Below are 144179 nucleotides of genomic sequence, written 5' to 3'. Positions count from 1 at the left end.
TTTAAAAAAAAACATGGATCCATGTGAAAGTATACAAATATAATAAATTACGATCTTTGTTCATGAAATACAATAAAATGACATAATAGTTCCTAAATTGATTTCTTAAAAATCTCTAAATCAGTTCCTAAGTTAGTTTCTTAAAATCTCTAAAAAAACTTTTATAAAATTCTTACAAAATTGATTAAAACATATAATCTGTTGTAGTCCCTAACCGGTTAGGGTGATTTGATATTCTCAAAACAGTATTAGTCTCTTATTTGGTGTGAATTCAATAATAAAAATGTGAGACAAAAAATGTGAAGCAAAAAATAGAGTGTAAAACACAAAATTTCTTTGTGTGTTGCAATAGTGATAAAAAATATTTTGAAAAAATGTGAAAAAAGCTTCTAAAATAGATTCAAAAAACTTTTAAAACGTGAAGTCCAGTGTTCAAAAATCAAAAAGTAAAGCTAATATAAAAAACATAAAATTCTTCCGTGTTTTAAATCCAAAATGGTGGTTGTGAAATACCAGATGTGTTGAAAAATATAGAGAAAAAATAAATGATGAATTAAATCCAAATCCTTATCAAATAATAAGTCTGTGATTTCTATGGGTGTAGAAAATTAAAATTGGTGTGAATCTTCCTTCTCCTTAACAAATGGTTTGTTGTTGATATATTGATTCTAAGGTATTCGGTCTGTGATGAAAGACTCTATCCTTATCAAACCTGTAAACAACAAAATAACATAGTGCAATAATGCTACAAATGTAGTGGAAATAATGAAAATCTGCTCACCAATGACTGTCAACGCGTTTCGGCCTCTCAGTAAGGCCTTTCTCAATGCCTAAAATTGCAGAGGGTTACAGGTCACCCCTGATCGCAAGAAATTAACAGCTAGATTACGAGTTTTCAGCGCTAAACAGCCACAAAATAGGCCACAAAATAGGCGTTATTTCAACTCCCTATAGCGCTGCTATTACAGGTTTACAAAAAACAGGCTTGTGCGGGTGATATGGTGGCGTTGAGCTCCATACCGCACCGAAATACAAGTGCTGTTTTGATGTGCTCATGTACGATTTCCCCATAGACATCAATGGGGAGAGCAGGCAAAAAAGAAGCCTAACACCTGCAATCGTGGAAACAAAAGCTCCGTAACACAGCCCCATTGATGTCTATGGGGAAAGAAAAAGTTATGTATAAACCTTACACCCTAACATAAACCCTAAGTCTAAACACCCCTAATCTGCTGCCCCTAACATCGCTGCAACCTACATAATGTTATTAACCCCTAATATGCCGGCCTTAACATCGCTGCCACCTAAATAAAAATATTAACCCCTAATCTGCCGCCCTGAACATCGCCGCCACCTACATTACAGTTATTAACCCCTAATCTGCCGCCCCCAATGTTGCCGTCACTATACTAAAGTTATTAACATCTAAACCTCTGGCCTCCAACATCACTAACACTAAATAAATATATTAACCCCTAAACCTAACCCTAAGCATAATCCTAACGTAACCCTAAGCCTAACACCCCCTAACTTAAATATAATTAAAATAAATCTAAATAAACTTTACAATTATTAACTAAATAATTCCTATTTAAAACTAAATACAAACTTACCTGTAAAATGAAACCTAAACTGCCTTACACTACATACTAACATTACAATTAAATAAAATTAATTAAATTATTAAAATTCAATTTTCTAAATTGCAAAAAAATAAACACTAAATTACACAAAATAAAAAACGAAATTATCAAAAAAAAACGAATTACTCCAAATCTAATAGCCCTATCAAAATAAAAAAGCCCCCCCCAAATAAAAAAAAAAACCTAGCCTACACTAAACTGCCAATGACCCTTAAAAGGGCCTTTTGTGGGGCATTGCCCCAAAGAAATCAGCTCTTTTACCTGTAAAAAATATACAAACACCCCCCAACAGTAAAACCCACCACCCAACCAACCAATCCCCCAAATAAAAACCTAAATAAACCTAAGCTAACCATTGCCCTTAAAAGGGCATTTGGATGGGCATTGCCCTTAAAAGGGCATTTAGCTCTTTTACATTGCCCAAACCCTAAGCTAAATAAAAACTCACCCAAAAAAACCTTAAAGAAACCTAACACTAACCCCCGACGATCCACTTACAGTTATCGAAGACCGGGCATCCATCCTCATCCAGCCAGTGAAGTCCTCATCCAGACGGCAAGAAGTCTTCATCCAGACAGCATATTCTATCTTCATCCATTCGGTGCAGAGCGGGTCCATCTTCAAGACATCCGGCGCGGAGCATCCTCTTCTTACGATCGTTGCTGGAAAATGAAGTTTCCCTTTAAGTGACGTCATCCAAGATGGCATCCCTTACATTCCCATTGGCTGAAAGATTTCAACCAATAGGAATTAAAGGGGAAAAAATCCTATTGGTTGTTTTAATCAGCCAATAGGTTTGAGCTCTCATTCTATTGGCTGATTGGCACAGCCAATAGGATGAAAGCTCAATCCTATTTGCTGATTGCAACAGCGGTGTGGGCGGATGGCAGATTAGGGGTTAATAATCTTTAAATAGTGTTTGCGATGCGGGAGGGTGGCGGTTTATGGGTTAATAGGTTTATTATAGTGGCGACGATGTCGGGGAGCGGCAAAATAGGGGTTAATAATTTTATTTAGTGGTGGTGATATCTGGAGAGGCAGATTGGGGGTTAATAATTTTATTTTAGTATATGCGATGTGGGAGGGCCTTGGTTTAGGGGTTAATAGGTAGTTTATGGGTGTTTAATGTACTTTTTAACACTTTAGTTATGATTTTTATGCTACAGCTTTGTAACTACTGACTTTAGATGGCGGTACGGAACTTGTCGGTTATAGAGTGTACTGCTCACTTTTTGGCCTCCCAGGCAAACTCGTAATACCGGCGCTATGGGAGTCCCATTGAAAAATAACTTTTTAAAAAGTGCGGTACTAACGTTGCGTGACGGCAAAAAAGGTGTGCGGTACACCTATACCTACAAGACTTGTAATAGCGGTGTTGCATAACGCTGTTTTTTTCACTCATAACGCGAAACTCGTAATCTAGCTGTAATATTGTGGGGGAGTACTGATACAGCGTAATGCTTCCCTCCATCAGTGTAGGAATGTAAGCTATGCGTAATGTGAAAAGTATATATATATATATATATATATACATATATATATATATATATAAAAACTTAGTGATCAGCATATAATCTCATATGTGCACAGCCCATAAGGGTTACAACTGCAGCTAGATATGTCCTATGTTACGGTTATCCTTATAGGCGGGGAGAGAGAAAAAAAAAGGGGGAAAGAGAGAAGGGGGGAGATGAGGGGCAGCCGCCTGTGTGTTATTACAAATAAGCTAACATGTGTGCACATGTGACCATATATTGCATTTCTATAACATAACTCCAGAAATAAACAATTAGATGTTGGTCCCAAGTTAGAAAACAGAACATTGTGTAAAAAATATTTACAACAGAACAATTAATAAACAGGTTAATAAACAGTTTCAAATGTACCAACAGGTCTCAGGGTAGGCACATATTTATTGATATGTATTCCTGAGTCCAGCAGAAATTGTCCCATCCTGCAATTGACTGGGCTTCATCGGATAAAAGGTTAGAAAAAAGAGATATGCCCCTTCAGAAAGTCAACACTTCAAGGCAATAATCATGGAGGTGGGTGTTGATTTGCCGGACTCCACTCTGGAGTTGAAGCTCTCATGTTGTTGTTAATTTCTTGTGGTGGGTCAAAGCTTGGAGATCTGTGGTTACCTCTTTGGGGGAGGTCTGGGGGGGCTCAAACTTGAGGATCGAGATGCCACTTTTTTAGCAGATCCTGGCCTTGTCTTGGGGTCAGAATAGTATGTTGGATTCCATCCTTTGTAACAATCAGTTTAGTTGGGAAACCCCACCGGTATCTGATCTGGTGCTGACTCAGAACACTTGTGACAGTGGTGAAGGTTCTCCTCTGCTATAGTGTATGAGAGGACAGATCTGGGAACAATGACACTTCTGCATATTGGTCAGGTAGACTTGGAGAGCGCATCACAGTCCTCATCAGCTGCTCTTTATAAGTATAGTAATGTAGGCGGGCAATCGTCCCTCTCGGCTTGTCAGGGAAGATACTTTTCAGTCTTGCAACCCTGTGAATGCAATCAATCCATTTGGCATCTCCTGCCACTGGACCCAGAATAGCGGAGAAGAGGGATTGGGCATATTTTTCCAAATCCCACGGGATCACCTCCTCAGGAATCCCCCGAATATGAACATTGTTCCTTCAGCAACGGTCCTCTAAATCTGCAACTTTTGGCTTCTAAAGAGGACACTTGATCTGCTAGGTTTTGAGTGTAACTGACCCAGTTAGCATGATCCACCATCAGATCCTCCTGCTTTCTTTCAATTGTGTCAGTGTGCTCAGTAATTGAAGAAATGCCCCTTCTCAGGTCCTTAAATGACCTTTCTAATTATAAAATAATCTTTTTGTAAGGGTTTGATTCTGCCTTTCAAACATTTGCTGTATAGATTCACAAGTGAGGACAGATGTCTCTCCCTGTATTCTACTAGAGGATGCAGGCTGTGGGGCACAAGTTTCTGGGCACTCTTCAATGAAGTCGGGAGAGTATGACCCCTCATCCTCTGACCTGGGGGAGTCCCAGTCTCTATGTGACTGGAAATGATCTATGACAGTCTTTTTAGCCCCCAGACTTTGTTTGTGTTTTCTCCAACGGTGTGTCCGGTCCACGGCGTCATCCTTACTTGTGGGATATTCTCTTCCCCAACAGGAAATGGCAAAGAGTCCCAGCAAAGCTGGTCACATGATCCCTCCTAGGCTCCGCCCACCCCAGTCATTCTCTTTGCCGTTGCACAGGCAACATCTCCACGGAGATGGTTAAGAGTTTTTTTGGTGTTTAAATGTAGTTTTTATTCTTCTATCAAGTGTTTGTTATTTTAAAATAGTGCTGGTATGTACTATTTACTCTGAAACAGAAAAGGATGAAGATTTCTGTTTGTAAGAGGAAGATGATTTTAGCAGACAGTAACTAAAATCGATTGCTGTTTCCACATAGGACTGTTGAGATGAAGTAACTTCAGTTGGGGGAAACAGTTAGCAGACTTTTCTGCTTAAGGTATGACTAGCCATATTTCTAACAAGACCATGTAATGCTGGAAGGCTGTAATTTCCCCTCATGGGGACCGGTAAGCCATTTTCTTAGTCAAACATAAAAGAATAAAGGGCTTAAAAAAGGGCTTAAAAACTGGTAGACATTTTTATGGGCTAAAACGATTGCTTTATTGGGGCATATTATGCAGATTCTAGCTAATAATTGGCATTATAATCTTGGGGAACGTTTAAAAAACGACAGGCACTGTGTTGGACACCTTTTTTAGTCTGGGGGCCTTTCTAGTTATAGACTGAGCCTCATTTTCGCGCCATTACTGCGCAGTTGTTTTTGGAGAGCAAGGCATGCAGAAGCATGTGTGAGGATCTAAGAATCACTAAAAAAGCTTCTAGAAGGCGTCATTTGGTATCGTATTCCCCTCTGGGCTTGGTTGGGTCTCAGCAAAGCATATAGCTGGGACTGTATAGGGGTTAAATTTAAAAACGGCTCTGGTTCCGTTATTTTAAGGGTTAAAGCTCTGATATTTGGTGTGCAATACTTTTAATGCTTTAAGACACTGTGGTGAAATTTTGGTAATTTTTGAACAATTCCTTCATACTTTTTCACATATTCAGTAATAAAGTGTTTTCAGTTTGAAATTTAAAGTGACAGTAACGGTTTTATTTTAAAACGTTTTTTGTGCTTTGTTGACAAGTTTAAGCCTGTTTAACATGTCTGTACCATCAGATAAGCTATGTTCTATATGTATGAAAGCCAATGTGTCTCCCCATTTAAATTTATGTGATAATTGTGCCATAGTGTCCAAACAAAGTAAGGACAGTAATGCCACAGATAATGATATTGCCCAAGATGATTCATCAAATGAGGGGAGTAAACATGATACTACATCATCCCCTACTGTGTCTACACCAGTTTTGCCCACACAGGAGGCCCCTAGTACATCTAGTGCGCCAATACTTATTACCATGCAACAATTAACGGCTGTAATGGATAACTCCATAGCAAATCTTTTATCCAAAATGCCTACTTATCAGAGAAAGCACGATTGCTCTGTTTTAAACACTGAAGAGCAAGAGGGCGCTGATGATAACTGTTCTGACATACCCTCACACCAATCTCAAGGGGCCATGAGGGAGGTTTTGTCTGATGGAGAAATCTCAGATTCAGGAAAAATTTCTCATCAAGCTGAACCTGATGTTGTGACATTTAAATTTAAATTAGAACATCTCCGCGCACTGCTTAAGGAGGTGTTATCTACTCTGGATGATTGTGACAATTTGGTCATTCCAGAGAAATTATGTAAGATGGACAAGTTCCTAGAGGTTTCGGTGCCCCCCGACGTTTTTCCTATACCCAAGCGGGTGGCGGACATAGTAAATAAAGAGTGGGAAAAGCCCGGCATACCTTTTGTCCCCCCCCCCCTATATTTAAGAAATTATTTCCTATAGTTGACCCCAGAAAGGACTTATGGCAGACAGTCCCCAAGGTCGAGGGGGCGGTTTCTACTCTAAACAAACGCACTACTATTCCTATCGAAGATAGTTGTGCTTTCAAAGATCCTATGGATAAAAAATTAGAGGGTTTGCTTAAAAAGATTTTTGTACAGCAAGGTTACCTTCTACAACCAATTTCATGCATTGTTCCTGTCACTACGGCAGCGTGTTTCTGGTTCGAGGAACTACAAAAGTCGCTCAGTAAAGAATCTTCGTATGAGGAGGTTATGGACAGAGTTCAAGCACTTAAATTGGCTAACTCTTTTGTTTTAGACACCGCTTTGCAATTAGCTAGATTAGCGGCGAAAAATTCAGGGTTTGCTATCGTGGCGCGCAGAGCGCTTTGGCTAAAGTCTTGGTCAGCGGATGTGTCTTCCAAGACAAAATTGCTTAACATTCCTTTCAAAGGTAAAACATTATTTGGACCAGATTTGAAAGAGATTATTTCAGACATCACTGGGGGAAAGGGCCACGCCCTCCCACAGGATAGGTCTTTTAAGGCTAAAAATAAGCCTAATTTTCGTCCCTTTCGCAGAAACGGACCAGCCTCTAATTCTGCATCCTCTAAGCAAGAGGGTAATACTTCACAACCCAAACCAGCCTGGAAACCAATGCAAGGCTGGAACAAGGGTAAGCAGGCCAAGAAGCCTACCACTGCTACCAAAACAGCATGAAGGGATAGCCCCCGATCCGGGACCGGATCTAGTGGGGGGCAGACTCTCTCTCTTTGCTCAGGCTTGGGCAAGAGATGTTCAGGATCCTTGGGCGCTAGAAATAGTTTCTCAAGGTTATCTCCTGGAATTCAAGGAACTACCCCCAAGGGGAAGGTTCCACAGGTCTCACTTATCTTCAAACCAAATAAAGAGACAGGCTTTCTTACATTGTGTAGAAGACCTGTTAAAGATGGGAGTGATACATCCAGTTCCAATAAGAGAACAAGGAATGGGATTTTTATTCCAATCTGTTCATAGTTCCCAAAAAAGAGGGAACATTCAGGCCAATTTTGGATCTGAAGATCCTAAACAAATTTCTCAGGGTACCATCGTTCAAAATGGAAACTATTCGAATGATCCTACCCACCATCCAGGAAAGTCAATTTATGACTACCGTGGATTTAAAGGATGCGTACCTACATATTCCTATCCACAAGGAACATCATCAGTTCCTAAGGTTCGCTTTTCTGGACAAGCATTACCAGTTTGTGGCACTTCCATTCGGATTAGCCACTGCTCCAAGGATTTTCACAAAGGTACTAGGGTCCCTTCTAGCGGTTCTAAGACCAAGGGGCATTGCAGTAGTACCTTACTTGGACGACATCCTAATTCAAGCGTCGTCCCTGTCAAAAGCAAAGGCTCATACGGACATCGTCCTAGCCTTTCTCAGATCTCACGGATGGAAGGTGAACAAAGAAAAAAGTTCTCTGTCCCCGTCTACAAGAGTTCCCTTCTTGGGAACAATAATAGATTCCTTAGAAATGAGGATTTTTCTGACAGAGGTCAGAAAATCAAAACTTCTAAGCTCTTGTCAAGTACTTCATTCTGTTCCTCGTCCTTCCATAGCGCAGTGCATGGAAGTAATAGGATTGATGGTTGCAACAATGGACATAGTTCCTTTTGCACGAATTCATCTAAGACCATTACAACTGTGCATGCTCAGACAGTGGAATGGGGATTATACAGACTTGTCTCCGATGATTCAAGTAGATCAAAAGACCAGAGATTCACTCCGTTGGTGGCTGACCCTGGACAATCTGTCACAGGGAATGAGCTTCCGCAGACCAGAGTGGGTCATTGTCACGACCGACGCCAGTCTAGTGGGCTGGGGCGCGGTCTGGGAATCCCTGAAAGCTCAGGGTCTATGGTCTCGGGAAGAGTCTCTTCTCCTGATAAACATTCTGGAACTGAGAGCGATATTCAATGCTCTCAGAGCTTGGCCTCAACTAGCAAAGGCCAAATTCATAAGGTTTCAATCAGACAACATGACGACCGTCGCATATATCAATCATCAGGGGGGAACAAGGAGTTCCCTGGCGATGAAAGAAGTGACCAAGATAATTCAATGGGCGGAGGATCACTCCTGCCACTTGTCTGCGATCCACATCACAGGAGTGGAAAATTGGGAAGCGGATTTTCTGAGTCGTCAGACATTCCATCCGGGGGAGTGGGAACTCCATCCGGAAATCTTTGCCCAAATAACTCAATTATGGGGCATTCCAGACATGGATCTGATGGCGTCTCGTCAGAACTTCAAGGTTCCTTGCTACGGGTCCAGATCCAGGGATCCCAAGGCGACTCTAGTAGATGCACTAGTAGCACCTTGGACCTTCAACCTAGCTTATGTATTCCCACCGTTTCCTCTCATTCCCAGGCTGGTAGCCAGGATCAATCAGGAGAGGGCCTCGGTGATCTTGATAGCTCCTGCGTGGCCACGCAGGACTTGGTATGCAGACCTGGTGAATATGTCATCGGCTCCACCATGGAAGCTACCTTTGAGACAGGACCTTCTTGTTCAGGGTCCATTCGAACATCCGAATCTGGTTTCCCTCCAACTGACGGCTTGGAGATTGAACGCTTGATTTTATGAAAGCGTGGGTTTTCAGATTCTGTAATAGATACTCTGATTCAGGCTAGGAAGCCTGTAACTAGAAAAATTTACCATAAAATATGGAAAAAATATATCTGTTGGTGTGAATCCAAAGGATTCCCATGGAACAAGATAAAAATTTCTAAGATTCTATCCTTTCTACAAGAAGGTTTGGAGAAAGGATTATCTGCAAGTTCTCTAAAGGGACAGATCTCTGCTTTATCTGTTTTACTTCACAAAGGACTGGCAGCCGTGCCAGATGTTCAAGCATTTGTTCAGGCTCTGGTTAGGATCAAGCCTGTTTACAGACCTTTGACTCCTCCCTGGAGTCTAAATCTAGTTCTTTCAGTTCTTCAAGGGGTTCCGTTTGAACCTTTACATTCCATAGATATTAAGTTACTATCTTGGAAAGTTTTGTTTTTAGTTGCAATTTCTTCTGCTAGAAGAGTTTCAGAGTTATCTGCTCTGCAGTGTTCTCCGCCCTATCTGGTGTTCCATGCAGATAAGGTGGTTTTGCGTACTAAGCCTGGTTTTCTTCCGAAAGTTGTTTCTAACAAAAATATTAACCAGGAGATAGTTGTACCTTCTTTGTGTCCGAATCCAGTTTCAAAGAAGGAACGTTTGTTACACAATTTGGACGTAGTCCGTGCTCTAAAATTCTATTTAGAGGCTACTAAAGATTTCAGACAAACATCTTCCTTGTTTGTTGTTTATTCTGGTAAAAGGAGAGGTCAAAAAGCGACTTCTACCTCTCTTTCCTTTTGGCTTAAAAGCATTATCCGATTGGCTTATGAGACTGCCGGACGGCAGCCTCCCGAAAGAATCACAGCTCACTCCACTAGGGCTGTGGCTTCCACATGGGCCTTCAAGAACGAGGCTTCTGTTGACCAGATATGTAAGGCAGCGACTTGGTCTTCACTGCACACTTTTGCCAAATTTTACAAATTTGATACTTTTGCTTCTTCGGAGGCTATTTTTGGGAGAAAGGTCTTGCAAGCCGTGGTTCCTTCCGTTTAGGTGACCTGATTTGCTCCCTCCCTTCATCCGTGTCCTAAAGCTTTGGTATTGGTTCCCACAAGTAAGGATGATGCCGTGGACCGGACACACCAATGTTGGAGAAAACAGAATTTATGCTTACCTGATAAATTACTTTCTCCAACGGTGTGCCCGGCCCACGGCCCGCCCTGGTTTTTTAATCAGGTCTGATGAATTATTTTCTCTAACTACATTCACCACGGTATCATATGGTTTCTCCTATAGATATTTCCTCCTGTCCGTCGGTCGAATGACTGGGGTGGGCGGAGCCTAGGAGGGATCATGTGACCAGCTTTGCTGGGACTCTTTGCCATTTCCTGTTGGGGAAGAGAATATCCCACAAGTAAGGATGACGCCGTGGACCGGACACACCGTTGGAGAAAGTAATTTATCAGGTAAGCATAAATTCTGTTTTTTCCTGACCTGCTGCAACATTATTAAGGAGAACAACTGTGAGGGATCTGTATAACCCCTAGGTTAAAGGTCAGTTTTGGTCTCAGATGCGGAATTATTTGAGATCGTAAGTAAATAGTAAATTGATGATTTGTTTCACTTAAGTAATTATTACCAGTATTGTGGAATGGCAACAGTATTACCGTAGTGAGTTGTTAAGTGGTTACTGAATGAACAGTAAGTATCAGTACAGCTATGTGCAGTACTAAAACAGATTGCAATTTGGATAACAGTGGGTTTGCCGGATTGGCACTTTACACAGAGTGAATAAAGAGTCACAAAAGTAATAGTTCTCCTTATTTAGTATATATAGTGAAAGTACCTTTATTGCGGTAACAGGATCCTCTGTCGTGTGCAGCAGACTGCGTTTGATACAAGCCGTTACGTCACAAGTGTGGGTGTGACTGGACTAAGCTTTCAGTTTGTTAGCGTTGAAGATGAAATGACTTACTCGCAAATGTGGATCAAGTTAGGAGCCGTCTGTTTAATGTAAAAAGAGGTGTTGAGCTTGTCTGTGTGCCTGAGGGCTGAGCTGGTAATAAAGTCCTGGCGGAGACTGAAGCTGTATGACGGTTGCGCTCACTGTGGAAGTGAGAGCTGACAGGTGCTGCGTATGAGCGGGTCTCTGTGTGATGATAGTTGAGTTGAAATACAAAGTAACTCCTGATGAAGTTGTGTTATAATCCTCTGAAGAAATTAAGGTAGAAATCCTGAGTTGAGAGTATTCTCTAAGTTGAGATATAACGGGAATCTATGAAATATAGCGTTTAGGCAATAGGAGCTCAGTTTAAAGATCAAACTCTAGTTAGGTTGCAAACAAAATACTAAGCACCTGTGTGCAGGTGCGCATGGCTTATAAAGGTATTGTAGGAGGGGACTGCTTAAAGGGATAGTCCTGACATCACCCCCTCCTCAAGCAAGTGGTCCCAACACTTGAGGTCTGGGTCTATCAGGGTAACGTCTATGGAAGAGGCTTATAAGCCTGGGTGCATGGAGGTTGGTGGAGGGTTCCCATGAATCTTCCTCATCAGAATAACCCTTCCAACGTACCAGATATTCAAGGAGACCATTACGGATTCGGGAATCAAGTAGTTTCTGTACCTCGAATTCATCCGACAATGGTTGGATGGGATCAGGTGGTAGGACTGGATTAGTGTCCCTTAATCGACCTGCTGGTTTTAATAGGGAGACATGAAAGCTGGGATGAACACGTAGAGAAGGTGGAAGATCAAGAGACATAACATTTGGGTTGATCACCTTGAGAATTCGGAAAGGACCGATGAATAGTTTTCCCAATTTCTTGGAGGGAATCTGTAGACGTAAGTTCTTCGTTGATAGCCAGACGTAATCACCAACCTTGTATTCTGGGGTTGGACGGTGTCTAAGATTATAGTAATGAGACTGGGTCTCTTGAGCTTGTTTGATGTTACGACGAAGCACTGAGAATGTCTCCTTTAAGTTATTGGTGTAATCATCAACAAGTGGTGAAGGAGAAACTGAATGTGATGAGAAAGTGAAAGATGGGTGGAATCCGTAGTTGGCATAAAAAGGGGTCATGTTAGTGCTGGAGTTAACTGAATCATTGTAAGCATATTCTGCTAAGGGAAGTAGGTCTGACCAGTTGTCTTGATGTTGTGTGCAGAAGCAGCGGATGTATTGCTCCAGCCATTGGTTTACCCTTTCAGTCTGTCCATTAGTTTGGGGGTGAAAGGAAGTGCTATAACGGTGAGTAATGTGTAATTGTTGACAGAGTTGTCTCCAGAATCTAGAGGTAAATTGAGTGCCTCGGTCAGAGGTGAGAATAGGAGGAATACCATGTAATCTAATAACATGTTGTATGAATAACTGGGCTGTCTCCAGAGATGTAGGTAGTTTTGTGAAAGGTATAAAATGTGCCATTTTACTGAAAAGGTCAACAGTGACGAGGATAGTATTGTATTTGTTGGATCTGGGTAGATCGACAATGAAGTCTAACCCTACATGTTGCCAGGGTCTATGTTGGATTTGAACTGGCATGAGGTATCCGTATGGTTGAGCGGACTGAGACTTTGATGATGCACATACCACACAACTTTGAACGTATTCGTAAACAGACTTCTTCATGTGTGGCCACTAATAGTTTCTAGCGATCTTTTCAAGGGTGCGATTAATGCCCTGATGTCCAGCAGTTGGAATGTCATGGTTATGGTATAATACTTCTTGCTGTAGAGATGGAGGAACATAAAGTTTATTATCATGGTAGTATAGACCGTCTTGGTTTTTCTGTAAATTATGTTCTTTGATACAGTCATTGTCAACCTTATAATTCTTTAAAGAACAGGAAAAGGTGCTTGAGAGACCTAAAAACCTTTCTGGGGGAATAATATGCTGTGGTTCAGATGGAGTTCTATGCTCACTATCTTTTCGAGATAGAGCATCAGCCTTACCATTCAGTTTTGCTGATCTGTAAGTGATGGTAAAGTTGAATCGGGTGAAATAAAGACACCAGCGTGCTTGGCGAGAAGAAAGGGTCTTACTATCTTGTAAGTATTGTAAGTTTTTATGATTTGTTATGATCTGGATGGGTATTGCTGTGCCTTCTAGAAGGTGTCTCCAATGTTCGAGCGCTCTTCTAATCGCCAATAGCTCCTTTTCTCCTATGGGGTAGTGCGACTCCGCAGGGGATAATGCTTTAGAGTAAAAAGCTATTGGATGTATGGGTGAAGAGTCCGTAAGTCTTTGAGAGAGAACAGCACCTATCCCATAGTCGGAGGAATCGACTTCTAGGATATATGGTAAGGAGGGGTCTGGATAGTGTAGAATGGGAGCTGTAGTGAATCTTTTCTTGAGGAGTTCAAAAGCCTTGTTGGCATCTTCGTTCCAAGAGAAAGGGATATTAGTCCCAGTTAGACGTGTAAGAGGCTTAACTATTTGAGAGAAGTTCCTAATGAACTTTCTATAATAATTGGAAAATCCTAGAAATTGTTGGAGTTGTTTTCTATTCTGAGGCTGTTTCCACTCAGTTACTGCAGTCACCTTTGTATCTTCCATGTTTATGCCTTGTGGACTGATGTGATAACCGAGAAATGATAGTTCAGTTGTGTGGAAAATACATTTCTCGAGTTTCGCATATAGATGGTGTTTCCTGAGTCTCTCCAAAACTTGGCGTACATGAAGTATATGGTCCTGTAAATTGCTAGAATATATGAGAATATCGTCCAGATAAATGATCATACATGTGTCTAACAGATCCCTGAAAATGTCATTTACGAAGTGCTGAAAAGTTCCGGGGGCGTTACAGAGCCCAAAAGGCATAACCAGATACTCAAAATGACCGTATCTGGTCCTGAAGGCGGTTAGCCACTCGTCACCCTTTCTAATCCGTACCAGGTTATAGGCCCCCCGGAGATCGAGCTTTGTGAAGATGGTTGCTTGATGGACTCTCTCGATCAATTCTGGAATGAGGGGTAGTGGGTAGCGATTCTTGATGGTCTTCTTATTCAGTTCGCGGTAATCAATGATAGGTCTGAGAGACTTATCCTTGTTCCGGACAAAAAAAATCCCTGCACCAGCAGGTGATGTTGATGGACGTATGAAGCCCTTTTTTAGGTTCTCATCGATGTACTCTTTCAAATGGTCGAGTTCTGGTTTGCTGAGCGGATATAAACGACCGAAAGGAATTGTTGCCCCTGGTTGTAGCTCGATAGGACAGTCGTACTGTCTGTGAGGAGGTAGTGTTTCAGCATGTTTCTTACTAAAGACATCAGAGTAGTCGGAATAAACAGTAGGCAGTTTATTTAAGACATCTGACTGTTGTAAAAGACAAATGTGGGGAGAATAGCAAGAGGATTGACAAAAAGTAGAATTGAGGGTTACCTGTAAATCCTTCCAATTTATGGTGGGTTGGTGTAACTGCAACCATGATAATCCTAAAACAACTGGAAAGAGAGGAGAAGGCAAAATATCAAACACTAGATATTCAGAATGACCATTTGGAGTCTGTACCATGAGAGGTTTAGTTTGATGAATTATTGGACCAGTTTTAATAGGTGTACCATCAATGACTCTAATGTAGATAGGTTTTTTCTTGCACACATAAGGTATTTTATTAGTTTTCACTATATTTGAATCTATATAACAGCCACATTACCGGAGTCAACAATTGCTTCAAAGTTGATCTTCTGCTGCTGCCACTGTAGAGACAAAGGAATATGACAGTAAATAGGATTATAGCTGACTGTAGAATGTTTAGTAAAGGCTATTGACTTACTTCTCTTAGACTTGAGAAGAACAGGACAGTCCTTGACGATATGGGAAGGGCAGGCACAATACATGCAAAGCTGTAAGTTTCTTCTCCGTGTTCTTTCTTGAGTCGAAATAGGGCCTCTGATGATACCTAGATCCATGGGTTCCTCAGTAGTTTTTCTTGAAGGAGAAGGGTGAGTGTATGAAGTGGCAGCAGTGGTTTGTGAGACAGCATATGAACGTTCAAGTTTTCTCTCCCTCAACCTCCTGTCGATTTGTATGACAAGTTTGAACATGGAGTCTAGACTATTTGGCATCTCCATTCTTGCAAGCTCATCTTTAATTTGATCGGACAGTCCTAGCCTGAATTGGTTTCGAAGCGAAACATCGTTCCACTGAGAATCTGTACTGTACTGCTTGAAGTCAGTGATATAATCTTCTACGGCCCTGCGGCCTTGCTTTAGAGCCCTCATCTTAGCTTCTGCGGTGAGTTGGACATCTGTGTCCTGATATAATTCATCCATGCTAGTGAAAAATGATTGCAGTGATGACAGAATGGGGTCATTATTCTCATAACAGGTGTCAGCCCAGACACGTGGTTCACCCCTGAGGAATGACACGATTGTGAGAACTCTTATCCTGTCTGTACAATAAGTTTTGGGTTTGAGGGAAAAAAGCAAAGTGCAGGCATTTTTGAACTGTCGGTAATGTTTCCTATTACCAGCAAATGTTTCTGGTAAAGATACCTGGGGTTCTGGTGAAAACTTAGAGGTAGGACCCCTTTGAGTCATGGTATCTTTTAGTATACCACGGAGGGTTTGATTTTCTAATTGGAGTTCTCTGAGTCCCTGAGAAAGCTGGTCAACTTTTTGTGTAAGGTTGTATACAATCTGAGGTAATTCCGCTGAATCCATTCTTTTTTGGCTTAGTATTATGTGAGGGATCTGTATAACCCCTAGGTTAAAGGTCAGTTTTGGTCTCAGATGCGGAATTATTTGAGATCGTAAGTAAATAGTAAATTGATGATTTGTTTCACTTAAGTAATTATTACCAGTATTGTGGAATGGCAACAGTATTACCGTAGTGAGTTGTTAAGTGGTTACTGAATGAACAGTAAGTATCAGTACAGCTATGTGCAGTACTAAAACAGATTGCAATTTGGATAACAGTGGGTTTGCCGGATTGGCACTTTACACAGAGTGAATAAAGAGTCACAAAAGTAATAGTTCTACTTATTTAGTATATATAGTGAAAGTACCTTTATTGCGGTAACAGGATCCTCTGTCGTGTGCAGCAGACTGCGTTTGATACAAGCCGTTACGTCACAAGTGTGGGCATGACTGGACTAAGCTTTCAGTTTGTTAGCGTTGAAGATGAAATGACTTACTCGCAAATGTGGATCAAGTTAGGAGCCGTCTGTTTAATGTAAAAAGAGGTGTTGAGCTTGTCTGTGTGCCTGAGGGCTGAGCTGGTAATAAAGTCCTGGCGGAGACTGAAGCTGTATGACGGTTGCGCTCGCTGTGGAAGTGAGAGCTGACAGGTGCTGCGTATGAGCGGGTCTCTGTGTGATGATAGTTGAGTTGAAATACAAAGTAACTCCTGATGAAGTTGTGTTATAATCCTCTGAAGAGATTAAGGTAGAAATCCTGAGTTGAGAGTATTCTCTAAGTTGAGATATAACGGGAATCTATGAAATATAGCGTTTAGGCACTAGGAGCTCAGTTTAAAGATCAAACTCTAGTTAGGTTGCAAACAAAATACTAAGCACCTGTGTGCAGGTGCGCATGGCTTATAAAGGTATTGTAGGAGGGGACTGCTTAAAGGGATAGTCCTGACAACAACACACCTGTCTGTAGAGTTTATAAGTTGGATACAATTTAACACCACTTTAGACTTGTAAGTGATATATTATGGAGTGAGATGCTGGACTTTAAACTACACCTTGATGGAAGGGAGAGCCAGGTTCTTTATGCTTTTATGATATTGTAGTAAAAAAAGCAAGTCCACATGTATATGAACAAAGGACAACTAGAAAGACTCAGTGTAAAGTGGACTCTAGTTGCATAGCTTAGATTGCTCAGTCTCTGTACTGAAAGGGTTTCACCAGCTCGGCCTTGTTATGCCCCCTTAAGTGGTTGTATCTTGTCACATATGTGCATTTTTGGGCCTACCCCTTATCTAACAGCTTAAGCCCAGCCATACCAGGGCCCAAATGCTCACTATAGAGGCAGTTGATAGTCAAGTGTCAGTGATTGATATGTGGGCAAACTAGACAATGAATGATAAGTAGGGTGACCATATTGACGCTTTAAAAAGGGACACATATGTAAAATACATATGTCAGGTTTCTTAAACAAAACGTTTCTTTAACCAGCCCTGAAAACAACCCTGACACATGCATTTTTCATATGTGTCCCTTTTTAAAGCGGCAATATGGTCACCCTAACGATAAGAGATTTTGCCTCTAACTCAGCCCCTGTCCTGTGTAGCTGGGCCTTCAAAAGTGGCGGCAGCTCATAAGGTAGAGTCCGTTTCCAGGTCAGTTTCTTTTATGTAGGTCAGGGACCCTCAAAGGGAGTACATTTTTGTGCTAGCCAAGGTCTGTATTAGAATAGCAGACCGTCTTGGGTACTAATGGCATCCGCTACAGCCTCCAAGAGACCCTTTTACTGGGTGTGTGTAACTGCAGCCGGTACCTTACCTTACCTGAATGGTCCTGACAGGCGCTAATTCCAGAAGGCTTCCAACACCGCGGGCTCCAGATACACAGATCTATGGAGCAATATCAGATATGCAGCGGGACTCGTGGCAGCGGGCCTCGTGGCAGCGGTCCTCTGAACGGTCCTTCAGGATGTAAACAGCGTTACCGCTGCCACCACTAGCAATGATGGCCCAATGTATCCCTTTTTTAGTTGGTTACCTGATTTGAACAGCCAAAAGGATTTAAGTAGGAATAGGAATACAAGGTACCCCAATATAAAACGGGTACCTTGCATTCAATCATCAGTGTGCGGTGGATGATCGCACGAAGAGGACCTCCACATTGCTGAGGACCACCGTCGCCCAGGAAGACCACCGCTCCAGACCCACGCATCAGAAGACCGCTCCGCACCTCCGGCAAAAAGAAAGAAGATGGTCCCATGATGGATGAAGATGGATCCACCTGGATAAAGACTTTTCTCCGCCTGGAAGGAGATGGATGCCCGGACCTCAGGAACTGTAATTTAGGCTTTTTATTTTTGGTATATATTTTTTTAATAGTTATGTTAGGTTTATTTATAGTTTAAGATTAGTTTTTTTTTGTTTCACAGGTAAGTTATTATTTATTTTAAGGTAGTTATATTGTAACTTTAATTTAAAGTTAGGGGGTATTAGGTTTAGGGTTTAATAGTATAATTTAGGTAGCCGCGATGTGGGGGTTTGGCGGTTTATGGGTTAATAGGTTTATTTTAGTACTAGTGATGTGGGGGGTCAGCGGTTTAGGGGTTAATCAGTTTATTTTAGTGGTAGCGATGTGGGGGGTCAGCAGTTTAGGGGTTAATAGGTTTATTTTAGTAGTAGCGATGGGGGACTCAGCGGTTTAGGGGTTAATAGCTTTATTTAGGTGTTAGCGATACGGATGTGTAGCAGATTAGGGGTTAATAGCTTTATTTAGTTGTTAGCGATGAGGGTGGGCAGGGGATTAGCGGTTAATATGTTTATTTAGTATTGGGGATGTCGGGGGCAGCAGATTAGGGGTTAATATGTTTATTTAGTGTTGGCGATGCGGGTGGGCGGCCAATTAGGGGTTAATAGCTTTATTTAGTGTTGGTGATGTCGGGGGGGTGGCGGATTATGGGTATTTAGACTAGGTGTTTATGTTAGATATCAATGAGGAATGCGTTATAGCAATCACCATTCCGCAATCGCAGGTGTTAGTTTTTTTCTAACACTTTTTCTCCATTGATGTCTATGGGGGGAAACGTGCACAAGCAAGTCAAGTCAGGACTTGACTTTTGTGCGGTATGGAGTTTAACGCACCCTATTGCACAATACAAGAAGGTTTTTTTGTAACTTGTAATGGCAGCGCTATGGAATGTGAGATATCGCTAATTTTTTAGTGTTATTTACGCACCGGGTTTAGTGCAAAACTTGTAGTTTAGGTGATTGTTAATAGCGGTGTTAGATTTGTATCTAGGAGAGCAAAAACCTTGGGTAACATGCTGAGGAGAGATTTCTTAGAGAAATAAATCCAGTCCAGAAATCAAACTGGTTGTCCAAGAAGCCAGGTTGTTTTAGATGTGGGGGGCGACCCTGTAAAAGTTGCCAAAATATACTGACAGGTAGAAAATTTAAGCTAAAGGTACCATTTTTGACATAAGAAACTATGGCCTAGATTACGAGTTGTGCGTTAGGGTTTAAAAAGCAGCGTTAAGAGGTCCTAACGCTGCTTTTTAATGCCCGCTGGTATTACGAGTCCTGCAGGTACAGGTGTACCCCTCACTTTTTTGGCCAGACTCAGAAATACCGCAAATCCACTTACGTCAATTGCGTATCCTATATTTTCAATGGGACTTGCATAGCGCCGGTATTACGAGTCTGACCAAAGTGAGCGGTAGACCCTCTCCTGTCAAGCCTGGTATTTCATTTGAAAGTCAGTAGTTTTACACTACAACGCTGTAGCATAAAACTCTTAACTAAAGTGCTAAAAAGTACACTAACACCCATAAACTACCTATTAACCCCTAAACCGAGGCCCCCCCACATCGCAAACACTAAAATAAATATTTTAACCCCTAATCTGCCGAACCGGACATTTCCGCCACTATAATAAACATATTAACCCCTAAACTGCTGCACTCCCGCCTCGCAAACATTAGTTAAATATTATTAACCCCTAATCTGCCGTCCCTAACATCGCCGCCACCTACCTACATTTATTAACCCCTAATCTGCCGCACCCAACATCGCGCCACTATATTAAATGTATTAACCCCTAAACCTAAGTCTAACCCTAACCCTAACACCCCTTAACTTAAATATAATTACAATAAATATAAATAAAATTAATACAATTAACTAAATTATTCCTATTTAAAACTAAATACTTACCTATAAAATAAACCCTAAGCTAGCTACAATATAACTAATAGTTACATTGTAGCTAGCTTAGAGTTTATTTTTATTTTACAGGCAACTTTGTATTTATTTTAACTAGGTACAATAGTTATTAAATAGTTATTAAATATTTAATAACTACCTAGTAAAAATAAAGACATATTTACCTGTAAAATAAAACCTAACCTAAGTTACAATTACACCTAACACTACACTATAATTAAATTAATTACCTAAATTAAATACAATTAAATAAAATTATCTAAAGTACGAAAAAAACCAAACACTAAATTACAGAAAATAATAAAGAAATTACAAGATTTTTAAACTAATTACACCTACTCTAATCCCCCTAACAAAATAAAAAAGCCCCCCAAAATAAAAAAGCCCCCCAAAATAAAAAAGCCCTACCCTGCACTAAATTACAAATAGTAACCAGCTCTTTTACCTGTAAAAAAAATTACAATTCCCCCCCAACATTAAAACCCACCACCCACAATACCAACCCTACTCTAAAACCCACCCAATCCCCCCTTAAAAAAAAACTAACACTAACCCCTTGAAGATCACCCTACCGGGAGGGAGACATCTTCACCCTACCGGACAGAAGTGGACCTCCAGACAGGCAGAAGTCTTCATCCAGACGGCATCTTCTATCTTCATCCATCCGGCGCGGAGCGGGTCCATCTTCAAGACATCCGACGTGGAGCATACTCTTCATCCGACGGCCGACGACTGAATGAAGGTTCCTTTAAATGGCGTCCCTTCAATTCCGATTGGCTGATAGAATTCTATTTGACATTTCTGACAAAGTTATTTACTGAGTAATGATACTGGTGTTTAATTGTTTCTATTTCAATTTTATACTGTGGTAGATACCACTATACTATACATATATTTAATAAGAACAATTAAGAGATTTTTATATGTATATATAAAAATAAATCACTATTTTATCAAACATTATATTGTTACAGATAGATAAGATTCAGATTTTTTTTTACATATTATACAGTACATAAAATAATAACATAATATTGTTTACACTATATTACCATAAAGGTTCATGGATTCTTGATACTTTATGTCTTTGCTACAAAAACATAATACAAAAACAAAAAAATAAATACTTAATTTGAATATGTAAGTTCTTTTAAATTATGTGATTGTTTTTAGAGAAGGAAAGAAAATAAATAGTTTCATATCTGGATATGCGTGTGTTGATAGGTTCTGGTAATATGTAATAGAACCACATACAGGCTACTCATTAAGGCTACCTATGTGTAAAATGGTGATTAACATTATATCACTTTAAGAGGTATGAATTGCACTTTAAGAGTTAATTGTTAAGCCTATTTAAAGGACACAGGGAAAAAGCTTATTATCCCTGATGAGGTGTCATACAGGGAGGAAAACGAAGTGTATATTAGCTATTGTGAGCTGATGGTGATGTAATACTTTTTATTTGTAACTTGTAATAAATTTTGAACTTTTAAAATTCAACTTCAAAGCTCAAATTGTCTCAGTCATTTCCTAAGGCATAATAAAAATAATAATCAACATCATCATTATCATCATCATAAATTATATTAAATATGATATTTTTCGGGTTTTATTTTTTTCTACCAAATTTGTCTTACTTTCTTTCATTTCTTTCTTTAACATAGAATTTATTGTTTAAAAAGATAGATAACCCCCTTATTACCCATTCCCCAGTTTTGCACAGAAAACATGGTTATATTAATATACACATTACCCCTGTGATTAACTTGTATCTAAACTTCTCCGGGCAGCCCCCTGATCACATGACGTTTTATTTATTATCTATTGACTTGCATTTAAGCCAATTAGTGCTGTTTTGTGCACAACCCACGGGCGTGAGCACAATGTTTTCTATATGGCTCACATGAACTAGAACTCATCTTTTGTGAAAAGCAAATAAAAAAGCATGTGATAAGAGGCTGTCTTTAGTGGCTTAGAAACAGGCAGAAATTTAGAGATTTAAAGGTTATTACGCATATTAATATAACAATATTGGTTGTGTCAAGCTGGGAAATGGGTAGTAAAGGTGTTATCTATCTTTTTACACAATAACAATCAATATTTCTGTGCTAAAATAGAAACTGGAGTCTTGCAGAGAGAAGTAAAGGCTCATGCTTTAATATCAGTGCTTTTGAGACATAGGTAGCATTGATAAAATGAAGGAAGGTTATCAGATATATAGGTAAGAATCTTTAGTGCCTTATGACTAACTTAAGAAGTTAGATTGGTCTGTAATGTATTAGGTCAATGCCTATATAGAAAGAAAAAACACAACTGATCTTTATTTTATGGGATTTAGCATTTTGTTTTTACAATTTAAAGGGACATTCTAGTCCAAAATAAACTTTCATGATTCAGATAGGACATGTAATTTTAAACAATTTTCCAATTTACTTTTATCACCAATTTTGCTTTGTTCTCTTGGTATTCTTAGTTAAAAGCTAAACCTAGGAGGTTCATATGCAAATTTCTGAGCCCTTGAAGGCCGCCTCTTCTCTCTGGGTATTTTAACAGTTTCTCACCACTAGAAGGTGTTTGTTCATATGTGACATATAGATAACACTGTGTTCATGCACGTGGAGATCCAGTGAGCCAGCTCTGATTGGCTAAAATGGATGTCTGTCAAAAGTACTGAAATAAGGGGGCAGTTTGCAGAGGCTTAGATACAAGGTAATCACAGAGGTAAATAGTATATTTATATAACTTTGTTGGTTATACAAAACTAGGGAATGGGTAATAAAGGGATTATCTATCTTTTTAAACAATAACAATTCTGGTGTAGACTGTCCCTTTAACTGTAACTGTAGATAGTTTGTCATTTATATATTTGTTATGCTATTGTATGCATGTAATTTTATTGGAGAGCCGTAGGGGGCAGCAAAATATTTGTATCTGAGATTCATTGTCATTTATAGGTAGACTGAAACATTGCTTGTATTCGGCATGGAACTATCAATATGATTAAAAGGTTATTTATTTTATCTATGATGTTGTACAATGGTATTCTGTGCGAAATCTCTAAACAAGAAATTAATTTAAAAATGTTAAACCTAGGAATTGTGTAAGCCCCGTGCTCGTGTCACTTATATAATAAAAATCATCATAGATTATATTAAAAGGGACAGTCTACAATAGAATTGTTATTGTTTTAAAAGATACATAATTCCTTTATTATGATTCCCCAGTTTTGCATAACGAACACAGTTATATTAATACACTTTTTACCTCTATGATTACCTTGTATCTAAGCACCTTCTGACAGCCCCCTGATCACATGACTTTGTATTTATTATCTATTGACTTGCATTTAGTATTGTGTTGTGCTAAATCTTAAATAACTCCCTGTGCCTGAAGACAGTGTTATCTATATGGCCCATGTGAACTATCAGTCTCTTGTTGTGAAAAGCAATTTAAAAAACATGTAATAAGAGGCAGCCCTCAAGGGCTTAAAAATTAGCATATGAGCCTACCTAGGTTTAGTTTTAACTAAGAATACCAAGAAAACAAAGCAAATTTGATGATAAAAGTAAATTGTAAAGTTGATTAAAATTACAAGTCCTATCTGAATAATGCAAGTTTAATTTTGACTAGACTGTCCCTTTAAATATTATATTTTTTTATTTTATTTTTTTCTACAAAAGTTCTCTTACTTTACTTTCTATAATTTCTTTCTTTAACATAGAAACATAGAATTTGATGGTTTATAAGAACCAAAAGGCATATCATGTTTACTCGTGCAGTATAAACGGACTTATTTATCAGGATAGCCTTAGGCATTGTTTAATCCTTTTACAGCCCTTGTGTACCACCTCTATTGAAAGTTTATTCCATAAATCCACCACTCTTTCAAATTGCTTCCTCGCATTTTTCCTGAACCTGATATTCTCTAACTTTAAGGGACATTCCAGACAAAATTGAAATCCACATGGAAGCATTTCAGTTTCGAATAGAATAATTTTGTAATATACATTTATTATCAAAAATGCTTCTAATAAAAGCAAAATCGGTTTCAAAAGTGTATTAAAGTATGCACCGTGCACTAGCATTTTAAACACAATACTTGCTCAGAGAGCCTAAGGTGCTTGTACTTTCTGCTAATGACTAAATTTGTTTAGCCCCACTGTCACTCTAAGCAGCTGCAGTATTTAAATGTTGCTGCACTGAGAATATCCAGCTATGCTTCACATGCACATGCAGAGAAAAATGTTTTACAAGATGCATTTTTAATTATACACGTATATTGCAATTTATTTCCGTTCAAAGATGTAATTCATGTGCATTTACATTTTGACAGGAATATCCCTTTAAGATTGTGACCCCTTGTTTTCCTATTTCATTTTATGTGGAAAATACTTTCAGCTTCCATTTTATTAAGTTCCTTTCATATATGTGAAGGTTTCTATTATGTCACCTATTTCTTGTCTCTCCTCTAAACTATATATATTTAGATCATACAGTAGTTATTGTACGTTTTATATTTTAGACCATGCACCATTTAAGTAGTCCTATTTTGGACAGTTTAAAGTTTATTTATATCCTTTTGGAAATATAGGGGCTGATTTATTAAGGCCCAAATGCTGCTGTTTCCGCGCGAGTCTTCAGGCTCGCCGGAGACAGGAGTTAATAAACAGCGGTCTTAAGACCGCTGCTCCTTAACTCGTCCCCCATCTCTGAGGCGGCGGACAGCAATCAGCCCTATCGGATACGATTGGACACACCCTCCTAGCAGCAGATTGTCCGCAAATCTGCAGGGGGTAGCATTGCACCAGCATTTCACGAGAAATGCTTGTGCAGTGATAAATGCCAACAGAGTATGCTGTCTGCATTTATCGATGTGCAGCGGACATGATCCTCTACAGCGGATCATTTCCGCATGCACATTCATAAATCTACCCCATGGTCTCCAGAACTGCACACATTACTCAAAATTAAGCCTAACTAGTGATCTGTAAAGTGCCATAAGAACTGCGTTGTTTTTTTAAAAAAAAATTAATTATTAATTTTAATTATTAATTCCCAAGTCCCCTTCCTCTTTAAATACAGTCAGTAATGTACCATTGAGACTGTAATTGGCCTTTGGGTTTTTGGATCCTAAAAGCATTTGGTAACATTAAATTCTATATCCAATGTATTTGCCCAGTCCTCCAATGTTTAATATCATTTGATCTACCTCTTCTGAAATATCAACTATCTATCTATCTATCTATCTATCTATCATTTTATCTACCTCTTCTAAAATATATCAACTATCTATCTATCTATCTATCTATCTATCATCTATCTATCTGTCTGTCTATCTATCATTTGATCTACCTCTTCTAAAATATAGAATCTATCTGTCTGTTATCTATCTATCTATCATCTATCTATCTATCTATCTATCTATCTATCATATAATTGACCATTCCAAATGTTTGGCTCCTAGATTTTTTACCAAATTAGTTAAAGCCTGCTTTAAATATACTATTTTTTTTTTATATATATATATAAAATCGCTATTATGAAAGTTATATGGTGATGCTTTAGAAAAATAATTTATCCAATAATGTATTCAAACTAAAAACTTAGACTGAGCCTCTTTATCTTCCTAAATTCCCTTACCAAATAATGTTCTACAATCACAAAGTATACTAACTTTGAAGCTGAGGATAAGACACATATTTATTTTTGTGTTTACGTGAGTGCAATGCTCTTACTGCTTGTTATTTTTTATGAAAGATCTAATAAAAAAAATGAATGAAAACAAGTTCCTTTTCTCTAGCATCTTTTTGGGTATCATATGGTTTATAAAAATAAAATGTGTGTATATTTATATTTAAAATAGAAAGCAACATACTAGACCATCTGTGCCTGCGTGACGTGTCCATCAGAATTATTTTCTACTTTTACAACAGTTTCACATTTGACTACACTCAAGATTAAAGTACGCGCGCATTTTAGGCACTTGGCCAAATATTGCACAGGCCAATTTTGTGTGCTCACTGCTCAAAAAACATTGGTATAAGATATCTGAAAGTAAATGTTTATTGAACTGAAAACAAATGAGTACGCAGAAACTGCTTGTAATTCCCCACATACATAGAAAATATTTGCTGGCAGCCAAGGTAACATTGTAACATTGGCAAACTGTGTTGTGCAAGGTCTATTAGTTAATTCTGCTTTCCAGGGACATTCTAGTGAAATGAAAAAAATCTCTATTTAGATAAGGTTGGTTTTCTTTTTTAACATATTATTTTCTGGAACCATTGGCTAGAATATGAGTGAAGCAATAATTTGGACTCACGAGTTAACTTCTCTAGATGGAGGCTTTTTTGCAAGTGTCAGGTTGCGCTCGTATTACAATCTGAAAGTAAAAATGTTTTGCTTTCATGCTGACTTGACATGCGCAAAAAGCCGAACTTTCTATATCACGATTGCATAAACATATTCCCCCCCATAGACTTTAATGGAGAGTGCAAAGTAGGAAAAACACGCTTACTTATGCGCAAACCCGATCGCATTTACTCTAGTGCGCTAACCCAACATAAAATACGAATATTTCACATTTCAATGTTCTTCACATTGAAGAATGTTTTATTTATTCATAAATAAATATTTATATATGATGTTTTGGTAAAACACATATCTATACATGTTTATAAATATAATTATATATAGGTATAGATGTATAGAGGTATATATATATATATATATATATATATATATTTAAATTTCCATAAACGTCACTCTCCATACTTATTCCAATAATATCAGTTTACCAATAACATTTCAGGGCTTCCCCCTTTCTCAAACATTCTATATGTTTGAGAAAGGGGGAAACCCCGAAACGTCACTAATTAACTGATATTATTTAATTAAGTCCGAAGAGTGCCATTTATGGAGATTTGAATGTACAATATTTTAAAACGAGCACCCCGGCATCTATTGGAAATTGATGTGAGTACTGGGTTTGGGACTTTGCTTATATATATATACAGTAAATGGCAAATAACCGGCACAGTTTCCCAGTAGCTTAAAACAAAAACTTTTATTCCAACAGGTTAAAACAGCAAGGAAGCATCTAACATGTTTCAGCGGATTGCCTTAGTCATAGACGTAACCCTAATTAAGAACAGGTTGCTTATTTAAATGAAATGTTGTTATCTTATTGGTTATATAACAATCATCTGACATGGCTCTGTTACAACTTAAAGCTATATGGTCATTAATACATTAAATCATTTATAGTCATTTCTTATTATCAGAACAAATCAACAAAATATACATATTATTCTGGAACCATACAATTATCATACAGATTTACAAAGCACAGTTTCTCTTAAATTCATTTGGTTTATCAGACCAAATACAGCACATCGCTTAATTGTGCTTAATGTGTATAACTAAGAATACGTTTTTCTTTTATGATTCCATCTGTAATATTTCCATATAGGAAATCCATATTTAGGCAATGCCTAGAGCTTAAATAATTTTCACTTTTAAGTGTACACCCCTAAGCTTACTTCTCCTCTATAATATTTAAACAGATACTGAATTTTGGATGAAGTATAATTCATAATGTCAAAACCGTACGTACAAATAATAAGTATTCTAAATTCTGCAAGGTATTGGAGATACATATATCATTCCCAGTAGTTTATGATGTCATAGACAGAATTATATCCTCTTGGTACCCTAGTACAAAGAGTAAAATTCCAAAATATCAATTTATAAATACATAGAACATATTCCACTATGTGAAGAACATTGGAATGTGAGATATTTATAGTACAAACACAGTTAAACACTTTATTAAATATGAATATTGCATAAATATGTTTTAACATGTGTTCATCTACTTGACTGCAAAGGGCTTCAATGCACACACACATATATATATACATAAAAAATAAATACATCTGTACAAACATATTAACATTTATATATACATCTTTAGACTTTTATATGTATGTATCTCTATGTAAAAGCCCTTTGTCTGCCTTTTCTTCTCTAACACCTGAGACCTCATATCTTTGAGCCCTTCTAACTTTTTTATACAATATTATTTAAAAAAAAAAATTGTTAGACAGTGTTATAATGAGTGTAACTGCGCCTTTAAATGTATTTTTGATGTGTTTTGTGCAACTTTTTACTTGAGCGTAACAGTTAACCAGAGCTCTGACGTTGCGCTATCCCGACGTGTGATAAATTAAATTGGGCGTGAGCGAGTGCGTGTACGTTCAACTTGTAATAGGCGCGCTACTTCCGATGCCTGCAAAGTGCCGCAATATACTCCTTATCGCTTGCGCGCAACTGTTAGCACTGCTCGGAATCAAGCCCTATGTATAGTGCCTCATGCTGCTGCATGAGGATATGACGGGTGACTGCATACAGAAACCTGTCAGTTGACAAGCACGGCTATTGGTTCAGAGGTGCCAACATCATCTCATTAAAGGAGATCATGGTGCCGTGGGTGGCCAGAGCTGCTTAATTTAGCACTGTGCAATGGCACAGAAAGGGCGAGTTTAGCACCGTTTTGTATACATTTGATCAATGAAACTCCCCTTGATTTTTAGTGATGGTAAATCTTAGCGTTTGTTAAACGCTTGGATTTACCGTCACTTTAAGTATAAACAAAATAAATGCAATTTACAACAATAAAGGGACATTGCAATTTTTCTTTCATGCTTCTGCTAGAGGATACAAATTTTAAAATGTTTCTATTTTACTTATTATGACATGTACCATGTTCTCATGATATTCTTTGTTGAATAGAATGTGGAGTTATAAAATATAATTATTATAATTTAGGATTTAGTTGGCAATTAGTTAAATCCCTTTGTATGGCATTCACATTTTGAACTGTGAAAATTCCAATTCAGAACCGTTGCTCATGTCATTAGATGCAATATTTAGACCTAGGTAGGAAATAGTTATTTTAAATTACTATTAAGTAATGCCATTGAACTGCACATGAGTAAAGTTAAAATAGAATTATCTATACATCAGGTAAATTTGTGAATTTCTTATAATGATGTTAAGGTATAGAATTAGCCTTTTCATTTATGGTATGGAATAAACTGATTAGCCTAAGATGTATATAAATACAGTGAACTGAAACTAAACAACCATATCAAATGACTCTTGATCTCAGGTATTGTATTGATTGTTACTTGATAATTAATAAATAGATTTGTGTCAACTAGTATTTGATAGTTGTTTGTATTGTTTAGTATGTTAGATAACCCAGATTGAATGTTGTCTGTAGCTAATAATAATCTAGTTGAGGCATAAGTACCTATAATTTAGGAGGAATTCTTACTAAAGTTTATTCTTGTTTTCTCTCCTATGTGATCATACACCTGTTGCTAATCACTCATTAGTGACAAGCTCTAGACAAAAGATGTAGATATTATTACCATTCTGCTTCTATTACGACATATTGGGGGTTTGTCCAGGCTTTGTTAAAGCGATTTCTTTGCTGGTATTGAACACTTTGGATGTGTCAGATGCACTGTGAGTAATTTTTTTCTTTTTTATCAAACAGAGTTAAGCTATGTAAACAAAACCAAGTATAGTGGCGCAAAACAGCTTCTTTGGATGTGTGTAGAAGGCAGCGTGTCTTCAGCGAAAGCACTGGTCTCCAAGCCCTTCCCCTTCGTCCTGGGAGCCCAAAACCAAAGCGCCTACATCAAAGCGTCAAAGTTCCTGTGTAATAACAAATACTTCCGGGCATCACCTGTTAGAATAGTGATACAGACTTGCAAGGTCACGCTGAATGTACATAAAAAGTAACTTTTATTGTGGGTACAGCTAAAAACAAACAGCATATTGGAGTTACAGCAAAGGCAAAAATACAGATATGTTCGTGTTGGTCTACCACACTTGTTCACTGCTAGCTAATGCCCCTGCTGAGACCTCTATTTAAAAAGACATGTACAAATTAACCCCTTAATGACAGAGGACGTACCAGGTACGTCATAGGAAAAAACTCCCTTAGTGACAATTGACGTACCTGGTACGTCCTCTGTTGTCTGAAGTGCTGGAAGCGATCACGATTGCTTCCAGCTGCTTCCAAGGGATTATAGTGATGCCTCAATATTGAGGCATCACTGCAATCCCCTATTTTACATACCGATGCAGAAAGGGCCACTCTGTGGCCCTTTCTGAATCGGCCACTGATACTAACAATTTCGTTGGTTGATGGTAGCAGCCTTTATCTGTAGTAGCCTCAGTTTTTTTCCCAAAGCGATCTTACTTCTTTTGATGTTATTACCGGAGCGGCGATTGCGGCCGGGGGGGCGGGTGCGCGCGCGTGCGTGCGCATGCAAATTATGCCGAAAATGAAAGTAAAAAAAAAAAAGACCAATGTGGAAGCAGGGGGATCTTAGCTCTTTAGTAAGGGATCTGGGAGGGGGAGGGATGTAGATCGTTTAGGGGGGCCAGCTACACTACAGAAAACAAGTATTACATAGAAAAAAGTAAAAAAAAAACTATTTTGGGGGGCAAATTGGGTACTGGCAGACAGCTGCCAGTACCCAAGATGGCGGCAAATAGTTAGAGGGGGAGGTTTAGAGAGATGTATTGGGGGGGATCAGGGAGGTTGTGGGGTAAGGGGGGATCCATCACTGCAGACTGTATGAAAAAATAATAAAAATAATAATAAATTATTTTTATTTCAGTACTGGCAGACTTTCTGCCAGTACTTAAGATGGCGGTGACAATTGTGAGGTGGGGGAGGGAAGAGAGCTGTTTGAGGGGGGTCAGGGGGGGATCAGGGGGTGGGATGTGTCAGGTGGGAGGCTGATCTCTACGCTAAAGCTAAAAATTAACCCTACAAGCTACCTAATTAACCCCTTAACTGCTGGGCATATTACAAGTGTGGTGCGCAGCAGTATTAAACGGCCTTATTATTACCAAAAAGCAACGCCAAAGCCATATATGTCTGCTATTTCTGAACAAAGGGGATCCCAGAGAAGCATTTACAACCATTTGTGCCATAATTGCACAAGCTGTTTGTAAATAATTTCAGTGAGAAACCTAAAATTGTGAAAAATTTAAGTTTTTTTTTATTTGAACGTATTTGGCGGTGAAATGGTGGCATACCATACCAAAATGGGCCTAGATCAATACTTTGGGATGTCTTCTAAATATAAATATATACATGTCAAGGGATATTCAGGTATTCCTGAAAGATATCAGTGTTCCAATGTAACTAGCACTAATTCTGGAAAAAAGTGGTTTGGAAATAGCAAAGCGCTACTTGTATTTATGGCCCTATAACTTGCAAAAAAAGCAAAGAACATGTAAACATTGGATATTTCTAAACTCAGGACAAAATTTAGAAACTATTTAGAATGTTTTTTTTTTTGGTGGTTGTAGATGTGTAACAGATTTTGGGGGTCAAAGTTAGAAAAAGTGTGTTTTTTTTCAATTTTTTCCTCATATTTTACATTTTTTTATAGTAAATTATAAGATATGATGAAAATAATGGTATCTTTAGAAAGTCCATTTAATGGCGAGAAAAACGGTATATAATATGTATGGGTACAGTAAATGAGTAAGAGGAAAATTACATCTAAACACAAACACTGCAGAAATGTAAAAATAGCCATTGTCATTAAGGGTAAGAAAATTGAAAAATGGTCCGGTCATTAAGGGGTTAATTTAAAACCATGTGACCAATGATTAACCCCTTCATGCCTTTTATCTAGTCCTTTTAGCATAGTGAAATGTTTATCCATTTTATTCTCAGTTTTTTCATATTATTTTTCATCTGATGTTTCCTACTACTTTCTGTTAAAATTTCTGCCATACATTATTTATTTATTTTTTACTCTTTACTCTGGACATTTCATCAGATGCATACAGTATATCTAAATGAATAAATTGACATCACTTTCCATATTTGTCTAGTGTTTAGATAAAAGATCCACTGTGCTTCTTTGTAATTTAACTTATATTTTCTGTCCCCCCTCTGTTGTGTACTGGGAAACGATCAATAGCCTGAATAGACAAAAGTGATGCAACAACGTTTAGCCACTGGGGTGAATACCTCTGGGTTTTTAATGTCCTTGACATTTTCTAGAGCTCTATCTTTTAAAAGTCGTTTCGTTTTACCCACGTATTGGATTTGGCACCCCCTACAGGTAAGGAGATAAATTACATAGTTAGAGTGGCAGTTTAACTTGAACCTGATCTCATACATTTTATTTGTAACTGTTGAGGTGAACATTGTCCCTTCCATTACATAACTGCAAGTTTTACAGTGATTTGCTCTGCATTTATGAAAACCTAATCTATTTGGTAACCAAGTTCTTACAGTTTTAGTGGGGAGATCATATGGTGCCAGGATATTTCCGATTGTTTTACCTTTTTTTGGCTACAAATGTACATCCCCCATCTGCTACTATTTCCAGACTTGGATCCCCTGCAAGAATAGGTAAACATTGTTTTATAATATTGCAGATTTTGCTGTACTCCAGACTGTAGGGGTGCTAAAAATCACGTTGTCACTATTCTTTGAGTGAACCTGAGCCCCTGATTTTTTATATTTTAGTAGGTCATCCCGTTGTATTAGATCCACTTCCATTTTAGTAGTTTCTAGAAGAGTGTCAGGGTAACCCATATTGCGTAATCTTTCCTCTAATACATTACATTGCTCATAATATATCATTTCATTGGAGCAAATTCTTCTGGTTCTAATATATTGTCCCTTCGGGATTGCCTTTTTAACATGTCCTGGGTGACAGCATCTATAGTTTAAAATAGTGTTTCCCCCTGTTGACTTCCTATATAAGCACGTATGAATTGTCCCTGTAGGATGATTGGCTATTAGTTTCAGATCCAAAAATTTGATATGAGTCTCATGTTGTTCCCCAGAAAATTTTAAATTCATAGTATTTTTGTTTAAAGATTCCATAAATGTCTGCGCCGTCACCTCACCCACATACCACACCACCACAAACAGGTCATCAATATACCGTCCACAATAAACAATATGTGTCTTAAAGGGGTTGCCATCTCCATAGATGTGAGCGACTTCCCACCAACCCATAAAAAGGTTGGCGTAGGAGGGGGCAAACTTGGCCCCCATAGCCGTCCCACGCCTCTGGAGATAGCAACAACCCTCAAACATAAAAAAATTGTGTGTCAAAAGAAATTCAACAGCTGTTAACAAAAAATATTTTATATCCTCTGCATAATTTAAAAAATTATTCAAAAAATAAGAAATGGCTGCTAACTCCTGGTGGTGGGGAATGGAAGTGTACAGTGATGTTACAGCTATTGTAATGAATCTATAAGTATCACGCCACTTGAGATTTTAAACTGTTTTTAGCACTTGTGTGGAATCTCCTATATAATTCATCAGTGCACCTACCAGTGGCTGTAAAAAGGTATCCACTAATTCCGAAAGTGGCTCAAGGAGGGATCCCACCCCCAAAATAATTGGTCTACTGGGGGGATGTATGCTATCTTTTTGCAATTTAGGAACAAAGAAGAAAATGGGGGTGTATGGCGTAGGTGGCAAAATGGTATCTGTTAGAGACTCTTTGAATGCCCGTACTCTTTTTGTTTTTAGCTGTACCCACAATAAAAGTTACTTTTTATGTACATTCAGTGTGACCTCGCAAGTCTGTATCGCTATTCTAACAGGTGATGCCCGGAAGTATTTGTTATTACAGATTTAAGCTAAGGCTGTGCACACCACTGACCTTCTTTTATTTGACACAGATGGGAGATCCACCCCTGTTTAGTATAAACTCCCTCATACGCCACTGGTTTCAAGATTGTGTTATTGCTAGAATTAAGAAATATGCCTATTTGTGGGTGCACAATAATCAACCAGCTATTACAAGTTGCTGTTTATTGCTAACGCGAGCTTGCGGTAGCAATTAGCGCTTAGAAAATTAACCAGAGATCCAATCTCTGGTTAATTTTCTAAAAGTGCCTCAAATGCCCTCAAAATAGAGGACATTGTAGTTTTTTATTTAAAAAAATGTAACTTTTCTTTAAACATAAAACAACTGAATTTGGGAGTTTTTGGGGTCTAAAGTTGGTGGGAGTGGGATGTTAGAAAAAAAATGCACTAAAAAGTTGCTTTACATTGAGGTCTATGGGAACTGATTCTTATACATATATATTAATGTTTTAACCCTTTAAGGACACAGCTTTCAGTTTGCTCAATTGTTTTATGATGGAAAAATTCCATCATATGTCCTTAAGAGGTTAATATGTGTATATACATATTATTAGTTATTTAGTTTATTAGAATATCTCAGCGGTATATTCCAATAATATTAGTACATCTAAGGAGTGTCCTCCAGATAATATTAGTACAGTTTATGGATTATGAATATTAATAATTAATGACAATAATACAATTATCGTCAGCAATACCTCCAATGAATATAGTAGAATCTTAGCAGTACACCCCAGCTAAATGTTATATAATCTCTGTAGAGTATTCTCTACAGAGATTAAAATATTCGGAAATTAATGATGACAAAATTATTATTAAATATCAATTTATAATCCCAAATTAAAATAATTCCTAAATTCTGATCAGGTAATTTTCAAAAACACAGTGATTATATTTATGCACTAAACGGAATATTACTTATGAACAGATATATATTGCTTGATTATTACAATATTAAAATATAAAGCAAGCTATAGAAATATTTAGAATTATTAATATTCAATTAAATTGTTTGTTATCCTGGATATGGACATAATATTATTTAGAAATTAACCTTAGCTCAAATTAACTATTAAATATCACAATTTAATTTTACTAGAACAATCTATAATTAGCCAGCAACATTAACCAATTCATTATATGGCTTATTTAGAAATTCTAAGTGCCTAGGGCAGCACAAAACCTAAATACACCACTGATTAACACACACACACACACATATATATATATATAAATATAAAAGCCAATACATATTTATTTACAAATGCTGCAATCGCTGTGTGACTTCCCTCTTCACTGTGCTTAGGTTCTGATGCAATCTCTGACGGCATCAGAACGAGGCTCCCATTGGAGCCTATGGAAGAGCGCTCTTGCTGTTCACTTGTAATACCAGCGCACATTTGCGAGCCCTCATATTACACAGTGGAGCGCAAATATTGCTTTCTTGAAAACAATATTTAGCGCTCCACTTGTAATCTGGCCCTTAATGTTTTAGTAAATGAATTATATAATTTTACTCATGAAACTGCCTGGGCTATGTTATGTTCTCAAATACAATCTGATCTATATACTGATTTAAAAATTCAACTGATGAGTTTATGGTCTGAAAAGTTGCCGGCTTCTTTAAGTTTAGGTGCGTTTAAGTCAGTCACTAATTTTGCTATGACACATCTTTTATGAAAATCTTGTACATTACAAGGTAATTTTAATGTACTCAAACCTGTATTTGATTTGGGGTCTGAAAGAGTTTGTTTTCTTTTATTTAATTATGATACTATTATATTACAAACATGGGATACGTTGTTTTCTAGTTCTTACTTATTACATGGTACATGGTGTAATACCATTCCACTTAAAGGGATACTGAACCCAATTTTTTTCTTTCATGATTCAGATAGAGCATGCAATTTTAAGCAACTTTCTAATTTACTCTTATAATCAATTTTTCTACGTTCTCTTGGCATCTTTATTTGAAAAAGCAGGAATGTAAGCTTACGAGCCAGCCCATTTTTGGTTCAGCACCCTGACTAGTGCTTGCTAATTGATGTCTGCATTTAGCCACCAATCAGCAAGCACTACCAAAGATGGGCCGGCTCGTAAGCTTTCATTCCTGATTTTTCAAATAAAGATACCAAAAAAAAGAAGTAAAATAGAAAGTTGCTTAAAATTGCATGCTCTATCTGAATCATGAAAGAAAAATGTTTGGGGCGCGATCCGATATCGATCGCAGTTTGCGGCGCAAGCGAGGGAACCGGCGTCGCCCGCAGTTTCAGCTCGCAACTCGAGCCATCCCATATAGGTCGCCGTCAGATGCTAACGTGCCGTAAGTCTCACAAACCAGCGATGTCCAGAAATCTGCGTAAGTACAAATTTCTGGCGTCGCCAGTGACTTGCGGCACGTTAGAAACTGCCGGCGCCTATAAAACCTGACTAAAGTTTAAAACACCCGCACTGTCTAACACGCCTCCCTAACATAGCCCGCACTGTCTAACACGCCTCCCTAACATAGCCCGCACTGTCTAACCCTCTATCCGCTATCCCCCCTCACTAGCCTAACAATAAAAAAGCTATTAACCCCTAAACCGCCGCTCCTTTACCCCGCCGCAACCTAATAAAGTTATTAACCCCTAAACCGCCGCTCCCGTACCCCGCCGCCAGCTATATTATATCTATAACCCCCTAAAGTGAGCCCCTAACACCGCCGCCATCTATATAAAAATTATTAACCCCTAATGTAAGCCCCTTACACCGCCGCCATCTCTATTAAAATGATTAACCCCTAATTTAATCTACCTACCCCGCCGCCAGCTATATTATCTATATTAACCCTAAGTATATTATAGTTAATATAGTTATTACATTATATATATTAACTATATTAACCCTAATTATATTAGGGTTAATATAGTTACTATAGTATTTATATTAACTATATTAACTCTATCTAACCCTAACTAAATTTATATTAAATTAATCTAATTCATTTATAAACTAAAATATTCCTATTTAAATCTAAATACTTACCTATAAAATAAACCCTAAGATAGCTACAATATAATTAATAATTACATTGTAGCTATGTTAGGGTTAATATTTATTTTACAGGTAAATTGTTAATTATTTTAACTAGGTATAATAGCTATTAAATAGTTATTAACTATTTAATATCTACCTAGTTAAAATAATTACCCAATTACCTGTAAAATAAATCCTAACCTAAGTTACAAATACACCTACACTATCAATAAATTTAATAAACTACAAACATCTATCTAAAAATACAATTAAATTAACTAAACTACAAAAAAAAAAAAACACTAAATTACAAAAAATAAAAAAAAGATTACAAGATTTTTAAGCTAATTACACCGATTCTAAGCCCCCTAATAAAATAATAAACCCCCAAAATAAAAAAAATTCCCTGCCCTATTCTAAATTCAACAAATTTCAAAGCTCTTTACCTTACCAGCCCTTAAAAGGGCCTTTTGTGGGGCATGCCCCAAAGAATTCAGCTCTTTTGCATACAACAAATACAATACCCCCCCATTACAACCCACCACCCACATACCCCTATTCTAAACCCACCCAAACCCCCCTTAAAAAAGCCTAACACTACCCCCCTGAAGATCTCCCTACCTTGTCTTCACCACACCGGGCCGAACTCCTGATCCGATCCGGGCGATGTCTTCCTCCAAGCGGCAAAGAAGAATTCTTCCTCCGGCGATGTCATCCTCCAAGCGGCAAAGAAGAATTCTTCCTCCGGCGACGTCTTCCTCCAAGCGGCAGCAAAGTCTTCATTCTTCCGGCGGCATCTTCAATCTTCTTTCTTCGCTCCGCCGCCGCGGAGCATCCATCCCGGCCGACTGCTGAACTTGGAATGAGGTACCTTTAAATGACGTCATCCAAGATGGCGTCCGCCGAATTCCGATTGGCTGATAGGATTCTATCAGCCAATCGGAATTAAGTTAAAAAAATCTGATTGGCTGATTGAATCAGCCAATCAGATTCAAGTTCAATCCGATTGGCTGATCCGATCAGCCAATCAGATTGAGCTCGCATTCTATTGGCTGATCGGAACAGCCAATAGAATGCGAGCTCAATCTGATTGGCTGATTGGATCAGCCAATCGGATTGAACTTGAATCTGATTGGCTGATTCAATCAGCCAATCAGATTTTTTTTAACTTAATTCCGATTGGCTGATAGAATCCTATCAGCCAATCGGAATTCGGCGGACGCCATCTTGGATGATGTCATTTAAAGGTACCTCATTCCAAGTTCAGCAGTCGGCCGGGATGGATGCTCCGCGGCGGCGGAGCGAAGAAAGAAGATTGAAGATGCCGCCGGAAGAATGAAGACTTTGCTGCCGCTTGGAGGAAGACGTCGCCGGAGGAAGAATTCTTCTTTGCCGCTTGGAGGATGACATCGCCGGAGGAAGAATTCTTCTTTGCCGCTTGGAGGAAGACATCGCCCGGATCGGATCAGGAGTTCGGCCCGGTGTGGTGAAGACAAGGTAGGGAGATCTTCAGGGGGGTAGTGTTAGGCTTTTTTAAGGGGGGTTTGGGTGGGTTTAGAATAGGGGTATGTGGGTGGTGGGTTGTAATGGGGGGGGGGGGGTATTGTATTTGTTGTATGCAAAAGAGCTGAATTCTTTGGGGCATGCCCCACAAAAGGCCCTTTTAAGGGCTGGTAAGGTAAAGAGCTTTGAAATTTGTTGAATTTAGAATAGGGCAGGGAATTTTTTTTATTTTGGGGGTTTATTATTTTATTAGGGGGCTTAGAATAGGTGTAATTAGCTTAAATATCTTGTAATCTTTTTTTTATTTTTTGTAATTTAGTTTAGTTAATTTAATTGTATTTTTAGATAGATGTTTGTAGTTTATTAAATTTATTGATAGTGTAGGTGTATTTGTAACTTAGGTTAGGATTTATTTTACAGGTAATTGGGTAATTATTTTAACTAGGTAGATATTAAATAGTTAATAACTATTTAATATCTATTATACCTAGTTAAAATAATTAACAATTTACCTGTAAAATAAATATTAACCCTAACATAGCTACAATGTAATTATTAATTATATTGTAGCTATCTTAGGGTTTATTTTATAGGTAAGTATTTAGATTTAAATAGGAATATTTTAGTTTATAAATGAATTAGATTAATTTAATATAAATTTAGTTAGGGTTAGATAGAGTTAATATAGTTAATATAAATACTATAGTAACTATATTAACCCTAATATAATTAGGGTTAATATAGTTAATATATATAATGTAATAACTATATTAACTATAATATACTTAGGGTTAATATAGATAATATAGCTGGCGGCGGGGTAGGTAGATTAAATTAGGGGTTAATAATTTTAATAGAGATGGCGGCGGTGTAAGGGGCTTACATTAGGGGTTAATAATTTTTATATAGGTGGCGGCGGTGTAAGGGGTTCTAATTAGGGGATAGATAAGGTAGATGGCGGCGGTTTTAGAGGCTCACAGTAGGGGGTTAGTTTATGTAGATGGCGGCGGGGTCCGGGAGCGGCAGTTTAGGGGGTAATAACTTTATTAGGGATTTCGGGGGGGGGGGATCGCGGTTGACAGGGAGATAGACATTGCGCATGCGTTAGGTGTTAGGTTTATTTTAGCAGATCGCGGTTGACAGGGAGATAGACATTGCGCATGCGTTAGGTGTTAGGTTTATTTTAGCAGATCGCGGTTGACAGGGAGATAGACATTGCGCATGCGTTAGGTGTTAGGTTTATTTTCTAGTTAGTTTAGGGAGTTACGGGGCTCCAATAGTCAGCGTAAGGCTTCTTACGGCTGCTTTTTGTGGCGAGGTGAAAATGGAGTAAGTTTTCTCCATTTTCGCCACGTAAGTCCTTACGCTGCATATTGGATACCAAACTGCGCTGGTTTGGTATACCTGCCTATGGCCCAAAAAACTACGGGCGACGGCAGAAATATACGCGCGTAACTTCTAGGTTACGCCGTATATAGGATACCAAATCAGCGTAAATATTGGCGTCGCCGGCTTTTGCGGGCGACGCTTTATATCGGATCGACCCCTTGGTTCAGTATTCCTTTAATTATATTGCATTTTTACAATGCCCCATAATAAATATTATTTTCAATTTCTATTTCTGATTTACATTTGAGTATGGGATCACAAATAAATAAATTGTTAAGTGATTCTTCTATAATAACTTCCCTAAAAACAAAAACATGTTTCTGTAGACACTAAAATTAAATTAGAACATGAACAAGGTATTTTAAAATCAGTTCCTTCTACTAGTGTTTTACAGTCTGCAATAACATCTTGTTGGGAATCTGTATTTGGATATAGTAGTACAGCTAATCAAGGTTTTAATATTATGCCACACCCTATTGTTCAAATCATTGGCGGATCCCCCCCCCGAGAATATAGTGAGAGAGGGCTTCCCTATTCCCTATTCCGCCAGCGCCGTGCCGCCGCCAGGGTAACGTGCGGGCTGTAAGCTATCGCGGCACTGCTGAGCGCCGGTGACGTCACACGCCGGCGCTCAGACTCAGCGCGGTATATATTAGTGGGGGGAGGGGAGCTGCATGCGGAGTCGGAGGACAGTACTGTGACTGTGTGTCCTGAGCACAGCCACAGCCAAGCCACAGCAGCCACAGCGCTACTAGCCACGACTAGCCTCTGAACCCTAGCCTGGATTCCTGGACCAGCGACCAGGTAGTGTAATTTTGGGACATAAAAATTATTATTAAAATGCCTGCATGGTCAGGGTCTGTGACTATAAACCAAATAAAAAAAAAGACCCCACCACTATTCACTTTATACCCCCAAACATTAGCCACAATATCTCTCTTTCTCTTTATATATATTGACTGAGCTGGCCATGGGGCAGTGGTCACAGCAGGGGAAAGCTTAATGACACCCTTATAGTGATCTATCTCCTGGTCACCCAAAGATGCTGCATAGACTTTCACCTCTCCTGCAGACTGCCAGCCACCTATGCACAGACTGCCACCTTTGCTGTTCACCTAGCCCTGCATAGACTGCCACCTTCCCCTGCAGACTACCAGCTACCCAATGCATAGACTGCCACCTCCGCCTGTACACCCAGCCCTGCATAGACTGCTACATCACCTTGCAATTTGAAGATTATTTTAATAATTTACAGGTTGGAAACAAATTAAGATATTATTTGTTTTGTGTATATGCTATAAAAAGATGGATAACAGGTATATTAAATTAACACTGTACTCACTATTGCAACTGCAGTTGTTATAGTGCCTACAGTAATTCCACCTCGGTCCCAAGCTCAAAAAATATATATATTAATATTTCAAAGGCTTGGAAGTCGCCTCTCATACCACAGCATTCTGTGATGTCAGATGCACATGCCCCTGCTCACCCAGCCCTGCATAAACTGACAGCTACCCCTGCTCACCCAGCCCTGCACAGACTGCCACCTGCACACCCAGCCCTGTTCTATAAGCACTCATTATTTTCTGTCCGCCGCCACACAAAAAATCTGGAAGTGCCCCTCCCGAGACCAGGCTCTGGATCCGCCACTGGTTCAAATACTTATGTTCATTTTTATGTGTGGTTGTGTTTGCTATCAAAAGCATTAAAACAAAAAAATTAGACAAATTATTTCTCTGGAACATCTTAACTCTCGGCAGAAATGTTACCTACCATTGTATTGTGTTTATTCAGTTTCACTTGATACGACTAGGCTTTCTACGCCCATTAAAATGATGCATAGATTCATTTGATATAAATATTGTACATATACTTTTTTTGGTGTCTTTATGGAATTCTTTTGATTCGCACTTGGGCTCTTCTACTGACTACTACTGGTCATACTTAGGCCTTGTGACAAGTTTACCTATGGTTGCAGCACTTGCTACCTGCAACCTTCTGTTTCTTGTCATCTGCTGTATACTGGTTTCATCCTATGATTGCTTCCGTGGCCTTCTCAGTGGCTAAATATACTCTTGTTCCTGTTGTATGCTTTCTATCCCAAACAACGTTACCACCTCTACACAAGCTGTATTTCTTGTTGAGACTGCTCATTCAGATATTCTTGCTTTCATTTCTGTACTTGATGGTTTTCTGCTCCAACTTTCTTTACTTTCTACAGAGGTGGTTGTCAAACTGAACCTTCTATGCACTGAAATTGCTGCTGATCTGATTTCTTCAATCAAGACTTGGATATTTTTGCTTGTGGACTGTGTTTCTGCATTACATTATCGGTTGTAACATATTGTATTATTGTGTATGACGCTAAATCCACAGACTTTTGTTTGCAATATGTCTGGTAGTTTCTTTTTGTTAGCCCTTAGTGCTTCATCATTGAGGTTGTGTCTTTGACACAAATAAAAGAAAGTGGGGGAATGTGGAGTTATAAAATCCCTTTGTAGGGCATTCACATTTAGAACAGTGAAATTCACATGCAGAACAGTTACTCAAGTCAAACAAAGCTATATTTAGACCTAGCTAGGAAAAGGCTATTTAAAATTACTATTAAGTAATGCCATTGAACTGCGTATGAATAAAGGTAAAAAAAAGAATTATCTAGACGTCAGGCAAATTTGTGAAAGTCGTATAAGGATGTTAAGGTATAAAATTAGCCTTTTCATTTATGGCATGGAATAAGATGATTGGTCTAAGATGTATATAAATACAGTGAACTGAAACTAAATAACGTAATTGAGTGTCTCTTGATTTCAGGTATTGTATTGATTGTTACTTGTTGTGATAATTAATAAATAGATTTGTGTTAACTAATATTTGATAGTTGTAAGTATTGTTTAATCTGTTAGATAACCCCGATTGAATGTTATCTGTAGCTAGTAATAATCTAGTTGAGGCATAAGTACTTATAATTAAGAAGGAATTCTCACTTAAAGGGACATAATACTCATATGCTAAATCATTTGAAACTGATGCAGTATAACTGTAAAAAGCTGACAGGAAAATATCACCTGAGCATCTCTATGTAAAAAAGGAAGATATTTTACCTCACAATCTCCTCAGCTCAGCAGAGTAAGTTCTGTGTAAAAAGTTATACGCACCTGCTCCCAGCTGCAGGTAAAAATAAAAAAAAATGAAGAAATGAACAGCAGCCAATCAGCATCAGCAGTGCTGAGGTCATGAACTCTTACTGTGATCTCATGAGATTTGACTTAACTCTCATGAGATTTCATAGTAAGCTTCCTTTACCTGATTGGTGAAATAATATGAGAGTTCACGAGGCTCATCCTTTCAGATGTCCCAGGACAGACACAGTAAAATGCTGCTTAGAAATCCTTTACAATGGGATGTGGCTACTGAGGAACTTTTGAGGTAAAATATCTTTCTTTTTTACATAGAGATGTTCAGGAGATATTTTCTAGTCAACTTTTTACAGCTATGCTGCATCACTTTCAAGTGTTTAAACATTTGGGTATTATGGCCCTTTAAGTGTTTTCTTTTTCTCTCTCTCTGCAAGATCATACACCTGTTGCTAATCACTCATTAGTGGCAAGCCCTAGACAAAAGGAGTAGATGTTATTAGCATTCTGCTTCTATTACGACATATAATACCTAGGTAGGTAGCATACATGTGTCTGGGGCCCTATATGGAAGAAGTTTTGTAATAATGCTTTTGAACACTAGATAGCAGCAGTGTTTGCACAATGTATAACTATTAAAATTATTTTTGCAAAACGTCTGCCATATAGTGCGCCAGGCATATGATGCTCCTGACAAAAGATACCAAGAGAACAAAAACATTGGATAATCAAAGAAAACTGGAAAGTTTGTAAAAATTGTACCTTCTGAAATATGAAATTATTATAATTTAGGGAGCAGCAGCATTTTCCTTCAGATATTTTTTCAGTTTTTTATTATATGTTGGTCATTGCCTTTATACTGGGCCCTTTTTCTCCTGACTAATTTGATATAATTTTAGGATGTTTAAAAAAAACACGACCCTATTGGGCCTATCTATCAAGATCCGAAAGGAACTTGATGGCCCGTGTTTCTGGCGAGTCTTCAGACTCGCCAGAAACAGCAGTTATGAAGCAGCGGTCACAAAGACCGCTGCTCCATAACCTGTCCGCCTGCTCTGAGCAGGCGGACAGACATCGCCGAAAATACACCTGATCAAGTATGATCGGGTTGACACCCCCTGCTAGCGGCCCATTGGCCGCGAGTCTGCAGGGAGCGGCGTTGCACCAGCAGCTCTTGTGAACTGCTGGTGCAATGCTGAATACGGAGAGCGTATTGCTCTCCGTATTCGGCGAGGTCTGGCGGACCTGATCTGCACTGTCGGATAAGGTCCGCCAGACCTTGATAAATAGAGGCCTGTGACTCTTTACTTTTATCATTTAATGCAGCAAATAACTTTATTTGAAATATTGGAGATGTTACTTGACAAAGCAATTTAGTAGATTCTCTACTGCAATGTGGTACACTGATAATTTAAAAGCTGTTGTAAAGTGTTATTTTTCTCAGTTTCTAACTGAGAAAAATAACTACCAGTGTAATCAGGAATTTTCCATTACTTGAGTTTCATACAACATATTGCCAGTGGTTACCTGCATTTCACAATTTTTTCTTTTATGTTTCTAGGTCTTTGACTTCAGTCTGACCTCAGATGAGATGAAAGCCATTAACTGATTAAACAGAAACATGCACTATTGAAAAGGTGAAAGGTGATTTCAAGTTGATTATATATTTCTTGGATAACGTTAAGTATTTGACATCTGTTTTATGATCTGTGAAATGTGTGGCATATAACAAATTCTTGAATGATCTCTCAACAGAATTTTGAGTTTTTTTTTGTGGCTACAACAAACAGAGAAGGTTTTCTCAAGGTTTAAGAATACATTAGTGCCCAGGGATATTCACCTGGGTATCTCTGAGTCTGGAATACACAGATTTAGGTAATAACTTGATTTGATTTATACTAAAGATGAATGAATACACCTAATGTCCCTTACAATATGGCGTATGTGTAGGGAGGTTGCTTCAAATGATTATTCACATATTATTATAGTGGTGTATTACATTTTAGTGCTGTCATAGGCCATTGTTTCTCAACCCCCAGCAGCCCAGGGTTTCATTATAGCTGAACCTGTGCAAAGGTGAAATCATCATCTGATGGGTGAGAGCAGGTTAGTAACTATGGTGTTACTGATCAGGTGATTGTCATCTGTGCACAGGTTCAGCTATAATGAAAACCTGGCCTATGGGGAGTACTTGAAGGCTGCAGTTGAGAAACACTGTCGTAGGCAATGGGAAATCTTCTTCCACCCATTTCCACACCCTCATTTAAGCTCATGTTTGCTTTCGTATAATTCTCAGAAATGGAGCTCAGGAATCCAAAAAGGGGTCCTACACCCCCTCAAGACAGTGTTCAAGCCATAGAACATTCCCTAAAAATTCTCAGTCAAAGCCAAATGATGGAGAACCGGCACCAGGATCATTAAAAACATATTTTCTTTTTTTTAAATGTAACAGACATATAGACATGCAGGATAGACATCCTCTGTGTAGCCATAAGTGTCAGGCTGACGTGTTTCCGCTGTTGCCGTACTCCTAGCCTGACACTTATGGCTACACAGAGGATGTCTATCCTGCATGTCTATATGTCTGTTACATTTTAAAGAAGAACAATAAAAGATGATTTTTTTTGTTGAAATCTTTTTTATTGATTTTTCACAAATTGTTCAAAGTCTACATAAAACAGTATCAATAACAATAAACAAACAGTCAAACATTAACAATACAGTCTTCAAATGTTTCATCTCCTTGTGTAGTTAGTTGGTACAGTACAGATGTTAATGTGTAATTGTTTCTCTCTAAGCCCTTCTATGTATACCTTATCTTTCTTAACATGGGTTCCTACAGGTTATATCCTGGCTAGTATCCCCATTCCATAATCAACTTTTCTCTTGTCTACATACTTATATCTCTGACTAGTTTTAGTCCCCCAAATCTCTCTGATTTTGGGTGCTGGCTTCTGAAATAAAAGATGTTTTAATGATAATGGTGTTGTTTCTTCATCATTTGGCTTTGACTGAGATTTTCACTGTGGGCACAAATATACAAGCACGGACCAAGGGTTACATTCATACATGTGCGGATTGGAATATGGGGTCTGGCAGTTGCAGGGATGAGTGACGTCATCAGACAGATTCACAGGAACGGAGGAGCGGACGGTGTCTTGGTTAACTCTGGCAGTCGAAAGAATTGGACTCACTACAGGGAGTCATGCAGTGAGGAAGAAAAGGCAGACAGGCTTCCCTTCCACGGATGACAGCAAGATGCTATAAGGTATGACAGTCTGGGTTATGGGTTAAAGAAACGTTGGTGATATACTTGAAATTGCCTGCCTCTATCTAAGACTTATGGAGGACCTGTGGATTTATATGCTCTGAGTTGTTTGGGTTCACTCCATAACGGCAACACTGTGTGAGTCTATGACAGGAAGGTACACTTGGTGTGGATACATATGCTGATATGCTATATCTTTAATACCCTGCCTAAGAAATAAGACACAATTCAAATATGCCAGGCACCCAGTTTACCACATTTTATGTGGCTCATATAGGGGTTTTAATAAAAAACACTCAGATTAACTGTTATAGGATCCCCATAGAATTATCAGAGATTTCCTTTTTGAAGCTCTATCCTTAAAAATTGACTGACCTCCTCCCACAAATCTTGACACCCTAGGCAAAAATAGCTTAGGCCAAAATTACCCTGGTACTGCCTCATGATGCATAGCTATACATAAATATACACTTCATCTAATACATCTAACATACAGAGCATCTTCTATCAAAACTTCTATCAAAACACATAAAAATATCAAAATGACAAAACTTGAGTGGACAACAAAAATTTAATTTCAGAGAGGAGTTGTATAGTTGAGAGATGAAGTATAATTATATAGCATTGCTCTATATCAGCTGTAGTAAGTTTTTCCAAAAGATCTACCTACCAATATGTCCTGAAATGTAACCTTATGGAATATGCAGTCCTACTTGCTTGCAGAAAAGAACTGTTTGATATTATTTTTGGTAACATCAATATATTTTTTACCAAGCATAATATACAATATGTAGTGTTTAAACTATTTGAAATAATAATAAAAAAAAAAATAATGACATATAAAAATGGGATTATGATATCATACAAAGAGAAAACAAAAGAAAAACATTGTTAATAATGAGTTTAGTTGGTCAGTAAAGAAGACAATAATCGGACATTTTTCCAGTCCGGTTACTGTTACTCATACTTTAACAGCCTGCAAATTCTCAGTGTGACTGTTCAGCAGATGGATTAATTAAAAACACAGTAAAACTTAGCTCTAATATTTTAAGATACTACTAATGTTGCCACAATTCCTTCATTAATTCCACTAGAAAATATTTGCATAGTTAAAAAAAAAAACAGTCTTTCATAGTTCCGTCTGTAGTTCCAGTTCTTGTCAATCATTTGTTAATTTGATTAGTAAAAAAAAAAAAAAAAACTCAGAAAAAAAAATTATTTAGCAAATAAAGTATAAAAGTCTTTCCTTTGGTTTCATGGCACGGATATCCAACAAAGGCTTCAGTTTGTGATGGGCTTGGTTGAACTTCTGTCCTTTTGTTGTGATGTAGGAATATAGATTATATATATATATATATATATATATATATATATATATATATATATATATATATATATATATATATATATACACTTTAAGATAAATGGTAGTTGAGCTATCAACCCTTTGCTGCAAGAGAGCTTAGCTCTAGTGACTTTCTATGGGTACATAGGCAGCAAAGCGTAGTTACATTTCTACTCCATGGAGTAGCAGCAGATAAATTTATAGCTGTCAAGGTTCGTGTGATTCTCTGTTTTTTTCTTTTTCTTTGACATAGGATTGAGAAGCACCATTTGTATCCGTTCCATTGCCATTACTGAAAGAGGAACTGAGGGGGTTAAAATGATCTTCAGTATTCATCAAAGAATGGGTATTCCGGGTGATCACTCCACCTAGAAAATTAAGAATCAGTTTATAATTATCAATGCATTTATATCCCCTCATCAACTTATCGTATAATTTAGTGTGTGGGGTTTATGTGTGTGTTATATGCAAAGAATAGTGCAATAATAAAATGTTCTCTGTATTTAAAGGGACATGAAACCCACATTTTTCTTTCATGATTTAGAAAAACATGCAATTTTAAACAACTTTCTAATTTACTTCTATTATATAATTTGCTTAATTCGCTTTATATCCTTTGCTGAAAAGCATATCTAGATAGGCTCAGTAGCTGCTGATAGTGGTAGATGGTGGCTGCACATAGATGCCTTGTGTGATTGGCTCACCCATATGCATTGCTATTTCTTCAACAAAGGATATCTAAAGAATGAAGCAAATTATATAGTAGAAGTGAATTGGAATGTTGTTTAAAATTGTATTCTCTATCTGAATCATGAAAGAAAACTTTGGGGTTTAGTGTCCCTTTAACCCCTGCCAAGCACCTTAACAGAGCAGAGCAGCAATGCACCACCAATCAGCAGCTAGCTCTCAGTATTGCATTGCTGCTCGTGAGCCTACCTAGGTATGCTTTCAACAAAGAATATCAAGAGAACAAGTAAGTTTGATGATAGGAGTAAACTTGTCTCTTTAAAAAAATGCTGTATCTGAACCATGAAAGTTTCATAAATGTTCTATTTTGTTAGATCATTTTCTAATTACACAAAAGGGTCCCTTGGTAACTTTGTGTTTAGTCCTTGTAAACAGGTTACATTTTAAGATACACTTCCAATGCATTGGTGCTTCTGAGTAAGATGTGTCCTGTGGGCTAATAAACACAGATGTCAATCATCAGCTGTGAGCTGCTCAGGAACAATATAGCTGTGAGCTGCTCATGAACAATATAGCTGTGAGATGCTCATGAACAATATAGCTGTGAGATGCTCAGGAATAATATAATGTGAGCTGCTCAGGAATAATATAATGTGAGCTGCTCAGGAACAAAATAGCTTTGAGCTGCTCGGGAACAAAATAGCTGTGAGCTGCTCAGGAACAAAATAGCTGTGAGCTGCTCAGGAACAATATAACTATGAGCTGCTCAGAAACAATATAGCTGTGAGCTGCTCAGAAACAATATAGCTGTGAGCTGCTCAGGAACAATATAGCTGTGAGTTGCTCAGGAATAATATAGCTGTGAGATGCTCAGGAATAATATAGCTGTGAGATGCTCAGGAATAATATAGCTGTGAGATGCTCAGGAATAATATAGCTGTGAGCTGCTCAGGAATAATATAGCTGTGAGCTGCTCAGGAACAATATAGCTGTGAGCTGCTCAGGAACAATATAGCTGTGAGTTGCTCAGGAACAATATAGCTGTGAGTTGCTCAGGAATAATATAGCTGTGAGTTGCTCAGGAATAATATAGCTGTGAGTTGCTCAGGAATAATATAGCTGTGAGTTGCTCAGGAATAATATAGCTGTGAGCTGATCAGGAACAATATAGCTGTGAGTTGCTCAGGAATAATATAGCTGTGAGCTGCTCAGGAATAATATAGCTGTGAGCTGCTCAGCAACAATATAGATGTGAGCTGCTCTGGAACAATAAAGCTGTGAGATGCTCAGGAATAATTAAATGTGAGTTGCTCGAGAATGATATAGCTGTGAGCTGCTCAGGAATAATATAGCTGTGAGCTACTCAAGAATAATATAGCTGTGAGCTGCTCAGGAATAATATAGCTGTGAACTGCTCTGGAATAATATAGCTGTGAGCTGCTCAGTAATAATATAGTTGTGAACTGCTCAGGAATAATATAGCTGTGAGTTGCTCAGGAATAATATAATGTGAGCTGCTCAGGAATAATATAGCTGTGAGCTGCTCAGGAACAATATAGCTGTGAGCTGCTCAGGAACAATATAGCTGTGAGCTGCTCAGGAACAATATAGCTGTGAGATGCTCAGGAATAATATAGCTGTGAGCTGCTCAGGAATAATATAGCTGTGAACTGCTCAGGAATAATATAGCTGTGAGCTGCTCAGGAATAATATAGCTGTGAGATGCTCAGGAATAATATAGCTGTGAGCTGCTCAGGAACAATATAGCTGTGAGCTGCTCAGTAATAATATAGCTGTGAGCTGCTCAGTAATAATATAGCTGTGAGCTGCTCAGGAATAATATAGCTGTGAGATGCTCAGGAATAATATAGCTGTGAGATGCTCAGGAATAATATAGCTGTGAGCTGCTCAGGAACAATATAGCTGTGAGCAACTCAGGAATAATATAATGTGAGCTGCTCAGGAATAATATAGCTGTGAGCTGCTCATGAATAATATAGCTGTGAGCTGCTCAGTAATAATATAGCTGTGAGCTGCTCAGTAATAATATAGCTGTGAGCTTCTCAGGAACGATATAGCTGTGAGCAACTCAGGAATAATATAATGTGAGCTGCTCAGGAATAATATAGCTGTGAGCTGCTCAGAAACAATATAGCTGTGAGCTGCTCAGGAATAATATAGCTGTGAGATGCTCAGGAATAATATAGCTGTGAGCTGCTCAGAAACAATATAGCAGTGAGCTGCTCAGAAACAATATAGCAGTGAGATGCTCAGGAATAATATAGCTGTGAGCTGCTCAGGAACAATATAGCTGTGAGCTGCTCAGGAACAATATAGCTGTGAGCTGCTGAGGAACAATATAGCTGTGAGCTGCTCAGGAACAATATAGCTGTGTATATGAATATTGTATAAATAGGATTTTACATATTTTCATCTACTTAACGGCAAAGGGCTCCAATGCACTTACATGTGTGTATGTATGTTTGTGTGTGTATGTATAAGTTTTTGTGTGTGTGTGTGTGTGTGTGTATGTATACGTTTGTGTGAGCATCTATGAGTTTGTGTGTGTATGTAGACGTTTGTGTGTGTGTGCATGCGTTTGTGTGTATGTATGAGTTTGTGTTTATATGTTTGTGTTTGTATGTATGAGTTTGAGTTTGTGTATGTATGAGTTTGAGTGCATTTGTATTTATGAGTTTGTGTGTGTGTATGTGTGAGTTTTGTGTGTATGTATGAGTTTGTGTTTGTATATATGAGTTGATGTGTGAATGTGTGAATTTGTGTGCATGTATGAGTTTGTGTGTGTGTGTTTGAGTTTGTGTGTGTATGAATGAGTTTGTGTATGTATGTATGTATGAGTTTGCGTGTGCATGTATGAATTTGTGTGTGTGTGTTTGTGTATGTATGATTTTATGTGTGTGTTTATTTATGAGTGTGTGTGTGTGAATGAATGAGTTTGTGTGTGTATGTATGAGTTTGCGTGTGTGTGTTTGAAATTGTGTGTGTGTGTGTGTGTCTAAAAAGGTCATACATTGCATTAAGAATGAAACACTCAGATGCATAATAATTTCTCTGTGGTTAGTCACTGACCCAGACACTGCCTCTCTTTGCTAAGACTGTGCATTTCACGCAAAAAAGAGCTTTCTTGCAGTAGATTATCTTATTCTCACTCATAGGACTGTCAAGCCCTGAAATACATTTCTTGCTAGATTAAGGCAATAATATTACTTGTACGCACATATCATTACAACATTATATATTCTGATTGGGGTATGCCATTACTCATCTACCAGATTTTCTTAACCCCTCCATGCCGGTACAATAGTATTTCTAACGGCATTAAAGCCAGGCGCTGTTATTACAGCATGGAACGTCCTAATGACATTAAGTGGTTAAGTTTGTTAATTTTTACTCTAGCATTTTATTATAGATACTTACATTAACAACTCAGCATTTTATTATAGATACTTACATTAACAACTCAACATAGCGTATATTTTTGTTCAGAGCCTCAATGTCCTTCATTTCCTTTTCAGTCAGACTGAAGTCAAAAATCTGTTTAGAAAATAAGCAAGATTTCACATTAACTGTGAACAAAATAAATATCAGTATATATAACTAGAAAACTACTATACAATTTAATACATAATTTAATATTTCAACTTGATTAAAAGTGGGTCAAATGCATTTAAAAAACAGTGGTCTACGGGTAAGTAGATTATTGCAGTTTCACTGGGAAATGTCTGCCTTCCAACAGTATACAGATCTGACACTGTATAAGTGTGTGAGTACCAGAAAGCTTTCCAGTTCCAGGGAAAGGAGACAGCCGGTCTCTCTCCCCAGCGGCAGAGCCATCCCCAGGGAGCGGAGGTAGCCGACCTCCCTCCCCAGCAACCGAACCCCTTCCTGGGAGAGGAGACAGCCGGTCTCTCTCCCCAGTGGCAGAACCCCTTCCTGGGAGAGGAGACAGCTGGCCGCCTCCCTCCCCAGCGGCAGAACCCCTTCCTGGGAGTGGAGTCCACCGGTCTCTCTCCCCAGTGGCAGAACCATCCCCAGGGAGTGTAGGTAGGTGACCTCCCTCCCCAGCAACAGAACCCCTTCCCGGGAGAGGAGACAGCCAGTTTCCCACCCCAGCGGCAGAACCCCTTCCCGGGAGCGCAAACCACCGGTCTCTTTCTTCAGCAGAAGAGCCATCCCCAAGGAGTGGAGGTAGCCAACCTACCTCCCCAGCAACAGAACCCCTTCCCGGGAGAGGAGACAGACGGCATCCAGTCTTTCTCCCCAGCGGCAGAGCCATCCCCAGGTAGCGGAGGAAGCCAACCTCTCTCCCCAGAGACAGAACCCCTTCCAGGGAGATTAGACAGCTAGTCTCCCTCCCCAGTGGCAGTGCCATTCCTAGGGAGCAGAGGTAGCCGACCTCCCTCCTCAGTGACAGAACCTCTTGCAGGGAGAGGAGACAGCTGGTCTCTCTCCATAGAGGCAGAACCACTCCAAGGGAGCAGAGGTAGTCGACCTCCCACCCCAGCGGCAGATCAGTTTCCAGGAAGAGGAGGTAGCTGACCTTTCACCCCAGTGACAGAACTCCTTCCAGGGAGAGGAGACAGCCGGTGCCCTAGTGGCAATGGCCAACCACCAAAGTGGAAGGGAGTTTGGAGCTGGACCATCCGGCTAACTCAAAGTCATACCAGTGGGGGAGATGTCACAGAAGCCTCTGTTACTTTTGGAGAGGAACGCAGGCTAGATTCTGTCTTTTGGGAGGTGGGTGCCCTGGGAATGTGTGGAGGGCATTTGCCCTGGAGTCTGGGTTGCCCTGTTTCCCTGAGTTCCCAGAGACTCTGGCACGTGGAGAACCCTGGTGCAGAATTAGGGTTCCGGTAGCTGGGGAGGAGACCAAGGGTGTCCCTGACATCCCCATAGCAGAAGGGCTGGAGCTGAGCCCTGAGAAGTAGATTGATCACTGCCCTCCACCACCACCACTGGATTATACTAGAGGAGCGGTGGATACTGCAGGGCTGCAGTTTGTCCCTGTGGTCCTGGAGGAGGCTGAGGTGGTCCCCTGTGTTCACCCAGCAGTGGAGCTGGCAACTGGGCAGGTGGGTGCTAATCACTGCCCTTTCCCCATCCAGGATGATTTTACAGTGGAGGGGGGTGAGACCACAGCCCCCACCTGTGAACCCCAGGAATGCAGGGCAATCAGCCCCGGTCCCCAACCTTGGGCTGCAGCAGCCCCAGATACCCTGCCTTCTCTCTGGCAGTCGATACCTTCAATGAGAAAGTCAGTAGTCCCCTCTGTTAGTGTTGCTTGTGGGTGGACACCTGTTCTGGGGCACAAGCTGGAACCCTGTTTTGGGGAACTGAGTGACGAGACTAGGCATTATGTGGATATGAATACCAGCAGGGAGCAACAGTGATACTACGAACCCAGGGAGGGGTAAAGTACTGTATGGTTTATGTGTTTTGGTGTTTTATGGTGGGAGATATCGTAAGGGGTGGGGTGACCTCTCCCAGCAACATACAATTGGAGGGCCACCACCGGACAGCACCACTTTCCAGCTATACAGCTGTAGGCTCCAGGGAGGAAGCAGGACCCTTTGGCGGAGCTACGCAGTCTGAGTAGCTGGTATCCGTCACACTCAGTATCAAGTGAGAGTATGTTGATAGATGAATAACTGGAGTTAATAATCTATAATATTTCAACAGATTGTTATCGTTGGAGGTTCTGGTTTATCTCCATCCGTTCATTAATTAACTCAATGGATGTACACATATATTATAATATTCAAATATGACTATCAGTTATATATTCAGTGTGAACACAATTAAACTATCTAATCGCTTGGATATTGTAACCATATGAATAGCAGTTGCTTTCTTGATTATCGTAGGATACACTCTGTAATCAGAGTAACTAAGTTGTCTGCATTAATGTGATGCAACCGCTTTAATACAAGAAGTACAAAGTAACACTTTTCCACTATTCTCATCAGCAATGTAGTGTTGTTACATGTGTAGCGTATTCTGGTTTAAATTGTGTCACTCTCATGAAACTGGGTTAATCTTATGTTTCATAGACCTCTCACAGATACTGTATAACTGATTATAACATCTCAAGTGGTATCGGCATGTTATGGCTTTATTGCTTATATTGGCGACAGTGTTTGGTTAATACCTAGTCGTAGAGCAGCACCACACTCGGTATGGTAATTATGTTGTTATAAGGTAGCTCATGCCCGTTTGTATTCGATTAATTGCTGTTAACCAACGACCACTTAATTAAAACTTGGTTTCCCATGGACCCTCTCCCCCCTTAACATGTTTGCCAATCTGGCCTTTTCAAAAGGTGGGAACCCTAGTTTTAATTAGGATTTGAATATCATAATACATGTGTTCATCCATTGAGTTAATAAATGAACGGATGGGAATAAACAAGAACCTCAGAAGATAATAATCTGTTGAAACATTATAGATTATTAACTCCAGTTATTCATCTAACAACATACTCTCACTTGATACTGAGTAATAATGAAACTACTATAAATACGTTAGGCTTGACAGTACAAGCTAAATAGATCGCATAACTTTATTTGGAAGCACAAGATATCAATGAGCAGTGCACCCATAACAGGTCAATGGATTCATTGATCAAAATACTAGATTTGTGTATTGAAGGGAGAAAATTAAGGCTTTCTGGTACTCACGAACTTATAGAGTGTCAGATCTGTATACTGTTGGAAGGCAGACATTGCCCAGTAAAACTGCAATAATCTACTTACCCGTAGACCACTGGTATTTAAATGCATTTGACCCACTTTTAATCAAGTTGAAATAAAGTATTTGTTTTTTTATAGAGTGATCACACACACATATGAAGGAATTGAGTGCTTAAAGGGGTATCCTACCCAACTTCTTTGTTGGAATCAAAGTAAAATATCCTTACCTAGATACACAGCACCTAATAGAATTCAAATAAGAATACAGCTTTAATTTAAGATGACATATATTGAGATTCAACATCACTCCTTCATTCAACTCCTAGTAGTGCCATTGGTCTCTAACTAAAACTTTTGATATTGTTGAGTATAACACTTGCAAATTATGGGCTAGATTATGGTTGGAGTACAAAATAGCCCTTTAGCGAGCATGATATTTGCACTCCACTTAGTAATACCGGTGCATGCAAATGTGCGCTGGTATTACAAGTAAAGTGCAATGCGAACGCTACCTCGTGTTCGCATTGCATGGAAGCTTTGAGCTCATGAGAGCACGCTTCCATAGCCTCCAATGGGAGTCTCATTCTGATGCCAATAGACACGGCAGAGATCCTAGCGCAGTGCAGGGGGTAAGTCGCGCAGCGTTGGGCAGCATTTTTAAAATATATATGAATATATACATATATATTTGTGTGTTAATATGTCTGTATATATACATATTAACACACACACATATATATATATATATATAAATATATAAAAGCATTTACATATATATTAACAGTATAAAACACTGTCCTCATAGACGACAATGTAAAGGCACATCCCCTAACTTTTAGCTTTAGACATGCTTGCTCACCTGGAAGTTTTCATCAATCCTGTCTGGGTTAAAGCTTTTGGGAATTACTACTACGCCCCTCTGTATGTTGAACCGCAGAGCAACCTGCGCTGATGTCTTGTCGTACTTCTTTCCAATGCCTTTCAACACAGGATCCTCCAGAAGAGGAGGAGAAGACACGTTGACCCTGCATAAATCATAACAATCAAAGGTTTTATAATTGAGTTAATGAAGACAAAACATCTGGTATTTGCCCTATGCTTCATCTATTTTGTTGGCTACAAAATTAAAATCTCATTGAACCTACTCCAGCCGCAATAAAATTTAATTCATATCATCACTGGCTACCATACAATAAAGATAACTTTTTTATGTTATAAAGAGTGTTTAATAATTTTATCAATTTTAACCCTTTCCCGCAGGGACTTCTTTGTCTACATTGGAGCTGTAAACAAATAAGTAAAAATTGTAGACGTTCATGCGATCTGGCGATTTCTATGATGGGATTGGGTCAGGGGGGAGTGCCGATGATGCTAGGCACGCCCTCCAGCCCACAATCCCATTTAGAAGCGGCTATGGCTTCAGGACAGCCAAACGGCTAGGATGTTTCATGCCGTCCTAGCGGCGCTAAAGCCCAGCACAGTTAGGACGGCATGGAATGTCCTAACGGCAGGAAAGGGTTAAATTATGTGTAATAATTTAGCTTATAAATAGACATGATTACATTTTGGAAACTGATTTATTTTGCTCCCTTTTCAATGTTTATACTTTTTTATTCTACAGCAAGACAATAAAAGTGTCTTTTAATTACAAGGTGTTTACTGTCCCTTTTATAAACTTTTATGTTTATTTTTCTTCACGTAGACAAAAGTTAAAATCATGATTAATTACTAGTCTTTTATATGGATAATATAAAACATCTGCTTTCCCTGTTCTGTGTTTTGCGCTTTATAAATGGGCCATACATTTTATGCATAACACTGCCGCATTTTTCTAATTTACTTCTCAACCCTTTCGATCATTAAAGGGACATTTCAGACAAAGTTGGAATCCACATGATGCATTTCAGTTTTAAATAGAAGCATTTTTTGTAATATACAAATATTAACAAAAATACTTCTACTAAAAGCTATAGCTGTTTAAAAAGTGTATTTATGTATGCACCGTGCACCAGCATTTTAAACACAACACTTGCTCAAAGGTGTTTGTATCCTCTGTTAAATACTTCATTTGTTAAATGCTGACATGCTAGAAGCCACACTTGTGTTCTGAGCAGCTGCAGTCTTTAAAATAATGTTGCCCTGAGAATATCTAGCTGTGCTTCACATGCGCATGCAGAGAAAAATGTTAACACTAAAAACAGTAATAATTTTTACTAGAAGTGTATTTACTAATACGTGTATATTGCAAATATGTTTCTATTCAATGATGTAATTCATCTATGTGAATTTCAGTTTTGACCAGAATGTCCCTTTAATAATTTTGCATAGTGAAAAGAGAAAAAAACGGCCACCCAGATTCTATGACTAAGCATCAAAATGGTGTGAAATGCGTATGAAAGTTAATTTTGTATGTTATAAATAAAGTTTACGTTTTCCTTTTTAGTGCAGCCCTTTTTCCTTTTGATTTTGTGAGCTGGTGGTTAGTTTGGCCTCACACGTTGTGATATTCTGAGAACGCCAGTTTATGTAGGTCTTCTGGCTTGAAGGACATGTTGTAATTTCACATTTCTTATTTTGGTAATAGTGGTTTTAAGTATAAAGTGAAACATTACATTCCTTCTTTTTCAAATAAAGATTTCAAGAGAACAAAGAAAAATGTATAATAGGAGTAAATTAGAAAGTTGCTTAAAAGTGCATGCTGTATCTGAATCATGAAATAAAACATTGAGGTGGTATATCTCTTTAAGTAATGGAAATTAAACTTTCATGATTCAGATAGAACATGCACTTTTAAATAACTTCACAATTTAGTTCTCTTATCAAATGTGCTTTGTTCTCTAGGTATTCTTAGTTGAAAAGAATGCCTAGGTATTTTTAGGAGCAACAATTCAATACTGATTGCTTGCTGGCGATTGGTGGCTGCACATATATGGCGCTTGTCACTGGCTCTCACAATATGTTCAGCTAACTCCCATGCGTGTTCACTCTGAACTATGAAAGTTTAATTATGATTTTATTGTCCCTATAATAATGTTGCTCACCAGGATGCATCTCGGCAGGTTCCAATAGGACTGTAGCCCACAATCACTATCTCATGTTGCCTGCATAACTCCAATAGTTTGGGCTGGGTAAAGTAAGGATGGCACTCAACCTATAGGAACAGACAGACAAGTAAACTACTACTTAATTATTACATATTATTTAGAACATTATTTGAAAAGCATAATGTTAAATGTCTAATATATAACGTTCATGTTTGTTCATTCCATTCTTGTGAAAGAATACAAGTGCAGTGTTTTCCCCTAGACAGAACAGAATTATAGGAAATGCAAATGCAGACTTTTGCAAAAAGGGAAAGATAAGAAGAAATAGTATTTATGAAATTGTTATAAAGCAATAGGATGCAGACGTGTAGTGGAGGGATTTGGAGCCAGCATCTATGGCACTAGCATACACCAATAGCTTGAAGACTTGAACAGAGGTAAGTTTAGGAGCCAGCATGTATGGTACAGGTGTACACCAATAGATTGCAGGCTTGTGCAGTGGAGGGATTAGTAGCCAGTATGTATGGTACAGGAGTACACCAATAGATTGCAGGCTTGTGCAGTGTAGGGATTAGTAGCCAGTATGTATTGCAACAGCATATTCCAATAGGCTGCAGGCTTGAGCAAAGGTGAGATTAGGAGCTCATATGGATGGTACAGGCAAACACCAATAGGTTGCAGACTTGAACAGAGGTGAGATTAGGAGCCAGTATGTATGGTACAGGCGTACACCATTAGGCTGCAGGCTTGTGCAGTGAAAGGATTAGTAGCCAGTATGTAGGGCACCATCATACACCAATAGTTTGCAGGCTTGAACAGAGTTAAGATTAGGACACAGTATGTATGGTACAGGCGTACACCAATAGGTGCAGGCTTGAACACAGGTGAGATTAGGAGCTCATATGGATGGTACAGGCAAACACCAATAGGTTGCAGACTTAAACAGAGGTGGAATTAGGAGCCAGTATGTATGGTACAGGCATACACCAATAGGTTGCAGACTTAAACAGAGGTGGAATTAGGAGCCAGTATGTATGGTACAGGCATACACCAATAGGTTGCAGACTTGAATAGAGGTGGGATTAGGAGCCAGTATGTATGGTACAGGCATACACGAATAGGTTGCAGACTTGAACAGATTTGAGATTAGGAGCCAGTATGTATGGTACAGGCATACACCAATAGGTTGCAGACTTGAATAGAGCTGGGATTAGGAGCCAGTATGTATGGTACAGGAATACACCAATAGTTTGCAGACTTGAACAGAGGTAAGATTAGGACACAGTATGTATGGTACAGGCGTACACCAATAGGTTGCAGACTTGTTCTGAGGGGAAGTGATAAGAAGAAGCCAGTATGTCTGGCACAGGTGTAAACCAGTAGGATACAGATTTGAATAGAGGTGGGATTAGGAGCCAGTATGTATGGTACAGGCATACACCAATAGGTTGCAGACTTGTGCAGTGGAGGGATTAGGAGTCAGTATGTATGGTACAGGCATACACCAATAGGTTGCAGACTTGTGCAGTGGAGGGATTAGGAGTCAGTATGTATGGTACAGGCATAGACCAATAGGTTGCAGACTTGAATAGAGGTGGGATTAGGAGCCAGTATGTATGGCCAGTATGTATGGTACAGGCATACACCAATAGGTTGCAATACGAAGAAGACAGTATGTCTGGCACAGGTGTAAACCAGTAGGATACAGACAAAAGGGAAAGGGATTATTAAAAGTCAATATTAGGCATGGATTACATTTTGGGGCAGTGGCATTTGGCTATTTTCATTGCCGGTTACATCAGTAATGTGTGTGTAGCACTTTCACAGTTATATATCCAGCACTGCAAAAAGCAGAATGCAAGGGAGAAACAAAGAGAGCGAGGGAGAAACAGTAAAGAAGCTTGAGGGAGAATGAGAGAGAGTGCGTGAGGGAAAGAGGAATAAAAAAAGTGAGAGCATGCATTGAAGAAAGAGCTTGTGCAGGAGGAAAAGCGAAAAGAAATCCAATTTTAAATAACTTTCCATTTTACTTCTGTAAATGAATTTGCTTTGTTCTCTTGGTATTCTTTAATGAAAAGCATACCTAGAAAGGCTCAGGAGCAGCAATGCACTACTTGGAGCTAGCTGCTGATTGGTGGCTTCACACATGCCTCTTGTTATTGGCTCACCAGATGTGTTAAACGAACACTAAACCCAAATTTTTCTTTCATGATTCTGAATGAGCATGCAATTTTAAGCAACTTTCTAATTTAGAAAAAGACAATAGATAGAGGCGCCAATGGTGGATCTTGAAAACTTGTAACAGGAGGTGAACACAGGGTACTCACATGTATAGAAGGCAATCAATTATGCCTATAGAGACAGGCTGGATTTCTACAGCAATCCAGCTGGCTGATCCAAGGTTGCTCCAAAATACAGTGGCTAATCAAACCCAAACTGGATATCCACAAGATATAAGGGCAGGATACTGGGGTAAGGGATTCTCACCCTAAAAGTAGCGTAGCAATAGACCATACACAGCACTTAGAGTAGGTAAAGTTAAAAACAAATTTATTAAAACAGTTATAAAAATATACCACTCATATTAGTGCCAATAAAAGTTATGGCTAGTGGAGAAACAGTGCGACGCGTTTCTCAGTTAGACTGTTTCCTCAGGCATGTTTCTCATCAATTATTTACATCCTTATATAGGGCTACGCTACTAATAACCCCAATGACCCACCCCCAACAATTAGGACAGGCAGGACCAATCAGAACCCGTCATTTGTGCACATCCACCCTGCTGCAATATTATTATACTAAACGTATGGCCAATATAGTGTTTTAATAAAATGTATAAGTATCATCAAATATGTGTCTAACATATGTATGTTGAATCCGTATTGCAGTACTGGTCTCGTAATTCCTTTGACTTAAAATATATATAATTGCCTCTGATCGTAAATGCTGCAACCTGATAGGTCTATAGCTACATCAATCAACTGTTCTCAGAGAGGACCGTGTATATAGCTATTTGATAGGTCTAAACAGTTGTCAATCAACTAGTATCAGAAGGCACCGGAAGTAAGGCGATTCACGGAACCCCGACCAATAGTTTCTTATGCCACTATGGTCTGGCGGCCAATAGGAGTCACGTTCTGGGACAACACCCGTGATCGGGCCATTGCTAAAGCATATGTTAACGTGAACGCCCTCCCCAGTCCAAAACATGTGGCCCAATTGGTCCCAATATGAGGTGACGACAATTACGTCACCCATGTAAACAAACCAAGACACATGTTGAGCATCTCGCGCCCCTTATCTGTAATAGCGCTATCGTGTTAAAGTGTCTTAATAAGCGGCCAATTCTCTAACACATAAACTATAAATAGATATAATATATAAACTATTATAGTGTGTGGCCTCGTGACTGAATGTGTAATGTATAAAAAAGCCCAAGTAATAACAAGTGGCTGTGTGCTAAATGTACAGGTGATAACCGTGTATAAAGATATATAATAGTGGTAGGTATATACCTACTGTATGCCAATGTGATGAGTGATAATGTGCATGTATGGAAAATAGGGAAATAAAGGGGTGCATTAGCTATATCATAATGAGGGGATAATCTGCAATAATACCCACACTTGGGAGATGACACGAGTGTACTATTTAATTGTAATTATAGTGGGGAATGAAGAATATATAAGAAAAAGGAAATACCTAAAAATGTATACAAGATACCAGAATTGAGTGCAGTGTATGCTAATGGTGTATGTGACCTATATTATAATCTAAAACAGTGTTAGGCCTCCTTAGGTCTAATCGCACTCTAGTGAGTGAATGGTAATGTTGAATAAGGTTATTAAGTGCAGGGGGTGAGTATAATACCAAAAAGTTATATATTGATGAACAACTACATACATACCTGCACTTAATAACCTTATTCAACATTACCATTCACTCACTAGAGTGCGATTAGACCTAAGGAGGCCTAACACTGTTTTAGATTATAATATAGGTCACATATACCATTAGCATACACTGCACTCAATTCTGGTATCTTGTATACATTTTTAGGTATTTCCTTTTTCTTATATATTCTTCATTCCCCACTATAATTACAATTAAATAGTACACTCGTGTCATCTCCCAAGTGTGGGTATTATTGCAGATTATCCCCTCATTATGAGATAGCTAATGCACTCCTTTATTTCCCTATTTTCCATACATGCACATTATCACTCATCACATTGGCATACAGTAGGTATATACCTACCACTATTATATATCTTTATACACGGTTATCACCTGTACATTTAGCACACAGCCACTTGTTATTACTTGGGCTTTTTTATACATTACACATTCAGTCACGAGGCCACACACTATAACAGTTTATATATTATATCTATTTATAGTTTATGTGTTAGAGAATTGGCCGCTTATTAAGACATTTTAACACGATAGCGCTATTACAGATAAGGGGCGCAAGATGCTCAACATGTGTCTTGGTTTGTTTACATGGGTGACGTAATTGTCGTCACCTCATATTGGGACCAATTGGGCCACATGTTTTGGACTGGGGAGGGCGTTCACGTTAACATATGCTTTAGCAATGGCCCGATCACGGGTATTGTCCCAGAACATGACTCCTATTGGCCGCCAGACCATAGCGGCATAAGAAACTATTGGTCGGGGTTCCGTGAATCGCCTTACTTCCGGTGCCTTCTGATACTAGTTGATTGACAACTGTTTAGACCTATCAGATAGCTATATACACGGTCCTCTCTGAGAACAGTTGATTGATGTAGCTATAGACCTATCAGGTTGCAGCATTTACGATCAGAGGCAATTATATATATTTTAAGTCAAAGGAATTACGAGACCAGTACTGCAATACGGATTCAACATACATATGTTAGACACATATTGATGATACTTATACATTTTACTAAAACACTATATTGGCCATACGTTTAGTATAATAATATTGCAGCAGGGTGGGTGTGCACAAATGACGGGTTCTGATTGGTCCTGCCTGTCCTAATTGTTGGGGGTGGGTCATTGGGGTTATTAGTAGCGTAGCCCTATATAAGGATGTAAATAATTGATGAGAAACATGCCTGAGGAAACAGTCTGAGAAACGCGTCGCACTGTTTCTCCACTAGCCATAACTTTTATTGGCACTAATATGAGTGGTATATTTTTATAACTGTTTTAAAAAATTTGTTTTTAACTTTACCTACTCTAAGTGCTGTGTATGGTCTATTGCTACGCTACTTTTAGGGTGAGAATCCCTTACCCCAGTATCCTGCCCTTATATCTTGTGGATATCCAGTTTGGGTTTGATTAGCCACTGTATTTTGGAGCTACCTTGGATCAGCCAGCTGGATTGCTGTAGAAATCCAGCCTGTCTCTATAGGCATAATTGATCGCCTTCTATACATGTGAGTACCCTGTGTTCACCTCCTGTTACAAGTTTTCAAGATCCACCATTGATCTGCACCATTGGCGCCTCTATCTATTGTCTTTTTCTAACAGATTGCCTCTTATTGGATGCCATTAGAGAGCTGCCCTTATGATCAGCTAGCTGGACTGCTGTAGAAATGCAGTTCGTTTCTATGGGCATAACTGATTGCCTTATATACAAGTGAGTACCCTGTGTTCGTCCCACATCAGCTACATATAAAATTCATCATTGATCTGCACCATTGGCGCCTCTTTCCTTTGTGTTTTTTCCTAACTTTCTAATTTACTCCTATTATCTATTTGTCTTTGTTCTCTTGCTATCTTTATTTGAAAAACGAGAATGAAAGCTTAAGAGCCGATTCATTTTTGGTTCAGAACCTGGGTTGCGCTTGCTGATTGATCAAAAATAGGATGGCTTCTTAGCTTACAGTAGATTCCTGCTTTTTCAAATATAGATATCAAGAGAACAAACAAAAAATTGATAATAGGAGTAAATTTGAAAGTTGTTTAAAATTGCATGCTCTATCAGAATTATGATAGAAAAAAAATTGGGTTTTGCATCCCTTTAAGCTTCCAGTAGTGCACTGCTCTTCATTCAACAATGGATACCAAGAGAATGAAACAAATTTAATAATAAAAGTCAAATGGAAATATATTTTCTATCACAATTTTGAAAGAAACATTTGGGTTTCACTCTAAGATAAAAAAAATATATATATAGAATAAGAACAATAAAATAATATTTATCTAGTTATTACACAATCTGCCCAATAGTATGGATATTATTATTATTGGTTATTTGTAGAGCGCCAACAGATTCTACAGCGCTAATAATTTACATTCAAATAATTATCCAGCCATTTTCCTTGCCTGGTTGGTGGCGGGCTTGTGCTTTAGTCCTGGCTTGTTGAGAATCAGCTCAAGCTGTCTTCGGTTAAAATTGGAGACACCTAGAGATTTCACCAGCCCTGCATCTTTGCATTCCTCCAGAGCCTGTGATATAACAACATGGGCAGCTAAAACAAAAATTGTTTGCAAATCACATCACAATATCCCCCCCAATTAGACTAGGTGCTGGATATACGTGTTGGTCTGTTCTCATGATGGTTCTAGGTCGGATTGTATTATTTTCTAGCAGGTGGATTGTTGCACCTTTCAAAAAATACAACCCATCTCTTCCCTCACAGTTTCTTCCTTCGAAACCCACATAATTTGCTTATTTTCTCCTCTCTCTCTCTGTGTTGTGGTTACTTATAGCCCACCTGGATCCTCAACTCAGTTTCTTGATCATTTTGTGGCCCGGCTACCTTATTTCCTCTACTCAGATATCTCTGCCCTCAATCTTGGGGATTTCAACCTCCCTGTTGACAATCCAACTCTTCTTGCTACAAAAAAAACTTAGCTATCTTCCTCTTACGGTCTGTTACAATGGTCCAACTCTTATAGACACTCCCTTGACCTGATTTTCAGCACTTGATGCACTCTCTCAAACTTCGCAAAGTCCCCCTTTCCTCTTTATGACCATCATCTCCTTACTTGTAACATCACAGCACTTCTTCCTCCTTCTAACCCTCACAACAAACTCCAAAAATTAAGTCACTAGATCAGCAATATCTTTCAAATTCTCTCAAACCTCTTCTCTCTTCCATCTCCTCCTTTTCCTGCCCTGACCAATCTACCGCTCACTATAATTCCACTCTTACATTGGTCCTTGATAATTTGCCCCCTCCTCATCCTTAGCCCAGGCATACTCGTTTGACATGCTACCTGCACAGCTGTTCCTGCACTGCTGAGCGACATTGGAGAAAATCCTGGTTCACCTTACTTTCTTCATTACAAGTTGAAATCTATTCTGCCCTTTATCTCTCCATGCAGGATTATTTCCTTAATCTTATTGCCACTCTTAATTGAAACCAAGACTCAACTTAATAACATTTTCTGCCTATCCCAACCTCCCTACACTACAGAAAAATGGGGTTTATTTTAAAAAAAAAGCCACATTTGATTGCAAAGTAGTTAGAGAGTTTTTTTGGGGGAGATCAGGGAGGTTGGGGGCTAAGGGGAGATCCTACACAGCAGAATATATTAAAAAAAAATAATAATGAAAAAAAAGCCTTTTCTTTTAGTACTGGCAGACTTTCTGCCAGTACTTAAGATGGCAGGGACAATTGGGGGGTGAGGGAGGGAAGAGAGCTGTTTGGGAGGGATCAGGGGGTGGGATGTGTCAGATGGGAGGCTGATCTCTACATTAAAGTTAAAATTAACCCTTCAAGCTCCCTACAAGCTAATTAACCCCGTCACTGCTGGGCATAAGACAAGTGTGGTGCGCAGCAGCATTTAGCGGCCTTCTAATTACCAAAAAGCAACACCAAAGCCATATATGTCTGCTATTTCTGAACAAAGGAGATCCCAGAGAAGCATTTACAACCATTTGTGCCATAATTGCACAAGCTGTTTGTAAATAATTTCAGTGAGAATCCCAAAGTTAGTGAAAAAGTGAACGATTTTTTTATTTGATCAAATTTGGCGATAAAATGGGCCTAGATTAATACTTTGGGTTGTTTACTACACTACAGCTAAAATTGGTCCTAATACAAGTGTGGTGTGCAGCGGCATTAACGGCCTTCTAATTACCAGAAAGTAATGCCACAGCCATAAATGTCTGCTATTTCTGAACAAAGGGGATCCCAGAGAAGCATTTACATCCATTTGTGCCATAATTGCACAAGTTGTTTGTAAATAATTTCAGTGAGAAACCAAAAGTTTGTGAAAAAGTTTGCGAAAAAGTGAATTTTGTTTTTTATTTGATCGCATTTGGCGGTGAAATGGTGTCATGAAATATACCAAAATGGGCCTAGATCAATACTTTGGGTTGTCTACTACACTACACTAAAGCTAAATTAACCCTACAAGCACCCTAATTAACCCCTTCACTGCTGGGTATAATACACGTGTGGTGCGCAGCGGCGTTTAGCGGCCTTCTAATTACCAAAAAGTAATGCCAAAGCAATAAATGTCTGCTATTTCTGAACAAAGTGGATCTCAGAGAAGCATTTACAACCATTTGTGCCATAATTGCACAAGCTGTTTGTAAATCATTTCAGTGAGAAACCTAAAGTTTGTGAAAATGTTTGTGAAGAAGTGAAGAGTGAATGTTTTTTTTTTTATTTGATTGCGTTTGGCGGTGAAATGGTGGCATTAAATATACCAAAATGGGCCTAGATCAATAAAAAATATATACATGTCAAGGGATATTCAGGGATTCCTGACAGATATCAGTATTCCAATGTAACTATCGCTAATTTTGAAAAAAAATTGTTTGAAAGTAGCAAAGTGCTACTTGTATTTTTTGCCCTATAACTTGCAAAAAAAGCAAAGAACAGGTAAACATTTGGTATTTCTAAACTCAGGACAAAATTTAGAAATTATTTAGCATGGGTATTTTTTGGTGGTTATAGATGTGTAACAGATTTGGGGGGGTCAAAGTTAGAAAAAGTGTGTGTTTTTTCATTTCCCATCATATTTTATATTTTTTATAGTAAATTATAAGATAAGATGAAAATAATGGTATCTTTAGAAAGTCCATTTAATGTCGAGAAAAATGGTATATAATATGTGTGGGTACAGTAAATGAGTAAGAGGAATATTAAAACTAAACACAAACACCGCAGAAATGTAAAAATAGCCTTGGTCCCAAACGGTCAGAAAATGGAAAAGTGCTCTGGTCACTAAGGGGTTAAACTCCTTCCTTGATCCATTGCAATCTGAATTTTGCCCTCAACACTCCACAGGCACAGAAATTATTAAAGTTACTAATGACCTTATTACACAAAATCGAAAGGCCGCTTTTCTCTGTTAATCCTTCTTGACATGTTTGCAGCCTTTGACACTGTTGACCACCCTCTCTTCCTCTAAACCCTCCAATCCTTAGGCATCTGCAACACAGCCCTCTTGTGGAACTGACTTCTGTCTTTAGACATAACTTTTATGCTTAGAATAAGCCCATTCTGCCTGTGTTCAATCAGGGAGAGTTCTGGGGGTGCTTTCTTTACTGCAGCACCCCCATATTATAAGGTGCCATATGCTGAGCAGGGAAAGGAAACAGCTAGTAGAGGGAAGGGTGATTGTATTTAAAAAAATAAACATATAAAGATAGGAATAGGAAGCTGAGGTTTATGTCTTACAACAATATCCCTTGTATTTTTGATTTTAAGATTCATGGACAACTTTTTACACCCACAAATCTAAAGTCTAGAACCTTCCCTGGTGAAAATGTCAGACTGAAAAAGTATTCTATCTGCCCACCTATTATGTAAGGTCTTTTATACAACCTACCTCCCAAGTAGCACACAAGTCTGTCTTATGGTAAATAATCTTTCCATTTTCATCTTTTGGATAAATTTCATCCCCAGGCTGTAAAAGAAAGAAAAGTAAAAAGTGATACTAACGGTCTCGGCTGAAAAAGTAAATTAAAGGGATACCATTAAATGTTCTCCTCGTAATGTGTTCCTAATTATCCATTATACCCCCTGAAGTGTTTTAAATTCCCAATGGTGATGGGAGAGATAGGTGCTAAAATGTTAATTTTCAATTACTCTCTCAGTCATATATTTTGATAAGGAAGTCTTTGTGTACACAGAGAAATATATGGATGTTTGTTCCCTCTGCAAGCTTAGCCCATTTAAACAGGTTGTGATTTTACAAATGGAGCACTAATTTATTGTGTGCCCACAAACGGGCAGATTTGCCTGCTTGCGGTGCACAATAAATAACCACCCATTACAAGTGGCTGGTTATTGCTACCGCGAGCTTGTGGTAGCAATTGGCATTTATAAAATTAACCAGAGAACAGATCCCTGGCTAATTTTATAAAGTGTCCCCCAAATGCCCCCAAAATAAAGTTTAATGTTCTTTATTTAAAAAAAGATAGTAGCATCTTTATTTTTAATAAAAATAACTGCAATAAGCAGTTATGAGGTGTTAAAGTTGGCGGCTGCGGGTTGTTAAAAAAGTTCCTTTACATTGCGGTCTATGGGAACTGTGTTCTCCCTGTAAATATATATCTGTATATGCTTATGTACATATATATTTAGAATCTGGCCAAATATTGGGAAATTAAATACCAACATATTTTTAAGGGATAGGAAAGTCAAACTTAAACTTGCAGGATTCAGATACAGCATGTCATTTTAAGACACTTTTAAATTAATTTATATTTTCGAATGTACTTTGTTCTTTTTGTATCTATTGTTTAAAAAGAATATGTACATATCTTGCACTAGTGGGAGCTAGCTGCTGATTGGTGCCTGCACACATTTGTTTCTTGTGATTGGCTGACCAGATGTGTTCAGCTAGCTCTCAGTAAGTAGTGCATTGCTGATCCTTCAGCAAAGTACATTAAGGGAATGAAGCAGATTTAATAATAGAAGTAAATAGGATTTTATTTTTTAATTGTATGTTCTATCTGAACTTTGCAGCTGGTATAATTTGTCATTGAAAACACATTAAAGGGAACCCCACTTTACAGTACAGTTCCCCTTTAAGAAGGGGCTAAATATGGATGATAAAAGACTGATCACATAAACAATAACTTAGCATTTAACTATCACATCAATGGTGAATAACTGAAAAATGGATATTCCTCTTACCTTAAATGCCATTGGCAGTTCAACAATATATAGATCCACATAATCCAACTGAAGAGTCTTTAAAGTCCTTTCTAATGTAGGACGGACAAGTTCCGGTGGATGGCAGGTGTTCCATAGCTGACAAGACACAAATAAAACAAGTAAGCATTGTATCACTTCTCACTGCTTTATAAGAAACAGTTCAATGCTAGTGCAGACTGTTGATAGTAGTTTAATTGCCACCTGTGCAAAATTAAGAAGCCATAATTCCACCGCATTCTACGGTTACTGGAATGTTCTGATAGCGCAGAGTTCCAAGGTGAGAAAAGGACAATGAAAGCAGACTTACTGGTGGATACTTCACAGTGTGGTTCCCACCCTAATAAATAGCTTTCAAACCTATTTATAACTAGAAAATCTCACACAAACATCCCTATGTATAAAAGGAATATTTAACCTAACAAGTTCTTCAGCTCACCAGAATAAGTGCTCTGTGAGCAGTTATACTTCAGCTACTATTTTAGCTATCATCTGCATGGTGAAAAAAACAGCCAATCAGCATCATCTGTGCTGTGTTCACACCTTTTTTTCTGTGATTTCATTGGATTCCAACATAATCTCATGAGATTTCATAGTAAATGTTCTTACATTACCAGTCAATATATTAAATTTGCATAATCAACAAATGTATGATAATGCATTTAGAATATGCTATCACACTTAGTCTGAACTTCAAATAAGAAGTAGATTTTTTCTGACAAATTTCAGTTATGTCTAGTTCTGCTCCTATTGCATTATGTGACAGCCATCAGCCAATCACAAATGCATATACAGATATTCTGTGATTTCTTGCACATGCTCAGTAGTAGTGTTAAAGGGACATAATACTCATATGCTAAATCACTTGAAACTGATGCAGTATAACTGTAAAAAGCTGACAGGAAAACATCACCTGAGCATCTCTATGTAAAAAAGGAAGATATTTTATCTCACAATCTCCTCAGCTCAGCAGAGTAAATAATGTGTAAAAAGTTATACTCAGCTGTTGCTCAGCTGCAGGTAAAAAAAATAAAAAATGAAGAAATGAACAGCAGCCAATCAGCATCAACAGTGCTGGGGTCATGAACTCTTTTTACTGTGATCTCATGAAATTTCACTTAACTCGCATGAGATTTCATTGTAAACTTCCTTACACTGAATAGGGAAATAAGATGAGTGTGCACATAAGCTCGTTCCTTCCGCTGTCCAGGGACAGACATACTGATTTGCTGCTTAGAAGTCCTTTACAATGGGAGGTGGCTACTGAGGAACTTTTGAGGTAAAATATCTTTCTTTTTTACATAGAGATGTCCAGGTGATATTTTCTAGTCAGCTTTTTACAGCTATGCTGCATCACTTTCAAGTGTTTAAATATTTGGGTATTATGGCCGTTTAATATTAAAAGACTGTGCACATATTGCTAATGGATGTAAATTGAAAAGTTGTTTAAAAGCCCATGCTCTATCTCAATCATGAAAATTAAATTTTGACTTGAGTGTCCCTTTAAAGGGACATTAAACTCCTGGGTACATTTATAGTAGCATAGTTACTACTAACCATGCTAGTGCTTTTCCTTCTGTAACTGCAGCTCTCTGAAAAGTCTCTCTTATTTTAACCAATTAGAGAAGCCATTTGGCAATGCTTTGCTTCTTTAATACGGGTGCTGCCATCTTGTATTGTTGCATCATGTGATAGAAGCAGTGAGCTTTCACAGATCAGTGATATTACCTTGTACTTTGGATTATCTCACACAATAGAAAGCAGAAGCTATTTTTAACACTGTTTAAAAGTTACTTAACAAATATAAAAAAAACTCTCAGGAATAATATAGAAGAATGCAGCCACTGCAAAAATGTACAGCTCCTGCTCTGTGCTGTGCACTATAAACTGAAGTTCACAGTAATGCTTTTTAAGAAGACAATATCACAGATCTGTGAATGTGCACTGCTTCTGTCACAGTCTATAGGAATACTTCAACTCTAAGATGTGAAGCTACAGAGTTTCACTAACCAGCACAGCACTTGTAAAGGGTTAAAATAAGAGAATGTTCGGAGCACTATATGGCAGCAGTTTTGCAAGAAAGTTATCCATTTGCAAGAGCACTAGATTTTGCCACTATTTCCTGCCATGTAGTGCTCCTGACAACTACTTAGGTATCTCTTCAACAAAGAATATCATGGGAACAAAGAAAATATAATAATTGAAGTAAATTGGAAACTTTTTTAAAATTGTATGCTCTGCCTGAATCACAAAAGTAAATTTTTTGCATTTTGTATCTCTTTAATGTCTCTTTAAACTGATAAGAAAAATAAAGTGACTGTGCCTGCAAATGCCAGATGCAAACACCCTTGTAAGCCCTAGACAAACATCCTGATTGCATGAGTAAACGTTTTTACATAGAGTTGTTCATGTGATAATTTCTACTCAGCTTTTTACAGATATGCTGCATCACTTTCAAGTGATTCAACATTTAGGTGTTACTTTATCTATAATCATTTAGACAATTTTCCTAATTTGTAGGATTAAGTGAGTAATTTGCTTTATATAGATGCTTTAAAAGATTTAATGATACAGATATGCAGATTAATTATAGAATGTGTGAAACATTTTAGGCCAAAATTGAACAAAGTTGAACTGTAGCAATTTTACGTTGATCTGGGAGGAACAGATTTAGAAAGTGTAGGGCATCCTAGCCTGAAATGCACCTAAGGGTTAAAGGGATACAGGCCAATTTGTTTTCTTTCATGATTCAGATAAAACATGCAATTTTAAGCAACATTCTAATTTACTCTTATTAATGTAGCCACCAATCAGTAAGCACTGCCCAGGGTGCTGAACAAAAAATGGGCCGGCTCATAAGATTAGATTCCTGCTTTTTAAATAAAGATATCAAGAAAACAAAGAGAAATTGATAATTGGAGTAAATTAGAAATTTGCTAAGATGATGTCATGTCAAACTGAAACAGATATTTAAGCTTCCCACTATGTATCAGCAGCAAAAAACCTTAATTTTTAATTACCTATAAGCAGTGGTGTATTTAGGTTTTTTATGGTATTTCCAAAGTAAATATTCATGTTCAAGTGTACATTTGTATGTATATATATATATGTGTGTGTGTGTTTATATGGTATATATGGTGTGTGTGTTTAGTGCAGTGTCCATGTGTAGTGCAGTAAGTATATAGTACAATGCGCATGTATGTGTAGGTGTAGTGAGACACAAAAAGTGCTGCCCCCACCATATCTGCTGCCCTAGACAAGTGTCTTGTTTGCCTAGGCCAAAATACGACCCTGCCTATAAGCACTGGCACAAACAATTATGCAAACAGCAGCAGTGACTGCCAGGTAGTTATCATTACCAAGACAATACAAAACCATTATTTAAACCCCTAATCTAGACAATGGGTATAGCTGGAAAAAGAGTGATTGGAACCTGGTTTAAGACTCAGACCCTGCGGTTTGGAGGCGGGGCTCACAGGTAGCTGCAGGTAGCGGCAGGTATCGCTAGAAGCTCCGCGCCTCTATGTGAGGCCCAATCTATCACCACCGCACGCTGCTTGCCCTTGGCCGGTCTCCAGGCTTGGGTATTCGGATCTTGTTCCGGCAGTGGAAGTCCGCATTTACAGCCTAATAGTGCACGTTGGCTGGTGCACTCTATTTTCGCCAGGTGTCAGCAGACTGTTATCCAGAACTTTGGGCACATATCCAAGTGCAACGCTCCCGCCTGGTTCACTGCGGGAGTGCTTCAGCCCCTTCGCTGAGAGGGAGATCAGAGTTTCGTTTCTATCCTGGTTGGAGCCTGATAACGTTTTCCCGGAGGTGCCTGGTTTCACCTATCTCGGAGAAGCGGTTACACTACCACCGGGTTGGGATGAAAGATTAACAGCCGCAACAGGTCCGCTGACTGCAACGGAGCCACTATAGAGAGCTTGATTGGCCAAGCGAAGCTGGATTGATTCTTTGGCTCAGGGTAATCCGAGGGAGCTACCGCGACCTACTGTCTAGTGTGCTGCAAGCTTGGGAAGCAAGTCAGTTGGCCTAAAGGTTTTAACAGAGCGCCTTATTAACTGCACACCGGACCCCGGGACATCCTGAAAGAGAACTTCACTTCGGCTACAGCGTTAAGCCATCACAGGTGAGAACGGCAGCAAGGGGGGTTACGGTCAGCAGGTTGGCCCGGTACACGGAGCATAAGCATCCATGGGTGACTGTGTATGAGTGGTTTGCTCACCGTGCTGTGTTATCAGCAGTTTTGCAGAGTTGGCGGAATGCCTTTCCTATGCCGGTTTTTTTCTATCTGCTGGCAGCCCAAAATACAGCTTATATCCTGATTATATTATCTGCCCTGATCATCAGACTGCCTATTTTCACTCTGATCTACATATAGACTCCCAGCATAAGATAATTCTAAGTACTTTAGCATGTCAGTCTGGGATGCATAAAAAGGAGTCAGCACCGACAACACCTCTGTGACTTTTCCCAACTATGTTATAAAACGTCTATACACTGGATACACGGATGTGTTCAGTTCCACAGTTCTTGCCTCTATCTGCTAAACATAAGAAGGAGTGTTCTATTACAGGGGTTGTGCTTTTCTGTCTCTATATTCATTGTACTTGAGGACTGTGTAAGCAGTTAGTTCTACTAATACTTGACTGTGATTCTTTAAAGTTGGGGCCAAGTTTAACTAAGCTTGTACAGTTATATTTTTTTGCCGATTGTTAATACACAAAATACAGGTTAGGGGGAATTAGTATAGTAAATTGGTTTCATTAGCTATTTTTTCCTAAACTAACTAAACACTATTTTAATTATTACACACACCATTAATCACTATTTAACAGGATCAGTTCTTCAAACTTGATATTATAAATTCCCACTGAACGTATTCACGTCACATTTTACATTGACACTCTCCAGTAGTGTCCTTCTTGACTTTTCTTATTTTTTTCTTGTCACTTTCCAATACATTTTTTTCACTACACGGTCTTTTTATTTTCTCTTTTTATTTTTATCACATCTCACTCTTTTTTTTGTACATCACTAATGGAAAAATTTATTACCCAGGCCAAAACTAATTCCCCAAAAATGCCAGCTAAATCTAAAGACAAAAAAGCTAAGACGGCAGACAACAGTATAGAAAATATATCTGAAATTACACCTTTAACAATTGATACCCAGGCCCTCACAAGTCAGCTAGTAGCTCTATTTTCACCACAATTTGATTCCATAAAAACAGAATTAGGTGCCATCTCTACTGATATAGGGACACTCTCGTCAGAGATAAAACAATTCTCATTAAGACTTACTGAAGCCGAAGATAGAATATCTTCACTAGAAGACCAGGCAAATACACAACACACTACTTCACAGAAACATGAAGCTAAATTAAAAAGTATGCAATTGCGCCTGGAGGATCTGGAAGATCGCTCCAGGCGCAATAACATTAGAATTATCGGTCTGCCGGAATCTCCGGAGTTTGAGGACCTTATGACTTTCTCCTCGACTACGCTACCTCAGGCTCTAGGCATTCCCATACACAGGGTACCCTTGATAATTGAGAGAGCCCATAGAGTAGGCTCCAGGAAGATAGTCACTAATGGGATCATCAGACCCAGGATGGTCATCCTCAAACTTCTGAGATTCCAGGACAAGATTGAGATTCTTAATCTCTATAAAAAGAGAAAAGAACCTCTGATATTGGGGAGCAACAAAATATTGTTGTTCCAGGATTTCTCTGGCGAGACCTCAGCTAGGAGAAAGGCTATGGCTCCGTATTGTACGCAACTAATAAATAAAGGTATTAATGCCTGGCTGAGCTATCCGGCCAGAATTATAATAAATGATAATGGTAATAGACAGATGTTTAGTGAAACATCAGAGGTAATTGAATTTCTAAAGAAAATAGGATAATGATGAAATAGTGATATCTGCTGTTTAAAATGCTCAAAGTTTTATCGAGAATAAGATATTTAAATGCTTGCTGGTTCTGTTTCTTTTTTTTTCCCTTGTTTTTTTTTTTTTTTTTTTGTTACTTTTTCTTTTTTTTATCTTTTCTCTCTTGGTTTGGGATTGTCTCTCCTCACTCCTACATTGATGGCAGAACTCCTACCCCGTTTTAAGGATAAACTGTTAACTATCAGTATCTTTAAAAAATGACAGCGGAAATTAGGATGTATTCCTGGAATGTGGGGGGTATCAGTTCACCAATGAAACGTAAATTGATTGTGAGAACTTTAGCTCGGATGCAGCCCGATCTGGCCTGTCTTCAAGAAACCCATCTTAAGGAGACAGAAGCAGCGAAACTCAAGATCAAATGGGTTGGTGAGGTAATCTCCACTAACAGCCCTAATAAAAAGTGCGGAGTAGCAATACTACTACACAAACAATTAGATTATAAGATTATAAAAAGAGAGATTGATGGGGAAGCCAGATTTATCTTACTTCACATAATGATAAAAAACATAAAATTTATAATTTGCTGCATCTATGCTCCTAACCAATTTTCATTAGTCTTCTGGGAAAATATCCAAAATAAGTTGTTCCCGCTTATAGGGAACAACTTAATTTTGTGCGGAGATTTTAACATGACGTTAGACCCTTCTATAGATAGGTTTTCACGTAAAAACATAGTCAGTAACAGACTAAGGGCTAAATATTTTCAGAAATTCTGCTATAAGTTGAAATTAATAGACATTTGGCGAATTCAAAACCCCGACATCTCTATATACACCTGTGAATCCAAGGGGCATAAGACATTCTCTAGGATTGACTTATTTCTAGTTTCTGAGTCGCTATCTATTTGGCAATCCAAGGCTAGCATAGGAGAGATTCTGATATCGGACCATGCAATAATTTCATTAATATTCCCTTCATCTAAAAAAGATAAGATTCAGAAATCGGTATTTTGTTTCCCCCGGTATTTATGCTCAGACCCTAGGTTCCGATTGTGGTTACAATCAAAATGGCTGGAGTATGGCTCCAATAACAGGGAATATGATAACAAAGTTGAAATTTTCTGGGAGGCCTCTAAGACGGTTCTAAGAGGTGAGATTATGGCCTACTTAAATATACGTGGGAAAAAGATTAAATTACGGGAGGCTATTTTGGCCAAGAGAGTGAAGAAGGCTTATATACTAGTCCAGAATGCTCCATCACAGAATAATTGGGATGACTATTTTGCTATTAGAAAGGAGAGAGATCTTTTCCTTAAAGAACAAGCCCAAATAGAGGAGATCAGAATAAATAGGCATTATAAGGGGTTTCATGGCTGCTCTGCCAAGTATTTGGCTAAGCTTACCAAAATCAGGAAGAAAAAAAAATCTTATACCGGTTATTAAAGAGAATGAGACTAGATATATGGAGACTATGGACATTTGCAAGGTATTTGCTTCTTATTATCAATATTTATATTCTCCAGTTAAAACCAATCCTGATATCCAAGAGGTATTCTGGTCTAAAGTTGATACGCCCAAGATCCAGATGGAAGATTTAACAATGTTAAATGATTATATAACTAGAGAAGAAATTAGTAAGGCTATCGATAACTTGAAGTCCAATAAAGCCCCAGGCCCAGACGGATTACCCGCGGAATTTTTTAAATGTCTTAAGGAAGATTTATTACCAGTATTAGAGAAGTTATTTAACGTATATTACACACTAGATAACCCAATATCATCCTATTTCTCAATGGCTAACATCTCACTTATATTAAAAAAGGGGAAAGATCCGGAGGACCCAGGCTCGTATAGGCCGATATCAGTTTTAAACTCTGATTATAAGATCTTAGCCTCTATTTTAGCTGACAGATTATCTTTCTGTTTACAGAAACTCATTCACATGGATCAGACGGGCTTTATGATTAAGAGGAATGCCTCTAAGAACATACGGAAATTAATTACGTTGATAGACTACGCTTGGAATACGGAACAAAAAGTTAATATAAGTAATCGTACTGATATGGCTGTCCTTACATTAGACGCAGTCAAAGCGTTTGATTCTATTGTATGGGATCATCTCTTTATTTCACTTGGGAAATTTGGGATAAAAGGGAACTTTTTGCAATTTATTCATAGAATCTATTTGAAGCCCATATCATATTTACTAGTAAATGGGATGATCTCGCCAAAAATAACACTACAGCGAGGTACAAGGCAAGGATGTCCACTGTCTCCCTTGCTGTTTAATACAGCATTAGAGCCGCTAGCGATAAGATTAAGAAATAGTCTACCAGGGATTACAATAGGATCTCTGCGTTTAAACACATTGCTATATGCTGATGATATTTTAGTCTTTCTACAAAATACACAGCAATCCATTCCTATTTTGAGGCAATTGCTAGAGGATTTTAGCTCATTTTCAGGTTATAAAGTGAATATGGAAAAAAGTGAATTAATGTATATTGGAAAAGTAGACTCAAGTCACCCTAGTAATCCGTTCAAAGTGGTAGAGTCTGTTAAATATCTGGGTCTTTTACTACATAAAAATCCGAACCACTGGTATTCTGATAATTTTCTTCCTATATTCCAAAAAATCAAACAAGATCTGCAACTATGGACTTCTTTTCCCATATCACTAACGGCGAGAGTAAATCTGGTTAAAACCATTATCTTTCCACGCCTTCTCTACCCTGTTCAAAATTTGCCCTTATTAATAACTAACCGGGATTGTAGAATTTTGTACGGTTACTTTTCTAAATTTATCTGGCAAAATAAAAAACCACGCATTGCTCTAGCAAGACTAACGCAGAAATCATGGGCAGGTGGCCTATCACTGCCAGATATCTATTTGTATAATATTGCAGCGATGGCAAAAATCGCAATTGATTGGCTGGCAAGAACAGATATATTTTCCACTTATGTGCAGGAGTCTTTATTGATACACCCTTTTGCATTATCAGCTTTATTACATTGTAAGCCGCGTCAATTACCATCCAACGTCTCTTCACTTATTTCATTTAAAAATATAGTTCTGGCGTGGCACAAACTCTGTAAAGTGCTGGAAATAGATTTTTCTTTGTCAGAATTTCTTCCTATTCAGGGTAACCCCTTATTTTCCCCCGGTTTACATCAAAAAACTTTTAAGAACTGGGCCGAAAAGGGGCTAAATCGGATTTGTCAGTTAATTGGCCCAGACGACTCAGTGTTGGATGGTGAAACCTTGTTCTCTCTTTATCATTTACCTAGATCAGATTTATTTGCGTTTTTTCAGGTACGTCATTTCATTGGGTCACAGGATTGGAGGTTTCCCATATCTGTTGTATGGTCCGATATCAGAGTCCTAATACAGAAATACGTAGCGGGTGTTACTTCTATCTCATTAATCTACGATATTATGCTCTCAAAACAAACGCAAGGTAGTTTAAGTAAGATTTGCGGTCCATGGTGTAAGACAATCCGGGATATAGATCCGGACAGAATCATACAAAGTTTTAAGTCACTAGAAACTTGTAAAGTCCCCTCAATATGGAAGGAATCCCATATGAAACTAATAAACAATTTTTATTTTTATCCTGCTAAATTGGCTCGATTCTATCCTTCTAGGTCAGCTTCATGCCCCAGGTGTGCTTATATGGAAGCGGATTTATTACATATGTTTTGGACATGTCCTAGGATAAAACAGCTTTGGTTGAAACTTATATATTGGTTTAACAATATACATGGTGTATCTGTTTCTCTCACGTTCCGGGATATTATCCTATTGGTTGAGTCCTCGAGTAGTCTAGATAGGTATTGGACTCGCTCTTTAAATACATTAATATTAGCGGTAAGACAGAGTATTCTTAAAAAATGGAAAGCAAATAAAGGGCCCGTATTTTCTGAGATCATGCACGCTATTCAAGATCAAATTATTTTTGAATCATATCATTTACAGGATGCCTCAGAAATTAGAATTAAAATTTTTTTACGTGGTTGGTATCCCACTATTAACTCTTATCTCTTGCCTATACAAAAACAGATTTTAACACCCTTTACATCCTCAGTTAGTTTTGCAGAAATGGTTATATTAGATCTTTTCCCACATTCATGGATAACAAAGGCTACAGAAATTTAGCACTAATCGTAGTTGGGATCTGGTTTAGCAGTGATGGATTTCCCTTGTTTTTTTTTTTTTTTGTTTTTTTTTTTTTTCTTTCTCTCGCCCCTTTCTTCTATCTTTTTTATTAGTTGTTTTTGACTATCTGAGTGCTTTATTGTTTTTTTTTTGTGTATTTAAAACAGAAAAATTCCAGCTCAGTATCGAATATTGTTTACAAAGAAATTATCAATCCACTGAGAGAAAGTGAATTTGTTGCTCTAATTTGTTTTTGTTCTATAACATGTTTTACCTTGCCCTGCGTGGCACAAAAGGTTGGATTCATTTGATTGTATACTGTGTTGGATACAAATAAATAAATATATATAAAAAAAATAAAAGACTCAGACCCTGCTCACTGTCCATCCATTCTTTGTTCACCAGGTGTCTTTAGAGTAACTAATATCACTTCTGTTTTCTGGCATAATATAACCACTTAGATTAGACTTCTTAAGGTTCTATAAGGTTCTATTTCATGGTTTTTGTTGGCTTCTTGAGTTGATGTTTACTCTCTGCTAGGAGATTCAAGTCACTGCTTCAGGGAACAAGCTTAAAGTTTAATCAGACAATATACCCTTCAACTACACTACTGGATTTGCTGACAGATCCAAGCATTAATTAGATTGACCAGAAAGAAAAACACTAACTCTCTCTTATCTAAAACTTAATAACAGTTTGTAAAAAGACAGGGAGAGAAACTAGAAAGATGGTTCCAGAAATCTGTAGTGGAACTGACAGCGAAACTAATTTATTTACTGAACATAAAACTTGTGCCTTACCACTTCAGCCAATAGATAACTCTGCAGCAGCAGATATAATATTACCCCCCCCCCCACAACCACACCCACACCCACCCAAACACAACAACATACACACACACACACATAAATACCCACACCCATATACACACAGTTATGTCCTGGTGCTGGGGCACTCGCACACTAGGTATCAAAATAGCACTGAAAAAGGGAAATTCACAGACGAAAATGCACTAGAATAATAACTGTTTATTATTAACTTAGTGCAGTAACATAAATCGATAATCAGTTTATAAAGCAAGGTAATGATTAAACTATAAATGCATTACTTATCTTCGGGTTTCGAAAAAGGCATTAATATCAGTGTACAAGACAGGCAGAGGAGTGCAATTACAGCCAGCATAATCATTTAGTGGGACACATGGAGCAGATTTCACAGTTGCTAATGTCTGAGACTTTTCTCTAAGATGTTGCCCAAAACTCTCATTCCCCCTGTTAGAAATGCTAATACTTAACCTACAGTTTAGCAGGTGTGTCTAATGTTATGTCGATCATTTTATTTTGTAGCAACGGGTTAGTAAAACAACAGTTTCTTATAGCAAGGAAAAGATTCTTATTGTAATGCGACACCCCCTTCATTCTAGATAAGAACACTGCTTGAAAACATAAAAACAGAGTGAAAGGCAAATGTAACATTTTGTAAAGGCATATATGATACATATATGTTGTGTGAGAAAATACTAATTGTCTATCCCCTACACTCACACTCACCCACATTAATATACTGTCAGGGACCAGACAGAGACTTGAAATGCTAAATTAATCACACCTTTATTAAAAAAATAACAAAAAAAATTATATTGAATGCCAAATGACAAGCCAGGAGTCAAAGCCAGAGTGAGTAGTCAGACAAGCCAGGCCAGGAACCAAAGCAAGTTGTCAAACAAGCCAGGGATCAGGAACCAGAAGGGATGTAAAACAAGTCAGGTTATACACAGAGTCAGGAACACAGGGACTCAGAGAGAAGTCAGAGACAATGCAAGGGCAAAGGCAGACTGAACTGAGGCACATAAATAGTAAGTGATGACATCATTCTGAGACTGCAACCTGTCTCTCACTGATGACGTTCTCCAGTTAGGCCATAAGAGGGAGTCCGGGTGTAGTGAGCAGCGTTAATCACTCTGCTTCAGACAAGGAAAAAACACAGGTGAACCTGAAATGGCAGCCATGACACAAAGCTGCAAACAACAATCGAAGTCAGGGTGAAACCCTGAAATATACATACACACAACCACATAAACATAGACACACACATAAACGAAAGTAAAGCCTGAGGGCTACAATGCAGATTCCTATTGCTTTATATAACACCCTTCACATTAATACATTTTATAAGGGTTCTGCTTGAACCATTTAGGTATTTTGCCACAACATCACTGGGATTGCATTCCACTGCAAGTAATTAATGTGCAGCACTGGTTTGGGTGAAATTATATCAAAATAATTTGCCTGTGATTCCACACTACTTTTCTGTCTTTTCTGGAGATTACTGCTCTTTTTAGCATGCAGTTCCTTCCTGCCTACTCATACAATATGTGTATTGTGCTTGAAGTTTGTTTATACAGAAGTATTTTTGTTTTAAATCACAAAATCTATACAATTTGACCCCTCATTTGAAAACATTGGATACCAATGGTTAAGGGCCTTCAAGAAAAGATTTAGCAGATAACATTATAACTGTTTCAATGTTGGGAGGCTTCAATCTGTTCTCACACACACACACAAACATATGTTCCTGAAAGCAAGTAGTAAGTGTGACCAATGACCATCACTCATTTCAACCAATGTAAAACTGGTAATTATATTACATATAATTACCAGTGTTATAGCTTATTAACCCTTACAATCACGCAAGCTCTCTCCATTACAATTCTTTTGAACCATTTTGTCCCAATGCCACCCACCTGTGGCACCCATAACAAATATCCCAATAACTGTTGTTTCCTCCCCGTACCATAAATAATGGACTACTACTGTTCACCCTCAAACAGTGACCACAAACATAAAGCTAAATGTTTTTGCTACAATCTTAATCCACAGCTAAATCTAAACCTCCCTACATGACCTCTCCTAACCATGATATTGTAAATAGTCTCCCAGAAATATGGTCCCGATCAAAAAGAGTGTGTGCAAGCTCAATTTTGACATTTAAACAGGGGAGAGAGCCCCTTTGAAGATCTAGAGCTTGGAGAGGACCATGAAGAGGAGGACATGAGACTGGAAGAGGCTAAAGACTAAAAACAACTTTAAATGGACTTTAGGAAATATTAAGATAATTTTTTTAGTGATTTTTGTTATTAATGAAATAATAAATAAAAAATAAAAAAGACTAACCAGTTTTGTTCAAAATTGCAAAATAAAAATATAATGTATAAAATAGGTCATGGTCTGTTGTAGTAATGTACTAATCTTCAGATGTAGTTTATGCCAGAGTCTTAACAGGATATAATACTGGTGCCAGCGTACTAAGAAGGTAAAATGCACTCTACAGGAATCATATTTCAGTATGTGTTTCCTATTTCGGCAATAAGAATGGAACAAATTCTGCTTTGGAGGCCGATGGAATAAAAACCACTCAGTTATTTGAGTGTGTGGATTAAAGCCATGATTAAGAGCCAGGCAAAGTCTGGTGGGCCCCATAGTAAGGACAGTTCCTGGAAAATGAAAACCTTTCATGAACTTTCTTAAGGACCAGGAGTACTTCCAAAGTAAAATGCAGTGTGGATTTTTGTAAGTTTGAAGGACAGTTAGGGCTGTGCCTGTCAATGGCATGACATCTACAGAAATAAGCCAAGTGTAAGTTATGCAAAACATTAAATTCTACCAGTTATTGCACAAACATAAAACTGAATATTGGACAAGCATATTTTAATGTTCACATGTTGGTAATGTTGATAAAAATCATAAACGCATCAACAAATCACAAACAGATGATTTATATATTTCTGTCAAAATAGTAAGGCCAAAAATTCCTGAACGAGTTTGTCTTATGGAATGGAGTCAAGGTTTTGACTTACTTTGCCACAGTAGAAGATGTCCTCTCGTTTCACTTTTCCCTCAGCTATCTTTTCTCTGATGGCCTGCCCCACCTCATGTTCATTGTAGTAGACGAAAGCCCCATCAAAGTGACGGTAGCCAATATCTATGGCGAGTTTTACGGATTCCAGACAAGTTCCTTTAGGAGTCTGCAAGAGAAAAAGACAGTTATTCAGAAAAGTATGGAAATTATTATGTAGAGGAAAATGTAATTGTGTAATTAAAGTAGCGTACATTCAAATTTCAAATGCACATGAATCGTATTAGTTTTGCATTACACATGTATTAGTAACAATGGTTTTAGTAAAAGTTATGATTGTTTCAGTGAGATTACTGTGCACTGCGCATATGTAAATATGCCCTGTGTACCTGCATTCAAACACTGCTCCTGCTCAGAGAGCATATACTGTACTTGCATGTTTAAAATGTGTATGTGCAAGGCATATGTGCATATGCTCCAGAAACAGTGATACTTTTTTTAGAAGAATTTTTGCTAGTTTATGTGTATTGGAGATAATTAATTTATTTTAAATTTCAGTCAAATGCCTCTTTAAATTATAGCAAGCTCATACCTAGATAGGCCTAGTTTTAATTTTCGAGTATATTCTAATGCCTTTCACAAAATCAGAATATACAGAAGACTGAATAAATATTCCTTTCTCTAAATAAAAATAAATCTTAAATTCATTAGCAGATGAGACACAGATCTCACTTAAATTAATCATTTTGTACTTTGATTGTAATATATCTATAATTATATGCAATAAAACATTGCAATATACTTTTATTTTGTGCAGTTTTCATGTTTTTTAAAGGGACAGTAAAGTAATTCAGATTCAGATAGAACATATAACTTTAAGCAACTTTCCATTTTACGTCTATTATCAAAATGTGCACAATCTTTTTCTATGCACACTTTTTTGTGGCACCAGCTCCAACTGAGCATGTGCAAGAATTCATAGAATCTACACATATGCATTTTGTGATTGGCTGATGATTATCACATGATGCAGGGAGTAGGAAACTGACTATTTTTTAAATTTGTCAGTAAAAAAACTACTATTCATTTGAAATTAAGACCTGCATTATCTTTTTATTATGCATTTATTGATTAGTTTATTCTACTGTGTTTAGTTGTCATTTAAAGGGACTGTTTACCCTAAAATTTTCTCTACTGTAATTTGTTTCTGTGATCCATTTTACCTCCTGGAGTGTATTATATTGTTTACAATAGTTGCTTTTACTTTATTTTGGCATTTGAAATAGCTGATTTTTCCAGTGGTATTCCTACCTGAACTCAAAGTTTCCATACTTAAGTATAGGTTAACATGTGTAAATAAGGACAGCAGGATAAATTACACTCCAAGTAGGAGGTAGAAGATATAAAGCAATAAGATATTAATTTTCAATAATTTTTAGTATTAAGCTTTGGTTTACAGAGATAATATAAACAAGCATGTGTAAGAACAAAGTGATAAACTAAGAATATCTGATTTCCCTGCAAGCTCAATCCATGTTGATGGGTTGTGGCTTCAAAGAACAAAACCAGCTATTTCAAATATAAAATAATCTAAAGGAGCAATTTCTCATAGATTTTATATACTTCAGCTGGTATAACAATTGGAAACACATTAAAGTGATGGTAAACGCTCTCCTTTATAAAAACAGATCCGTAATGTTAGTGATATTTTAGATGTAGTTTAATTAATAAGTTGTAATGTAATGAAGATGCGCTATAACTTGCTTTTTAATGTATGTATTCTCTGTGCTCTGCCGCCCACTTCAAAAGTGATTTTTTTTTTGTGAGCTTAAGTTTTAAATTGTTCTCCAATCAGAGCTCTAGCTACAACAAACGTGCCTTATGTGGAGAGCACAGATTGGAGAACAGTTCAAACTGTTAGCTCATAAAAAAAATGTGACTTTTGAAGTGGGCGGCCAGAGCGCAGGTTATTTGAATTTCATATCTATATTAAAAAGTAAGTTATAGCGCATCATTCTCATTCCTGTTAAAAGTGGAACTGCAGACTCCAGACTTAACACTGCTATGTTCAACTCAACCATTGGTTGCACACATTTATAACTGTCCTTAAAGGGACAGTAAAGTAAAAACTAAACTTTCATGATTCAGATAGGGCATGCAATTTTAAACAACTTTCCAATTTACTTTTATCATCAAATTTGCTTTGTTCCTTTGGTGATATTTTTGAAAAGCTAAACCTAGCTAGGCTCAAACTGATTTCTAAACAGTTGAAAACCGCCTCCTAGCTCAGAGCATTTTGAAAGTTTTTCACAGTTAGACTGTGCTAGTTCACATGTGTCATATAGATAACATTGTGCTCACTCCCGTGAAGTTATTTAGGAGTCTTCACTGATTGACTACACTGCATGTCTGTCAAAGGCACTTAGATAAGGAGGCTGTCTGCAAAGGCTTAGATACAAGGTAATCTCAGAGGTAAAAAGCATATTAATATAACTGTGTTGGTTATGCAAAAACGGGGAATGGGTAATAAAGGGTTTATCTATCTTTTTAAATAAGAAAAATTTTGGTGTAGACTGTCCCTTTAAAGAGACACAAAACATTTTGTAATTACAAGACAATTCTGTTGTCTTCTTAGAGAAAAACATCAGCCATGTCAAAACATAAACAAAACACCTTGTTTGCTAGAAGTGTATTTCAATAGCCAAAAAATATCCACCCAATACTTAAATCATTCAGAGGAGCCAATCCGGACATGGGTATGGAGATCTTAAAGGGACATGAAACCCAAAATGTTTAAAGCAAAAAAAACAATGGCACTACTGTGATAGTGATAGGGAACCCTAAATATATATGCGTGGTTTAAATCTATGTATAGATAGATTATCTACATATTAGATTAATGTTGAGCTTGGGTGTAGGTGCTGTGTACTGGATACAACATTTACAAAAACAGTACAAGACTGAGGGTCCCTTTGAAAAAGCCGGCTATTGGCGAAACAAGTCAGGGGAGGTTGGGGAGTAAATGGGCTCTTCTATTTTAATTTGCATGGATAATTAGCGCTTTAAACTTTAGTTTGCAAGTAGGAAGTTTTGTTGGGAATCCTGTAATGTCTTTTATGACACTTTAAATATGAAACGGATTACAACAAAGTATATGCAAACCTAAATGTAACAGAATGTTCCAATGGAGGAATAAATGTAACCTCGAGATAATTACTTTATGTGTTAAATGAGCAGAGGCAGGTTCTAGTATTACACAAGCAGAGGGAGATTAATGGGAAAGTGCATATGTCGGCCAGTAGTGTTAATGCACAGCTGATTCCAACACCTATTTATACAGTGGGATTACTTTATGCTACGGTTATGGTGTTCAGATTAACATTAATCTCAGCTACTTATTGAGCAGCTATTTCTCTCATCTGCTAAACACCTTTTACACTCCCAGTAACTGTTATATATTTGGATCTCTGTGGTATTAAGCAAGGCAAAATGACCATGGATTAACACCGACATCCATTTAAAGGGACAATATACATCCTTATACCCCATATCCTGCATCTTTTACACAAATATATACCCTGTATCTTTTGCACAATTAGTTCTGTTGAACACAGAACTTGGTCTAGGTTGCTTTTCTTGTGTTTTTAATAAACTGCCATTATTTTAATATTGCCTGAATAAAAGTTACGTTTTAATGTTCCTATTTTCAATTCCGCATTTTTTGCTCCACTTGTTCAATTATTTGCCATAGGGAATTTGAGTGCTAAAAGTTGTACATTTTTTCTCAGTCTTGTACTGTTTTTGTAAATGATGAAACCCAAAATGTTTCTTTCATATACATTTTAAACAACTTTCCAGTTTACTTCTATAATCAAATTTGCTTAATTTTCTTGGTATCATTTGTTGAAGGAGCAGCAATGCACTACTGGTTCCTAACTGAACACATGGGTGAGCCAATGACAATCAGTATATATATATGCAGCCACCAATCAGCAGCTAGAACCTAGGTTATTTTCTGCTCCTGAGTTTACCTAGATAATTACAAGTGGCTGGTTATTGCCACCACAACCTCATGGTAGCAATTACCGCTATGCAAATTAACCAGAGTTTGGATCTCTGGTAAATTTTTCAAAAAATGCCCCAAATGCCATCAACATAGAGGACATTGTAGTTTTTTATTTAAAAAAAAAATCTAGCATTTTTTTTTAATAAAAAAACCCCTGCCTTTAGCAGTTTTGGGGCTTTAAAGTTGGCGGGTGTGGGGTGTTTAGGGTTGCCACCTCAGCCATATTTTCCTGGACACTTATGAGTTACACATGCTGCTGGGTGTGCAGGGAGGAACATGTATTGTGTTTCTGGACAGCACTATTCATATTCCTCCCTGCACACCCTGCAGCATGTTTAACTTATAAGTGTTCTGTATTTTAAGGGACGGGTGGCAACCCTAGGGGTGTTAGAAAAAAAAAAATGGCACTGAAAAGTGCCTTTAAATTGCGGTCTATGGGAACTGTGTATTCCCTGTAAATATATATGAACATGCTTATATACATATAAATTTCTGTGTTAATATGTGTATATACAAATATATTAAAAAATGCTGCCCATCGCTGCACTGCGCGAGGTTCTGATGCCGTCTGTGACGGCATCAGAACAAGGCTCCCATAGGAGCCTATGGAAGCGCTCTCTTGTGAGCACAATGCTTTCTAGCTCGCGTTCGCATTGCAATTAACTTGTAATACCACCAAGCATTATCTTGCTCTGGTATTTCAAAGTCAAGTGATATTTTTCGATCCACTTGTAATCTGGCACTTAATGTTTAAACAACAAATACAATAATTAAAAAAAATGCGTATTATTCTCAGCCTTATTTTGATTTGAATACATAATTATATCTAGCATATTTATTTAGTGCTTAAAGGGACACTATACCCAAACATTTTCTTTCATGATTAAGGTAGAGAATATAATTTTAAACAACATTCCAATTTACTTCTATTACCTAATTTGCTTCATTCTTTAGATATACTTTAATGAAGAAATAGCGATGCACACGGTGAACCAATCAGGAGGCATCTATGTGCAGCTACCAATCAGCAGTTACTAAGCATATCTAGATATGCTTTTCAGCAAAGAATATCAAGAGAATGAGGCAAAATAGCTAATAGAAGTAAATTAGAAAGTTGTTTATAATTACATGCTCTGTCTAAATCATGAAAGAAAAAAATTGGCTGTCATGTCCCTTTAATGTCCCTTTAAAAGGTATAGTAAAGTAAAAATAAAACAAAGGGATTTGAAACCCAAATTTATTCTTTCATGATTCAGATAGAGCACTGGTTGTCAAACCTGTCGTCAGGCCTCCCGAACAGGCCAGATATTGGGGATATCTGAACTAGAGCGCAGGTGAAATAATCAGCTGATTAGTAAACATGGTTGTTTTATCTACTCTCATCCAAGGTAATCCTGAAAACCTGACCTGTTGGGGAGGCCTGAGGACAGGTTTGAAAACCATTAAGATAGAGCCCACAATTTTAAGCAACTTTCCAATTTACTTCTATTATCAAATTTGTTTTGTTCTCTTGGTATCCTTTGCTAAAGAGTAAACCTAGGCAGACTAATAGGAGGTTAGGAGCATGAATTTGTCTAACAATCTATGCCAGCAGTGTTTGCAACAATGTTTATAGCAATGTTATACAAAGTTGCAAACACTGCTGCCAGATGCAAATATTACTAAATATGAAGACTTTTTTATTGTCATAGCTATACAACATTGTAAAGCAGCTGTAACATAAGAACGTCTGTGCAATAACAATATTGAAATGTATTAGCTTCACTATATCCTGGTTCTGTGTCTTTATAATAAATCTGAAAAATAACAGAAATAGCACAACTATGAGTTTGGCTGCTTTGGTAATATAACAAAATGTTTATTTTTTTTTAATTCAGCTTTAGAGATTCTGATTAAGAGGTAAAGGAATATGAATTTGCACATTTTTCTTTTCATGATTCAGATACAACTTTCCAATTTACGTCTAGTAACACATTTGCATACCTAGATAGGCTCAGGAGCAGCCCTACTGAGAGCTAGCATACAAAGCAAACAGATCTACGGCGCTTACCAGCCCCAAACGATTCCAATGGCAGCGTTTCTTCAGCGTGTGCACACATCCCAAGTGTGCCGTTACTTCCCAAGTGTGCCGTTACTGAGAGCTAGCACCTGATTGTTAGCTGCACTTATATGCCTCTTGTCATTGGCTCACTAGTACGGCATTGCTTCTTCTGAGCCTACTATTCAACAAAGGATAACCAGAGAACATGGCATGTTTGATAATCTGTCTAAATCCTGAACTTTTCATTTGGGTTTACTGTCCCTTTAAAGTGGCATAAAACACAACATTTTTTCTTTCAAGATTCAGAGTATTACTTTAATTCTATTATTATATTTGCTTCATTCTCTTAGTATCCTTTGTTGAAGGAGCAGCACTGTACTACTGGGAGTATTTATTCTACATCAACTCTCTCCCAGATGGCTAACATATTAGCTCCATTTGATCAAGATAACTAAAGGATACCAGGAACTAGTTATCAGACATGGAATGCCAATTCTTTTATTTTTTGCTCTGATTATTTCTATTTTTGATTCTTCTTTGATACCATTTTTATGTTTTCATTTTAAGACGTTAAACCCAACATGTTTCTTTCATGGTACATTTTTAAAATGACATTCCAATTTACCTCTGTTTTCAATTTTGCTTCATTTTCTTGTTATCCTTTGCTGAAAGAGCAGCAGTGCACTACTGAAAGCTAGCTGAACACATCAGCAAGCCAATGTCAAAAGGCATTTGTGCAGCCACCAATTAGCTAGTTCTGAGTTCCTGCGCCTACCTAGGTATGCTTTTCAACAAAGGATACCAAGTGAACAAAGCAAATTAGATAATAGAAATAAATTGGAAAATTGCCTAAAATTGAACAGTTTAATATGTTTACATAACTGAGTGCTTATTGTTCACATTTACATTTTTGTCTATTTTTCTATACATAATTAAACTTTTTATATTACAATCTTCATGAGTATAACCCTTTCGTGTCGGGTCTAAATTGTCTACATTGGAAAAACATTCCGATGTAAACAAATTGAAAGCACACGATCGTGCATACGATCGCGAGATTTCAATGATGGGATCAGGTCAGGGGGCATCTCTATGATGCTATGCATGCCCTCCATGCCGCGATCCCAATCTGTAAGCGACTTTGGCTTCAGTACAGCCAAATCAGTAGGACGCTCCATGCCGTCCTAATGGCACTAAAGCCCAGCGCAGTTAGGACGGCATGGAATGCCCTAATGGCGGGAAGAGGTTAAGACCCATACAGCAAAAATGTTTTAGACACTGTGTACAATTAAGAAAAAAAAAACTTTTCTAATTTTACTTAAATTATGAAATTTGCTTTACTCTCTTCTCTTTACCTAGTAAACCTACGTAGGTTGATAGGGGCTCAGAAGTGTGCAGCAGTGTTGTAACAATGTTTATAGCAATGTTATACATTTTTTCAAACATTTCTGCTAGAGTGATAAAGATACACACACTGCTCCTGAGCTCTGATGAGCTCATCTAGGTTTATATTTCAACAAAGGATACCAAGAGAATAAAGCAAATGTAATAATGGAACTAAATTAAAAAGGTTTTTTTTTTTTATTATTATTTAACTGCATGCTGTGTCTGAATGATGAAAGTTTAGTTTTGACTTTATTATCTTATTCAACCGCTTCACTCGTTTATTAGTGAAACTGAATGCTTGGGATGAAATTTGGATTACAACCTCAATACTATACATCACATTCACCAACTCCTCATCTACATAATGATTGCAGCTCCTGTGTTGGATTATACCTATGTGTTTAAATACTTTGCAAGGGTTAAACACAGTTATCTAGGGTCAATATTGCAAAAATGAAATATCATGATTTAGAGCATCACATTTTTGCATTACAAATATCCCTATATGAAACAAGGTGATATTTAATAAATATACCTCTCCAGGCTTGCTGTTACAAAGCAATGTAATGTTTTACACATTCTTATATAAATTACAAAATGTGTTACAACTGAGGTTAAACTAAGGCTTAAATAGACATAAAAGTGCAAGAATAAAATGCTCTAATCCTTATTACTTCTGTAAAAAAAGAAATGCCAAAACAAGGGGTCACAATCTTAAAGGGACATGAAACACAACATTTTTCTTTTATGATTTAGGTAGAATATACATTTTAAAACAATTTTCTAGTTTACTTCTATTATCAAATTTGTTTTATTTTCTTGGTATCATTTGTTGAAGGAGCAGAAATGCACTTCTGGTTTCTAACAACAGATGGGTGAGCCAATGACAATTGGTATATATATATATATATATATATATATATATATATATATATATATATATATATATATATATATATATATATATATATATATATGCAGCCACCAATCAGCAGCTAGAACCTAGGTTCTTTGCTGCTCCTGAGCTTACCTTGATAAACCTTTCAGCAAAGGATAACAAGAGAAGGAAGCAAATTAAATAGAAGTCCACTGGAAAGTTGTTTAAAATAGCATGCTCTGTCTAAATCATGTTTAATTATGACTTTACTGTCCCTTTAAGTTAGAGGGTAGCAGATTCAGGAGAAATGTGTAGATGCTTATTTTTAAAGAAAGAGTGGTGGATTCATGAAATAAACTTCCAATAGAAGTGGTAAACAAAAAGGACATGCAGAAGGCTCCTAAGAAAAACTAACCTTAATATTGGTAGACTTGATTGGTCTTTTTGGTTCTTATCTACTGTCAAATTCTATGTTCCTATCTGCTATTGATTGTATAACTATTTGTTTTACCTGTGCAACGTGGTTAAACACATACTTAAAGTCAGATATAGAGCAGCAATGCACTACTGAGACCAATGAACGCATATGTACCTAGTCACCAGCTAGCTTGCTGAGCCTAGCTAGGTGTGCTTTTCAACAAAGGATACCAAGAAAATTAAGTACATTTGATAGCACAAGTGAATTAATAAGTTTCTTAAAATTGCATGATGTATTTGAACCATGAAGGTTTTTTTTGTTTTTTTTTTACTTTTCTAAAGAAAGAAAAGGGTTTCAAAGTATCCTGATAGTGTCACTTAAAGATCTCTAAAGAACATGGAAATACACAATATGGTCTTCATCGTTCTTCCTTCTTTTTACAAGACCACACAAAGGTGTCTGATATTTACTGTGTTATATTAAACTATTTTTTATCTCCTTTTATGGTGTTGCACCTCGTTGTGTCTTTGTGGTGTATTCAACGCCAGTGTAGTTGTGGGGAAGGAGCAGCCTTGGAAAAGGGGAGAGAAAGTGCCTTTAAATTACTATATATATATATATATATATATATATATATATATATATATATATGTGTGTGTGTGTGTGTGTGTGTGTGTGTGTGTGTGTGTATATTATTAATTAATTTAGCTTAATTGTTTTAATTATTGTTTTTTGAAATTTTATGTTCTGTAGCACCATAGATTTTCTTTACATTTCAATATGCAGCCTACACTTCAATATAGCGCTTTTGCGTTTTAAAGGGACATGAAAACCAACATTTTTCTTTCATGATTCAGAAAGAGTGTGTCATTTTAAAAAACTTTCTATTTTACTTCTATTATCAAATTTTCTTTATTCTCTTGGTATCTTTTGTCGAAAAGTAGGGATGTAAGCTGGAGCACTATACGGCAGTAGTTTGGAGAACTAGAGGGCAGCAGTATTTCCTGTCATGTAGTGCACCAGACACCAATACCATGGGAATGAAGCAAATTTGATAATAGACGTACATTGAAAACTTTTTAAAAATTGTATGTTCTATCGGAATTTGTTTAAATTAAAAAATACTCTAAATTTAAAATTTGTGTAAACTTAATCATATTGCTGCCTTTGCTGCAACTACAGTTCCCTTCCATCCTTATTTTGACTCCTGAATCCCAATACTTATCTGATCTACTGGCTGCCCAGTAATGAAGTGGTTTTTCAAAGTCCTGCAAGAAGAAAATATAAAAGCACAGTCCTAAGTAGTCCATAGGTCAGGCAAGTAACTGTACACAGGGTTGAAATAAGGACAATGGGGAAATGAGTGGCTGCAGACGCAGCACAATATACACAATTTAGTGTCCCTTTAAGAGGGATTCCTTTAGAAAGTTTAGTAAGCATACTTATTTTGATTTAGTGAATGTATGCTTTTAAAGGGACAGTCTAGTCAGAATTAAACTTTCATGATTCAGATAGGACATGTCATTTTAAACAACTTTCTAATTTACCTCTTTCATCGAATTTGATTTGTTCTCTTGGTATTCTTAGTTCAAAGCTAAACCTAGGTAGGCTCATATGCCAATTTCTAAGCCCTTGAAGGCCGCCTCTTTTCTGAATGCATTTTGACAGTTTTTCACAGTTTAAAGGTGTTAGTTCATGTGTGACATATAGATAACATTGTGCTCACGCACGTGGAGTTACCTAGGAGTCAGCACTGATTGGCTAAAATGCATGTCTGTCAAAAGAACTGAGATAAGAGGCTTAGATACAATTACATTGGTAAAAAGTATATTAATAAAACAGTGTTGGTTATGTAAAATGGAAATGGGTAATAAAGGGATTATCTATCTTTTTCAACAATAACAATTCTGGAGTTGACTGTCCCTTTAAGAACCTCAGCTTTGATACTCTGTGTACTACACTAATCTTTTCAAGCAATACAACAATGTTAATGAAGAACATCTAGTTCTGGCGATCAGCTTCAACCTATTATTTTGTGCTTTACAAATTATAGTGTAGCTGATCAGCTGTTCTATTATTGTACATGATGTTTTTTCACTCCTGAGGACTTAAAACCACCCTTTGGCAAACTTCTGTAATGTGCGGCTGGATATTAAACTCTCATATAAAGTTTACAACTAAAACCAGAGCAATTGTTTTATTAGCGGCTGAAAAATGCAGGAAGCCTAAACTTGTGGATATTGTGAATGAGTTAAAAAAAAGATGTAGAAAAAAAAACCTTTTGTTAAATTAAAGGACTATTAAATACAGAGAATGACATAATCAGCAAATGCACAATAAAAATGCAATACAAGAGCACTTACTCTGAATTTTAATGACAAATTTGCCAATTTGCCATCTCCTGTATCATGTGAGGACATCAGCCAATCACAGACTCATATACGCTGTGAACTCTTGCACATGCTCAGAAGCAGCTGGGGCTTCAGAAAGTGTCCATATAAAAAAAAAACCTGAGTTTTATTTGATAATGGAAGTAATTTGGAAAGTGTTTTACAACTGCATGCTGAACCATGAAAGTTTCCTTTTGACTTTATTGTCCCTTTAAATTAGATTTTTTGTCTATTTTGTATTTATGTAACAGCCACTCTTCTACACCTCTTGCAATTTACAAGCTGACCCTTGTGTCCCTTTATAAACTCTCATATATTAAGAGTCGCATGAGAGTGAATTCACAACTACTGCTGAGACCCTCTGGTGTAAAATATTTAAAGGGACCCTATAGTAAAAAATAAACTTTCATGATTCAAATAGAGCATGTGGTTTTAGAACACTTGCCAATTCACTTATATTATAACATTTTGCACCCTCTTTTCATATGCACACTTTCTGATGCACCAATTCCTATTGAGCATGTGCACAAGTTCACAGTGTATAAGTATACTAGTCTGTGATTAGCTGAAGGCTGTCACATGATACAGGGGGCCAACAAATGGGGGGGAATAAATTGTCAAAATAAAAAAAATGATCCGCTTATTTGATTTAATATTATTGCATTCTCTTTTTATTATGCGCTTATTAATTATGTAATTCTACTATATTTAATGGTACCTTAGGGATCATTATGGAAAATACTAGACATGTCCTGCACTAAAAAATTTGGTTTGGTCGAATCTTTCAGAACAAATATTTGTGGAAATTAGTCCCCCCGAATATTTCATCTGCTGCACTATTCGTTATTCGTTTTAAACAAAATGAATACTGAATATTCGTGGAACATTTGCATTAGTTTTTGTGAAACAAAACTAAATGTTCCTTTGATTATATACTTACCTAATCCAACCCTTCTTAGAGCCCCTATGCCTCTTAATGCAGACTGGGGCTCTAAGAAGAAGGATAAAGATTAGTGCGGCTCTCCAACTCGATAGAGGAAAGTATTTTAGCCCCTACAGGCAATGTAACCTTTTAATGCCGTTATGTCGTTCTATTCCGTTCTAACCGTGCTGGGCTTTAGTGCCGTTATGACAGAATAGAACGCCCTAGCCAATTGGCTGTCCTGAAGCTAACGGCGCTTCCTGGATGCGATCACGGTCTGGAGGGCGTGCCTAGCATCATAGGGACGCCCTTGACCCGATCCCATAACTGAAATCTTGCGATCGCGTGATTTCAATTTGTCTTCATCAGAACGTTGTTCCGATGTAGACAAATTGACCCTGTCATGAAAAGGTAAAAGAAAACAAATGAATACTGACAAATTTTTTTTTTTTTAAATTTAGTTGGTGCATTCATTCGGATATTCCATTAGTGAAAACAAAACGAATATGCATTTTTCATTACGAATTTGCATTGGTAACAAAACAAATGCACATGTCTAGAATATACTTTGTTAGTGTTGTAATAAAAAACAAAAGTAACTCTTTGTCCTTTATTTCTGAAAACAGTTTTAGATTTAAACCTATTAATAACTGCTGATTTAAATATGTCCTCATCACCTGTATCATCCACTGGCACAAATTCAAACCCATTATAGTTGACTGACAAGGTCAAAAAGCCAGGAACACATGAATCAGCAAAGTTATTTAGGTCAGCTAATAATTTTTGTAAAGAAGCCAGTAGTACATTTGGTGATGGCTACGCCTACAAACATAATTAAAGAGAAATAAAACAACAGTCTGTTTCATTGTTGTAATAAAAAAGGTTTTAGCAGCGGGTTATACTTAATAGAAATCATTGGACTATGTATCATTCATAATTTTAAAAGGGATTTTACGTTTCATTTCCTTTTTAACTTCATTTGTGCAGGGTCCATTATTTCCTGTCACAGCCCCACAAGGTGCTGTTGTCTCTACTGGAAGGCAAAGAAGTAGCTTTTCCTTTGAAGCGGTTGCTAGGAGACACCTGCTCTAGTTCCAGTTTCTTGCCCATGCTCAGTAGAGGGCTTTCGCTGCAAAAATCATGCAGCAGTAGAACCTAAGTTTTATAGTAGTAGCTCCCTTATCTCACTATAGGCAGTGGCTACATTGAGAATACCTAAGTTAGCAAGAAAACAAGTTTTTTCCTGTTTTTACACAATCTGTCTTTTTTATGTTGACACAAAAATCAGTTATGGTATGTTGCATGAAGCCCTCAGAGTAAAGTGAAGCGCTGACAGTGTGCAGTTTAATATCTATTAGCAGTTGGCTGATTTGTTCACCCCTGATTATTATTATTAAAAAAAAAAAAACCTGTGGCAAGATATGCAGACGGAGAAGCCAGCAATATCACAAATTCAGAGTTAAATTAAACCTAAAATCCTGCAAGATTGATTATTATTTGCAGGGCTATATTATGTTTTTAGGTAAAGTCATATATTGAAAATTATTTTATTATAATGTTAACTGTCCCTTTAATATATTTATAAGATATTTATAGTTACTATTGTGTGTTGAAGGAATCTTTAAATTAGATGCCCCTCTTATTTTACTTTCTGTTTTCCTACTTCAAAAAGGTCTTCACACCTCTGGAGCGCACACTTTCCGATCCACATGAGTATAAAGCCAGTGACGGAGCATACATGCGTATGTCTGCTTCTCATTTGTTCACCAGATGTAGCCTTATCTTAAACTTAAAGGGACAGTCTACTGTTTAAAAAGACAGATAATCCCATAATTACCCATTCCCCAATTTTGCATAACCAACACAGTTATATTAATACACTTTTTACCTCTGTCTAAGCCTCTGCAGACTGCCCTCTTATTTCAGTTCTTTTGAAAGACTTGCATTTTAGCTAATTAGTGCTAACTCACGAATAACTCCACAGAAGTGAGCATAATGTTATCTTTATGGCACAGGAGGTTGTACAAAACTGGGGAATAGGTATTAAAGGTCTTTCTTTTTAGACAATAAAGTATACTGTCCTTTAAATGGATTGGGTATAAAAAAGGTCTCTAATTTACTTCTGTTATGAAATTTGCTTCATTCTCATGATATTCTCTGTTGAACGGATACCTAGGTAGGCATGTTGAGCACTACATGATAAGAAAGTGTTGTCATCTAGTGCCCTTGCAAATTGAAAACAATCTTGCAAAACTGTTGCTATATAGTGCTCCAGAAATGGGCAGGCTCTTGAGTTTATTTTCCTGCTTTTCAACAAAAGATACCAAGAGAACAAAGAAAATGTGATAATAGAAGTACATTAGAAAGTTGTTTAATATTTCATGCTCTGAGTCATAAGAGAAAAATGTTGGGTTTCGTATCCCTTTAAACATCATAAGCATACTTGAGTGATTTTTGGCTTCCTTTTGTAATTCCTTTTTTCGTAATACAACAAAACACTGGTGTTGTGTATATGATATAATATTTCCTAAAGTTTCCCAGATGTCTTCTAGGACTGGGAGGTCTAGACTGAGTCATGAGATAAATATTTAGTAGGACTCATAGCCAGAGAGGCTGGGATTATAGCTGTACCATGGTACTGGGCATGCCATAGATGCTATTGAGCTGCCATTGGGTTGGCTATAGGAAGAATCTGGGGAGTCCTTTGTTTCACTTGGAAACCGGCACATATGCACTGAAAGGAAAACTAAGGGAGAAACCATACAACCAAGCTATCAAACCGTGACAATCACTCTGCAATATGTGTGACGGTTTGCAGCTCTGTGATATTGCAGGAAAATCTGGTTAAACACATCAGCAAAGACTTTCCAAAAGTGATTTTCACAGGGAATTTGACAGAAAACCAACTGATACGTATGGAAGATAAATATATTCAGTAAATGGTAAATTAGCACATGACAACTAATTGCCAGATTTTGCCATCATTATGCCTAATGTTCTGTATGAATTTTCACTTAACGTGTCATTGTACTAAAACCCTTCTAGCTAAATCAGAGAACCTAAAAAAAAAAAAAAAAAAAAAAAAAAAAAAGAATTACATTGCAAAACCATATGTTCCATTGCTGTCCCTTTAAGCCAGTGAGTTACTGATACCTGAGACATGAAAGTCACAAGTAAACTTTCATTATCCAGATAGAGCATGCTTTTTAATCCAGTTTAGTTCTAATATCAAATCTGCTACATTCTCTTGGTATCTTTTGTTGAAGATTACCATGCCACAAATACTGCTGATATAGAGTACTGAAAAGGGTTTACAAATGCACCATTAATTGCATATATTTATGTATTTAACCCCAGTAGAGGGTTAGGACATCTTCCTGCAAGCCCTGCTTGTTCTTCTCCTCATCCTGAGAAGGAATCCTCCTAAACAAGGCCTTTTTGCCACCTGGGGGAGAGAAGTCACAGCTCTTTTTGGACTTAGCTTTATAGTATATATATATATATTTTGTTTGGTCAAATTTATATTCAAATAGATTTTAATCTGTTGAAATAAAGTTACTCATTTTAGAAATAGCTGCACCCTATAGCTCCGTTTCCTAGCTCCATAGCCCAATATTGTACTTATCAGGAGTGGGTAGCACCAGGGTATCTTTAAGAGACCCCTGTTTTTCCCCTTAGAAGTGCCACTTCTGTGTCCTCCTTATACTTAAACTCAGTTACCATTAGATACAGTCAAAATTCATAATCAACAAATGTATAATTAAAAGCCAATGCAACAACACAGCCTGTATTCTAAATAAGTAGATTGTTTCTGTCATATTTCAAAGTCCCCTGGATCATGTGACAGCCATCAGCCAATCCCAAAATGCATACACCTACGTATATACTGTGAACTCTTGCACATACTCAGTAGGACCTGGTTTGTATATCAAAATATTGTGCAGATTTTGACAATGGAAGAAAATCGGAAACCTTTTTTTTATTGCATGATCAATCTGAATCATGAAAGTTTTGACTTTAGTGTCCCTTCAACCCCACAGCAGCAATGTACTAGTTGAACACATCAGGTAGCCAATAACAACAGGTATAACCACTAATCACAGCTAGCTCCCAGTAGTGCATTGCTGCTCATAAGCATTCCTATGTATGTTTTTCAACAAAAGATATCAAAAGAACAAAGTAAATTTGATTATTATTTTTTAAAGAGTAAATTAAAATGGGTCTTAAAATGACACACTCTATTTGATCACTGGAACAAAAGAACAGAAGAGCGCATCCACGACTCAAGTTAAAACTTTAACACACCTCATCCCGAAATATCTATAGTTAGTGACTTAGTGAAATTAATTTTTGTTTATATTTATTTATATCTATAATTGTATTTTCAGCTAGCGCAGTTTTTTGTTTTTGTGTGCTCTATTTGAGCAGTTTAATTTTAACTTTCATGTCCCTTTAAGACACATGCATGCTCTTGAGCCTATCTACATATGCTCTTAAACAAAGTATACTAAGAGAATGAAGTCAATTTGATAATAAAAGTTAATGGGAAAGTCATTTTTTCAAAAGTATAATCGGAACAAAGTTTATTTTTGACCCTCATGTCTCTTTATCTGCAATCATAAATAGACAAACATTCTGAGGATCATATATTTAATTTGTACACCTGTTTTATATCTCCCAACAATTACATTTGTCACCCCTGGGACTAGGAGGCTTAAGACCGGACATGTTCATGTGTTTCTTTGTGAAAACAGAACATAAAATAAAGAAAGTGTCAGGATCTCTCAGTTGACACCGGTCTGCAGAATACAGGACATATTGTAGATCTGCAGTTTCACCGTTTAAAAGTGTGAATTAAGCTATACTTCTAGATTAAAACAGTAGTGTTTATTATTATTATTATGTGCAAAACATGTTTAATGGGATAGGAAAGTCAAAATTAAATGTGCATGATTTAGATAGATTATGTCATTTTAAGACACTTTTAAATTCACTTCTATTTTCAAATGTGCTTCGTTCTCTTAGTATCCCTTGTTAAAAAAAAGAATACGCACATATCATACACTAGTGGGAGTTGCTACTAATTGGTATCTGTTGTTAAAAAAGAAAATGTAGATATCCTACACTATTAGGACCTAATTGATGATTGGTGTCTGCACACATTTGTCTCTTGGGGGCCGATTTATTATTCCCTGAATGCTGCTATATGCAGCTGCTTCCGCGCGAGCCTTCAGCCTGCTGCTCCTTAACTCGTCCGCCACCTCTGAAGTGGCGGACAGCAATTCGCTCGATCGCAAACAATCGGGTTGATTGACACCCCCTGCTAGCAGCCAATTGGCCGCAAATCGGCATTGAGCGGCATTGCACAAGCATTTCAAAGCTGTCAGCATTTATCAATGTCTGGCGGACATGATCGCTACAGCGGATCATGTCCGCCAGACACATGATAAATCAGCCCCTTGTGATTGTCTCATTAGATGTGTTCAGTGAGATCTCAGTAGTGAGTTTCTGCTCTCTCTGCAAAGGATATCAAGAAATTGAAGCAAATTTGAAAGTTACAGCTCTCTGCACTTTCTTCAGAGTCTTTTGCTTATGCTTCTTTAGAATTGGTGATCACTCAGAGATCAGTGATGTTGCAGCTGTATCATATGCTGTTCAATAGATTTATATTTGTGCAATCTCTCTCTCTCCTTCCTGATGGTATTGCATTATAGATACATATCTGCCTGTGTTTCTCAGCATTGAGGAGAACATTCATTCTGACCAAATCCCTAACTTGTATCCTCCATTGCCTGCAGACACTCTTTCTTGTACCGCTCTCCAGCTCTTTAGCGAACCAACTGCTTTTGCTACAGCTAAATAATTCAATTCCTGTGTTTTGTGTCCGTATTTGAGTCGCTTGGCTTTGTTTCCATACTGGCGGTATGGCTTTTTGGCTGCAAGTCTTCCATGAAGACCACTTCTGACCACACTTCTCTGGACAGTAGATAGGTGTACCAGAGTTCCACTGGTTTCTGCCAATTCTGAGCTGATGGCCCTGCTGGACGTCTTCCAATTGCAAATGGAAATAAGCATAATGTGTCTTTAACCAGCTTCACTAAGTTTTCTTGGCCAACCACTGCATCTATGGGCCTTAATATTGCCCATTTCTTTGTGCTTCTTCAGAAGAGCTTGGACAGCACATCTGGAAACCCCTGTCTGCCTTGAAATGTCTGCTTTATAGAGACCGTGCTGATGCAGTATAACTACCATTCGTCGTTGCTGTGCTCAGTTTTACCGTGGCGTATGACTGACATTAAACTATATTCAGCAACCTTACCTTGTTAGCAGAGTCTGACTGTTCCTCACCCAGTTTTATTCCTCCAACTAATCTGTTTATGTTTTAGTTAATGATTGTGTTCAACCTACATATTAAATTAAAAGGGACACTGAACCCAAATTTTTTCTTTTGTAATTCAGAAAGAGCATGCAATTTTAAGCAACTTTCTAATTTACTCCTATTATAATTTTCTCTTCGTTCTCTTGCTATCATTATTTGAAAAAGAAGGCATCTAAGCTTTTTTTTTTGGTTTCAGTACTCTGGACAGCACTTTTTATTGGTGGATGCATTTATCCACCAATCAGCAAGTACAACCCAGGTTGTTCACCAAAAATGGGCCGGCATCTAAACTTACATTCTTGCATTTCAAATAAAGATACCAAGAGAATGAAGAAAATTTGATAATAGGAGTAAATTAGAAAGTTGCTTAAAATTTCATGCTCAATCTGAATCACGAAAGAAAAAGTTTGGGTACAGTGTCCCTTTAATGATCATTAGCACCTGTTTGGTACAAATGGATAATTATGCACCTGACTATTTGCCTACATGGTTGTCACATCAAATATTGATCACTCACTTTGCTAATTGATTAAAATAAACGATTGCCATATAGAATACAGCTGTCAGAATACAAACAGGATCACTGATCTTTGAATGTGCAGTGTTTCTGTTGCAGAGTGCAAGAATACCTATGAAACTGTAATGCTTGATGAACCAGCACCAGTAAGGTTAATATAAGACAACGGCTTTAACGAGAACTGCAGGTGCAGGGAGAAAACAAAATAGCACGGTGAATAGTGCCAAACAGTTTAATGTCCCTTTAAAATTCTTCAACATTGTCAAGTTTCGAAAAATGTACCATGTTTTGCAAATCAAGTGTATTTCAGGGATACACCTCTTGAAACACCTCACTGAATACATGTTCCTGGTCCTTATTTGCTGTGGCCATTTATGAACAGATGTAAATGAGCTTGTACTATGAGCTAACAAATCACTGTGTAAAATGTTGCAGTATTAGTAAAATGTCACCATATTTTAGTATGATGTAGGCACTCCAGCATCTCTGAGAGCAAGTAAACACACCTTTCAGGGACTATATTACATCAAAAGCAGGTAAAATAAATCATGAATCTATAATACAATGTTGCTTTATTTTTATGAAAAGGGTCATTTTAACACTAGTGACACGGCAACTCTAACAGGCTTTAAATGCATCGAGTTGCAGGGTCGCTAGCATTAAAATGACATGCTCTAACAAACAAGAGCATGTCATTTTTTCACTATAATGGTCCTTTAATTAAAGGGATAGTCTAGTCAAAATTAATTATGATTCAGATAGTGCAGGCAATTTTAAGCAACTTTCTAATTTACTCCTATAATCATTTTTTCTTCATTCTCTTGGTATCTTTATTTAAAAGAGCAAGAATGTAAGCTTAGGAGCCAGCCTATTTCTGGTTCAGGACCCTGGGTAGCACTTGCCGATTGGTGGCTACATTTAGACACCTCATTTTTCTACAGCCAGACGTGATGAGCAAGACACAAGTCTGCTAATTTATGCTTCTTTTATTTTCTTGTTTTTTTTTCCTCCTAGATAAGTTCCTTTATGAGAGAACATACCAACCCTGTTTAGTTTATTATAATGCGCTGGCCTTGAGCATTTAATAAATGTTTAGCTGTTGAGTGAAAGATCAACAAGTGCAGCAAGGAAGTAAAATAAACAAACTGTGACAGAAGAATCAGAAGAAAAAAAGTCAGACAAATGTCAGTACTTTGTATTTATTGGCTGCTAAATTAAGATGCAACACATTACACAGCAGTTAGAAATAGACACATGGCTGGTAGGGTTGCCAGATGTCCTCCACAAAAATACAGGACAACCAGTGAATAATCTGGAACCCTATTTTATACAGACCCCTTGTTGCCTGTCAGCCATATGCAAAATTAGGTCTCAAAAACCCTTGTAGCCCATCAGCCATGTGCCTAATCAGGTCTCAGAACCCTTGTAGCCTGTCAGCCATATGCCTAATCAGGTATCAGAACCCTTGTAGCCTGTCAGTTTTATGCCAAATTAGGTCTCAAAACCCTTGTAGCCTGTCAGCCATGTGCCTAATCAGGTCTCAGAACCCTTGTAGCCCATCAGCCATGTGCCTAATCAGGTCTCAGAATCCTTGTAGCCTGTAAGTCATATGCCTAAAAAGGTCGCATAACCTTTGTAGCCTGTCAGCCATATACCTTATCAGGTATCAGAACCCTTGTAGCATGTCAGTCATCTGTCTAATAAAGTTTTAGAACCCTTGTAGCCTGTCGACCATATGCCTAATCAGATCTCAGAAGAACCCTTGTAGCCTGTCAGCCATATGCCTAATTAGGTCTCAGAACCCTTGTAGCTAATCAAGTCTCATAACCCTTGTAGCCTGTCAGCCATATGCCTAATCAGGTCTCAGAACCCTTGTACCCCGTCAGCCATATCGCTAATCAGGTCTCAGAAGCCTTGTAGCCTGTCAACCATATGCCAAACCAGGTCTCAGAACCCTTGTAGCCTGTCAGCCATATGCCTAATCAGGTATCAGAACCCTTGTAGCCTGTCAGCTTTATGCCAAATTAGGTCTCAAAACCCTTGTAGCCTGTCAGCCATGTGCCTAATCAGGTCTCAGAACCCTTGTAGCCCATCTGCCATGTGCCTAATCAGGTCTCAGAATCCTTGTAGCCTGCGAGCCATATGCCTAAAAAGGTCACAGAATCCTTGTAGCCTGTCAGCCATATGCCTTATCAGGTATCAGAACCCTTGTAGCATGTCAGCCATCTGTCTAATAAAGTTTTAGAACCCTTGTAGCCTGTCGACCATATGCCTAATCAGATCTCAGAAGAACCCTTGTAGCCTGTTAGCCATATGCCTAATCAGATCTCAGAAGAACCCTTGTAGCCTGTTAGCCATATGCCTAATCAGGTCTCAGAACACTTGTAGCTAATCAAGTCTCAGAACCCTTGTAGCTTGTCAGACATATGCCTAATCAGGTCTCTGAACCCTTGTAGCCCATCAGCCATATATCTAATAAGGTCTCAGAACCCTTGTAGCCCATCAGCCATATCCCTAATCAGGTCTCAGAACCCTTGTAGCCTGTCAGCCATATCCCTAATCAGGTCTCAGAATCCTTGTAGCCTGTCAAACATATGCCAAACCAGGTCTCAGAACCCTTGTAGCCTGTCAGCCATATGCCTAATCAGGTCTCAGAACTCTTGTAGCCTGTCAGCCATATACCAAACCAGGTCTCAGAACCCTTGTAGCCTGTCAGCCATATGCCTAATCAGGTGTCAGAACCCTTGTAGCTCATCAGCCATATGCCTAATTAGATCTCAGAAGCCTTGTAGCCTGTGAGCCATATGCCTAATCAGATCTCAGAAGCCTTGTAGCATGTCAGCCATATGCTATGCCTAATCAGATCTCAGAAGCCTTGTAGCCAGTCAGCCATATGCCTAATCAGATCTCAGAAACTTTGTAGATGGTCAGCCATATGCCTAATCAGGTCTCAGATGCCTTGTAGCCCGTCAGCTGTATGCTTCATCAGGTCGCAGAAGCCTTGTAGCCCATCAGCCATATCTCAAATCAGATTTTAGAAACATTGTAGCCCATCGGCTATATATGCTTATTCAGGTCTCAGAAGCCTTGTCGCCCATCAGCCATGTGGCAAATCAGGTCTCAGAAGCCTTGTAGTCCATCAGCCATGTGGCAAATCAGATCTCAGAAGCCTTGTAGCCCATTAACCATATGCCAATTCAGGTCTCAAAACCTTGCAGCCCATTAAACATATGCCAAAACAGGTCTGAGAAGCCTTGTAGCCCATCAGCTATATGCCTAATCAGGCCTCAAAAGCCTTTTAGCCTGTCAGTCTTACAGGGCTGTCATCAGGGGGTAAAAGAGATTACTGGAGCCAGGGACCCGGGCCCCAGGATGAGCTAACACACTTGCCAATAGTGTTGGGCACATTTTTTTGGGGACACCTGGTAGCCCATGAACCATATGCCAAATCAGGTATCAGAAACCTTGTAGCCTGTCACCCATATGCAAAATCATGTCTTGGAAGCCTCGTAGCCCATCATCCATATGGTAAATCAGGTATCAGAACCTTGCATCCTTTCAAAACATATGCTAAACCAGGTCTCATATTGGACCTCATCATTTAACTGTTCTGCATTTTAACATATATTTTACTGAACAGAGAGTTTAAAGGTATAGAAAGTCAAAACTGAAATGTGCATAAGTGCATTTAAATTTGATATAGAAGGATTTTCTGCAATATACTTCCAATTTAAAATCTATTAGCATTTTTCTGCGGCATACACACATTCATGCACCAGTATTCAGACACTATACCTTTTTAGAGAGCTCGTCGTGCTGTGTATTGCTTCTGAAGATGTAATTTGTGTCATACAAGCCACTGCTGACTCTCTGCGGAGTGGCTTTTAAATACTTGGGCACTGGCACTCACAGGATATGTGTTTATGCTACGGGGAAACTGTAATACCATTTGCTAGAAGCATTTTTTTAACTGAAGTATATTACAAAAATGCTTTGATTTCAAATAAAAATGCACCCATGCAAGTTTTAATTTTGTCCTTTGTATCCCTTTAAATACTGGACTATGTGATTAAATACTAGGCACCTGCTAACCATTGCCTAGTTTATATTGAAATAGTGAAGTTTGGAAACTGATGGTAATATAAAAATTCTCCAATTTTTGGTTTAGCACCTGGGTAGCAAGAGTTACCCAGGGTTCTGAACCAAAAATGGGCCTGCTCCTAAGCTTAAATTCCTGAGATATATATATATACACACACACACACATATATATACAAAGGTAAAGGTATATACATATATATACAGGGTTCTTCCCAGGATCATGTTTAGCAGGTGCACCACCCGGCTGGTTTTACTGAACACCAGACACAATTCTTGCCAATATTAAGCTAAAAATAGCCAGTAGTAAAAATGTTCAATTTGTAATGCACAAAATATAATTACATTCATTTATATTAAATTATAAAATTAATGTGTGCTTTGGATAGCTAAAAATAATATAATATCAGAAGATATTACACTGCCCCCACACGGCTACTTCATTATGCCACCTGGCTGACAAAATGTTCTATGGAGAACACTATATATTTATCTAGCCGTGTATCTCCGATTCATGTTTTATTGTATGATTACAGCTTTAAAAAGAGATCATACACCAGAGATACAGAGGGATAGCCACTGGGAGGGAATTGATTGACAGTGGCAAAAAGCTATATATAGTGTAACGGACTAATGAAATGTTAAATACAAATGTAAAACAATTTAATAATATCCCTTCATATAAGTATATGTTTTTCAATAAAAAAAAAAAATGCTTTACAAAGTACTGTAATACTACTGTAGTATTGTCTTAATGCCCGTTATAGGTCAAGTTAAAGAGATAGTGATGGTAAACAGATCCGGAATGTAAGTGATAGTTTAATTCATCAGTTGTAATGAAGATGCGCTATAACTTACTTTTTAACATAGCGCTGAAATTCAAATACCCCGCCCTCAGCTGCTGAATTTTTCTTTGAGCTAACGGTCTGAATTGTTAGCTCTCAAGCTAGAACAAAAATGCCATAAGGGGAGAGCGTTGATTGGAGAACCTTTAGCTCACACAGGAACATTTGAATATCATTTCTATTTTAAAAAATTATAGCACATCTTCATTACAACTGATGAATTAAACTCCATCTTAAATGTCCCTAACATTACAGATCTGATTTTATAAAGGGGATAATTTACCCTCACTTCTAATTCATAGCATATATTAGCAATTAAGCAGTGCGTTGCATAATAATACATGTTTTAAAGGTACTTGCTGGACACTACTTCAACAGAATGGTTACTACTCATCATGTTATTGTTATTACTCCAATACCTGCAGTGCTCTTCTAAGCCTTTTGCTTATTTTAAAACTTTACAGGTGCCACTTGTTGAAGCTCCACATTTTTATTATGGATGCCATCATATTGGAGCACATAAATAATACAGAGCAATGCACCTACTAAAAAATATAATGCTCCTGCTTTGTACTATGAACGCTAAGCCAAAGTGCAAAATACAGCTGACAGAAAGCCAAAAACATTAATGATCTGTCAATTTGCAGTGCTTCCATCACAGAGTGCAAGAATACCTAACCTTCAAGATTGCAGCACCCATTATGAAGATGTAGTTCTTGATGAACCATGTTTAGAATAGGTTGTTCTTGGGTTGATAGGAACAACTCCCACAACTCTGGTTTTGAAAAGTGAAACACCCCAAAACCATAAAAGAAATATTTCCCCTGCATCTGTTTTTCAATAAAATGAACAAAGAAGTTATAGATATCGAGTCTATTCTCCCTTTAAAAGTGTATTGTGTATTGTAATATTTATCCATTTAACTGCTGGAGTGTATTCCATTGTTTACAAATAATTCCTTTACATTTATTTTGTCATCTGAAATTGCTGTCTTTGTAATCTGTGCTGAAAATATTTATATACTGCAGTATTGCCTCTAGAAAAAGTATATAAAAGAGAGAGCAGCAGAAATCAACCCCCAGTGGGGAGTGGAAGAGGCAAAAGAGTCTTGCCCATATGAAAGTGTGTTCTAGTTGCAGCTTGCCTGAGCACATCTGTTAAAAAAAAATACTAAAATGATATACAACAAGAATACATAAAAATGGAAGCAAAATACATGCAACGTGACACATATAAATGCACAGCAATATATATGTAAGAGTACCAATACATATTAATTCTTGAGACACTTCTAATGAAATCCTACAAAATAGAGATTAAATTAGACCTACATGGGACAAAATTACTTGGAGAACTGTTAATGTCTGTGGTGTCTGCAAAATATGAGACTAAACAGCAAGGTTATATTGGTGGGGTAGGAGCTAGGGAATTATTTTAGGGGGTAGGCAACAGGCTTCTCTAAACAAGTGTGTTCTTAAACAGTAGGTAAAGCTGCAATATAAAGAAAAAGCCTGAAATTGCATTCTAGAGAGGTCCATGATGGTAAAGGCAATGATGAAAAAGGGAGGGAGATGCGCTGCGGAATCTGTTGGCGCTCTACAAATACCTGATAATAATAATAATAATGAAATACTGTCACTCATGGGTGGGACTTTACCCATGTGTTTAATCTCTTTGCAGGGGTTAAATGCATAGTTATCTAGGGAGAATGATTTGAATATGACAAAATTTAATGAGTGAGAATTACATTTTGAAAAGAAATTTCCAAATCATTTTCAATAAAAAGGCAGTGGTAATGATGCAGGTATTGAAAGTAGGGAGCATATCATTGTATTTATGAAAGACTCTGCTACAAGGCCTCTGCTCCTATCTTTAAACTGGAAATGGAAGAGGGAAACTACAAATCCCACACTGCAGCAGGTGGATGAACATTGCCGCTTATGTTGCACATAAATAGAAAAAAAAATATCAATTTTAAAATAACTTTTATTGTACAATAAAACAGGCTCATGTAGGGGTATCCTGAAACAAACATTTCCCTGTAATAAATAATCAAATGATTTATAAGGAATATATATACGAGACCCCAAATCAGAAGCTACATCATGAGTAATAGTATAAATACCCACCATGCGAGTCATGTGCCCAGTTAATGTTTAGCTTCAAATATGTTGGCAAAACCACTTAAAATATCAGTTTACTCAAAAGAAAAACATCACCATCTGTAGTAAGATGAAAGATGGCTGACAGCCATTCCATTAGTAACTCATTGAGCCAATTAATGTTTTAAGCTACTGAGCCAGAACTAAATCTACAAAACATTGGTAATAGAATACTTGTACTTAAAATGTGTTGGGTTGATGGGATAATTTTGGATAAATGAGCTGGAGAGTCACAATATCCTAAATTGTGAAGTTGTTCCTGTCTTTGTATTAATTTTGTTTTATAGTTTTAAAATGTAAAGATAAGGTTACTGGAAATGTCACAGACTTTGTAACATATTACGATGTCTAAATACACTTTCATATTATTTATGATATTTGGATAAGTCAGTAAATCATTTAAGTTATATACTTTTCTTTCCTCCCTTTACATTCAAATAATAGTCTTTGATCTTACACTCTCATTCTCTCTCTCGCTGTATATACATCTAGTGATCTATCAGATTTACTGTATCTATCAGATATGGACAGATTAAACAGAAGATAGATATGAATGATATAAGTGTGCATCTTATATATTTACACATTTATATCTATATATCTATCCATTCATCTATCCATCTAGATATACAGTACAGTATATTTTCTTTCTATTTTTTTGAGAACATAGAAGGTGTAGATAGTAAATGAAATGAGACATTAGTAGGCTTGTCATAAGGTATAATGACAAAGAGCATAAGTTGATCTATATTCACCAACTGTTTTGGATTCCAGAAGGTATCAGTATACCTAGTCTATAAGGGAATTTAACATTTACTCTCTAATCCCTCTTAGATGCACCAAGCACAGCGTTGCCACCTAGCCTGAGTTTTACCAGTGCAGCTTATATTTTGTGCTTAATGGTAATGGCAGTGCCAATATTTTTGCTGGCTCTAGAGCCGTGGTCAGCAAACAACAGCAGGGCAACTGTGGCAGCAAAGCTATCTATGTCTTCACATAGTCTGTTTACATGTGCTCCTCAGACTTACACACAGGAAGACTCATAGTATACGTCTTATTCTGCTACACCACCGTCATACTACAGACCACTGTCATCACCTAGCGAATAAGGACAAAATCTAAACTCACAGAGACCCTCTCTCCATAGGTAGCCAAGTGTGATGTAACTGATTTGAACAAACAGTGATAATAATCACAAGAGGGTGCTATACCTTTACATATAGTAATACCGTTCTATGAATATAAACAAAACGGATCAAACAATGTATCAAATAAGATAATGGATTACGGATTCTAATTAAGCTTCATATAGCATATACATATCTGTAATCTGAGATACAGTCCTTTAGAAAACGTTCAGATGGTGAGCAGAAAGATGGAAGTCCCCGCACACAAATTTCACCATGTATGTAGTAGGCAGCACTCTCCCTTTCTCCTTAGCACTTGAACTTTTAATTTGGAAGAGCACACCAATGTGCTTGTGGAAGGGCTGGTTATTACAGCTAACCAGCTAGCTATCCCCGGTCTCTGTACTGGAATCCCAACGGTCCGTTTGTCTGGTAGTGATAAGCTCACATAAGGAAGGTTTAAGACGGCGGTGTCAAAAAGTAATACTTTATTGCAAAACAACTGCAAACAGACACCTTAAAAACATTCCTATTCGGAGAGCATGTGAAACAATGTAATACTTTTGCTACACGTTTCTCGGCTCTTAGGCCGACTGAGACTGAGGACAAAGACCATCAAATGACACAACAAGCTCATGACTAAGAATGTGCAACAGGCCACAAAGAAGCTTTGCTTACTGGGTTCCATGCACAGCATCACTGTGGACCCTGGGGTTGGGTTTTAGTCACTGTACTGGGTGAGGCATGACCCCTGCTTAGCAATGTGAGTGTCACTCATGGTGTATTGTATGGAGATTTGCCATCTTTGCTTGAAAAAAACTTCAAACAAGATGACAGTCTTAATTGAATATTGTCATTTGTTCCCTTTATGTTCTTGAGATATGAAAGGTACTGAAAGATTCAGGATGGGGTTAGTATTTATGTTTTTTATTTTGATAGCATCTACACTAGGCTTCCTAACCAAGTGTGGTCCTCCACTGGTTTTATATGGCCCTCTAAACCCCAAACAACTACTCCCTCTCTCCAACTAGTATTACCATGCACGGTACCGTGTGTTAATCCAATGTGCTTGTGGCACTTATTCTGCTAAAACAATGTTCATAAAATGATTTGTGTATCTTGTACCACACACCTGAAAATGAAAAAGCAAAATAAACCACATAAATGACCCTGCATCAAGACACCACCTATCTACCCCATGGCAGACTAGTAAACATTCTGTTTTCCTTTGTAAGAAGATATAATTGACTGATACTATGGTACACCCATGTTTTTGCAGTGCATTAAAAATAAGAGATTAATATAAGTATCATATTTACGTATTAATATAAAATATACATTTTCTATTAAAAGCCTGTTAAAGGGACATTTAACTTGTTATATATGCATAGTTTACATTAGCAATTAAAGGGACATTGTAGTGCAAAACTGACAGGAACTATTTCATGAAGCATGGTGTTTTATCACCTGTGATCCTGCAAGTCTGTGTAAAAATATAGTCCGACTAGGGTGTGACAGATAACTGCTGATTCTGAGTATACACAGCTGATAAGCCAGTAAGCAGCAGCAGACACATGACCCTTCCAAATATAACCTATGTCACAGCTACTGAGTGGCCCTCTGTATGTTGAATCACTTTGTGGAAGATAAACACATAGGGGTCTAGTCATTAAGAGGTGAATGGCAGGTGAAATTAAACATTTCAATTCCCACCATTAACTATGCATTATCAAGGGCCAAACCCAGTGAGTATTGCCTGCAAGAATAGCTGAGTTAACCCTGTACATTGCATAGTTAATGCTATGTACAATTCACCTAATACAGCAGAATTGAAGGTGAATTGAGAAGGGCTAACTCCACTCTTCTTGCAGGAGAGTAACTTAGTGGGTTTGGCCCTTGATAATGGATAGTTAATGCATAATGATTTCAAATCACCTACAATTTGCATGAAATTAATCTCTTTGTGAATAGAGTAGTGTTACAATGACATGCTCTAACACTATGTCCCTTTAACCCCACACGTCGTACAGGGTACGTCAGACACAAAGTGGTCTTTAAAGACCAACAACGTACCCTGTTTGTCGTTAGGGGTTTAAAGCGTCTAGAAGTAATCCTGATCGCTTCCAGACGCTTTCAAGGTATTGCCGTGATGCCTCGATATTGAGGCATCACTGCAATGCTTTTTTTCAAACACTGTAGCAGAGAGAGCCACTCTGTAGCCCTCTCTGCATCGGCCAGCAATGGTGCGATCGTTGGTGGGAGCTGCTGCAGGGAGGTGGGTGGGGGCCATCACTGGGGGAGAATTATGACAGAGGGGGGCGGGATCACGTGCCGGGAGCGCGCACGTGTCTGGGCACGTGCTCGATGGCGGAGGCGGGAGCGCACATTTGATATTTCCAAACTCAGGAAAAAATTTAGAAACTATTTAGCATGGTTGTTTTTTGGTGGTTGTACAGTAGATGTGTAACAGATTTTGTGGGTCAAAGTTAGAAAAAGTGTGGGGTTTTTTTCAATTTCTTCATCATATTTTATCATTTTTATAGTAAATTATAAGATATGATAAAAAATAATGGTATATTTAGAAAGTCCATTTAATGGCGATAAAAACGGTATATAATATTTATGGGTACAGTAAATGAGTAAGAGGAAAATTACAGCTAAACACAAACACTGCAGAAATCTAAAAATAGCCCTGGTCCTTAAAGGGATACTGAACCCACATTTTTTTCTTTCGTGATACAGATAGAGCAAGCAATTTTAAGCAACTTTCTAATTTACTCCTATTATCAAATTATTTTCATTCTCTTGGTATCTTTAGTTGAAATGTAAGAATGTAAGTTTAGATGCCGGCCCATTTTTGGTGAACACATTGTATTGTTCTTGCTGATTGGTGGGTAAATTCACCTACCAATAAAAAAAAAGCTTTCCATGGTTCTGAACCAAAAAAATAGTTTAGATGCCTTCGGTTTCAAATAAAGAAAGCAACAGAACGAAGAAAAATTGATAATAGGAGTAAATTAGAAAGTGGTTTAAAATTACATGCTCTATCTGAATCATTAAAGAAAAAATTTGGGTTCAGTGTCCCTTTAACATAGTATGGATTGCTTTTCCGCAATGTTAACACACCATAATGCTAACATTTTTTCACTCCGCTAATAATCTAGGCCTCTACCTTTCACGTCCCAGCTCAGCAGGCTGTAAAAATATTTTCGACATTTTATTAAAAAAAATAATATGTACATATTTTTTCCGTTTTAGTTTCCAAATTCTCCAAAATACACACATGGCCGGAGTAATTGAAAGATCTAAATTATTTACTGTCAAGACAAGTTCACGCACAGTCGGCAGTAAGGCCACTAAGGAATTAAAACGCTCTCTGATTCTGGTAACTATGATTATTTTGGCCAAATTTCCTACACACACCTCATTACTCTGCCACAAAATATAGAATGCATTTTGGAGTGAAGTTATGCAATATTTCACAGACTTTAGAGTTCATGTTTAAACAGAGAACAAAAACTATTTTTATACAGATGTGCAGCAACAACATGATGTGTATTCTACAGATCTCATTACTTTCTCATGATAGAAGATATTGCCTCAAGATAAATTCTCCATCCAATGGCATGGGATTAACAGTGTCAAATGATATTACAGTCACAGCCGCATCATTTATTTATTGCTTCGTCAGACAAGCTCAAATCTGATGCAGCTGAAACTGTGACGGAGATTCTATTTAAATGAAGGGCAGAATGTCTCACATTCTGGCATAAGACAAGGTACTGACTGATATAACTAGTTTTTCTACACAGTTATTTTTAGGACAGTCTTTCTAGGATCATTGTGTACCCGTGACAGTATCATTAAAAAAAATGAATGAATTAACAGCAATAAAATAAAGATGGGAGGGGGTTTCCGAGACCAAAGTACAGAAATGACAGGTACAAATAAAAAACACTATTCCAGGACTGAATATAGGAACTCAAGTTTAGCCTGGAGATGGATTTAAAGTGACATTGTAATGCAACATGTAAATGCTCTAAATTGTTAGAGAATGTAAATTTAGCACTACTGACCCTCTAACTATATGTTTTTAACTCATACAAAGGGGTTAAACACATAGTTTAAATTCTACTAAGGAAGCAGATAACTGCTGGTCCCGAACAGGCTATGCTGGTGATTGGCAAAGCCATGCCATACCCATTATCGATTTGCTCACCATACTGTTTCCTACTCAGGACCAGCAGTTCTCTGCAGCTCTTAATCACAAATATATCTATGTTTTAACTCCTTTGCTTAAAGCCAAAGTAGTTATAGGATATACATTTTTGGCTTTTTTTAATGAGAGTTTTTAAATAAATTTTTTTACAGATATGTAGTCAAAACATATTATACCTCTATGGGTAATTATTATTGAAAATCTAGGGGATTGTCTGCTTCATACATAGACCTCAGCTCTTTTAGTTATTTATGTGAAATTGTCTCAAGAAAAGTATCCAGTTTAAGAATCCCTCACTAATGTGTAGCCCCCAAACACTATACTTTTAAACAGAAATCTACTTGTGTATCATTACTGGGAATTTTTGTACTAGTATTAAAGGGACAGGAAACCCCAACATTTTCTTTCATGACATTCAATTTTAAACAACTTTCCAGTTTACTTCTATTATCAAATTTGCTTCATTCTCTTGTTATCCTTTGCTGAATGAACAGCTTTGCACTACCGGCAGCTAGCTGAACACAGCTAGTTAGCCAATCACAAGAGACAAATGCGTGCAGACACCAATGAGCAGCTAGCTCCCACTAGTGTAGGATATGTGTTCTTTTACAACAAGGGGCACCAAGAGAACAAAGCATATTTGAAAAGAGAAGTAAATTTAAAATTACCTTAAAATTAGATGCTCTATCTGAATCATGCAAGATTTTGACTTTCCTATCACTTTAAATACTTGGAAATGAGTCAACATCTGCGTGACGTGCAAATTTGCAAAGCTGCTGCAAAACTGTTTGAACAAAGAAATGTCCTTCAAACAGAAGATACTGAAGAGTTGTCCTCTTTACAATGATACTGATTGTTATCTTAGGGCTGTAATGATGAGGCACCTGAATACAGGGGTGTATATAGCCGCCCTTTTCAAGTGTAAGATCACACACCCCTCTATAATGTAGGTTATTACCACAATTACCTGTAACACTAGGTAGTGGCACTAGAACGTTCTGATGAAGAAGTGCTCTGTGGTACTGATATATCTAACCCCACCCACCTAATCATTCATTCAAATGACCCCCCAAGTGACGGGGGATCCACTTGGGCCCCTATCTTCACCCCTACCACCCAGATGTGGTTGAATCCCCTCACATGAAATAGATAAAGCCACTCTTTCAAATGAGGTGTCACATACTCTTCTTAAACACAGATAATGACTGCTGTACCATGAAGATATTTATGGATGAAGGGGTCTCTAGCAAAATCTCTTCTGTGCTACATATTGGGGCAGGAGATGTTAAGCAGTCATCCCCCCCCCCCTAAGATGCACAGCAGTACAGTTCACCTACAAAGTAAGAACTACAGAGGTGCAAGATGGAGTGGGCTTATTTAAAGCCACTATTACACCTATATACTACCAGAGGGGTATGGGAATACATCTTTGATAGTTAACCTCTTTACAGTGAAGTGTGTCATGTAACTCATTAGTACATGATTGCTAAGGTTTTACATATTGGGGAAATTCCTTTTCCTCAAGATATAACATACTGCACACATACCATGTAAGTAGCACACGCCACTCCAGCTAGCAGGTAACTGTCATTTCCGTACAAATTATGTGACCATTATGTGAATGTAGGTGCTTTTGGCTTTAAGATACTAACAAACCACATTAACTGAATTGTTAACATCATAGTTTGTAAGATACCAGGAGCCAGGAAGTTATGTATACTAGAATTTCCCAACTCTTTGGATTATTTTACATAGACCTATAAACATTGATTGCCTCCTAAAAAAAGTCTGAACGGCTCATCAATGTACTTGTTGGATTCTAAATTTGAAATATTAAGCTGATTTTTGCTTTTACTAAAAAGTTAGCCATTTTTTTCATAAATTATCTAGTATGTGCAATTTACCCAACAGGTGCATGAGAATACTGAATTGACAGCAGCAAACAACCAACCACTGTATATAAAAGCATGTTGTATTGTGTTTTCTATCATACTTTTATATTCCTTCAGCTTATGCTACTATTCCAATAACCGAAGTCTGACCAGGAAAGACGCTGAATTAACACAGATGCACTTTGCTTCCCCAAATGACTTTTGAACCTTTTATTACATGTTTTTCTAAGTATGAACTATGACCATAGTAAAACAATGAACTGGCACATTAAAGGGACATAAAAAGTGTACAGTTCAATATTAAAATTTAATTATCATTTTTTTCACCTTTTTTGTTGTTAGCAATTCTGACAACTTTTACAACTCCAGGTGCTGAATATGGGATATACAGTATGAGGACAATGATACATGAGGACACACCTATACTATTCTTACCTGGCATTAATCAACATCCCTTTATGTTTTAAGATCAGTATTGGGAATATGTCAATATTCTGATCTCAGCATTAAAAAGGCATAGTATATATATATATATATATATATATATATATATATATATATATATTCAAAAGTGTTTAAAACACTAAAAAGCCCCTTTAAATGGAGTATTATTGTTTTGAATCATGTAGTAATGTGAAGCCCTCAGCTTCATTCACTTGCACTTAAAGGGACATTTAACATTTTGAGATTGTCTTATGAAATGCTTAATTATATTTATAAAAAAAAAAAAATGGATAAAAAAAAACTTTGCAATATAATTTATGTTGTCCCCTTTTCCAGTAATTTACCTCTGAAAACGGTTTAAATAAAGAAATGGGTGTTGCCATCTTGAAACCTAAGTTTCCCTCATCAAATTTATTTTGCTGAGGACAAAAAGGCATATATTAACTGTGGAAACAATGGCTATGTGGAGACTGTATAGAATATAACAATGTTAAAAGGACTAACCCTGAAAAATACAATTATTTTAACACTGCTATATTCCAAACTGCAAATGTTTCCACACTTTATCTGTCCCTAGTTCTCCATAGTAGAAGAGATTAGGGTAAACCTAGGTTTCAACATGGCTTACTTTATATAAACTAAAGTACTTTGTAAAATCTACTTATTTATTAAATATTTTAACAACCAATACATTTTTAAAAAAATATATTTACATAACATTAACAGACTACATTTTCTTTTGAATACAAAATGGAACATTAATAATTCAGATGTATGCAATTTGCAAAAACTTTCCAATTTGCTTTTTTATGCACATTTTCTGAAGCACCAGATCATATGGAGCATATGCAAAAGTATGTGATTGGCTGATAGGGACCACATGATACAGGGGGCTGAGAAATAGAATGATTTTTTTTATATATTTGCCAGAAAAAAATATACTGCCAACTTCAAATTCAGATTATGTGTCATTGCATTCCCTTTTTATTATAAATGTGTTGATTATTGTAGTGTATTTAATTGTCTTTTTACGGCCCTTTAAAGGGGGCTTAACCTACAATAAGAAATGCTCTAATGAGTTACAGCACTTTCGTGTTTTACTATTGCAAAACAGTGATGCATTCAGTTAGACAGTTCTGGGGCACCAATAGACTGCTCATCCTGAGATGAATACGGTCAGTGATTAGTGGTTACAAATATGTTCAGCTCTGAACAAGTATTTCAATGGACATTAGACGCTTTTTGCTTTTGTAAAGAAAATTGTGCTTGCTCCAAATTCCCTAGAGAAGCCAAAAAGCAAATTCGGTATCCTGCAAATGTTCCAAATCAAATTGCAGTTATAGAGAATTCTTGAAAACTATGTTACAGATTTTACATTTTAGCCTCTAGACAAATTGGATGAAACCTAAAGTTAGAGGTGTTTAAAAGACCATTACAGTTAAACAAAATGACTTGCTCTAATTTGTTTGAGCATGTGATTTTATCAATAGTGACTAAAAATGGTTAAACACATAGTAAAAGTATTGCTTTGGAGCTGCAGAGTGCTGCTGGTCTCAAGTGGAAACTGCTGCTGAGAAAGCTGTGAGACTAGTACTTGCGATTGGGTAAGCAGCGGTTTTTGGTCATGACCAGCAGTAATCTGCGGCTCTCAGGTGGCACTTTAAGTATGTGTTTAAAAATTGTATTGCAGAATCGCTAGTGATAAAATAATATGTTTAATTGAATTAGAGCATGTCATTGTTTCGCTATAATAACCCTTTAAAGGGACAGTCTAGTCAAAGTTAAACTTTCATCATTCCAATAGGGCATGCAATTTTAAACTTTTCAACTTTTCAATTTACTTTTATCATCAAACTTGCTTTGCACTCTTGGTATTCTTTGTGGAAAGTTAAAACTAGGTAGGATCATATGCTAATTTTTAAGCTGTTGAACTGCTTCTTATCTCAGTGTATTTTGGCAATTTTTCACAGTTAGACACTGCTAGTTCATGTGTGTCATATAGATAACATTGTTCTCACTCACAGGGAGTTATTTATAATTCAGCACTGTTTGGCTACAATGCATGTCTGTCAAAAGAACTGAAATAAGTGGGCAGTCTGCAGAGGCCTAGATACAAGGCAATCACAGAGATAAAAAGTGTATTAATATAACAGTGTTGATTATGTAAAACTGGTGAATTGGTAATAAAGGGATTATCTATCTTTTTAAACAAAAAAAATCTGGTGTAGACGGTCCCTTTAATGTCCCTTTCAACTTGAAGGTGTCAAACACATCTAAGTATCAGTTTATATGGAAGAAATAGGAGTATTTGGGTGCTAAAACTTGTCTGACACCAGCTCCTAATTAAAAACTCACTTTCCCCTAAGTGAGTAAAAAAATAAATTGAAAAGAAAAAATAGAAAAATTAGAAGCGCTCCTATTTTTCTATTTTTTTCTTTTCTAAGTATCAGTTTATGCAATAGCACTTTAATAAATTTGAACATTATATTATTGCAACTTCATGACCCATTAATGTCTTCATTCTAAGAAAAAACTTGTGTGTACAAATGGATATGTGGAAAAATAAGTTATTTTTTATGAGTGTGTATATACAGATGGAATTTGCCTGTATGTATTGATGGGAATTTGATATCACGGGGCAAAGTCCACTAAAGTTCACCTCCAGTCACTCCCACTTCATGAGTTCTTACTTGTATAAAACTGATTTAGTAAAGAATGAGAGACACAGTGGAGTTTAAAGGGACACTCAGGTTTTATAAAATTTTCATGATTCAGATACAGCATGTAATTTTAAACAACTTTCCAATTTACTTCCATTAAAAAAATGTGCACAGTCTTTTATATTTAAACTTTTTTTGAGTCACCAGCTCCTACTGAGCATGTGCAAGAACTCAGACTATACGTATATGCATTTGTGATTGCCTGATTGCTATCACATGGTACAGGGGGAGTGGAAATATACATAACTTTGAAATGTGTTAGAAAATAATCTACTACTCATTTGAAATTCAGAGTAAATGTTATTGTATTGTCTTGTTATCTTGCATTTGTTGATTATGCAAATCTGCTGTGTTTACTGGTCCTTTAAGTGAAACAGCTACATAACATAAACAGGACTTATGGGGCGGCACTGGATAGAGACCATCACCCTTCAACCAACTAGTACTTAAAAACATACTTTTGTACTGCAAGATTTCAAGCTTTCAAATTGTTCCACCAATTCTTTTGTAAGCAATCCCCTACTGAATTACACTATAGAGACCTTACAGTCACACAGAGAGTGTAGAAAACCACAGACTGCATATAAAAACGTACTAATAAATTTATTTAACCCCTTGTTGGCATGTCAATGCTTGTTTTTTTCAGTCTCTGTGTCTCTATCACCCTTAAAGGGACAGTAAAGTCAAAATTAAAACTTTTAGGATTCAGATAGAACTTGCAATTTTTAAATAACTTTCCAATTTAGTACAGTTATCTAATTTGCTTCTGTCTCTTGGCATCCTTTGTTAAAAAGCATACATAGGTAGGCTTAAGAGCAGCAAGGTGCTGATTTCACATATCCCAATGTGTTCAGCTAGCAAACAGTAATACATAGCTGCTCCTTCAAGAAAGGATACTAAGATAATGAAGCAAATTTAATAATAAAAATACATTTAAAGCTATTCAAAATTGCATGTTTTATCTGAATCATGAAACAGAATAAAAGTGTTTCAGGTCCCTTTAAATCAAGCAATAGGTTTTAGTGTATTTGGTAGCAAGAATATTAATATTGTGTACAACAAAAAGTAAAACACACAGACCTGAAAGCTACATTTAACTAGTTACAGTTCCATTGTCATTTATTTGTCATTTTAAGTATCCAGATATAGAGCAACCTATATGTCATTTCTTAAGTATCCAGATATAATCTATTTGTCATACACATTAAAAATATAGACTTGATCATACAGTATATGCATATATTTTTTAATAGTATATATATATATATATATATATATATATATATATATATATATATATATATATATATATATAGTATACAACTGTTATAATGACTCGTCATTGATTCTGCACAGGTCCTTTTCTGCACAAACAACTAATATGAAGTAATATATACGCGGAGTTTACAAACTAATAAAAGAGAGAGGATGGTCCATTCCCCCATCTCATCACTCACCGTGCGGGGATTGGAGTAAGTGCCCAGCCCCAGCACTGGGATGGAGTTTCCATCGCTCAGAGGAATGCGGTGCTGCTCTGCGGTCATAGCCATCCTGCTGGGTACCGGCGTGTGCACTGAGCGGCAACAAGGTAGGCAGAGAGCACCAGGCAGTTCATAACTAACCGGGCAGGGGGCGGGATGTGAGGGAGGGGAGGTTTACTCAGCACACTGGGAGGAGCGAGACCTGACAGTGGGAGGGGAAGAGGAAAGAGACCTGAGATCAGTGAGAGGTGGCGGGAGAGAGACCAGAGGTCAGGAAAAAAAAAAGATCTCATAAAGAGTAAAGCAAAGAGACATGAGAGTGAAATAAAGGCGAGAGAGGAACCAAAATGTGCAGTTGGACCTGGAATCAGCGAGATAGATGGAAGAGACCTGAGACTGAGAGCATAGAATAGCAGTGAGGGAGACCCCAGACCAAATTATGAAAAAGTGAGGAGACAGGGAGAGAGGAAAGATACCTGAGACCTGAAAGCTTAGAGGGGCATAAGAGACACCTGAACATAGAGAGGGAGAGAACTAAAGACAGAGTGGGGGGATTTGGGAGATGGAATTGAGCCCAGAGAGTATAAATAAAAAAAACTGGATCTGTTACATACAAGGAGAGTAGGAGAGAGTTTTAGAGGCAGAGACTGTAGGATGGAGATATTTTAAAATGACGTAAATGACTAAGATATGTGAATAGTGAGTGGGGGTCCAGGAAACAAAATGGACATGAGACCAGAGTTTGTGAGGGGGAGATCATAGAGACTTGAGGACAGATATTGAAAGTGGAAGTGGAGAATCATACATTAGAGCAGAAAGTGGTAGGGTTAAAGGAAATTCAAAGGGGTGTAAGGATGTCAGATGTCCAGTGTTGGACTGGACAGTTCATTATTTTTATCCAGCTTTCCATTAAATGTACAAAAAAAATAGAATCCTAAATGCCCAGATACATTTCATATATTGCTAGAAAGAAGTGGCACTTTTTGTGCAATACATTACTGAGTATGTTCAGTGACAATGCTTTCTCACAATGACCATATTTAAAAAGGATCGGTGCCTTCAGTGTCATGTGTGCAGAAAGTCTTTTAAGTAACTCTTTATCAGCTGGAAAAAAAATTGTGACATTGGTACTAAGGGAATAAAAGTGTGCACTGTGTTGTACTGACTTAAAAAGGATAAATCCTACTGCCACATAAGGGTTTAAATTATTGATGTGTTACTGGCACAAATGGGACAGAAATTGTCTTGTTTCTGCCATAGAAGATCTTACATCATTAGTGTGTGTGTTACTGGATTAAAAAAGAAATCACTGCCTTATGTAATGCTGGTGGCCAAGGTGGTAAAATCACTGGTGTCACTGCTGTAAAAGCTCTGCTCTGTATTTGTCACTTAAAGATATGAATGGGAAAATCTCTGTTTTACTGCGACCAAGGGAAACAAAAAGTTAAAAAGATGAAAGATCACAAATGCGACTCACATAGAAGTATTTAATGAATTAAATATAGGCACATAGAAAGATGTACTTACAAAATAAAAACAAGTGTAATCATGTCACCAATTTACTCCAATGTGGCACACTGCTCAGATCTTGACGTGGAAGTAGAAACTCCAGAGTAATCACTGTTAAGCTGATTCAGAAAAGCCCAGCATCTCTGAGAAAAGTACAGTGGCCTGTAATGCTTTTACGCGTTTCGTCTCTTTATGTGTTTAGCAGCCAGTCAAGGGGGTTATCTCTCACTGTTGTGTGTTATTCCAAGACAAGGGAGGGGACACATAACTTCTCTTTTTGCATTACCAGAAGCCAATGGGGTAATCTCATTACTTTATTTGTGTTACTGGCTGACAAAGGTTAATCTCTATTTTTGTATGCATTCCAATCCAGGAGATAAAATCAATGTTCAATTGTAAAAAATATATAAGTATGACATGGCTTAGGGCAGAATTAGAGAGGGGTCAGTAGTGGCTCTTTGGGGGGGGGGGGGGGTTGTACTACCTCAAAGGTGCCAGCAACTTTGAATCTCCAAGGTAAAGTGTTTTTTTACTATAGCCAATACTTTATGGAGAACAATAAAAGTGGTAAGGGAGGGATAAGGGGCATTCAAAAATAAAAGAAGATAATAAAATAAGTAATAGATGCAACATCTCACCAGTACCTCCTACAACTGTGATATTTACCTTTGTGGTAATTTTGCACCCCCAGAAGTGGATTCTAAGGTAGAGTTTTAGTGGGGTGGCTATTGTGTGATCACCATTATCTGGTTGGTTGTCCAGTATTTTGTAGGGGGCATCTGGCAACCCTATAAATATGAACCCTGAGGTCAGACAGAGATGAGAAATACCTGAAGCCACAGATTGGGAAAGTGAGAGGAACGAGATATGAGAATAAAATATGGGGAGCAGGTAAGGAGAGAGACCTAAGACTTAAATATGGGAAGCAAATGAGGAGAAAGACCTGATAAAACAGATTAGGAGAGGGGCATATGAGAGCCCAGATATAAAAAAAATAGGAAGATATAACTGAGGCTAGAGATTGGAAGAAAGGAGACAAACTTGAAACTAGAAAGCAAAATGACAAATGATTCTGATATTAGAGAATGGGAGAGGAAAGAGAATTAAACGCAGAAACTTGTGATAGGAAAAATGAGAGGGATCTGACATCATAAACTTGAAGGAGAACTAAAACCTGAGTTGGTCATACCTGCTAACTTTTGCCAGATACTACCTGCAAACAGGAGGCTTAAAGGGACAGTATACTGTAAAATAGTTTTTCCCTTAATGTATTTACAATTGCTTTTTTTACCAACTGCAGAGTAAAAAATGTATGAAAATTAGCTTTTTAAGATTTATTTCTGTATATTAAAGCTCTGATTTTGTGTTTTGAAGCCACAGCCTAATAAAATAGGTTGAGCTTGTAGGTATAATCAGATCTCATTACTGTATCACATTGTGCACATATACCTGCTTCTTTATCTTATATCTGTCCTTAAAACAATCACCAATACTTTGAGAGAACAATGGAAAATCAACATTTTACTACCTTATCTGCTTTATCACACTGGGAGTGTAATTTCTTCTGCTGGCTGTGTTTACAAAGCTTATCTATAGCTGGTACGCGCGGCCACAAACTTTCAGAATAGGTGGGGATACCACATGCTAAATTAACAATTTCAAATGCCAATATAAGGGTAAAGGAGCTACTTGTAAACAATTTAATACACTCCAGCAGATAAAGTGGATCATTGGGAACAAATTAAAGGGGAGAAAATTTTTGAGTAAACTGTCCCTTTAAGCTGAGTCAGGGACACCAGTGAGTGGAATTACAAGTGTTCTATAGGTGGAGTCTTGGTAGCTGTTAGTTACTTTGTTACCTTTTATGGCTCTACACAGTGGGGGCTGTTGATTTTCAAGGTTGGTGGGGTAAAAAACCTCACCGCCAATAACTCCCCAAACTCCACCACTTTGGCTCTTACCCAGACAAAAAGAGGATGGTAAACAAGATATATTATTGATTAGTATTTATATTATTTATGTATTTACTCAAAGGGGAGTAACAATAAATATTAATGTTAATGTATATATATATATATATATATATATATATATATATATATATATAAATAATGACTGTACAATAAGGCACTCTCTGGTCCTTTTATAAATCCTTTAATAGTGCATTTTGGGGTTTTGCCTCTTCTTTAGACTTTCTTCAACAAAAACATACTACTTACCCCCTTTAACCCCTTAGTGACCAGACCACTTTTCTATTTGTTGACCATCTGGGACCAAGGCTATTTTTGCATTTCTGCGATGTTTGTGTTTAACTGTAATTTTCCTCTTACTCATTTACTGTACCCACACATATTATATACTGTTTTTCTCGCCATTAAATGGACTTTCTAAAGATATGATTATTTTCATCATATCTTATAATTTACTATAAACAAAAATATAAAATATGAGGAAAAAATGAAAAAAAATGCACTTTTTCTAACTTTGAGCCCCAAAATCTCTTACACATCTACAACCACCATAAAATACCAATGCTAAACAGTTTCTAAATTTTGTCCTGAGTTTATAAATACCCAATGTTTACATGTTCTTTGCTTTTTTTGCAAGTTATAGGGCAATAAGTACAAGTAGCACTTTGCTATTTCAAAACCATGTTTTTTCAAAATTGGCGATAGTTACATTGTAACACCAATATCTGTCATGAATCCCTGAATAACCCTTCAAATGTATATATTTTTTAAAAGAAGACAACCTAAGGTATTAAACTTGGGGTATTTTGACTTTTTTTCATGCAACCATTTTACCACCAATCTATGCCAAAGTTTGGGGGGGGGGGAAAAAATAATTTGATTTTTTGACAAAATAGCAATTTAAGAATACATTTACTGATAATATTAAGGGTTACTGCCAAATAACACCCTCATATGTCTTCATCAGCATCTCCTGGGTACAGTGATACCACCCATGTATAGGTGTGTCGGGTTCTCAGGGGGCTAAAAGCTCTTATTTTTAGGGAGCGCATTCCAGTTTTTCAACTTGGAATTTTCACATCGGTCATCATGCACCCATGGCCTATTTGGGACATTTCTGAAGCTGGTCAATGGAATTTACCCCCATCAAACCATATATTTTTGAAAAGTAGACACCCTAGGGTATTTCAAATGCTTGTATTTTAACACTTTCCATGCACTAATTCAACCACCAGTCTTTGTCAAACTTTTGGGTAGTCATTATTTTGTGTTATTTTTCACACACATTGTACTTTAGGCATGGATTCTCAGTTCCTGTTATGTGTTACTGCCAAAAAACACCTCAATATGTGTTCAACAACATCTCCTGAGTACAGTGATACCACCCATGTATAGGTGTGTCGGGTTCTCTGGGGGCTAAAAGGCCTTAATTTTAGGAAGCGCATTCCAGTTTTTCAACTTGGAATTTTCACATCGGTCATCATGCACCCATGTCCTATTTGGGACATTTCTGAAGCTGGTCAATGGAATTTACCCCCATCAAACCATATATTTTTGAAAAGTAGACACCCTAGGGTATTTCAAATGCTTGTATTTTAACACTTTCCATGCACTAATTCAACCACCAGTCTTTGTCAAACTTTTGGGTAGTCATTATTTTGTGTTATTTTTCACACACATTGTACTTTAGGCATGGATTCTCAGTTCCTGTTATGTGTTACTGCCAAAAAACACCTCAATATGTGTTCAACAACATCTCCTGAGTACAGTGATACCACCCATGTATAGGTGTGTCGGGTTCTCTGGGGGCTAAAAGGCCTTAATTTTAGGAAGCGCATTCCAGTTTTTCAACTTGGAATTTTCACATCGGTCATCATGCACCCATGTCCTATTTGGGACATTTCTGAAGCTGGTCAATGGAATTTACCCCCATCAAACCATATATTTTTGAAAAGTAGACACCCTAGGGTATTTCAAATGCTGGTATTTTAACACTTTCCATGCACTAATTCAACCACCAGTCTTTGTCAAACTTTTGGGTAGTCATTTTTTTGTGTTACTTTTCACACACATTGTACTTTAGGCATGGATTCTCAGTTCCTGTTATGTGTTACTGCCAAAAAACACCTCAATATGTGTTCAACAACATCTCCTGACTACAGTGATACCACCCATGTATAGGTGTGTCGGGTTCTCTGGGGGCTAAAAGGCCTTAATTTTAGGAAGCGCATTCCAGTTTTTCAACTTGGAATTTTCACATCGGTCATCATGCACCCATGTCCTATTTGGGACATTTCTGAAGCTGGCCAATGGAATTTACCCCCATCAAACGATATATTTTTGAAAAGTAGACACCCTAGGGTATTTCAAATGCTGGTATTTTAACACTTTCCATGCACTAATTCAACCACCAGTCTTTGTCAAACTTTTGGGTAGTCATTTTTTTGTGTTATTTTTCACACACATTGTACTTTAGGCATGGATTCTCAGTTCCTGTTATGTGTTACTGCCAAAAAACACCTCAATATGTGTTCAACAACATCTCCTGAGTACAGTGATACCACCTATGTATAGGTGTGTTGGGTTCTCTTGGGGCTAGAAGGCCTTATTTTTAGGAAGCGCATTCCAGTTTTTCAATTTGGAATTTTCACATCGGTCATCATGCACCCATGTCCTATTTGGGACATTTCTGAAGCCGGTCAATGAAATTTACCCCCATAAAACCATATATTTTTGAGAAGTAGACCCCCTAGGGTATTTGAAATGCTGGTATTTTCACACTTTCCATGAACTTATTTAACCACCAGTCTTTGTCAAACTTTTGGGTAGTCATTTTTTTGTGTTATTTTTCACACACATTGTACTTTAGGCATGGATTCTCAGTTCCTGTTATGTGTTACTGCCAAAAAACACCTCAATATGTGTTCAACAACATCTCCTGAGTACAGTGATACCACCCATGTATAGGTGTGTTGGGTTCTCTGGGGGCTAGAAGGCCTTATTTTTAGGAAGCGCATTCCAGTTTTTCAACTTGGAATTTTCACATCGGTCATCATGCACCCATGTCCTATTTGGGACATTTCTGAAGCCGGTCAATGAAATTTACCCCCATAAAACCATATATTTTTGAGAAGTAGACCCCCTAGGGTATTTGAAATGCTGGTATTTTCACACTTTCCATGAACTTATTTAACCACCAGTCTTTGTCAAACTTTGGGTAGTCATTTTTTTTGTGTTATTTTTCACACACATTGTACTTTAGGCATGGATTCTCAGTTCCTGTTATGTGTTACTGCCAAAAAACACCTCAATATGTGTTCAACAACATCTCCTGAGTACAGTGATACCACCCATGTATAGGTGTGTTGGGTTCTCTGGGGGCTAGAAGGCCTTATTTTTAGGAAGCGCATTCCAGTTTTTCAACTTGGAATTTTTACATCGGTCATCATGCACCCATGTCCTATTTGGGACATTTCTGAAGCCGGTCAATGAAATTTACACCCATAAAACCATATATTTTTGAGAAGTAGACCCCCTAGGGTATTTGAAATGCTGGTATTTTCACACTTTCCATGAACTTATTTAACCACCAGTCTTTGTCAAACTTTTGGGTAGTCATTTTTTGTGTTATTTTTCACACACATTGTACTTTAGGCATGGATTCTCAGTTCCTGTTATGTGTTACTGCCAAAAAACACCTCAATATGTGTTCAACAACATCTCCTGAGTACAGTGATACCACCCATGTATAGGTGTGTTGGGTTCTCTGGGGGCTAGAAGGCCTTATTTTTAGGAAGCGCATTCCATTTTTTTACACTTCCCATTTTCACATCCCATGCACCCATGTTCTATTTAAGACATTTCTGAAGCCGGCCAATGTAATTTACCCCCATAAAACCATATATTTTTGAAAAGTAGACATCCTAGGGTATTTCAAATGCAGGTGTTTTAACACTTTCCATACACTAATTCAACCACTAGTCTTTGTCAAACTATTGGGCATTCATTTCTTTGTGTTATTTTTCACATACATTGTACTTTAGACATGGATTCACAGCTCCTGTTATGTGTTACTACCAAAGAAGACACCAATATGTGGTCACCAACATCTCTTGAGTTCAGTGATACCACCTATGCATAGGTTTGGTGGCTTGTTTGGGCGGTGCAATGCCAAATGTCTGACATGTGTTTGTGATTTTTTTTCACATTTAACATATTTTCTTTGCCTATCGTCTTTTTTGGGGGTCTTTTAACATACCCCAATTTATTTGTTTTCCATAAATGTGATTATATTTAAAAAGTTGACCCCCCAAGGTATTATACATGGAGTGGTTTGATGACTTTGATGCAACCGTTTTAGCCCAAAAAATTGGAGAAAGTATATGGTGGTAATTTTTCAATTTTCATTGTTACAGACACATTGCTTTTTTACTATGATTTAGGAGAGACTGTTGTAAGTTATTGCAAAAGAATACTTCAGGTTGTTTTCTGCAAGGCACCCTGAGTACACCTATGCCCCCCATGCATAGGTTTGCCAGGATTTTGGGAAGGTTATGTTACATGATTTTAGTTATTAAAAATGAGAGTATTTCTTCTGATAGGCCTATCTTTAGTTTGGGGCCTATCACATACCCCACTTTTATTTATTGCATTCAAAGTGTATATTTTTTAAATGTTGACACCCCAAGGTATTGTATATGGTGTGCTTTGATGCCTTTGAAGCAACCGTTTTAGCCCAAAAAATTGGAGAAAGTATATGGTGGTAATTTTTCAATTTTCATTTTTACAGACACATTGCTTTTTGACTATGATTTAGGAGAGATTGTTGTAAGTTATTGCAAAAGAATACTTCAGGTTGTTTTCTGCAAGGCACCCTGAGTACACCTATGCCCCCCATGCATAGGTTTGCCAGGATTTTGGGAAGGTTATGTTACAATTTTATGACTTGTGATTTTAGTTATTAAAAATGAGAGTATTTCTTCTGATAGGCCTATCTTTAGTTTGGGGCCTATCGCATACCCCACTTTTATTTATTGCCATGAAAGTGTATATTTTTTAAATGTTGACACCCCAAGGTATTGTATATGGTGTGCTTTGATGCCTTTGAAGCAACCGTTTTAGCCCAAAAAATTGGAGAAAGTGTATGGTGGTAATTTTTCAATTTTCATTTTTACAGACACATTGCTTTTTGACTATAATTTAGGAGAGACTGTTGTAAGTTATTACAAAAACATACTTCAGGTTGTTTTCTGCAAGGCACCCTGAGAACACCTATGTCCCCCATGCATAGGTTTGACAGGGGTTTTGGTTAAAAAAAAACAGGCCCAATTTTAGAAAAAAATAGAGTAGTGAAATGTAAAAATCTGGCACAGTAAAAGTAACTGTAAACATAACCAAAAAAAAAAATATATATATGTAACAGCAAATGTATTTATTTTTTTAAAAATTGACCATTGTATGGTACCGCTTGAAGCAGTCCCCAATGCAGAGTGCAGGCTATCCAGGGCAATCAGGACAGTAATATATGGTGTCCCTTCTCTTCCCCCTCTTGGTACAGACTCTGCATTTTTTTTGTGGTTTCTGCTTTGTGGCAGTAGGGGGGATTTTAAAAATAAAATGGGTAGCCCCAACTCTGCTCTCTCCCATCACCGCCCGGGGAGCAGGTGCATCATGGTACAAAATCCCCGTAATAATCTGGAGCTGAAACTGTAAAAAAGTATTTTTAACTCTGGGGTTTGCTTTTTTGAACAACAAAAAAGCGTTGTGGGTTGCAATCTGCATTAGGTAAATTGCAACCTTTTTGTACCAGGCCCTTGTCTTCCGCATAATTAGGTAGGGCTGCAGCAACTGATCAGCCAGATCAACCCCACCCATATGCCGGTTATAAGACTTGATGCACACTGGCTTCCTTATGATCTCAGCTCTGCCACGTACAGAAACCGCCACCGTCCTCTCTGTGTGGATGGTGGTAAGAAGGTATACATCCTTCTTGTCTCTGTACTTCAGTGCCAACAGCTCCTCTTGGCGCAGAGCTGAGGTCTCCCCCCTTCGTAGCCGGGTGCGTACAAGCTGTCCTGGGAAACCTGCGCGGTTCTTTTTAATTGTACGCAAGCTACTGTATCAAAGCAATACAGTAGCTTGAACAAAAGGACACTTGTATAAAAATTGTCTAAGTACAAGTGATACCCTTTGTTCATTAGGGGTAATATCAGGTCCCAGACAATCTTGCCAGTGGTTCCCATATGTTCTGGGCAACCTGGAGGGTCAAGGTGGCTATCCTTTCCCTCATACACCCGGAAGGCCTGAGTATACCCAGTCTCGCTGTCACAGAGCTTATACACCTTTACCCCATATCTGGAGCGTTTGGAAGGAATATACTGCTTGAATCCCAGCCTTCCCTTATACTTCATTAGGGATTCATCAACGCATATATTCCTTCCAGGTGTATAAGCCTCTGCAAACCTGGCAGAAAAGTGGGTTATCAGGGGGCGGATTTTATACAGCCTGTCAAATTGGGGATGCTCCCTAGGGGGGGCACAGGCTGTTGTCGCTGAAGTGCATGAAATGCAGAATCATTTCATACCTCTTCCTCGACATAGTCTGGGAGAAAATGGGGGTAGAGCAGATGGGGCTAGTACTCCAGTAGGAGCGAATGGAGGGTTTCTTTATGATGCCCATCAGCATAGTCAATGCCCAGAATTTTTTGAATTCTGGCACATTGATGGGGGCCCATTGCTGCTTTGCCAAATATGTTCCAGGCTTTGCAGCACGGAACTGATGGGCATATAAATTAGTTTGGGCGACAATGTTCCCCAATATATCATCGCCCAGAAACACTTCCAGAAACTGCTGGGGGCTAAAACCTGCCACATCTATATTTATGCCAGCATTTGCTGTGAAGGGTGGGATATCTGGCCTCTGGAGATGAGGCGTTACCCACTCTTCAGCAGCAATGGCAGCAACACGCCTCCTTCTGGCAGGGGGGCTAGCAGGGGGGCTGGCAGGGGGGGTAGCAGGGGGGCTGGCAGGGGGGCTAGCAGCCACAGATACATCACTATCAGTTGAGACTACATCTAGTGATGTATCTGAGCACATGGCAGGGTCAAAATTGGGGTCTGAGTCAGAAATAGAGGCATCTGACTCTGACGCAAGGATGGCATACGCCTCCTCAGCACTATATCTTTTCTGTGACATTTTTGTATCTGTCACAGAAAACAATTTCTAAAAAAAATTAAATTAACTAAATTTATTAACTAAATTAACTAGCAAAAAAGTACAGCTATGCTACTGCCAGTGATTTATAGCGATCACTGGCAAGCTAGGGGTTAATGGCTCTGAAAATTAAATTAAATTAACTAAATGTTTCTGAAAAGAGCCTTTGGGTTTTTAAAAAATTACAACAACAAAATTAACCCCTAAAAAAATGCACAGACAGCAAAAAAGTACAGCTATGTAACTGCCAGTGATTTATAGCGATCACTGGCAAGCTAGGGGTTAATGGCTCTGAAAATTAAATTAAATTAACTAAATTAATTAACTAAATTAACTAGCAAAAAAGTACAGCTATGCTACTGTCAGTGATTTATAGCGATCACTGGCAAGCTAGGGGTTAATGGCTCTGAAAATTAAATTAAATTAACTAAATGTTTCTGAAAAGAGCCTTTGGGTTTTTAAAAAATTACAACAACAAAATTAACCCCTAAAAAAAATGCACAGACAGCAAAAAAGTACAGATATGCAACTGCCAGTGATTTATAGCGATCACTGGCAAGCTAGGGGTTAATGGCTCTGAAAATTAAATTAAATTAACTAAATTAATTAACTAAATTAACTAGCAAAAAAGTACAGCTATGCTACTGCCAGTGATTTATAGCGATCACTGGCAAGCTAGGGGTTAATGGCTCTGAAAATTAAATTAAATTAACTAAATGTTTCTGAAAAGAGCCTTTGGGTTTTTAAAAAATTACAACAACAAAATTAATTCCTAAAAAAATGCACAGACAGCAAAAAAGTACAGCTATGCAACTGCCAGTGATTTATAGCGATCACTGGCAAGCTAGGGGTTAATGGCTCTGAAAATTAAATTAAATTAACTAAATGTTTCTGAAAAGAGCCTTTGGGTTTTTAAAAAAATTACAACAACAAAATTAACCCCTAAAAAAATGCGCAGACAGCAAAAAAGTACAGCTATGCAACTGCCAGTGATTTATAGCGATCACTGGCAAGCTAGGGGTTAATGGCTCTGAAAATTAAATTAACTAAATGTTTCTGAAAAGAGCCTTTGGGTTTTTAAAAAATTACAACAACAAAATTAACCCCTAAAAAAATGCGCAGACAGCAAAAAAGTACAGCTATGCTACTGCCAGTGATTTATAGCGATCACTGGCAAGCTAGGGGTTAATGGCTCTGAAAATTAAATTAAATTAACTAAATGTTTCTGAAAAGAGCCTTTGGGTTTTTAAAAAATTACAACAACAAAATTAACCCCTAAAAAAATGCACAGACAGCAAAATGCAGCAAAAAAAAGTGCACCTATGTTACTGCCAGTGATATATAGTGATCACTGGCAAGCTAGGGGTTAATGGCTCTGAAAAGAGCCTTTGGTTCTATATTTTTTAACAAATAAAAGAAATAAATCTCTCTCTCTGCTAAATACAGGTCTCTCTCTCTCTCCAACAAAATGGCAAGTGAGGAGAGGGAGGGAGATCCACACTGATCATAGTCAATATTTACAAATATTGACATGATCAGACAAATGGGGTATTTTATTATTATTTTTTTTTTTAGGGTGGGAGGCTCAGATTGGGTGACCCTAGCTTGCCCCTATGATGATGCAGGCTAGGGACACCCCCAGAGGCCCCATGATGCACTGGGCATCGCCATCTTGGATGCCTAGTGAAGGGGGAGGGGGGGGGGCTATTTAGGGCTTTTTTTTATTTAATTCGTTTTTTTTTAATTTTTTTAAGGCACTTAGCACACAAGCAGAGCATCGGAAGCGTGTCCGATCGCTTCCGATGCTCTGAAACACTGCCGGGCTCCACGTGGAGCGAAACCGGAAGTGATCACTCGTGGGGGAGTGATCAATCCGGTCCCGGCACTCGGGAACAGTATTGCAGGATGCCTAGACCTCAAGGCAAGCCTGCAATACTGTTAGAGCAGCTGGAAGCGATTTCGATCGCTTCCAGTGCTCTGTTAAACCGACGACGTATGCCATACGTCCTCGGTCGTTAAGTGCTTTTTTTTTTGAGGACGTATGGCATACGTCGTCGGTCGTTAAGGGGTTAAATACCCCACCGCAAGTGTCACATACCATCCGTCCCAAAGGAGCAACTAGACACAATTAAAAACTACAAAACAAAAAAGGATACAGAATACATATGTCAGACAGTGTATTGAAAATGATTTACCTTAGCATTGTTATCTCACATATTAGGTCAATCATGTTGTATCACTATGTTCTGTCTCACACCCTGATGTTAATAAGTACATTCCAGCAGTATGCAATATCTACCGTTATGCACCAACTAGTATGTAATTACCTGCGTATTATTCATATTTTTACAGCATGACTTAAAGGGATACTAAACCCAATTTTCTTTTCTTTAATGATTCAGATAGAGCATGCAATTTTAAGCAACTTTATAATTTACTCCTATTATCAATTTTTCTTCGTTCTCTTGCTATCTTTATTTAAAAAGCAGTAAAGTAAAGTTTAGGAGCCGGCCCATTTTTGGTTCAGAACCTGGGTTATGCTTGCTTATTGGTAGCTAAATATAGCCACCAATAATCAAGCGCTATCCAGTTTGCTATAACATATTGTTAAATTATGTCTCTTGCTATGATATTGAAGATGAATGTGATACGTATCATTATAAATCGATTAAATCTGTTTATCATCGGGCTAACCACATGTTTACAATCTAATATAGCACTTGATCTTAATAATATAGGTAAATATATCCTGATTCAACTCCTGTTACCAAATGTTTCATACGGCATACTGCTGGAATGTACTTATTAACAAAAGGGTGTGAGACAGAACATAGTGATACAATATGATTGACCTAATATGTGTGATAACAATGCTAAGGTAATACATTTTCAATAAGCTGTCTGACATATGTATTCTGTATCCTTTTTCATTTTGTAGTTTTAAATTGTGTCTAGTGGCTCCTTTGGGACCCCAACGGGGATTGCTGATGGATGGTGTGTGACATTTGCAGTGGGGTATTTAAAGGGGGTAAGTAGCATGTTTTATTGTATAAAGTCTAAAGAAGGGGCACCCCCCCAAAACATCACAATTAAAGAATTTAAAAAAGAACCAGAGAGTGCCTTATTGTACAGTGGTTTATACATAAATGTTTAAGTGCACCCATGAAGTTGATCAGATATTAGCAAGTGGGAGTGCTTAGTCTAGATTTGGATTGTTTATATATATTTTAGCAGCTCTAATCCTATTGGCTGATTGAAATCTTTCAGCCAATAGGAATGCAAGGGACGCCATCTTGGATGATGTCACTTGCATTGAAGTTCCAGTTTACGGCGGCGACTGTATGAAGAGGATGCTCCGTGCCGGATGTCTTCAGGATGGACCTGCTCCGCGTCGGATGGATGAAGATCAAAGAGGCCGTCTGGATGAAGACTTCTTTCTGCCTGGATGAGGACTTCGCCGGCTGGATGAAGATCAAAGAGGCCGTCTGGATGAAGACTTCTTGCCGGCTGGATGGATCCTTTAATCGGTGAAGGATAGATAACTAAGGTGAATAAGAGAGCGATTAGCGCCTAGGACTATATACCTGCTACACTACAAAGAAGACCCCTAATAGGTCTAGTGGAAAATGCAATTGTGGATAAATTGGAGCGCCAAAGGCTAAGGTATAATTCAGGTACCAACACTCTATTCAGTTAAAAATGGTGACAAAGAAGATAAAAACAATTTATTACATTATTATCATAAAAATCAAATGAAAAACAACATAGGTTAAAATATATACATTTAAAAAAGATGAATCCTACTATAATGATTTATCAAGTAAAAAGAAGCCTAGCCAGTGGCAAGAGTGGAAGATGGCTCTACCATCCAATCTAATAAAACCAACAGGAAACTGATATTACGAGGACGATGTGGAGTTTCACCACATGTAATGCATAAAGGTGTTTACACAAAAACAAAGGTGTACAACAAGTCTATTCCAGAAAAAAAAAGGAACCATAAAAACAATCCACGCTACACATACCTTTTGAGTTGTCACTTCACATTGGATTGTTTTTATGGTTCCTTTTTTTTTTTTTCTGGAATAGACTTGTTGTACACCTTTGTTTTTGTGTAAACACCTTTATGCATTACATGTGGTGAAACTCCACATCGTCCTCGTAATATCAGAGTTTCCTGTTGGTTTTATTAGATTGGATGGTAGAGCCATCTTCCACTCTTGCCACTGGCTAGGCTTCTTTTTACTTGATAAATCATTATAGTAGGATTCATCTTTTTTAAATTTATATATTTTAACCTATGTTGTTTTTCATTTTATTTTTATGATAATAATGTAATAAATTGTTTTTATCTTCTTTGTCACCATTTTTAACTGAATAGAGTGTTGGTACCTGAATTATACCTTAGCCTTTGGCGCTCCTATTTATCCACAATTGGATCCTTCAAAAAAATGTAAGTGGATCGTCGGGGGTTAGTGTTAGGTTTATTCAAGGGGTTTTTGGGTGGGTTTTATTTTTAGTTTAGGGCATGTAAAAACCTTTTAAGGGCAATGCCCATACAAATGCCATTTTCAGGGCAATGGGGAGCTTAGGTTTTTTCAGATAGTTATTTTATTTGGGGGGGTTGGTTGTGGGGGTGGTGGGTTTTACTGTTGGGGGGGGTGATTGTATTTTTTTACACGTAAAAGAGCTGATTTCTTTGCGGCAATGCCCCACAAAAGGCCCTTTTAAGGGCCATTGGTAGTTTATTATAGGCTAGTGCTTTTTTTATTTTTGGGGGGGCTTTTTTATTTTGATAGGGCTTTTAGATTAGGTTTAATTCTTTTTTATTTTTGATAATTTGTTTCTTATTTTTTGTAATTAAGTGTTTTTTTTTAATGTAATTTAGTTAAATTTATTTTTAGTCATTTTAGTGTTTATTTTTTTTTTTGTAATTTTAGGTTTTAGTGTAAGGCAGGGTTTTATTTCACAGGTAAGTTTATTTATTTTAACTAGGTAGTTATTAAATAGTTAATAACTATTTACTAACTAGTCTACCTAGTACAAATAAATACAAACCTACCTGTGAAATAAAAATAAAACCTAAGCTAGATACAATATAACTATTAGTTATATTGTAGATAGCTTACGATTTATTTTACAGGTAAGTATTTAGTTTTAAATAGGTATTATATAGTTAATAATTGTAACTTTAGTTTAGCTCTATTTAATTATGTTAACGTTAGGGGGGTTAGGGTAAGGTTTAGGGTTAGGTTTAGGGGTTAATATAGTTTAATTTACTGGAGAAAACAAAAAATTGCAACCGCACTACACGAGTAAATAGGGACTGCTAATTTGTACCCACAATCAGTTTCAAAGTGGATACCAGCTGGAGTGCTTATGCAAGAATCAATGATTCAAAAAGGATTAGAGTCAGAAGGGGAATTGTGCAGTATTGAATCTCGTTTAAGAGATAAAATATTGACAGCAACATCACATGTATGTACAGTTTGATACTGCAACATATTTGCTAGAGAAACAAGAGAATATATACACATGTAATATCCTTAGACCACCATATTCAGGTATTGTAGCATCAAAACATTGATACTTTTTCAATTGCGGACTCTCCCAGAAGTGTCTAATCACTTTTATAGTCTAGTCCTAATTCCTATAAGTTCTATGCGAATTTGTGTTTTTAAATTGTATGTGACATTTCTTTTTTTAAGTGTTGAAATAAAAGTTAGATTTTAATCCTAGGTACACGCTGTCCCACCCCCATTTCTTTCCTATCCTTGGTTCCATACCATATACAAGGAGTGCAGAATTATTAGGCAAGTTGTATTTTTGAGGATTAATTTTATTATTGAACAACAACCATGTTCTCAATGAACCCAAAAAAACTCATTAATATCAAAGCTGAATAGTTTTGAAAGTAGTTTTTAGTTTGTTTTTAGTTATAGCTATTTTAGGGGGATATCTGTGTGTGCAGGTGACTATTACTGTGCATAATTATTAGGCAACTTAACAAAAAACAAATATATACCCATTTCAATTATTTATTTTTACCAGTGAAACCAATATAACATCTCAACATTCACAAATATACATTTCTGACATTCAAAAACAAAACAAAAACAAATCAGTGACAATATAGCCACCTTTCTTGGCAAGGACACTCAAAAGCCTGCCATCCATGGATTCTGTCAGTGTTTTGATCTGTTCACCATCAACATTGCATGCAGCAGCAACCACAGCCTCCCAGACACTGTTCAGAGAGGTGTACTGTTTTCCCTCCTTGTAAATCTCACATTTGATGATGGACCACAGGTTCTCAATGGGGTTCAGATCAGGTGAACAAGGAGGCCATGTCATTAGATTTTCTTCTTTTATACCCTTTCTTGCCAGCCACGCTGTGGAGTACTTGGACGCGTGTGATGGAGCATTGTCCTGCATGAAAATCATGTTTTTCTTGAAGGATGCAGACTTCTTCCTGTACCACTGCTTGAAGAAGGTGTCTTCCAGAAACTGGCAGTAGGACTGGGAGTTGAGCTTGACTCCATCCTCAACCCGAAAAAGCCCCACAAGCTTATCTTTGATGATACCAGCCCAAACCAGTACTCCTCCTCCACCTTGCTGGCGCCTGAGTCGGACTGGAGCTCTCTGCCCTTTACCAATCCAGCCACGGGCCCATCCATCTGGCCCATCAAGACTCACTCTCATTTCATCAGTCCATAAAACCTTAGAAAAATCAGTCTTGAGATATTTCTTGGCCCAGTCTTGACGTTTCAGCTTGTGTGTCTTGTTCAGTGGTGGTCATCTTTCAGCCTTTCTTACCTTAGCCATGTCTCTGAGTATTGCACACCTTGTGCTTTTGGGCACTCCAGTGATGTTGCAGCTCTGAAATATGGCCAAACTGGTGGCAAGTGGCATCTTGGCAGCTGCACGCTTGACTTTTCTCAGTTCATGGGCAGTTATTTTGCGCCTTGGTTTTTCCACACGCTTCTTGCGACCCTGTTGACTATTTTGAATGAAACGCTTGATTGTTCGATGATCACGCTTCAGAAGCTTTGCAATTTTAAGAGTGCTGCATCAATCTGCAAGATATCTCACTATTTTTTACTTTTCTGAGCCTGTCAAGTCCTTCTTTTGACCCATTTTGCCAAAGGAAAGGAAGTTGCCTAATAATTATGCACACCTGATATAGGGTGTTGATGTCATTAGACCACACCCCTTCTCATTACAGAGATGCACATCAGCTAATACGCTTAATTGGTAGCAGGCTTTCGAGCCCATACAGCTTGGAGTAAGACAACATGCATAAAGAGGATGATGTGGTCAAAATACTCATTTGCCTAATAATTCTGCACACAGTGCACAGGGGACAGGAAGTGCTAAACAAATGCATCCCTTTTTTTGAGTCATAAATCTATATTTCTGACTCTAATCCTTTTTGAATAGTTTAATTTAGCTTGTTGTGATGTGGGGGGCTTGCGGTTTAGGGGTTAATAGGTTTATTTAGTTAATAATTGTACATTTAATTTAGCTATATTTTTATTATGTTAAAGTTTAGTGGGTGTTAGGGTTACGTTAGGGTTACATTAGGGGTTAATGGATTTATTTAGTGGTAGTGATGTGGTAGGCCAGAGATTTAGGGGTTAATAACTTTAGTATAGTGGCGGCGACAATGGGAACAGCAGATTAGGGGTTAAAAGTTTTATGTAGGTGGCGTCGATGTTGGGGGTGGCAGATTAGGGGTTAATAACATTATGTAGGTGGTGGCAATGTGGGGCGACAGAGTACGGGTTAATAACATTATGTAGGTGGCAGCGATGTTGGGGGTGGCAGATTAGGGGTTAATAACATTATGTAGGTGGTGGCAATGTTGGGGGTGGCAGATTAGGGGTTAATAACATTATGTTGGTGGCAGCGATGTTGGGGGCGGCAAATTAGGGGTTAATAACATTATGTAGGTGGCAGCGATGTTGGGGGTGGCAGATTAGGGGTTAATAACTATGTAGGTTGTGGCGATGTTGGGGGCAGCAGATTAGGGGTGTTTAGACGTAGGGTTTATGTTAGGGTGTTAGGTTTAAACATTATTTTCTTTTTACCCATAGACATCAATGGGGCTGCGTTATGGAGCTTTTGTTTTCGCGAATGCAGGTGTTAGGCTTTTTTTTGCTGGCTCTCCCCATTGATGTATATGGGAAAATCGTGCATGAGCACGTCAAAACAGCGCTTGTTTTCGGTGCGATATGGAGCTCAACTCAACCATTTCGCCCGCACAAGCCTGCTTTTTCAAAACTCGTAAATACCAGCGCTTTTGTGGCAGTCGTTAAAATCCCTATAGCTCTCAAAACTTGTAATCTAGCTGCATGTGAGCTGAGATAAATCTAGGTTGGGATTATGGGAATGAGAATGAGCAGATACATTAATCAGGGAGTTAGAACAATAAGCTAGAGTAACAAGATCACGGTAGGGTAATTTTATAAACAACTATCTGCAGCTTCCCACATTCTCAACAATATTTTCCAATTCCTATGTTTTTTTTATGGGCTATATTCAATCTGTATTAATAAAACTTACACGACGCTCTGCAGTTCATAAGTAAAAAAAAAGATATAGACCTGGAAGTAACAATGAGTCAGGAGCTCAGTTTAAAGGACCAGTCAACACAGTAGATTTGCATAATCAACAAATGCAAGATAACAAGACAATGCAATAGCACTTAGTCTGAACTTCAAATAAGTAGTAGATTTTTTTTCTAACAATTTTAAAAGTTATGTCTTTTTCCACTCCCCCTTTGCCATGTGACAGCCATCAGCCATTCACAAATGCATACACGTTTATTCTTGCACATGCTCAGTAGGAGCTGATGACTCAAAAAGTTTAAATATAAAAAGACTGTGCACATTTTGTTAATGGAAGTACAGTAAATTGGAAAGTTGTTGAAAATTGCATGCTCTATTTGAATAATGAAAGTTTAATTTTGATTGAGTGTCCCTCAAAACTGAAGGGCTACTTATTCTTCTTCCTACAATGTCTGCTCAAAGATTGTTGTGAGTTTTATTACAGAGGCACCAGCACTAAGTTATAAAATACAAATAATTAGTAACTTAAAGGTTTTGAAGAGAGCATGAAATTTTGAAACAGCTTTCCAATTTAGTTATCATTTTGCTTAGTTCATTGTGCTATCCTTTGTTAAATAGTAATCCTAGGTGAGCTCAGGAGTGTACATGTGTCTCTAGCCATTTGGGAGCAGTGTTTTCAACATTCGTTATTGCAGTGTTATACATGGATACAAACACTGCTGCTGTAGACTGCTAAAGAAATGTGCACGCTCCTGAGCTCACCTAGGATGACTCTTTAATAAAGGATACCAAGAGAACTAAGCAAATTTGATAATAGAAGTAAATTAGAGAGTTGTTTTAAATCACATGCTCTATCTAAACCATGAAAGTTTAATTTTGACTTTACTGTCCCCTTAAAATTATCTGTACTATTAAACTAATTCATTTAATTTGATATCCCTGACAAATATTCCTTATAAATATTTACTAACCAATATTTTTTAATTGTGTCGGTAACACAAGTTTTTCTTGAAGAGCAAGAGAGCTTTTTCGCATACCGCTTAGATATGTGAGAAAATAGTTAATAGGGTGTTAGGTTTAAACATTATTTTCTTTTTACCCATAGACATCAATGGGGCTGCATTATGGAGCTTTTGTTTTCGCGAATGCAGGTGTTAGGCTTTTTTTTTTTGCTGTACCCAAATTTTTTCTTTTGTGATTCAGATAGAGTATGCAATTTTAAGCAACTTTCTAATTGACTCCTATTATCAAATTGTCTTCATTCTCTTGGTATCTTTATTTGAAATGCAAGAATGAAAGTTTAGATGCCGGCCCATTTTTGGTGAACAACCTGGGTTGTTCTTGCTGATTGGTGGATAAATTCACCCACCAATAAACAAGTGCTATCCAGGGTCTGAACCAAAAAAGTAGCTTAGATTCCTTCTTTTTCAAATAAAGAAAGCAAAAGAACGAGGAAAAATTGATTATAGGTGTAAATTAGAAAGTTGCTTAAAATTGCATGCTCTATCTGAATCCTGAAAAAAAAAAATTGGGTTCAGTGTCTGTGACGAAACCAATCTCGCCACTGTACATTGGAGGGCCTGTTATAGAACATTCTTTGAGCTGGAGGTACATGGGCTTAAGGATACCCAGAGACTGCATGGAAATATGGAATTTTATATGCTGGACACCCCATGTACTTTCATAACTCTGTCTTATGTCTATGTCACCCTGTATCCATAAATACAGGATGGGTACAGGGTGTGAGTGCACCTTTTGGGAGCAATTGTGACTCTATAAGCCAAGTGGGCATAAAAGACTTTATAGCTAATAAGAACTGTTCCTATATTCTGTAATAAGATGTATTCTATGTATGTTTCAGATCTGATTGTGTCTCAGGAGTCTGTCTGGGTAAACTGATTGTGTCCTTGTGTGATTATGTTAACTAGACTGCCCAACATCAGATTGTCTGAGTAAACGTTCTTCCCTAGTTAATTAACTTAATATGTTAATCTGTTTTACCTGTGAATAGACAATTGTTAGAGGTTTGATGCATTGTTCATATGTTTGCTTTACTGTTAAACCCATGGCCTCTGTAACCTGAAGCCAGGGTGTATAAATCTGTGTGCTGCCTTCAAATAAAGTAGTCTTTCTGTTTTAAACCTGAAATGTGGAGCTTGGTCTCATGTTTGCAGGGAAACTGATCAAGGTTGTGAAGTGCTGATTCTGTATGCAGGACATTGTTCATCTGGTATTAACCCTTGGTACACTGTTGGTACCGTAACATTGGTGGCAAGCGACGGGATTGATCCTACAGCCAGAAGGACAGCTACAGGAGACACCATTCCGTGGATTTACAAGTTGGGGGCAACGCATGTCCCAGTACAGCGACCCTAAAAGCAACAGAATGGAACCAGCGGTGTTATATGAGGAGGAGGACCTGGATGGCCGGGATGCATTAAGGAAAGGCATCTGGTACCAGGCCCTGGATAATGTACAATACCAGCAGGGTAAGAGTCTCCCCAGTGAAGTGCAGCGGTTGCAGAAGCAAGTGGCCCTGCGGATGCCCTTCCTGGGAGAGCAGCCCCTGGAGGAATGGGTGAAGGCACTAGAGCACCGGGTATGGCAGGAGCTATGGCTGGAGGATGCCTACCAGGCGCTCTGGTGGTATATGGCACAGTATATACCCTGGACAGCTGAGCATGACAAACCAGAGGGAGAGGAGTTTGATGGTCCTGGCTTGTTATGGGAGTCCTTTGCAGAGCCTGACTTTGGGAGCCCTGCGCAGACCAGACTTCAGGACATTTTCTATGAGAGGGAGGCTAGGCATGACTGGGCTGACCCCCATGAAGTAGAGCCAGACCTGGCTCACTTAGCAGCCCTGGAGTGGGAACTGGAGCAGGACTACCGAGATCTCTTCCACTCCATTGGGAAGGCTCAGCAGGACAGCAAGGTGAAAGACCCAGATCCAGACCCATTCAGCTGGGAAGATATTGTGGAGATTTACTGGGAAGGACCCCAGGTGGCCGGTGGAGATAGGACCGAGGTCTCTCCACCGGTCCTGCAGGGAATTGGGAGCCCAGACTCCATTTCCCAGCGGCAGGCTGAGTTACAGGGGGCAGAGACAGTTGGTCCTGTCCCCCAGCAGCAGAGGAATATACAGGGAATTGGGAGCCCAGACTCCATTCCCCAGCGGCAGGCTGCGTTACAAGGGGTAGGGACAGTTGGTCCTGTCCCCCAGCAACAGGGCTGTTTAGCGAAAGGGGAGATGATCGGTCTCCCCCTCCAGCAACCAGGCTCCCACCAGGCTACTTCCATGGTAGTGCTGGCACCCGGGCAGAGTACAGCTGGTCTCTGCCCACCTCGCAACCCACCAATTCAGCGTGCCAGTCCCCCACACAGCTGTGGTGAGGCACCTGGACATGGACAAGTTTTCAGGTGTAGTAACCATTTATTGTGGGTGGGCTGTACTACTAATTGTGTTTTATGGGTGGGTTGCTGGACTAACCAGGGCACTGACCGACAGGAGGTCAGATACCCTGTTAGTCTGTTTGGAAAAGGGGAGAGATGTGACGAAACCAATCTCGCCACTGTACATTGGAGGGCCTGTTATAGAACATTCTTTGGGCTGGAGGTACATGGGCTTAAGGATACCCAGAGACTGCATGGAAATATGGAATTTTATATGCTGGACACCCCATGTACTTTCATAACTCTGTCTTATGTCTATGTCACCCTGTATCCATAAATACAGGATGGGTACAGGGTGTGAGTGCACCTTTTGGGAGCAATTGTGACTCTATAAGCCAAGTGGGCATAAAAGACTTTATAGCTAATAAGAACTGTTCCTATATTCTGTAATAAGATGTATTCTATGTATGTTTCAGATCTGATTGTGTCTCAGGAGTCTGTCTGGGTAAACTGATTGTGTCCTTGTGTGATTATGTTAACTAGACTGCCCAACATCAGATTGTCTGAGTAAACGTTCTTCCCTAGTTAATTAACTTAATATGTTAATCTGTTTTACCTGTGAATAGACAATTGTTAGAGGTTTGATGCATTGTTCATATGTTTGCTTTACTGTTAAACCCATG

General features: G+C 37.8%; 1 protein-coding gene across 1 annotated transcript; it reads right to left on the bottom strand.

Moving 5' to 3' along the window:
• Positions 1 to 46602: 46602 nt before the first annotated feature.
• Positions 46603 to 120977, bottom strand: AKR1D1 (aldo-keto reductase family 1 member D1). The gene is made up of 9 exons (XM_053718944.1): positions 120822 to 120977; positions 82863 to 83030; positions 68936 to 69052; positions 67623 to 67700; positions 64158 to 64280; positions 57834 to 57943; positions 55652 to 55817; positions 51555 to 51637; positions 46603 to 47763 (listed from the first exon to the last, which is right to left on the bottom strand). Exons 1-9 carry the CDS (start codon positions 120912 to 120914, stop codon positions 47721 to 47723), a joined length of 981 nt encoding a protein of 326 aa, XP_053574919.1. The 5' UTR covers positions 120915 to 120977; the 3' UTR covers positions 46603 to 47720.
• Between the last annotated feature and the right edge of the window lie 23202 nt (positions 120978 to 144179).

The sequence above is a fragment of the Bombina bombina genome, chromosome 6 (genome assembly GCF_027579735.1).
Source record: "Bombina bombina isolate aBomBom1 chromosome 6, aBomBom1.pri, whole genome shotgun sequence".
Classification (NCBI taxonomy): domain Eukaryota; kingdom Metazoa; phylum Chordata; class Amphibia; order Anura; family Bombinatoridae; genus Bombina; species Bombina bombina.
Note: the sequence above shows the minus strand (reverse complement) of the source record. Positions and strands in the feature narration are given on the sequence as shown.

Bases quoted from the DNA above. Each gene is read 5' to 3' on its own strand.
- AKR1D1 (XM_053718944.1), bottom strand. From the start codon at position 120,914: ATGGCTATGACCGCAGAGCAGCACCGCATTCCTCTGAGCGATGGAAAC. The intron at 69,053-82,862 runs GTAAGTCAAAAC...GTGTCTTGTCAG, and splicing joins ACATCTTCTACTGTGGCAAA to CTATGGAACACCTGCCATCC. The intron at 47,764-51,554 runs GTAAGTATCTAT...TTAATTTTCTAG, and splicing joins CGCTATGTTGAGTTGTTAAT to GTGGAGTGATCACCCGGAAT.